This window comes from Saccoglossus kowalevskii, chromosome 22, assembly GCF_978046115.1.
Source record: "Saccoglossus kowalevskii chromosome 22, keSacKowa6.1, whole genome shotgun sequence".
NCBI classification, from domain to species: Eukaryota; Metazoa; Hemichordata; class Enteropneusta; family Harrimaniidae; genus Saccoglossus; species Saccoglossus kowalevskii.
The window spans coordinates 4,373,224-4,517,402 of record NC_140662.1 but is presented as its reverse complement, the minus strand read 5'-3'; the positions used below and the strand labels follow the sequence as shown (position 1 = coordinate 4,517,402).

The following is a 144,179-nucleotide window of genomic DNA, read 5'->3' as shown; positions in this document are numbered from 1 at the left end:
ATGTTGGAGATGGAAAGCTTTCCATTAAGTATACAATTGTATTTGTATTGACGAACGATTCAACAAGAAAAAAATCAACATTACCGAAAACATACTAATACTTATTTGCGAAAATTTGCTTTGTATAATAGTAAGGTTTGTTTGAATTTTAAACCAGGTTTCAACTTAAGATTTACATTAAAACGTCTTACAAAACACACATACTACGAAAAGTACACACTGTACAATACATAAGAGATGGGCCGAAAGGTGTTACGCTTAAAAGACTTATTTTGATTAATTTATTTGTTAGAGAGGAGTACAGTTTTCCCTGCGGAAATTGCACTACTTATTGTGACAATGATACTGCATCAGGTCTTGATGCTAAATAAATAGTCACAAAAACAGAAACGAAAAAAACCTTGATATCACACGCGACTTGAAATTAACAAGAAATATACCCTGGGTATGACGTTATACCAGTTCAGACGAGCCGAGCTCATGTATTACACTCTATGATTGTTATGTAGTAATAATCTTTAGTAGGCCTTTAAAATGTAGATATGCCTGAATGCAGCAGTTTACTCCCAAGAGGAATCTAATGATGTATATCAAGCTAAGACTGAAACATTCTCTCTTTATCAAAGGCCACTTTTATTACGTCGATTTGTTTGCGGCACTTTGCCCCTCCGATGAGATCGTGCTTTTAATTCTTCAATAAACTTGAAGAATGAGACAGTTCGGCTTGTGTGCTCAGGTAACTTTTACTAAAATACGATTTGACAAATGTCTGCACGTCACAAGGAATGTTATTCTTGTATGTTTGAACACTACTGCCCTGTGGATCATCGGAGAGAAACAGAACATTCTAATTGTAAAGATAGCAGTCTAGACTTTCTTGAAATCGTAAAGTGCTGTGCGTGTTTGCGGGCTTGTTTTGGCGTTTAGGGGATCATTGCCTATATAGTTTCAATTCACCCGCAACGCAATAATACGCACTGCAGACTGAGACCTGTATATTTTATATTAAATCGACCTCACAACGACAAAGGGACTGATCAAGCTACCTTTCCAGCTTACGACATAACGATAAACGCTGGGTAATGAGACACTGTAAGTCGTGAGAGAACTCCGCGACTTACAGTTGCTCCGCGATTAATAGACAATGTTACGAGAAGATTGGTATATGCTATCTTTTGTGATTCTTTATTTAGAATCGACGATGCATCATCGCCAACAAAAGCTGTCTGGCTATCGAGTTACGTAGTTGAATGTTACCCGATATTCACTTCGCGTTATGGTTACTTGTTATGCATACTGAGCTGTGATTCGTAACATCTTTTCTCTAGCTACTTCACCTGGATGATATTTCACTTGTGTTCAGTGGCTGAACTTTGCAATTCTAGCATACTGTTCCGACTGACCCACAACAAATTATATATAACGTTTTAGCAATAAAAGCCTCCTTAACTGTCTCGGTATTCCCCCCAGTACAGCCAAGACAGTACATTATGCATTGTTTCGTACTATTGCCACGGGTCTACTAATGCAAGTCTAAAAAGATTTAGATACTGGACGAGATTTTGGATTGCTATCAAATGCCTTGATTGTGGGATGGGTGGGATTTATACAAAAAAAGCTTTTTATAAAGCGCGTATAGAGACATATACTATTAAGCCACACATATAAACGTTACTAGTGCATACGCCGCATCGAGCAGTCTAGTTGGTTAATAATGGCACACAGGAAATCAGCGATTACCGCAATATTGTTCGAAGACGTTTGAGATGTTCGTTGCGTTTTTTTAAATATACGCTTACGAATGGCAGCCAGCCAGTTGGGCGATAAATAAAACTGGCAGCCCTGTATGCTGCTCCTGTCCACGGTGCACGTAAATAAATTACATTATCCTTGTCGCAAATAGTTGCAAATCCCCGCGAGACAACTCAATCCTCTCTAATGGAACCTGTATATCGGACGTCCTCCCGTTGGCCTTTCTTGGAATTAAAGATACCCATGTAATGCAAATTGCTGTACAAAAGGTTAATGTGCATTTTGAGACTGTTGTTCATCAATAAAGAAAAAACGTCACCTACCATCGGTTAGTTCACCTTAATACAGATCATCATTTCACTACACAAGAATCGATGGAAAGGCGTATAAACCGAAGTGGTATTTATACTAACCATGTGATCAGCTGTTCAGTCTGCGTATATATAATAACATGTCACATTATTTGATCCACATGCAGCAACCAATACAATGTTTGCAAGACTAGTATCAATGTCGAAATTTTGTATACACGTAGTGATATCATATCTACGTCACATAAAGTAGATTGAATAACTTTATTCTAGAATCATTCCGTAACGTAAATTGTACGTCATCTTTCTTTTGCGCCACGCAGGATACACCTACCTAATGCTAACATAGCTACACGATGAAAGAGATGACCACATATAGAGTTTGCGGTGAACTTCTAGATGAGAGTAAACGTCGGCAATTCTTTAATCTATATGATGGTGTATTTGTGATCAAATTGTTTACATCGAGCCGTGGGTTATTTCGTAAAATGCTGATGACGGTGCTGCGTTATAACTCACCGTATACATGCATAGTTAGTTTCCCGTGAACACAATTATTGTTACAGGCATTATTTAGGTCAAAGTGATATAAATACATTCACAATCGGAGACGATATGTGTATAACAATCAGGGACGGTAACTGTGTATAACCGGAATCGAGCTGATCAATAGTACCACATTCGCTACACGAGTGTAGCGTGGCAACAGACGTAGACAACTCGTGTCATATTCTCTTATGCGGTATCTCCTGGTATTTTTTTTCAGAGCACGACCTATTTTTGTTGTCTTGTTATAACTCGTCGTGTAAAAATCACTAAAATAACCAAACACGCGATTTGCACGTTCGAGAGTAATATTTTAACTAGTTGAAGCACAAGACCTTTGACGCTAATGCATGACAAGATCTCGTTGAGCGCGAGAAAGGCACGAGATTTGTTTCTGCCCCTGTTCAATGCTCAATTCCCACACGTCTTCACGTTTAGGGCTTATTGCCGTGATAAACCAATTCAACCCTCCCATACGTCATTGTACTTCTCAACTACGTTTCATCTAAACTTCCTTTACCCAAACCCCATCACAACCCAGAACCTAATAACTGTGCACACAATTATTGGGAAGATTTAACACTCATGTTTTGTTTAACAAACGATGTTCCTCAAACGTACTCTCTATGTAAATCTGAAAAACGTAATAAACCACATGGAACAAATGATTCAATGAATGACTGTGCTGTATGGACTGTTGGCCAGTAAATGTGCAGTCGAAATATTTGTGGACTCCATGACCAGACGGGCGTAATGTGTTGTCATGGTGATAATTAAAAAAATATTGGTTATTGGTTACAAAATTACCCGCAGAAATAAATCATTGTATACAATAAACTACATCCGATTAATTATAAGTAATACCTGTTGAAAATAAAACTGCAAAAATTAATTATTATTTACACAAAAACTCGAAAAAAAAACAATTCAAAAAAATATCTGATTCATGGCGCGTCAAAAATGGATTTTAAGTTGAACGTCTCACTTGGCAATGCATGATTATTAGGCGAAATAGAAGAATCAATCGACAAACAATCAAAATCACTATAAAACAATAATAAAGCATAATTACTAAGATATACTTATTATCCGCGAAGCAATATACTATGATCCACAAAGTTCCCCTAAGCCTATCGAAGAATGTATGAATAATTTAAAACACACGACTAAGTATATACAAGCATTTGCATTTCCAAGATTGCTTCAATCGTTTTATTTTAAGCGTAGCAATCGCGCGCATATATGAGTTCAGTTATATTCTACGAGACAATATACAGAACGAGATGAAATCAAATCAAATCAAGCCACGCTGTTGTCATATCATATCATATCATATCATATCATATCATATCATATCATATCATATCATATCATATCATATCATATCATATCATATCATATCATATCATATCATATCATATCATATCATATCATATCATATCATTACCCTTTGTTATTGTTGCAATTAACAAACGAACTCCAATGAATACTAGTATCTGAAAACAACCAATGTATCATGGACTGTCCATGGTCTTTAATTATGTTTAAACACACCACTGCCACCACTCAGTGTGCTCTTGCATTTCGTACGAAATTAACAATGTATTTTACGTAGGTTGTATACGTCGTATGGGGCCCATTATCGAACACGTTGTGTTGAAGCGTTTTAATCACAAACGCGGAATATTTATATCAAATCACTGATAGTTTTGGTCTGGTTTGTTTCATGGTCGGTTTCAAACTTGTAATGGGGATTGTGATAGCCTATACCGGATACTAAGTCTGTCAAAAGAGATAATAAACAGCAGATTTCATAACAGCAATGTATGATGACTTATACTGTGGTGACAATGTCCGCGCGATGCCTAATATATATCCGACGTGACACGTTGTAATTAGAATTCAAATGCGAGCCATGTGATACTTTAAATGTCTAGTGTAGGAAATGTTGGGATATTGTTTCAATAATCCGCGAAATTTGCATTTCATAACGGCAACAATGTGCACACAATTACTCGACACATCGTTTCACTTCTTACCTTTGAGCACCAAAGTAAACTTTTCTCACCATCCACAAATATAACCCCACACAATTGTTTTCAATTTTTCCACAAAATTTTGGATCAAGGCATGTCGCCTATAATTATATCCATCTGGTGCAATACCATTAAATGAATAAATGAATAAAATTAGGCAACATTTTGGTGGGAAAACATATGGTGTTCGAGGCGTTAATCTCGCGTCGAGAGAAAAAAAAACAAGAATATATAGTCGTGATATTTGCAGAAATATACCTAAATATGTTAATACGTCTTAACAAATCGAAAGATTGGACAACATCGAAACTCCAGTTTTCCTACGGCCTAATCCTTCCCTGTAGACACGATATACAATTTCTCCTCGATATATATAAACCACCCTATTCATATTCCCACTTTCATCCAAATCCGCTGGCGATGTGTGGTTAATCCAAAGCCGCTAAGAAGAAAATTACAATTTCAGCAATTTCTAAAAAAAAAAAGAAAAAGAAAAAAAACTCTTCATTTTTCTATCTCGTTGTGCAAGGAAGCCGTAAATCTCTCAATTGTCTGCAACGGTACACACGGTCTAAGAAGATCATAGTCACGCCACATGAGAGATGCTGCCAATCCCAGTATATATGATATATACACTCTCTTGAGTAAAGTGATACACGTTTTTAAGTGCCACTCGAAACATACTTTCGAAGAATGCGAATATCAGGATGATATGAAACTCATTCAAAATTAAAGATAGTACAGTATATGTGCTTCCAACAAGATTGTTCAAGACTGCTGTCTCGTCTGCAATTTAACTGTCGGCGTACAGCCGGATTACAGATGGACATCGAAGATCAGAGGAATTACTATTTTCGTTTCGAGAGAGGACCGTACTTATTCAGCCGTACTTCGGGGACATCGTCGGATGACTCAAACCATGTACCCAAGAGAAGATGCAGACTCATCTCTAGACTCTATGATAAAAAGAAAATACGTTTCTTGTTAAAATAAAAAGAACTCGTACAATTATACTGAGCGGAAGAAATCTAATTACCCTAAGAGTTTGAAAATAACGTACTTCCGGTTTCACGAAGTTATGACAAGTGGGATTGCTCATTATTCATTATACGTCTTCAGAAATGATCTTCAATAACAGCAAGCGCATGTATGTTATATAAAAGTGTATGAAAGATAGCTATATACTGTAAAATTGTACACTTCTGGTCAATGGTCACTAATTATGAGAAGCGAAAACAACCCATTCATGATAAAACATCTTGCGTGCCGCCATCTTGAATCCCGCCGAACAAGCGCGTGAACTAAAAACTCGATTTCCGCAGTTTACGCAATTCGTTCACGCACTTGTTCGGCTTCGCTTACTCATCAGGCATTGCCTGCTACATATCATTGACAATAGTTAAATTAGCAATTTTTATTTTAAGACAATTTTGAGCAGCGGCGACACCAAATCGTGAGTGACGCCATCTTGAATCCCGTTCAACTCAAGCGTGAAATAAAACCTCACGCCCGCAGTTCGAGGTTCGATGGTTACATCATTTCTATTTTTAGTAAATCAACAAACTGCTCAAATGCGCTCGCTCGCCAGACATTGCCTGGTACATAATAACTGCTCTTTTCCATAACCTCATTACACCATAACATTATGCGAATTTACTAGACTGATCAGTGGCTGCGATATTCCGTCAGATCACAACTTGTTGCCTCGTTCCCTGTTGGTTCTGAAGACGCACACATCATCTCGCGGTGAGTCTCAAGATGAGTCAAACGAATATAAATTTATTGTTATATTATCGAGACCTATAGTTAAAAGTTCGGAAAAGTGTGCTGACGGTGCGCGTTGCGTACGAACTGTGAAAGAGCCTACAGCGTTTTCTAGCGTAAACGATCTGTTACAATACGCTTATGTGATGGTGTAGAGTAAATCATACTATCTGTATTCAGCAAGACCCGCTTTAATCTCAATACATGGTACACGTAATGTACGTGAAAGGAACCGGAATTTTTCGCCATAGTTGGTGTATTTACATAGATGCTACAAATTGTTGATTAAAAGACATGCAAAATGAGGGGAGATACAATTTGATGGGACGTGATGTTATTGTCCATTCCACGGTGTCTTTGAAAACATCGTCCTTGAGTAGTAGCTTATGTACCAACGAAAGGTTGCTTCATTGTCGTCTAGACGGGGCTATTTGCCACCCATTGAAGCTGTTAAATCTCTGTCGCCTACACACTGCTTTTACAATAGTAATAGCTGTGTGCAACACGTACACATGTGTTCTCACTGCATACAGTCTTAGTAACCAACCATATTGAGATATACACATAGTCACGTTCACACCTTGTGCGTGATCTTTACACATGCAGCCTTCCCCGTGGTGTTACTCCATTATCGCTTGGGTGAGGCTGTTTTATTTTATGGAGCTGAAAAAGAGTTCCTTAAAATTACTACTGTATTAGTCGAGCAAATATTGTAGACACGTCAATTGTTATTTAGACCAGAATGCAAACATGTATAGGACAGGACGTATAGTAGCCATCTTTTTTGAAAGTAAAATAACAATTAATAAGTTTTGTTTTCATTATGGGCGATGCTAACATGAGACAGCGTACCGCTGATAGACTAAGAAGTGCAGCTTGTTTGCAAGAGTGCTTACCTTAGGTGACACTAGTGTGTTGCACCACGTTGATTATAGTCAGTATAAACAGAAGTACTCGGGCGTCTCTCAAGGCACTATTTCACATGATTGATATGATTTCCGTGAACAAAATGGTATGCATAATGACCTGGAGGCAGCCACACAGAGTGATCGTTCACTTGACTCCTAGGGAGTCATCCAACAAAAATAGTTCCCAAAACATGCTTTGTGGACATGGAAATTAACATGCAATAGCGCACAGTAAGACCTTCTATAGCACGGAGCACCATAATGAAAGACCTGGTTTGCGGACTTTGCTCCAAGTAAAAAGTAAAGTAGAGATGAGCTTCGTAGTAATGAAAATCTGTTTTCATATTCAAAATCCATTTTCGTTTTATATATTCGTCAATATTCACATTTTAGTTTACTTTTGAACAACAGGTATATATGTATTTTTCACTTTAAAACAAATTTTCCATCACAATTCACATAAAATCACTGTTGTTTCCCACCTATCACTTGAATTTTAACATAATAATTGTTTTTAATGAGATTCTCATTTTGATTCGATATTCGATTTGTGTTTTCAATCTCATTTCAACTTTCAATTTCAAAATACATTTTCATTTTCATTTCAAAATGTAAATGAATTGTGAAATTGGTTTTATAAAATGCTATGTTGTGAGCCACCTCGGTTTCCGTAGAGGAGATAGCGATAGTGCGAGAAACAATTGACGCGTTGTCAGCAAATATTCTAGTTTTTGTCCTTGCGCTTATTCGGAATAAATTATTTATGTTTTTAATCACATTTCATCGTATTGTGAACCCCATCTAGATTTTGTCTCATAACCATTAAAATTGTTGTTGGAATTAAAAAAATATCTGAATCTCATTGTTTTACTCTGTTTCTTACCAAAATGAATTCACTTATGCTTCTGCATGGTGATCCCTTTTCCTACACATGTTTATGCAATTCCTGTAAGAGTTTAACAAAATTATACCATATCTCTTGAAACTACGTCAAATGCTTTTTTGAAGTAAACAATTTCAAAAGTTACTTTTGTTGTTCATTGACTTTTTTGCATTGGCAAAAGATACGAAAACCAAATTGGATATTATAAATAAGCCATTGTAATAGCCTCTTAGAATGTTGAGTACATATTTCGTGAATATATCTTGCCAGCAGTGTAATGATATATATTTCCGCACAGTAACGTGTCATCTGTTGTTTTTATATTCTGACACTCAAATCATTTGTACACTCTTGAGGTTTCCTCTTCGAGGTTTTCCAGCACTATTTTAATAGTACCAATTTTCTGTATTTGTATTTGTAGACATCCACTGGTATGCCGTCTAAACCTCATGCCCTCAGGCCTCATTAGTTTCATTACCTGTTCTGATTCTTTCCTTACCCAAATCCTGCACTTTAAACATTCATTAGATCTTGAAAATGTTCTTTCCATCTGTCTACGATTTTTCTCTTCAATGGTTATCAATGTTGTATCTTCTCTATTTTCCACTGGTGCAATCAGTTAGTAAATTTCTCTTAAGCTATTATATTATTACATTATAACTGTGCATATTGTTAGCCATCAAATGATTTTCTTCTGTACAACATAATCTTTCAATTTTCCATGTCTTTCTTGCGCTCCTACTTTACATAGTTTGTGTTATGCTGTTTCTGTAGACATCTATTTCTCCTTCAGAACCACCTTGATAGCATCTTATTATCCTTAAACATTTGTTTCCCTTAATCGGTCACTAGCACTCGCCCACTTTTCATGGTAGCATTCGAATCTCTAATGTTATGTCTAATATTATATTTCCGATAACAGCTTCCCTAAAGAACTATTATTCCTTCTTCCTTGTATAATTTGAAGTCTAAATTGTGACCCCTCTATATAATATAGTTGGTTTAACTTTCTGCATTTCTTGTAATGTTTTTAACGAAAAGGTAATATTTGTTTGCATATTTTGTGGTGATATAATCCAAATAATTGAGTTGTTGCATTGATTATTTAAATTGACATGTCAATCTTTATTGTTCAAGTAAATTGTAGATAATTTGTAACCATGTGAAGATGCATGCAAATATACGCATTTAGTTTACACTGAGTTTATACAACTAATATATATGTATCGCTTATGATAGAGTTCTAAAGATTCCACTGAATAATTGGATATAACAATGGAATCTATGCAATATAAAATGTCACTTTTTTCTTTTCGCCACAAAAAGTCTACTACTTTTTTTTGCATACTATTTGGAAAATTACGCTGCTAACGTTCAATTGTTAATGCTGTAAACCAAGTGATTTAAAATTAGATACATTTTTTCAACACTATTATCTTAAATCAACAGATTGTAAAAGTGTTACGGCATTATTATGAAAAGTGTATATACTGAAAACATTTGTTGTCGTTGCGATTGCAACGTTTCTAGCGTGTGTTTGCATATAACGTAAATACAAATATTCACTATCAATTCATCTGTGTATGTGACAAAAGGACCCATACAATATATACATTTTAGAAAGCGTTTATAAAAATGATATTATACTAAATGATGCCTTTTGCGAACAAGCACTGTCATCATAACATACAAAAAATGATATAATCAAGCTAATATACCTTTTTATAGGGTAAGTTTTCGTATAACGTTTCAATATATGGTGAAATTGGATGAAACTAATTAGTGTTTCGACTCATATGCAACTAATTAAGGTAGAGATGCAGGTTCGTGGGCACTTGGGAGTGAATTTTTTGGCTATAGACTGTTGAAATTGTGCAGAATTGTGAATAGTGGAACATACTCAAACAACGATTTTAAAATATAGATAACAGGTGCAAACATTCTCTCTTTTGAATGCTTAGCAAGATTTAGCAAAGCTGTACATGAATAATAAAAAAGAAACATGGTGAAAAAAAGAAATGACGGGATCTCCATATAATGCACTATATTTAACTTTTAACAAAACGATAATACATTTAAATTTAGAACCGTTACAGCCATTTTAATTATGAATTGTTATGCAAATTAGCAATTATCTCACCTTTTTAGTGCACATCCCAGAACTTTAAAAAATAGCTCCTAGGCGCTTTAGCCTTTTGTTTTGAAATTTTCACAAATGATTGACAATGTGTTTATCTTCAAAACGCCGTCGGGGCATTGTTTTTGGTTGAACAGTGTTACAACAATCGTACAGACAACTAGCTTGGGTGTTAATTTATGCATAAACTTGAAATAGTGAAATTTGAGCTGCTGTCCTGCAAAATTGACAACTGGTGGACAGTTTTCAAGACGACAGTTTCTTCATAGTAAACCGATGTACCCATAAACGAATTTTGACAGGAAACAGAAGCATTGTTTAGAAGCCAATTTTTTTTAATTACTTTTGACCAAAAAAGCATTTTCGTGTGCATATTTCATACAACAGTGTCAATAAAAAAATACTAACAAAATTTTAAAATTCATACATTAAGCTTTCCGAAAATATATAGTTTCGTGGACAAGGTAGGTCATCTTGGTTTCCTAATTAAGTAATTAAAATACCTGTCAGGTAAAATGCATCTCTACCTTAAGTGTCTTTACTGAAATTCAAACAATACCAACAATCGTGAACATTGACACTCGAAAAAAAAACTAGTTAAAAACTGAAATAAGCAAAACCATTTTAAAAACTTTCTTATATGATACACGTGGCCACGTATTGTTTTTTAATTGATGTCTCTCCAACCTTATTAGATCCCCGCTAAAAGAAAACAAATAATTTGTGAGAAACATTCTCAATCTATCTACGAATTTGCACCCATAAACTCCATTCTTTCCATTTAATTCAAAGTAATTGATTGCTTACTTTCAATCTTTCCAACATTCCCTCCTCAAGTGGGCAGTGTTGAAAGGAACGGAGAACATTGACAAAATCATCTTTTCCGCTTTAACCAAATCTGCAATTTCAAACTGAAAGAAAAATCAGTAAGTAATTATCTTTGTTTCGGGCAATGTTACATTTGAATCAGAAATATGGAGTATGGTCAGATGGGATTCAAAGCAACGACCCTACATCAACTGTGAAGCACCAAGAGGTACTTTGCCACGTGTCTCGATTTCCAGTTCAACTTATAGATTTGACCAGTAAGAGTACATACAACATGGTGATTGGAATGGTACTGATATTTTGCTCATTGGTGAAGTATTTTGATCAAACATCATGAAACACATATGACGTAATAATTACCTGTGAGTCTCCAGTTATAGTTCCAGACAATGAAATGTTTGTTTCAATCAATTGCACTAGTACTACTGACATAATTGGTTGCATCCATCTTATCAATAAACATTTTATTAAAACATTTATGTCCTTGAAAACATTAAGTGATTTATTTTAGAAAAATACACTAATACTTTTAAGATTATAAAATATACGATTTTTAATATATAAAATAAACGTTTTAAATTTCAACAGTACATTTTTAATTAAAATGATGGGTTTTACTTAAAAAATAAAGTGTTTCCCGATACACAACAATATATGAAATGGGCGGACAATTGGACGGAAATGCAGACAGATAAAAAAGACTATATAATACATTTTCACGTAGATTGTAAACCTTATTGAAAAAAGCAATTTGTATTATTTCAATCGGGAAGCTTATAAAATAAGCTACCATAACATTTTATGTTTTTTTTTTTCAATGAAACACAGCTCCATTCATCGACTAAATGGAACATACGACCTCTATCCCCCATTATACGACTATTACTATTCATTCGTTCGAACCAACGCACTCTACAAATAACACATACGTCGTGAGTTTTATTTTCCATTGAAATGTGAACACTTTGAACTTGCGACTACGTTTTCCTTTTAACATCTTCTTCATTCTACCGCTGCATACTTGACATTTACGCTCTTTTCGTCAGTATACTGTGGCAATTAGCGATTGGTACGTTCACTTCGCCAGTAACACTTTTCAGCGTTTCCAGCTTTTCATCCACGCAAATATGTCAATGAACGCATATAAGGCGTTAGAATGTAGTAGCTTATAAAGAGTGTTTTTCTTAAAGTTCCATCCCAACTGTGTATTATATGCACAGCACCTTTCATTGATCACCGTAAAGAATCAATTAGTTTGACAAACACTAAAATCTTTAAGAAAGCAAAAGCAAAAAATACGTCGTTTCTAATCACCAAATCAAACATATGCCTTATTGCGAGCACTCAAGGCAGTTTCTTGTAATTAGGAATTACTTCTAAATTCGATTTCGGTATTCTGTTTGATTTCTCACCAACTGAACGCTACCTAAAGCCCCTATGAACGTTGTTTGCAATGGTCAGTGAGAGGTTTATGACAGATCGTACAATGAGCGGAAGCAACTTTCAGGAACTAGAATACTCGGTCTTATTAGATATACATCATACACATATGAGGCCAACAAAAAGACATTTTTATTTCAATTATATCTCGATACATAAATCCGACAACTGTCATACTAAATGATTGCGGTACCCTCTTGGCTTGAAAACCCACGCATCACACGGTATACACATGGTATAATTTACTCGTAGCATCTGAGTCGAAGCATGATATACAAGGCAGAATTTAATACGTCGACAAAAAGCCGCTATCTGATTGGTCTAACTGTTATGGTTTGGTTAGCCAATCATGTTATATTTATTCATTTAAATAGAAACGTGGTTAGTGGCCGCTAGCCTGCCAATATGTAAATCTGTGTAGGCTTACGCATAACATAAATTAGCGATCTTCATCTTCATCGAGCTTGTCGACGCAATTAAAAAAAAAATGTTTATTCTTTCACTTATAGGCGTATCAGCTGCTTTCGAACGACGACATTCTTTTTTTTTAATAACCCTGTCGCGTATTTGTAGTATCGGCGGCTATTATAATAACGTGCGATCGTTCGTATTTTTATTGTGAACAGCATAACGCCGAAGGGTTTGGTCGTTGGTACGTTACCATGATCGTGATAATTTCATAACGTTACTTCTGTCGTGATTACCTTGTAAAGGTAATTGGTACCTTCAAGCCAAGTTGGGCCATTATTGTCGCTAATATGACTGTATCAGGCGTTCCGTATTTATATACCACATATTAATTGGAACCTACTTCTCTTGTCGATAAGTTGTTGAGAACATGCATTCATCTTTGGTTGAATTACGTCACATATACTACATGGGAAGCATGTCAAACTTCGCCCGAATACACACATTTGCCGAGTTCGCCTGCAACTTAGTGGTTCGTTGTCTACGTTACATGAGTCAGTGTATCGGAAAGATGGGAATTTTAGTGCTAGAAAAGTCGTTCATTGCTTGCAAAGTGCCTAAATACTTCGGGATTTCACGTTTTTTTTTACAAATTTATACCCATGAAATATGATAATTTCAGACTGAGTAACAATAGCAATATTATAATTTTAGACTAAGTAACAATAGCGATATCATAATTTCACACCGAATAACAATAGCGATATCATAATTTAAGACTGAGTAACAATAGCGACATAATAATTTCAAACTGAGTAACAATAGCGATATAATATTTCCACACCAAATAACAATACCGATTCATAATTTCACACCGAATAACAATAGCGCTTTCATAATTTCACACCGAATAACAATAATGATATCATAATTTAAGACTGAGTAACAATAGCGATATAATAATTTCAGACTGAGTAACAATAGCAATATAATAATTTCAAACTGAGTAACAATAGCGATATAATAATTTCAAACTGAGTAACAATAGCGATATAATAATTTCAAACTGAGTAACAATAGCGATATAATAATTTCAGACTGAGTAACAATAGCGATATCATAATTTAAGACTGAATAACAATAGCGATATAATAATTTCAGACTGAGTAACAATAGCGCTTTCATAATTTCACACCGAATAACAATAATGATATCATAATTTAAGACTGAGTAACAATAGCGATATAATAATTTCAAACTGAGTAACAATAGAGATATAATAATTTCAACTGAGTAACAATAGCGATATAATAATTTCAGACTGAGTAATAATAGCGATATAATAGTTTCAGACTGAGTAACAATAGCGATTTAATAATTTCAGACTGAGTAACAATAGCGATATAATAATTCCACACCAAACAACAATAGCGATATAATAATTTCAGACTGAGTAACAATAGCGATATAATAATTTCAGACTGAGTAACAATAGCGATTTAATAATTTCAGACTGAGTAACAATAGCGATATAATAATTCCACACCAAACAACAATAGCGACATAATAATTTGAGACTGAGTAACAATAGCGATATAATAATTTCAGACTGAGTAACAATAGCGATAAAATAATTTCAGACTGAATAACATTAGCGACATAATAATTTTAGAGTGAAAAACAACAGCGATATAATAATTGCAGACTGAATAACATTAGCGACATAATAATTTTAGACTGAAAAACAACAGCGATATACTAATTTCAGACTGAATAACATTAGCGACATAATAATTTTAGACTGAAAAACAACAGCGACATAATAATTTCAGACTGAAAAACATTAGCGATATAATAACTTCGGACGGAATGGAATTAGGAATAAAAATATTTTAGAATGAATAACAAAAGTGATATAATAATTTCAGACTGAATAACAACAGCGATATAATGATTGCAATTATATATATTTATTTGAACATGATAATTCTGAGCGTCAAAAACCGAAAACGCGCGCGTTCACTGGCGCAATTATGCGTCATGTCAATTTACCTAAATTAGCGTTAGAATTGACATGTGATTTGTAATCAAATACAATTTTTTCGCCTGTGACAATAGGAGTTGGTCATGTGAAAATAGCGTTGACGTGTTATATTGTTTAGAACGAATACTGTACGACGTTTTGGCACATTTGGCGAGGGGCACTTTTTTCCCGCATTTTGAGTGATGGTTTACCGCGGCAAGCTGATAATTACCAACAAACAGATCAACGTTGAGGCGCTTTGGGTCTCATAAATAGTCCACAAATGGCCGTGATTTCGAAACTAGAGATTAAAACGATCGTCAAAAACGGGGGTCAAACCTGCGATGCATACCTACGCACCTTTTCACTGGTCGAGTCTATTGTCTCACGTCGTGTGGAGTTCAACGTGGGTTATATCCGGAGGGGCAGCACTTGATGGCATTAACTAGTATGTTATACAGCTATATACCTCAGAAAGGCCTTTCTAAGGTCTATGATACAGCTAACCAATGGAGTATCCACGAGGGTCTCACGTGACGTGTACAACGTATGTTTACCCGTACTTCGACTACCATGGTGCTTTAAATCAAATAAATTGATATATATATAAGATGTGAGCAACATCGACGGTTACTTGTAAAAACATTTTTCACACGATTGCACTACATTATTCAATTTATTTACAGTCCACATGTTTACTATAGAAGTACAGTTTCTGGAGTTTTGGTGCGTATGGTATTTGATTACGTCATGAACTTGTAGGCTTCTTTGAAGAAAGTTAGTCGGTACGTGGTTGCCCAAGTTACACATCAAGCAACTACACACCATTTTATGCTCGTGGTTTCGCGGTATTCCGAATCACTCATTTATCCGACAAGTCACGATGTGGTAGACGGATATTTAATAAAATATGGTTTCAATAAGTATTATACGTCTACGAAAGATTATGAACGGAAGATGGCGAGTTTCAAAACTTACCCGGGCACGGATAATACTAACACTGAAACTAGCATATAGCTAATTGTGCGTTTGATAGAAACTCCTTCATTGTGGTTCTCTTACTCTGAAAATGACGAAAATTAATCAACATTTATTTCAAAGATATTTTGATCATGTGCTTGTTTCTAGGGTAACAATGATGCTATTCTTTCCCCGGCCCACAGCTCCTTATATCGTTGCTTTGGTTATTTTTAATCAAAAAAACATAGGTTGATTAGGCTCTGAATGAAACAAGTGGAGATACCAAGTACTCCCGTCCAGTTTATTAGTTTTGCTGCATTTCAGAGTATCTTAGCGTATTGTCCTCAAATTCAGACAAGACGAGTCTCCGGCGCTCTGTCCCGAAGGGTGGTTAGAAAAATATCAATATGTTTTAGCATTTGATAGGAAAGTACTAGTATATCCCTGCGGGCAAGTTTATTAATCGGACTTACAATTTAATCGCCCAACACATGCTACAAATATACATTTTAGGAGAGTCTTATAATATCTGCTTATTCGTTCGACTGGATTCAATTGTGAATTGCGATTGCACTGGTAATTATCATTGTGTATTGTTTGAAGAGTCCCGTATGTAAAAGCAGCGAGCCGCATGTTTTCGATTAAGGTCTTTCTTTTTGACGCACTATGTCCTTCCCCATTTTCCGAGAGAAGCACATGACATTCACGATTTCCATGATATTTTCCCAAAATATATCATATTTCTCATAAGAGTCATTCGCAACTATAGTGACTACATTTCAATTAGTTTGCTCGTGACTGAACTATATATAATACACAATTATTATTTTCAAGGAAAAATTCTAAAGTTAAAAAATAGGATCTGCATCTGGGCAGGAATTGAGGGGTAGATTGTTTTATTGAATGAGTACCACTGTGTACGCTGTCCAAAACATCGTTTAAATGACATGCGTAGTTTACTATTCGGTTTTGAAATCTCGAATCTTTTTATATTGCCGTCAAAATATAATAATGGAGTTACTCTCTCGGATAAAGCCGACCGGAAATACATACATGACTTCCTAAAAATAAATAAATTTATAAAATAATAAATAAATGTATAAATAAATAAATAAAAAAAAATAAAAATAAATAAATAAAATAAATAAATAAATAAATAAATAAATAAATAAATAAATAAATAAATAAATAAATAAATAAATAAATAAATAAATAAATAAATAAATAAATAAATAAATAAATAAATAAATACGCCAGTTACAGAGTCTTACCAGTTCAAAAGACTCGGTTCTTTACGCCATTTTGTCCGTACTTAGTAATACGCCATCTACTATTTCCTTTCAATTTAGACAACCCTTAGCTAACCCGAGGGTGGGAGTGCGTGTGGACTGCAGCTTTATAATCGGCGATGTTTCCACACCCCACGACGAACGAGACATGCATATCGACTATCAGTACACTCATATCGATTATCAATACCAATACTCGATCAAACCACAAACACTTTTCTTGTGTATTGACGACACAACAAATTGACTTAAACCCCCACATTAAACATACCCAATAATCAGTCAATAAATTATCGCATTGAATACGTATATATGCTAATTATAAGACCCCTGACCTATCACAGGTATATCGTAGATATTCATCTTGACCTTAACTTGCCCTGTGTTACCATGGCTACCATGCGCGATCGCTTCTCATTACCGTCCGCTCCTACCTCCACGTCATGTAAATTGTTCAAAGACGTGTATAATTTCATTGCCAGCAATGCAGTTTACAATGAATCGGTTCTCGTTTCGTGGTCGAACATCAATGAAGCATTCACAGCAATAATGAGTCCGCCCTACAAAGTGGCAGTCTAGAGGGACAATCAAGTGTTCCATTCATCGTGGAGTTAATGTATTTTCACGGGTAGTTATAATACTCCATGTTAATTGCAATGCAATCGAACCTTGTCCACCCATGGGACAACGCTCGGTTTTCATCTAATTTGCTTTTAGTGTCGATCAGTTTACGGTGATAGTATTTCCATGGATAGAAACACGGGGCATAAAACGCCCATTTACATATACATATTGAGATCGTGCTTATTAATCGTTTTAGCGTCTCCGTGTGTACCAAGACCGGAGAAAACCGTATTAATACATGAATGGAGCAATGTACATTCCATATATTTGATTACGTCCTCGAACCCTCGTTTCATTTCCAGAATACTGTTTTTTTTCAACATCATATTTCTTCGATTCGATCACTTATACATCTTATGACTGTAATTTTAGTGTTAAATGGCACTCGATTTTTAAAACTAGTGCAAATCAACATTCGTTAATGACAAATGTAAATCCTGGAATTACAAAGCGATCATTGTGCAAAGCCATTGAAATGCGACAACAGTCACGTGCGTGCCCTGTTTATGTATGATACATTGTTCAAAATGGTAAAAATCCAACTTGTTTCTGCATCATTTCACAGGAAAAGCCACTAGAAGAGATTGTGTACACTATATATAGTTTTTACTCACACAATACAGAATGAGGTTTATCTCCCACCCCAACCCCATAGGAACGAATTTGTTTTCCGTGTTTTAGGTTTAATAATCGACGACTCATAATAATAGGTTATCCTTATTTTGCATGGTATTGTTTTCAGTACCAGGGTTCCCAGGATCACTTACATGAATTGATATATTATTCCCTATTTGATGATTTCTAAAATCGTCACTACAAGTCAATTAATTGTCTGGTTTTGCTATAAGCGGACAATACATGGATGTAGCATGCGATACCCACAGTCGCCTCAGGGAGTTAGTTCGATTACGAGCCAGCCAGTCAGTCAGTCAGTTAGATAGTTTCATGGTTCGTTCAGTCAGTTCTCTCTCTTGGTTATAAAAAATAACCTATCTTGTATTTCAATCTATACACTAGGGTCACATGAAATAAGTTTCCTACTTTCCTTAAAACTCACCCGTGAATTATTTTTCTAATGACAATTTTCTCGTGCTGTGATACTACCCGGTATATATCCCACGGCTGCTTACTTCGACATTATTTTAACAACGTATCGAGAAGAATTTATGAAAGTATCGACCAGGCTAATACTGTATTTGTGGCGTACCGTATATAGTCTATATGATACAATGAGATCACCGCTCCCAGAAATACTACTTGTTCCGTTTTAGAAAGGGTATTTTTATATCGATTTTCAGTCATATTAGACATATTTTCCCGTAAGTACGTATACCGATAATAAACTCAATAATAACCGAGAAAATAATGTAATACTCACGTTCGCGTAACTGTGATAAGTTATTGCGTGATCTTTACATAAAAGGTATATGGATAGATATATAGATATTCGGAAAACGATTATTGCACGACGAAATTTTTATTTATTTATTTATTTATTTATGTTTATTTATGTTTATTTATGTTTATTTATGTTTATTCATTTTATGTTTATACTGTTTCTGAAATGTTCATTTACTGGGATTATGCGTCTAGAAATAAACAACATTCCATATTCCATATTCCATTTTGCAGCGTACAATATACATCTTGTTTTGTTGACACATTCACTCACAGCATAAGAAAAACAGTTCTTTCGAATCTTACTATTGCAGAAAAAATATTTACCTATACAGAGAATCGCGTGATTGTGTATTAGGTTTTTATGAGTGTTATTATTACGTGACTCAATGCAAACGTGCTTTGTTTTAATACTTCGCGGATTGTCCCATACGCTGCATGGAAATGTAATATAAATATTATTGGTTTGTGTATGCCGATAGTCTTCTCAGGGTGGAAACATCGATGATATTTTGACAACCTTCTTTCTAAGAAGTGAACGATTTGTTGAAAATGTTGATAGTTCAAAGGCAGTATACAATGTTTAAAAAAAAAAAAAAAACATGTGTCGGTTACCCATAATCCATCACGTTCCCGCCGGATACATGATATCGCCAGATGAACATCGGGTGAATCATCCCCGGTTTGAAATATTTGCATTTAAAATTCAATTAAATGGCGCGAGATATATAGGTCTCATATAAACAAAGATGGCGACTCAGATCAACGATTATAAACTGAGACGATTCCAAGCTTTAATTAGGTATTTTTAGGTGATTGGAAGGTATCGATGGAGTCACCGGCGGTATTCAGTGCAAGTCGCGCCCAGGTCAAACCTCATTCTTGTGATTTCCATTTGAAGAGAATATTGGATTGTGGGGAAATCAATGTTTATCAACACAAATGTTGCACATGCGCAGCGCGACGACTACAGCGCTTTAAAGAAACGTTAAATAGTTTCACCCTTTTCCAAGTGCATATATTGTCACCAATAGCTAAATTCAGTTCTAAAAACATCAATATACTTAAAATATAATTAAACACGGGTATTTAGTGGATTTGTAACATGCAGAATAGACTTGTGCCGTGTCTAGTTGTCGCTTCTGTGGATTACATCGTCGTTTGCGGGGTAATCATACCATATATACCGCGATCAATAAGCATAAGAGATACATGTAACACTATTTAGGGACGGACGGACTAGTATTTGTGATAGTATAGAGATATTAGAGAATGTTTTTTTCTGTTCATTTTTTCCGTTCAGCGTACATGAGTCATTGAAAAAGTTGATCAGCTAATTGTTTTTTTTTTGTTATGTAATGCACTGGCACAAATTTCAGAATTTTTTTCATAAATATTATGAATAGGCTAATCAGGTGGGTGGTGAGAATGTATTCTTCTCAAGACAAAAAGGTTTACAAACAAACATTTAAGAAGAGTGTCTGTCCAATTTCCTCTTTTATTCGGAATCTTCCATTAGTTACAGGAATGAAACGAGCTTCTAACACAAAACACGTTTTTAATAACTATTCCTTACCGCCAACTCATTCACTATAATAACAACTCCGAGAAAAAGAAGTAAACAAGAACATTTAAAACATTTTATATTCAAAGTATAAGTTAGTTTAGGTTACGTGTACTGTATTAGGAGTACATGTACTTTTCCTGAATGTAATCCAGCGGCAAATTCAGCGTCACCTTAACTAGGATTCCATGAAGTGCACAGCGATTTCATGTTATTGCTGGTTTCAGCTCTTGGATCATTTGCTATATCGTATATTAAATATTGTACGGACCACGGATTTTGAATGCTGTTTACTATCAAGCAAACCATTGTCGAAAGTGTGAGTGTGTGCGTCACGTTGTGTATTTGCTGTACGTCATCATAAGTTGAGAATATCCCCATTATGCGTCTTCATTGCAGTTGGTTGTATATAACCACTAAATAAAACGATCCTCTATTGCAGACATGTTTTAGTATAACACCAAATTTTAGCAAGTACGTATTCGACGAAATTCTGAAATGTCGCTGAGCAGACTACTTCTATTATTGAGGCCGGCAACGTGACTTTACACGTGATGTACGCATTAGTTTTGATGACTGGTATATTGACGTTTGGGGGGGGGGGGGTAATTGTGACAAGGACTTAACGAGGAAGCATGAAAGCCACGCACACCCAAAACGATGACGTGCACTTTCTCCATAATATGTAATTCCATTGTTCAAAGTTTAAATGAAATCAGCCCTTCCATCTTCGAGAAACCGCTGTAACTAACCGTTATACTGCAAAATGGCTAATGGAAATTATAAATTATATCTGTAAGCTTGAAAATAATTGTCAGTGATATGATTCCAGAAAGACAGAATCAAAATTAATATATCACCCGCGTGAATGTGCTTAGGCACGGCAAGCTATGTATGTATGTTTAATTGTGGTATGAACCCAATATATTGCCGTTCCTCTGAATTGTCCCAAACGCCACCTGAGATTGTATTACTAGAGTCCTATGATGACAGTGTTGTATATCGAAATATCGAGGTTGCAGCTTCAAGTTTTAGGCTAGTAGATGTGGGTATGTATCCTGAACACTGACGTTGACCTAAGCTTTTTAGGTCACAATGTCGATGTTCCCACTCACCTTCGCTTGTGAAGCACGGTTTTTTCGACGATGGCTAATTTAACAGTAATCCAATTTCCCAATGCATCTACCATGACAAACGCACGTTACTTGTTGTACCCAATGATCCGCGTGGGACTTTGAGAAATGATCGAACAAAAACCCTGGAGATGACGAAGCATAGTTACACTGTTGGTTCACAACTGTGTATTGTAATATGTATCCAGGAGCCTAAGCGCAAAATTACTTGACTGGTCAGCGGGAAAGGTGAATGTGATAATTACATTATTACCGCTAGATCGGTTGGGGTTTGCCCTGGGTTGTATGTCGCCGCTAATAACAGTTAGTATTGCTAGCGCGTACTTACAGACACTGGGGCTAATCAATGAGCCATAAGTAAAGCTGTCACATTAAAAGATATCCGCGGAATGCAAATTGTAGCTCTGTTCAGTTCTATTACGATTATAAAGTAGAACAGCACGCGGAGAGCCCAGACCCCCGCCAAGTAACTCATATCCTCCACATAATGTGACTTACACCTACACGGCAACAATATCCAGATCTCTACGAATATTTAATAGATCGGTCATAGCCTCAAAGATAACCTCTCCAGATTTGTTTATGAAAATCCGTTCAGAATTGTTTGTGTAATATAACCTCCTTGACGGAGGTAACAGAACAGCCTCCGTTATATTGACGTTGATAATCGCGGCTCGTTTGATGCACTAGTGTTTTTCTTCAATATTCGCCCCTTCCTAACATAACACACGAATAGTCTATAATAAAATGGAATGTTCCAAAGCTTTTAATAAATAACTATACCAGCAAATGTTACAAATCTAATTTAATACATGATGATTTATTAAACAGACTGCAAATTACGTAACATGGTTTGAATCACTCGGCTGTGAAAGGTACTTATACGTGGTGTCTTTTGCAGCTCCCGAGGAGGTTTTTTTTTTTTAGTGCGACCCACAATTCATTTGAGATCACAGCTACTGGCGATATCATTATTGAGTGTAAAACCGTGTTTTTTTACTAAATATCGGCCACTGTAAACGACATTAGTGAAATAGATCTGTAATGTTTTATTTCTGCCCTGAAGTTATGGTATGTCCCGGTTTCACATTGCTGACACGTTGATATAGTGCGCTATCACGTAAGGTCGATCCACATTGTGACATAAATTAACATCATTCACATCATTTACAAACAAACCGTAGCTGAAACTATTATTAATATTCAAAGCACGTGAAGGGGAATAGTTTTTTAAGGAACCACGTGCAGACATTTTTCAATATTACAATTTCAGAAAATTTCTGATTATTTTTGCAAAACGAACAGACGTATAACGTTTGTTCGTGTCGCATATGATTGTCAATTAACATAGGCACGTGATCAAAATGGCTGCCGACGATTCGCTGAATTGTCTCAGAGCGAATTAATTTGCGTGATTGTAACCTGCGTAAATTTCACTCTTCAAGTGTAAGTATTTAATGGCATTATAAAAGTCCAAAATTCAATGGGATTAAGTCTTTCAATTCATTATGATCGACTATGTTCAATAAGAAATAGAAAAAATATTTCCGAATGTATTTGAAAAATTCAGCGATTGGTACATCGGTTAACCTCCTCCCTCCCTTGTTAGCGTACCTAGCACAATATGTTCGCTGTTACGTTCAAATTCTTCGGAGCGGTACGTCACGTAAAGTCCCATGTTGCCAAGACGCGAACCACTGTACCACGTTTCTATAAGCTCCACACGAGCTGCTGTGGAACGACGGTAGAAGCAGATAAAGTCCAAAGAAACAACACAAACTCAACTTTGATGTAATGCCGAGCAACCAAATGCATATACGTTGAACATGTAGGGGTTATTTTATTACACTGTTCAGGGGAGTCTCAACAACTATCCCAAAGTAAGTGTTTTTGTGAGTTTTCGGCGTGATGGTTGCCAGGCGGTGAAAATACCCGGATATCGGGCCCTTTGCAAGCAATCTATGATTTCCAAGTTCCTTAACCACCAACGAATCAGCTAACTAATTTATCCAAGTGTTTTTATCTGCGAAGATAACGACAAATAAGTACCCGGAGTCTCCGAGGTAGACCATAATGACGATGTATCCACGAAGTACGCTGACTAAATCGATTAACCCTATTAAATAATCACCTTGCTCCAAGTCTAATGTCACATATTTATCTAACAGATTGGCGGATAGCGAATAGATTAGATAAATTAAATAGCGTTGATAATGGTGTTCCGTGTTTACCCGCTCCCTCTTTAAATGAAAACCCTTTTCGGCTATGACTATGTACGAACAAGATCCGTGTTCCATACTGTACCTTTGTTCAATCATTTCAAGGGGCACGTCTCGAGTAACTGTGCACCTCTTCACCGACGAAATATACATACGCCTGCGAGGGTTGGCCGCGTCCAACTTACATTACCTAATAAGAAAACGACACCCTGTGCGAGTCTCGATATTCCCGGGAAATAATATAAATAAAAGATGTTCAAAAACCGCATGGCTGAAAAAATACCTTGTAATACACAACGCACAGTTGTTTCCAGGGAGTGCCTGTAAGTTACACACAATGATCACATGGTAATGAAAGCATCAAATGAAAAGAGCGTAATTAATAAATGGGAACTTGAATAAATAATGTATATTTTTTCATCAGAATACGATTACATGTTTACAAATTATTAATTGTTGACACTATTTTACGTTATGTTGAACATATTATTTTTAATGTATGTAATGCTCCGTTTTTTAAATCAATTTCCAAATAAGGATACATTATTTATTTAAATTTCATTACAATATGATGTATTACATCATTAAATTACATTGCATTGTACTGCATTTACACTACAAGACACGACACGACACAACACTACACTACACGACACGACACTACACGACACGACACTACAGTACACTACACTACACATTTATCTAAATATGAGTCGAACTTTCTCTCGTGAAGTGTGAAGTGAGTAACTAGGTCGCCAACAAATTCTGGAACTATAGGGGTTCACTATTAGTTACCTGGCGTTACTTACTGAAATTGGATTTAGGTGCGTATTGTATATATTGGGTGACCTGACATGTGACGCATACACAGATCAGGTGACACATGTACTAATCACATGACTTACTATATACAAATTAGTTGACTTCAATGTCGACCATTCCATCGCCTGTTTCTTTCCTCGTTATGATAAATGTCTGATATCATAGCATTAACCCTATAAAATAATGGTACATTCCTAGTCTCATACTTATAACACAATAGTTCACAATAGCGATGTAATGGGAATATTCATATATCATTTTTGAACGATATTTAAAGTACACAATACAGTCTGTCAAAATTGTCAAACGTAATTCCATCGATTTATTCATTCAGTCACAAGAACAACTTGTGCTTACTAATATCCAGTGATAGTCGCCACCGCGTGTATTCGAGCGCGTTTCAATTTTGTACAAATACATGCATATGACCTATATAATCGTTGCTATGCATTGTGTCCGTCGGACCCATATCAACCATCACATATTTCTGTATGCTTAAACGAGTGTATATTAGAATAGAACGGATAGAACTGTAGATTCGTGTTTGTTTTCCGTCAATTACAGCAAGTTGTCGATAGCGGAAAGACAATCTATATACCGTATTCAGTTCACTCGACACTGGAGAACACACAATACCGCGAATAATTGTGATAGTAGAATTAGATTTCTTAACCTTATACATGTATAGTAATACTTGCATACAACACCATCAATGGAATATATAATGTTCTTATAACATCAACATCATCGAAGAAATTAGATTACACTGTGCCCATGCTCATTAGTTGGCCTAATTTTAATCTTTCGATAAACGCGCATCTAAACCCACGTTGGAACCGAGTTCATTCGTGGAATGAATTTACAATTTGACGCTACCTTTCGCAATATAATTATGTTAATATAAAAGTTGTCAATCTTGACCCAAATGACAGAGAATATTTAGATTGACTGATCCGGAAAACTAGTATCAGTGAAGCGTTTCGTGGTTTATATTTAAATAGGCGTACCCCTTGACCTACTGAATATATAAGTTTGTGCGAGTAACGCCAAAGGGGAAAATGGAGCCTGTTTCCGAGTCATACCCTATAGGGGTTACTGTTTAAACTCGGTGTGAGGTGATGATGGAGATTTAACTCAGGCTTTAGTGTATAACTGACCTGTTAAATATAAATTACCGAAGAAAGGCACAGTGAATCTAATAATAGATACGGCAAATTCACAACTTCGCACTCGTATTCGCCACATGACACCGTGACACGGGGAAGAAATGATTGAGCGTTTTTCACATGTCGTTGAAATGTTGTTTGGATAACACGTTCATATTAAAAGCTTCTATCAAGTGCATTATAAATAGCAGACTGATTTAATGTTGCACCATGAAGGCATTCAGGTAGTTTAAATATTATTACTATGTAATATCTGAATTTGCGCGCATCACGAAACAAAAATTGACTGGATTCTGCCTTGTTTCGAATTACCGCGACTAATTCGGAACTGAAGTGAATCTGTGTGAATCTACGAGCGTTGACATACCATTCAAATGCGTTTGATAGCAAAGGAAAAAACGTGCTGGAAATCATTGAAACACTTTCAGACTTGAAAGATATCTCACTACAATAAAAAACACAGAATCTTCGAGAAAGCCTTAGTGAGGTTTGACTGAGTAATCATCGCTTACAAATTAGAACCTGGAAGACCGGACACGGTGTGTGATTCATGTCCAGAACATATAGTGGAAGAACAATATTTTATATCCATGTCCCTTTTATAAAAAACAAACAAAGACGAGCTTTATTTGACGACACAAAGGAACACATCACTGACTTTGCTAATCTAAACAAACAATAAATTAAAATTTATAATGATAGTGAACAATAATAACACTGGTTCACACTGTTTTACTGATTAAATTTATTACAAATAATATGCCATTGAGAGGGCAGCACAACAATTTCAGTTCCCTTAGTCAACTTCCAGATCATTGTCTTGCATTTTATTTATTTATTTTTCAAGGCGTTCAATATATTTATTAGGTCATTGAACTTTGTTTTATAATTTTCCTCAGTGAATATGATTGCATTTTAGCCATTGCTATGCAATAGGTTTAATTAGATTAGGTTAGTCATTTTTTATTAGCCATTGTCATACGTAGTTTGATTGTAATTAGTTTTCACAACCTGGACTTACATTGTCATTGCTACGCATGACCAATTTAATTCCTTCCGATCAATTTCACGTGTTTCAATAAAGAAGACATTATAATACTTGTTTACAGCAGCTTAACAACGGAATCATGTCAAATATCTCATCTAAAACAGTGATGTAACATAGATATCTGTATGGAAAGTTCACTCTGTCAAAACGTCACGGTCACGACGAATGCTAACATATATACTCCAAGAAGTTTTTCAAAAGTGCATTGTGCATTGCAGCGAACTATAAATATATTTATTGCTGAAAGTATTAACACATAACACACGATACTGTTTACTAACCGATCACTGGTGTACCTTGAGTCGGATGTTTGTTTTAGAAAGCCCTATTCTGCTGGGTATTACATGGGCATTGACAGACAGGAACTGGATGGTTTGAGTGAACATTTCTCACCGCTACTTCAGTTTCTAGCGCGACGTAAATACGGGAAACATATTTGAGATATAGTGCGTTCGAGTATTTTTGTTTCAACATGTTTTCAACGGCGAAGTGTTTGTTGATTTAGTGGCACGGTGCCCAAACAAGGCGAGCAATTTTCAAATGTTGCCACGATGAAGCAAGTGGCAGTAATAGCAAAGTCCAAACAAAGTACATGTAACCATGGAGGTAAATTCTACCTCCATGATGTAACTAAACCTCGTCTTTTAAGTAACTGCTAAATATTTCCCTGACAGTGTAACACATTTTTGTTACTTTTAGCCCTGTTAAACTGCTTTCCAAGCTTTTGCATGTGTGCCCTGTTGAGTGGTCATATCATTCCGACTACAATGCTGAGTGAGCCTAGGTTGTCAACGCTGGGAACAGAGTGAAATGCAGATAATGCAGATATTCTGCCCGAGTGAGAAACTTTGCCATCTTAGTGCGGTGGGTTGAACGGGTGACGTGGAACTAGGAACGCGTGACAGATGTCGAAATGAGAGTTGATTGTCGCTTGTTTTGGCATCTTGTACAGTCTACCCTGTTCTCGGCACCAGTATTTTTGAAAGCGGTTCGACGACAATTACAAGACACAACCAGTACAATAGGAAACAGCACGTTTATTACGTAGAGACAACACACCGCCTAATAAACCATAGACCTTAAAAAACACTGTCTTTTAAGGTCTATGAATAAACATAAGATTATACACAGATTATATACTTCCGGTAAGTGGCGGAAAACTTAATCTCGATTGTAATTGGTTCATTTTTATCACTGATAATTGGTTAACGACCTATAATTATTAACTATAATTATAATTAGCTATAATTAATTGGCTAATTAGTCGGTCTGTCGTATCCCCAATTGACATCAACCTTGGTAAAGTTAGAAAACGCGAATTCAGTTTCGAATAAAAACCAATGACCGAGAATCATATAGTAACGGTAGCGACTTAAGGTAAATTTTCTTTCGGGTCGGCAAGTGCGTGTGTTCGACTGGGCCTGGGTGACGTCATGGTAGTGCATTATATTGCCATAATGCCATTCTGTTAGGAAGATGGCTACATAGCCCTGGAATATAGTCGGAAACATGGATTACGTTTACTGTTGCAAAATGTACGCCGCCGACACAAGTGTGTACATGCAATTGAGGTAACCCTGTTAATAAAATAAACCCATACTTAGGAATATATTGCAATAATTAACGAGTAAGTTCATCAAGCGTGTGATTAAATTGCTTAATATAGCTTGAGTCCTATTTGTGTCAGATCACCGTGTATTTTATTCCAAATGGTATCTGAAATTAAGTACGATCCAAATCTACTTTTCTGACAGCGAACACGCAATTTTATTACGTCTTACATTAATTCCTACAGTGGAAATTTTTTTGAGTATTTTGATGATGGAAGAACGCATGGAATATAATTGTAATCATGAAAAGATATGTTTGGCGAACCACTGGCATAGTAATGGTATGCTTGAATCCAAGAAAATGCTACCAGCGAAAGCCGCTTTGTCGCTTAGCGTCAATATACTGTTGATTAGTTTCTTCGCCACGAGGAAAGTGTGTCATCTTGAGAAGTCGCTACAACCTCTTTCTTTATGATCCAGACGGGTTTATATAAGAGTCAGACGATTGGTTCATTCATAAGCTACGGAAATACCACAGATAATTTAAAAGTACATTTATATATTTGATTCCATATAATATTGGAACTTTTTTGTTCGCTATATAGATTCACTAACATTTTAGCTATACAGCTTGTAACATTTCATTATACACAGAGGCGGAGGCACGAAATTATGCATAAGGTGGGAGGGGGGCAGGGCGTGATATCTTGTGTTGTGATATGGAAGTTAAACTTCCATGGTTGTGGGAACGACCAACATATCAGTCCGCAATAAAAGACAAGTTGATTTATTGCTTATATTTGAGTATCGAAGTTTTATTTCAATCGGATGTTTGTAAAATAAATGCCATTTAAGTGACATACAACAGGGCTACAGATAACCAACAATCATTTGGCTCGCTGAGTGTTTTGAAATAATTATGTCAGACCTAATGTCAAAACACCATCGTCGTCGCGTGAAGCGTGTTCGAATTTTACGCGTGTTTTATACGGAGTTGCGTACGTCACGTGGGGACCAGTATCGAACACGATGCTGCGCGACACTGACACGAATGGGTATCATATTTGGTGCACCAATCACCATCGGACTCTATACCTTCGATACTGCCGCTGTACTGTCTTACATTCTTACATGTCCTGCATACTTTGAGGTAGCCTCGTAATAACCTCGTATTATCACGTGATTCAAAGTTTGGGACACCCGGTTTTTGCGAGTACCGTCTATTTGTGACACAATACTATAAGGATCAGGATGCAATTAACTCTGATATTACACTCAAATTGTAATTCATGAAAATGTGAAACTTGATACAAAATGTTTCTTTTCTAACCTTTCAATAAAGCTCAGAGACTTATATTAATATCTTATTGTAATTGCATACATTCAGAGTGTTTAGCATGGTTTTTGAATAAAATTACAGAAACAAGTATTCTTATATCTATAATATATTTTTTTTAGAAATTTGCTACAAAATGTTTCTTTTTAACCTTTCAATAAAACTCGGGCTTATTTTACTATTTCATTGTAATTGAATATATTCCAAATGTTTAGCATGGTTATTAAATAAAAAAATCACAGATCGTTGTATGTTGTATAAAATACATATATTTTTTTATACAAAATGTTTTTTAAGCTTCAGTCCAATAGAGTTTTTTTTAGAGACGTATAATGTATAATATATATTTTTTTTCTTTTTTAAGCTTTATATTGTGTAAGCGCTGTATGCGTCACATGGAACCGATGATATCGAACACGATGCGACGCACCGACTGGGTCATTATAATAACATACCCCACAGTATGTGGAGGGACTTGATGATACACGGGGGGGGGTACTCTCATTCCATAGCTCTTCTTATGTATCAGTGATTGTGATCGTATTTTAGTCTTTTCTGGTGTATTTTATTTCATTTAATTTGTTACTTTCTGATATTAGCATTTTTATCGACACATAAGAGCTATGGTACCTCCCATAGACTTATGTTAAATGGCATCCGAGTCAGTCGCAAATACAACTTGAACTCGATAAAAGCAGAATATTTTCTCGCAACTACCGTCGAAGCTAACGCCAATCGATAATATACTTATTAAATTCTCACCCAAACCAAAATCATGACAAAAACCATTAGTTTGATGTACTTTTCCCGGGATTTAGTAATCCGAGCCATACGTAACTCCGGTGGCAGCCATTTTCTTCAGGTAGAACCGACGAGGACAATATGACGTCACTGGAGAAGGTATTCCCGAGAACTTGTTGGATACTCTCGTAAAGCAAACTATTTGTCGTCGTGTATTTCAGGTGAATACTGCCCACAGTTTTGTCCTCATTCGACCTCAAGAAAATAGTTGTCACCAGAGTTACGTACGGTTTAGCGAGCTAAATCCCGAGAAAAACAACTTCAAACTTCACCCAAAAAAATCAAGCTGAAACCCTTTGTGTCAACAAACCTTGACCCTCAAATTGCAGGAAATAGCGTTTCAGATGGTCTAGATTTCGGATCTCGCCCCTCATGCGAAATTTTGTGCTGCCGCCTCTGAGAAGGTAACGACGTTCGAAATGTCAAATGTACAGAGGGTCTACGCTGAAATGCCTAATAAATGTACAATTTATCCACACGCCTCTTGAAGAAAACAATACAAACAATAACAACACGAGAGACAGACAACTTTGATATTGTGGTCGCCTTGTACTAGGCTTAAACACTTTTTTTAATACAAGGCTTGCAATTCAGTGAAAGCATGAGTTTAACAAGGAATCACATGCGAGCCATACATCGTGACAAAGCACATATACGGGGTCAATTCGACGTTCACACCATATTTGCCGCTGGCGTTCTGGAGAGTCCGATATAAGAGTTAGGTATTGTTCAATACAATCGGGCGCCTTTACTAAGTGTTTGATTGCATTCAATCGTTGAAGTATTCACAACACAGGCTTCTGGACAATAAATACAAATGTTTTGTATTTTCAAATAATCACATGTTTGTGTAACGTTACACCTCGGACCCGGCACTACATACATTGAATGTGTTTTACTGTGCACCGAAGCCTAAACAATCACTAATGCACGGGCGTTTAGAATGGGACGGCTTGGTTTGCGGCAACTTGAAGTTTCGAATTTCGGAATTGTAATTAGAATCACGGAACATTGTTTATGTAAATGTAATCATCTTGTAATGTTAATTCCACTAGTAATTTTTTTTGGGGGGGGGGGTGGGGGTGGGGATGGAATTAGTTGTCTCCTTACCGTTATGGTAATTCGGGAGAATACCACGTGACAAATTAGACCCACACATCTATCGTACCATTTGTTTTAAATTTTCCATGGCCACTTTTGAACAATTAATTTTGAAGCTATGTCGATATTAATCTATATTAATACTTTATTTAATTCTATGTAAATAGTAATACATTTCTCAACAATGCACCCAAACCAAAAAGCACCGTACAAAAGTTGTATTTATTAATCATATACCGTATCGTTAGTATAGCTTTAAAACACATACTAGTAAATAACCAAATTATTCGGTATAAAATAAATAAGAAATTATTATATTATTATTTCATATTATAAGAGACATTTTGAACATAACACCCAATTGTGCACTACTCACAAATCGACGTTTTTTTTATGAATAGTAATTGCTTGACCTACTTCGCGCAGGAAAATTAGTTCGATATCACATGTTGTTGTTTTTTAATTCGTAAACAACAATACATGCCTCGTAAATGTCAAGGGTACTACTTTTCAGGTATTTTGATGGTTTTATCCTTCACTGTGCCTTTGACGTTGCTATCATGCGCATTGTAGAAGTCAACACAGATAGTAAATAAATGGATGGTGGTTGTAAATTATACGTTCGGTCATTCGTGGTCCAGAAGACATACCCATCACTTGAGAATTGTCGACAACAATGACCCTTTGTTAGTACGACGATTATTTATAGCGTTTTTCATAAAGACAGGCAGTTGGAGCGAATTGCGGGTCAACGGGGCGGAGTATTTCTGTTGAAACCCCACACAAGAGGCGTGCCGTTATTTTTTGAGTCATGAAAACAGAATAAGGGTCTATACAGTTTCACCATTCAGTATTAAACTTGGGTTATTGAAAGGAAGTTGAATGTCATCAATACATATTTCACAAGCTTCTAGCACCGATGTCCCGGCGAACAAATAAAACAACTCGACTCTTGACTCGAGTGTATAAGCCCACTTCAAAATGTTAGAACCGCAGCCTCGGGAAAAGTTGTATGTCAATCCGTATTCATTGGTTCGATTATCTTGCATACGTATAGAATGCAACGGCAAATGGAGAAGGGATTTTGCGAATCGCACTCAGGCTGTGGAGTATTTCATTTCCTCCAAAATTTTTAAAATTCTGAATCATTAAAATTGCAAAGTGTGCATTATGATGGGGAATGGTGAAGGCAGTTCGATCGATGCTCATTTTTGTCAAATGTCAACAATGCAAAGAAAGCAGAGAAAGCTAGTATAATTGTCGAAACGTAGGTTTTAATAAAGAACTCGAAGTCTGCTTGTACAATTCACCACCACCTATACCCATCATTCTGGTCGGGTGTGCTCGCCGTATTTTGCAGTTGTAGTTGGACTCACTGGCAATGCATTATTTTCTGTACTCTACAATCTTCATAAACTACAATTTATAGGAAAAAATAGTTTTTCACGCGATTTTATTTTGACTGACTTGCCCAAATGGTGAACATGAATAAACTAACTTACATCCTGCTTTTCAAAACGTGTAGCCCGGAAGTGTACTGCTCTGGAAAGATGATAGAGGCCACGTGTCGTCTGTAAATCAGACCCCGTCCACATTTCAGACAGCGAAAAATGATCCCTTTTAACAAAAGTTTACAAAAAATGTACTCCCCTTCACTAACTATATTAGCTCTTTTTTAACCATCGTTCAGTGACGGACGCCATCCCATCGGCACCACAATAGGCTACTTTACTCGCAGTCTGTTACTATAAGAACGCCAAGTCATAGCGTCACATTTTGCCGAGCACGTGTATATTCGATGGATATTTGTTCATTTGCAGTTTTTTATAGAAAGTATAGTATTATGATGATTTGATATAAATCATTCTTGAGTAGACCTGATTGTAAAAAAACGTCACATGACATTTTCAAAATCGGGGCAGTTTTAATCCAAGTTACAAGTCATTTTGTGAATCGAGACGTAACACACCTGAGAGAATTAAATTGCTAATATAGTAACGAATTGGTTATCTTTCTCTTCGAATTCAATTCACGCAGTGGACCATAACGTCTTCGTTTCGTGTGCACAGTTTCAAATAGAAAACAATGATCATTACTGCCATAAAACACGATATTCTGTTTTTTTTTTCTTAAAAGGAGAGACAGGACTATTCTGTTGACCGGCTGTCGCCAAACTATCGCACAAATGAATTGCAGTGTTTGAAGTCAGGTCCCATATACAGTTGTGATTAAACGGTGCTTTATTTGCAACGTAAACATTTACTATGGATCACCCGGGGATCAACAACGAACTATTAACAAACAAATTATTGTCGTTTCATCACTCCTGGACCCCATTTTTTCCATCAATAATAGCCAAGTAATTTGAGATTATTATTTTCAGCAAGAAACGACTGGGAAAAGGTGGTGAAGAAAATGTTATCATGAATTTATTTTAAATTTAAAGTTTTGTTTGTCATTTAAAGCACATTTTTACTTCACTAACACATACGCGCTATTTACAATGAGTGGGTTCAGATGAACGCCGCCGTTGTCTTTTTACTGATAATAGTTCGTTTTTTCAGCCTGTGAAAAAAAAGCTTGTCTGTATGGGCCTCCCTCACCCCTTCCGCCAACGCTTTGATCACTGATAATCAAACAAATATGACTAATTCAGCCTATTATCACTTAACGAGCACCGATTGTTGGTACTTAAAACTCGGTAGGACGAAACAATCTAACAGTGACAAAGCGCTTAGAAATTAAAAGAGGTGTCGGTCTGTTGTTGAATTGAAGATGGACGCAAAGATCAAATAACGAAAGAGTTAGAGGGTCCCATCACATAAGCAGGTATTTTGAAAGGGAAGCCTTGTTGATACCATTTTGATTTTGAGGGGTGGGATAATGACATGTGACGAAAAACGGTGTTACTCCAGTGAATGAAGAAATTTAGAGGCAGCAATTTAAGCTCACCGGTATTATTGAGAATTGACGTTACAGTTCAGTAGTTTTACTTTTGAAAGAGATGAATTCCTGGCGGAATGAATCGTACTCTAATGCTATTGTTTCGTCATAATATTATCTCACCCCTATTAAAAAATGAAACGATCCTCGCATACGCTGTGATGTGCGGCAATATGCAATAGAGCAGTGAAAACACCAGTTTCACACACGCGCCGAGAATTATCAAGCCTCAGAGCGCTGTTGCCTCGCTGTTTGATCTTGTTGTTTGGATTTCTGACTATTAGAATCGCCGATATTTGCCGGAATGCACGTGTAGTCTCTCTGTGGTTGGACCTCTGAACGCGATTTCATCCATTGAACTTGAATCGGAAAATGATCGCGTTGAGAATGCTCGGCTCTGAGCCATCGACTCGTTACGATTCAGCCACTCCACGGGCAAACAGGTTGGCCACTATGTAGACGGTTCGCGTTGCTCGCTGTGACGGTACCCATTTAAACTATCACCGATACAAAAATGCCAGCAAGGAAGGGACTGTTAGCACCGCAGAATACTTTTTTGGATACCATAGCCACTCGTTTCGATGGAACCCGTAAGTAGGTTTATAATATTCAGTGTTGTCATTGTCAGGATGGATGAAGTTTTGCATGAAAAAGGGCGCTATGCGTTTTTTCAGCGAAACCTCAGGACCGTATTAACCGCGCGTTGAGTCCTAAAAATAGTTCACCCGTTGAATGATTCTTCACCACTAAAATTACACACAACAACACAAGCGACCGGACAGTTACTGTCAATATTACCGTACTTTATAAATATCCAGACAAAACAATACATTGTTTATGCTCACTAATTAGGGGAATACAGTATTATTTGTTGATGTATCAGGAACACTTCTCACGTACGTCCTCTCTGATTAAATTTACGAACCTAGCATGGATGATCCCCATGGTGTATGCTTGTTTTGACTGGATTATAGTATATTATTACTTCTGTCTGTCCAAAGTCAAAACTAGTCTAATAGATATGTCACATGCGATCACCTAACCGATTTCAATTCCCCTTTATAATATATGTGTGCATCGAACATATTAGTTCCAAAACAATTATTGGGGAGACTCGAACAGCTGATTGCACGTGGTGAACATTTGAACGCGCTACTACGAGTTTCGTTTTCCGCGGTCGACGAAGAGACGCATAGCTACGTGACACTCGTGCTGTAAAGACAATCATAATAATTATACGTATTTGTTTATGCTAATAAAAACACGAAACCCAGCGAATATTTTTCCTGTGGCGGCGATGATGCACGTCAAAGTCGGTCACGCCTACTTCTGTCGTGCGCAGTCTATACACAGTGTTTCCCGAAACATGTCTCATATATTCCATGTATAATTGCTTGACAATTTGCCGATATTGGAAATACAAGTAGTTTAAACTGACATCTTAAAAAAAATCCATCCGTCGTTCTCCAGTCGTTCACCAGAACATCGGCGACGAGCTTGGCACGCGTCGTTATTCGCGGCGGTTGACGCCTTGTCGACAGTGCAGTGCGTATCTGTCGCCACCGATACAGATGCACGTCACCCATACACAGGCACAGACGCTGGAATTTAAATAGTTTTTTCCCCGTGTTCATAGTAAAATTACACACATATTTAGCAGCTGCGAGCATGTCTCCTAGACAAATGTTATAATGACGCCAATCGGTCACACGGTGGTTTTTAATCGTCTCTTTTTTTTCTTTACCTCGGAGTGCGGTGTACTAGAGACGGTAAACCGGGCTGTCATATTAATCTATTAGAACACGTGACTAACCAGGGGAAAGTAATTCGAAATTCGCTCATGGGCAACGCTATATTGCATAATTCGATACTCCATTAATAGCTACCACAAATTGAAAAAAAGAAAGAAAAAAAAAAGACATTCCAATATGAATAGTCACTTTTTTAATTAACTTTTAAAATTTAATTATTAAAAAAAATGAATAAATATTACATAGTTTGACAAGCATTGTTGAGAGATACTCATAGCATTCCTAGAATGTTGCATTGATGTGTATTTAACAGCCACTGGTACTCTTGTGCTGCATTTGTGTCATGCTAGCATGTTTACACTGTAAACATAAACATGACAGACTCAACTTAAAAACTGCCAGCTTTTTTTTTTTCTGATTCTGTTTTTCACTCATTTTTTTTGTAGATTTATGACTGTCTGATTTCTCCACAAAAATATGTAAATATTTCACTGCTGACAAGCCATGACCAAAATTGATGACTCCCACTTCCAGAATAGAATGTCAATTTCATTTTATTCAGATGGAACATGAGAACCTCCCCCTTCCCTCTATCAGCTGGAAAACCGTATTCCCAAACAGCTATAGCGTCATAAAGTTCAACCGCAAAAAAAATAAAAAAAAATTAAACATCAATAATGTTTAAAGTGAAATGTATCCTTGATGTAATTCTCTAAACACACTTATTGATTCTTTAGTTCCCTGCGCTTTGAATGAATCGTTTGATCTGGTATCCGATATTGTATTACAGTTTTCACCCTATTCATGTTAGTGTGTGTCCATTTATTTGAGTTGAGTTCGTCATTAAAAATAAATTCTATATTTAAACACACTTGAGTTGTGTTTAGTTTATTTTGCCCTATTGTCAACCTATTAACTTAACCAGCAAAAAAATGGAGTGTTTTGAAAAACATATTTTTTGTATCTTTGCATAATTTTCAGGTGAAATTTGATATAATATTTTCATACAGTCACTATACAAAAATGTTTACTATCAATAATTAACATAATATATGTAAAACCTAATTAAAAATGATTATTTATTCTTTTGGTATGGAATAGAAACCATCAGGAAAACTCATTGCAATACGTCTCAAAAGTTTGAACATAAGGAGTAGTACTAAATTTGTTATTAAAGATGGTACTATTGATTAGAAATGTTGAATATTTGTAATTAAGTATTATTATTTAATAATATATATTAAATTTGGAATCTTAGTACAGTATTTATCTACATTAATCTTAATAACATTGAATTCTATCTGATATTTTGACTGGCTATATAAGAGCTGTAGTTTAATAAAATGTTACTGGGGTTTGTCAAAATTTTGGCGAAATTTGTTGTAATTTGATTCTATATTATTATACATGTTACAGTGAATTGCGTATTAAGTTTTGATTCCATATTATGTAATCTATATTAGGCATATCAAGGCATGTAAATGGCTAAACAATAATCATTGGCCCTGTAACCTGCATAATGTTGAACATTAAATTAAGGGGTGTATTTTTTAGGGCTATTTAAAAATATGAATAATATTATATTATATCTTTAGCACCAAGCATTCCCGTAGATTTATATGTGATTTAGTTTTCACCATCTTAGACTGGCATCGAAGTCACCTAATTCCACGCATTGCATGCACGGATTGCTCAGCGATCAAAAATGGGCCGCATCTCAGAATCAATATTCAATGTGGTGCATTTTCCATTAAGATTGGTCTGAGGGGACACCAGACTTGAGTCTCTTGTATAGTCATTAGATCCCTTCATTTTTAATTTATACTATGACTATTTAATTTTCGGTGCTGTGTCCAAGCAAACATTGGTTTTTAAGCTGTGTTTAGTGCATCTAAAATTTGAAACAGTACAAGATTATTACTTTATTAAATACTTAAATTACTTAGTTGATGAACGATGCTATAAATGCTAGGTTTTGATTACTATAGTATGGAAATGTCATAACTTTCAGATTTGAGATTCGAAATGGCCTTCAGAAGATTGTTTACAATACAATCAGGAGATTCTATTGTTTATAATGCTGCTTTATGTGTTATTGTTTCTGAGACAGCTTTTTACATTGTTGTTTCTAAAGCCACTTTACGGGTTGTCACTTCTAAGGTCGCTTTTATGAATCAGAACAACGCTGGTATAAGTTTCCCGTGTTGCATGCCATTAAGTGATATAAAATGTGCCAAAATAATGAAGTAACATCAAGCTTACGACTGTACACATATTGCCCAATATTATTATGCTAATAATGAATTCAAATGAAGAATTAATGGGTTCCAAGAGGATTGGACAGTTGTTAGTGTGACTTACACAGTTGCTCACATTTATGCATCTGATTATCCAATGAATGGCATGGTGGGAGAAATCTATCATCATTTGCAATTCTTAATATTGCATATTGCATTATTATGTTAAAAAAATTTAAAATGCAGTATAGACAAATAAACAAATATTTTTCAATGTTGATAACCAAACTAGATTATCGTAAATTAATAAAATTTGTACAAAAGTATACGTTGTAGCACCTATAATTATATATATAATATATATATAAGTTTATATATAATATATATATAAGTAACCAACATACATATATACTAGAAGTTTTCAGTGTTTTTACAAAATTATACTTTAGTTATATACATCTGGAACAACTTTGCGAGTTCATAATTAAACATAATGATATGTAATCATTGGTCAGTATTAAAGCGAGAGGGTCGTCACCTGCGCACGCATGGAAATTGAGTCCCAAACGACACGCTAAAAATGGAAAGGCTCATGGGTAGACACTTGTTAGTAAGCAATGACATGCTATTTGCATCTGACGAATGCGCAGGTGACGACTCCCCGGATTTTCTGTTTACTGGGCATATTGCTTTGAAAGACCGAGGTAGCTCAGTATTAAGATGACTATCCTTCACTTTGGAGACCATATCATAAAAATTATCATCATAACATTTAGCATATTATTAAATGTGGAAATACCTTCCAAGTACCAAGTGCATTTATCAAATCCCACATGGTGTTTGGATGCCACTACCCAGATATGGCATTTGTTTGTCCTCTTTTTATGTTCGATATTGTGCATAATGAGGGGATATCGAAATGAACAAAAAACGTCTATTGCTTGTTATTGTGTGTATTGTCTTTAATGTAAAGGGGAAAGGGGGGGCAATGCTGAACATGCATACTTTGGTAATGAATTTTTGTTATTTTAAATTTATACAGCTGTATTTCCCATATAATGAAAACTATCTTTAGCTGAAAAAGTCAATTTTTTATTGTTACCTTTTTCCTGAATAAAAACTGCATAATTTATTCATACTTTCCCAAATATAATTCAAATTATAATTTTAAGTTCAACATTGTTTATTTACACAATTTGATCAAAAGTTTCGAAAAAAATGCTACGACCCTGATAAAACTCTAGGATGATATAATGTACCTTAGCCACTGTCAGTGAAATATAACAAGCTGGAATATCATTCATGCGAATCACTTAACACTTTTCACATAATAGAATTAAAGATACAATTTCAATAGAAGAGTTATATTGTATTGCATAAAGTCAATTGTGTTGTGATGCATTACTGGAAATATATATTGATAATGGCACGTTCATCTTTCTGTGCCTTAAAACATGATTACCATATTTGCTCTAGCAGAAGCACACAAAAATGGCATTTTATTGTGTCCTGGATCATTAAAATATATATGAATTTAATATTGACAGTACATTTTTTACGTAACTTAACTCCTAAGCTGGTTTTCTGCTGGGATTGTCATTAATATTTTCGACTTATTCACCTGTGTGACTTATACAAGACGTATTTAGGTAGATTAATGTAGACAATTTGAACATGTGGCAATTTTGAAAGCAAGGGCTAAGCTAGATATAAGCCAGCTTTAATTAAGCTATCAGTCAAATACTAAGTTGTTCTCTGTCCTTGCCGAACATAGACCCCGCTATTGTTTGCGTAGACGTGCTATATGATGGTACACACAATTATTTGCAGTTTGGCAATATCTTGAACATTTTATAATGTTAACATTGAAATAAATAATAATTTATAAAAACTTGTGATATTAAAGCGCGGTGGTCATCGTGCAGCGCGTGTTTGAATTTCAGGTAAATAAACAAAGTATTTTACATGCGTTGTATACGTCACTATGAGTCCCATATCGAGGAGGACGCAGCGCGATGACTACTGCCCTTTAAACTGTTAGTATTCTGTAATATCCATTAAATTCAAAACAATGGACATTGTTCGCCCTTAGCTATGGAAAGATGCGACTATTTACAATAAGATAAAGAGATAATGCATGGTACAAATTTGTTAAAATTATCTGCCCTGCATTTCCATCCTGCTTCCAATATGAGCTTATCTGTATGTATCTAACTCAGCAAAGGGAGGGGAGGGGGGGTTGAATTGATGTTCGATGTCATTTGTTTGACACTATTATTAGATTATAAGTCTCTCAATTTAAGAATTAAAAATTGTTACTGGTATATTTATGTCTATTTTAGTTGACTGTTCTTATTTGAATATCAATCCTATTAAAATTGGGAAAAATGTCTTGTTTTGGTACAATACTACTAGGAATAATAGATGTCTACATTGTGACATAACAGTCTAGTTAAAGGGCCGTACACACTCGTATTTTAGAATCTTTTGCGCGGAATACACAAGTTTGCCTCGTATTGAATTAAAAATGAAATAAAACAGTAAAAATTTGTGTATTTACAACACATCCATTTAAAAATTTACAATAACTTATTTGCTCGCTTTGAAGTACACTTTAAATAAATAGAATTGCTTTCCTTGTATACTGATTCATTAAAATGCGACTTACTTTGACCGTGTTCATACCTCGGTTTTACACTGCATATGTGCTACTAATAGAGTAAATACTGTATACATTTATGAGTAAATAAATCTGTACTCATATGCAAATTAACCACTGTGCCTAGAACAGTTGAGTCCTTGCTGTATTCTTGTGTGTAGTGTTTTAACATTTTGAGCTAACCTTTTAAATGCCAAAGTCAACATAGATTACCGCCTTTCATTCACTGTAAATAAGTAAATTTTAACCAATTTAATCTACACTTTCTCAAAAATATTGATTGAGATATGTAGCCATTGGGAACTTATGTCTATTTGCTTCAAATGCAATTTGAAAAAAAATATTGAAAAATACTTACAATTAGAAAAAAAAAATGTTGTAATAAATATCAATTGGAAAATTTATGGCATATATTTTTAAAATTTATGCATCATACAGCGTTTCAAGCTTCAATGGTTGTACTGATAAAATATTTGTAGATGTGTTCTTTTTATGTGACTTTTAATTAACCAACAGAAATTTGTCATGAATGCATGATTTCTGGTGAGTGGGGGTGGCGGTGGTATGGTACAATGATGCTATTGCCTCATTGCATTATGGGTAATGTATGTATGAGGAACGGTGCATACATCAAAGGAAAAGTGCATCTTTTGAACTCTGTTGTGGAATTTATTTTTATTAATTTTAGCATTTGTCTAAGTTAATGGATATTTATACCCAATAATTAATTATCATTCGCAAAAACAAAGATACAATAATGGAAATATTAGCTTATCAATTTTAATTTGTAATGAATTCTCAAGCTCATTCACAGTTGAACAGTGAAGGCATTCCCCAGGTGAAAATACAAAATTATATGCAAAGAATCAGATTGTGACCTATAAAAATAGTGTTGGTAAATTTAATTTTTAATTCTAAAATTGTCACCAAAAAATGTGGTTTTATTTTTATATTTTATTGAATATTAATTTTTTTCTAAAATTAGTACAAAATAAAATGTTACATAGATAGTTTAAACTGGTGTGTGCGATGACCTGTAACATGAATATTTATATTCTGGGCCTGGAAAAGTGAACATGCTTAGTTTGATGTATGCATGTATATTCATTTGACTATTAAATTCATCTAAAATTGTGCAATAACCTATAAAATAAAGTTCATGTATGGGTATAGTGGACTAGTCCACTACAAATAATTTTTCAATCGTATTTACAAATAACAAAATTTTTCTCTCAAATTTCCTCTGTCTGCCCAGTTTTCAAACAGATATCTCTTATCGCAACAACGACCGATACAATCAAAAAATGGTGTGATTATACAAAGACATTATCATGATTAATAAGCTTGCAACACAACAGTAATATAGCATTTATTTTGACATTTATTTTGTAACTTTTGAAAGCAGCAGTTTAGATAGCATCCTATTAAATTATTATATACCGGTAATATGAAATTATTATCTTAAATATTATCTTAATGATTATCCTAATGATTTTCTTAAATGATTGCAGATAGTATGATTATTTATAATTTGATAATTTCTTATACCATGGTGCAAATTATAGAAAAGATATTAACTAGAAAATCGTTACTGGAGTGTAAATTTGTTTTTTGTAAACAATGCCATGTTGAATGCAATGCAGAATGACAGACTACTGACCGTTTTAATGTCTTCTTGCTTATTTCGTATTGGTATAATCTCTCGATCTAATAACATAAAGGCCCCCTGGGGTAAGGTGTTCACTTGCAGCTACCTTATACGCATTTACCTAACATCGTTAATTTGGTACGTTTTTTGTCGTTAGTGCGGCCATTGTGTTCATGAAATGTTGCATTATTTCCCCGCAAGCTCCTCAAAAAAATGAATCATTATGTTTCATGCGGTTGCTAAGGGTTTGCAAGTATATATATAATTGTTCTGATGTCATCTTCTTCATGGTGTGACCTTTGACATGCATACATTATAAAAATTATAATGCTTCAGCCTATTTGGTTTAATTGCATCTGTGCAATTGAATGTTGCAGATAAATAAAATCTCGTCTTGTCTTGCTTGTGCACGACAACGCATGAAAACCTGTAATTTGTTGAACCTGAATATATTTCTTCATGACTATCACATATTTTCAATTCTTGCCAATTTGTAGTGTGATTCCGAGATGATTTTGGATGATTCCTTGTTGGGATCGGCTTGCAAGATTCAATCAGCATGTTGTTATGTTTATGGTGCAAAATGTCACACATCAATAATTATGTTAATTCGGAAATCATCCAGCCAAGTTTTATAAGAAATATAGCCCAAATTTAATCAAAATTCCCGGTAAATTTTTTTTTTAAAATTAAAAATTGCACAGCTTTCTAATTTTATTGGTGCCATACTTATCATAACAATTGGGCTTTTATTTTATTGTTGTTGATTTTTTTTTTTTTTTTTTGAAAGTCTGGCATAAGATGGCAGTTCTGGATATTACATTTTATTTTTCCGTTCTTTCTTTATGTACAAATTGTTAGTGCTGATGGTAAATATAGTGCATTTAACTACGGAAGCCATTAATTATTCCATGTTTGGGATTTATACATACATGTGACTGGGCTGTTTGATTGTCTTCCTGTCATAGTGACATTAATATGGCAGTTGTATTACCTATATGCTGTCCCAGTATCACGGATGCTCGACCAAACCTTGAATTTGAACCTCTGACTGTGGATTAATTTGGCCTCATTATTCAGTCTGTGATACACTGATACATTTGTAATCTAGTCTAATATTACACACCTTTAAAAAAGAAACAAAAAACTCACACAATAAGGCTATCAGTTTTATAATGTGTTTTATCTGTGGTGATATTTAATATTATCTTCTGTGATATTTTTAAATAGGTAATTACAGTATGATATGATATCAAAATACAATCAAACTGGGATAGTAATTAGCTGGATTCTTCATTGGAAATTAACCATGGAAACAAAATGACTGCGTTAGTGGAATTGTGGGTAGAAAAATCATATATTTTTGTTTTTACAATGTTTTTTTAAACAATTTTTTTATGTGACATTCAATGTGCAAAATGGTGAATATAAAGCAATCCAAAAATATATAAATTATAAATAAGAAGATGATTCATCATTTATCCTCAACAACTCATCTCATAATGGTTAGTATCCACAATACATCACTCAAATTCCCACGTTATTTAATAATTCTTTTTTTTAATATTTTCGCATGTTGATAGTATAATTTTGTGTGGGACGGATATGAAAACATGATGGGAACACCTGCTCATTTTTATGCAAATGATAGCCAGATGTGATTTTGTTTATTACTAATATTAGATTTTGTATGTTTGTCACGCACGAATTGCCATTTTCATCACGGTATATATTGTTTAAATATCCTAAACTGTCAACAGCAGTTGACATGATTTCACATAAATATTTGCTGATTTTTTTATTCTCATTCTAACAAAAAATGCATTAATTTGTCAAATTTTAATTAATATCTGCCAATTTAATGAATGTTATAATATTGTCATTCGTTTTTATAATTTCTTTGTTAATGACTTGCTGTCTAGGTTGCTGTTAAACAATTAATTTTTTTAATCTGTGTGTATTACTGGATAGAAAAATATTAAAAATATATTCATCTTTTCCGACCAGGATGATTTCTGATAATCTGGATTTAAAATATTGAGCAAGCAGAATGTTATAACGGAGTGGTATTTCATGGCTTCACATGGCAAGCAGGTATCTGTTTTCACATAAGAATTCAACCTACTGACATGCAACGATGACAATTATATCCACCATCTGACAGGGTATTAAGGTCTTGCCTTGAATTGTCATGAAAAAAATTACAAAATTTAATGGGTTTTTAATGATAAAATATTTCATCATACTGTTCTATTGAATCTGTCATTCAATTTTCTATTGATGTAATAAAACGATAATAATAAGGATTTTTCACAAAAAAGCTAATTTATTGATGAGAGAATCCATAATTTTCACTATTACACTGACAATTAAATGTGAACAGTTTTTGAAATAATAGCATCAATGTGCACACATGCAAAGAAATTCATGAGAAACATGAATCTTTTTAAACCTTGGTCTGAGAAAACTGTTACGAGGAAAATTTTACTCAATTTTTTTCATTTTTTTTTTCAAGAATGTTGATCAAGAATTGTAGCAAGTGGACATTTTGCAAAATTTTTAACAAAACTATCAAAAAATACATACAAATTGTGTAAAATGTTACCAATATTTTGGCAGGAAATATATTGCAGTAAGTATATTAATTGATTCCCATGGCATACCATGGTTTGCAATTCACATACTTAACATTCTGTATTGTCTATGTACATTTTAGATAAACAAATTATGAGAATTAAAATTTGGTGCCAAATATTGCATGTAATAAATAAAGAATATATTAAAATTCAATTTAAATGAATATATAAATGTTTAAATGAATAAATCTTTAAATAAAGATGTAAAAAAATATTTTTAAATAAATCTTTAAGTAAATCTTTAAAATATATAAATCTTTAAATAAATCTTTAAATAAATCTTTAAATAAATCTTTAAATAAATCTTTAAATCTTTAAATCTTTAAATAAATAAATAAATAAATAAATAAATAAATAAATAAATAAATAAATAAATAAATAAATAAATAAATAAATTTTTACAATATCTCATTTTAAAATGTGATTATGTTATGCCTGACTGAAAATACTTGTACCCAACACATATATATAGTTCATTCATGCAAATTAGATGCAGGCCATATAAAATAAAACTTCTGCTATACCCAATTAACCTACTGAAAAATTTGGTGGATTTTTGTTGTTGTTGGTTTCACTAGACTGTTTGAAAGAGGGGATGTTTGCAAAATTGTTTAATATGATTGACGTGTCTTAACCTATATTTTAGATATTTTGAGTGGATCACATTCAAACTATGGACTATTTATCATGACAGACTTATTCATTCATTTTATGATTTAATTCCCCGATGGTCAACCATATTGATCATAAAAATTCTCCTATATCGAGCATTTCCACCATTCCAGATATCAGGTGTTCAACCGTTTTTTCCACAGACCCTAATAATTTTTAGACAGTAAATTTTGATGGTATGTAAATGATATTGTAATCACATTTTTGTGTGAGTATCTCTGTTTCGTCATTGCAAAAGTGTTTTGGAAATCATTAATGATGTAACTCATTTTGCAATTTTATATATTTATATATAAAAGCATTCCCTCCTAATCTGGCACATAGTAAACAAAAATAGTCCTTTAGATATTTGTACGACTAAGCACCCACTCCTGATATAACACAATTTCGCAAGCTGAGTACCCTGAATGTCGAAAGATTACGGTATTTTTTTCTTGGCCAAGTTTATACTTTTTTATTTCAATCATGAAGTCCATTTGTGTTCATATTATATTGGTCTAAAATTGTAAAAAAAAAATCATTGATCTATTCTGTACCTCTACAATCACTATAACATTGTTATTTGATAGCATTGAAATGCAATGGACATTCACCGCTGCTGTTGCTATCATCGAAACCTGACTTTTCAGTGTCAAAATACACAAAATTAATTAAAAATATCTTGGAAATTACATCAAAATCAGCAACGAGATGATGTTAAAAATTATGCACTCTCCTTTGTTACCTTGATTGGAATCACCTTGTCACCCAGCATGCATCTGTATGTGATCGGCAACATCCATACGAAGGCACTCTATGAATAAGGTATTCCACTGAGGTTAGGAATCGTCTAATTTTTATCACGAATAACATTAGTTTTTTGATTCACATCTCCTTTCAATGCAAATTTATTTCAAAATTGTTTTCTGTATTTGATATTTTGGGTAATTAGCAATTGAGTAGTAAAAACTGCAAATAGCCGTTGCGTAGTAAATTCAAAAATAGATCTTCACGATGCAAGGCGCATTTTTGCCACTAGATTTAGAGACGCAGCAACCCGTAAAGAAATTTTTTTTTGCTCCAAATGACCTTCCGTGAAAGTAACGAAAATAAAATCCTTGCGACAATAAAGCTTATTGGTTGACCTTTGACACAGATTTGTAATCAGGGTACCAGTATAATTTCAACCTGATTCGCCGATCTGGTGATTGATTTCGCCTCAATGTGTTTTTGAAATAAAGGAACAATATATAGCTGTGTTTTTTTTTTTCACATATTATTCAATTCAGTGATAATAAAACTAAATTAACTTTTGTGAAACACGCATGGTGACATGTAATATAATATATGGAATATGTTTAATAATAATAACATGCAAATGACTAGGGAACTTAATTTTTGGTTGACAAAGGACATATCTTTTTTTTGCTCTCCATAACTGTTATTTTTACTTGCAGAGCATGAACATCCTAATATTTGAATCGTGTGTGTTAGTTTCACAAATCATTTTGCCTGACCAGTATATAGATAATAATAATAAATTGACCAGAAACACATTTTTGAAAAAAGAATAAAAAAATTGTTAGGCTCTCTGCATGGGTGCACAAGCATTTCTCAGTCACCTTGGCTGTTGAAAGTCAGTAGAGGGCGCCATTGGTAAGAATAATGATTTCAAATTAAAAGCAATGGCCTTGATAGTCTGATGATTGTGCAGGTGTTCAATGCAATGTACATGCTCGGTAAACTGATTTATTGACTTTTCTCTGTGCTGTATGTGTTTAACTCTAATTTCCATTTTTTAAAAGCCTATGCTTGAACTTGAAAGACTGTAATGAGAAAAACACTATCAATCCTCGGGGGCGGACATCCGGGCATTTTCAACGCCTGGCAACCTGCGGCCCAAAACTCGCAGAAAACAGTACTTTGGGATGATTGTTGAGACTCCCCTGAACAGTGTAACACGATTAGCCCTACGTGTGTAACATATATAAATTTGGTTGTTCAGGATTACTGCAAAGTTGAGTTTGTGTTGTTTTCTCGAGTTTTCATCGGCGCGACCGGCGTTCCACAGCAGCGCGCACAGAGCCCATAGAAATGCATGGTACAGTGGTGCGCGTCTTGGCAACGTGGAACGTCTGTGACGTAGCTCCGCCCCCGAGGATACAGTTTTTTTTAAATTTCTGGCATCAATTAAGTGTCATGATGTGAGTGTACTGTAATGTTACAAAGTAAAATGTTTTAATCATTACATGTTAACAGCTCTTAACATTGTAGTCAGTATAAAATATCTGATAATAAATGCTGACACTAGAAAAATGAGTTCAAAATGCTTACAATTCCAATTTTTTTAACCAAAAATCAGCGTTTTGAACTGGAAAATTGACTTTTGTCGCCAGGAAGCATGCAGTATCTGTAGGTAACAAAATCATGTCAATCTTGTTTGAAAATAAAAAAAAATATTTAAAAAAATAGGTAAAGGTTATTGAACAGAAACTTTATTACATTCATAAAGTAGCCTTTTTTGTGGAAAAACAATCTGACCTTGTTGAATGAGTTGAAATATAACGTAATCCGAAAATCATTCATGAGCGGCTCAATTGATTAATCTCAATTTGAACGCTCCATCAGTCGTATTATTTTATTGGTTCCCAATAAACCTTGCGAAAGGGCATCTTTAAAAAATTACACTGAAGGAAAATAATAATAAAAACGGTATTTTTATTTTACAGGTTAGTCGTTGCAGGTATTTCAATTTGCAGGAGTACCAGTATACTCGACTTAGTACCCAGGGATATATACATTTAGTGAACCAAATAAATAATTTCAATATAGTGTAGCAGGTTCTTCTTCAGAATGCTCCATTGACATTAATATTGTATTCGTACTACTCACACACGCAGTACTATAAGTACAGTTAGTTCATGTCATTAAAATTCATCTTGGTTGTCAGCACACTGATTGACCAATTTTATCGTTCTTCAATTTTTGAATGCATATTTTGAACCCAAATTATTATTTTTTTAAGGAATTATGATGTATGACTTTATGAATTATGAAGTATACTGATCCAGAAGTGCTATAAACTGACAGAGATCTGATCTATATATTTGATATATGAAATTGCATTGTAATCATGGATTTGCGTCACATATTTAATTCAGGAAAAAAAATTGAAAATCAAAATAATAAATATGTCAAATGTGATAAGGCTGGAAAGAAAAGATTTCTTGTCCAGAGATGTTTTGAAAATGCGATTCACCATTCTTCTTTTATTTTTACACTCAGAATCAGAAAGACAAGATGTGCATATTCACTAGAAACAAATCATCAGTGAAATAAAATCTCACCATTAGATAATTGTATTCATGGGTTATATTATTATTTAATTTATAAATCTATCCTAATTTTATCATTGTGTTTATAAATTGAAAGTGGTACCAGTTCCATTTTGCCATCACTTTGAAATTAAATAAAAAGTTATATAAACTGCTGAGTTGTCATCTGCGCAAAAAAAAGACGACCAGTGTTTTGCTGTTGTTTACAAATAAGTGTCTACCAATGAGCCTTTGCAGTGACTATACATGGGCCTTTGTATTCTTAGAGTGTGTTGTTATTGTATTTTAGGACATAGAATTTTTCCTCGTACATGAGTGACAACTGCTTTGCTTTAAATGGCACCTATAGTACACATGTAGAAATGTCTTTTTCTTCTCAAAACAAAAAAATAAATAATTAGCCATTGTTGATTGCCTTGGAGAAGCACATGCTGTAAACAGATGCGTAATGGACGAATAAATTATTTCTATAAATGTTCCTATGTTGATGTGCTATAAAAAATACAATGCAATAATTTAATGATTTAAAGTGTGGTCATGAGTGTATCTATTTCTCATCAATTACAATTTGTTTTATTTCAAGGTTGGGTGAATAGTGAAAGGTCTGCCTCTAGTCATGGACAACGTGGCCATATTTTGGTCAGAATATTTGCAAATGAAACAATTGAAATGTTGTGCGTATATACAAAGTACATTTTTTTCCCCAATGTTTTTTTTTGATAATGAATATCAGTTGCCACCATGACCTTGAAAATTGTATACATGATAGACAATTAGTGGCTTTCCTTGTTGTCATCCAAGGGCAATTGAAAGAACACCCAAACCAAATAAACAAACTAATTGACTTATGAACGAATTGTCTAATAGGTGTTTTTGGAATCCTTTTCAAAAGTGACATACCACGTGAAATTAATTGTAAGTGAATACCTGCATCATACATTAATTTATAAAAAAACATGCATAGCATTTGAAAGAGAATCATGTACACCAATGTTCATGATTTTTAGAGGTTTGAATAGACAGTAATAAACTATATTTAAAGAGGATAAAAACATGCAATAATAGTCTTACACATGGTCCTTAACAATGTTTTCAACTTTACCACAGAGCTGCTAATATCAGTAGTTTGAAAATAAGATTAGTCATAATATGAACTGACTTAAATTGCTTTCATTGTGTTTGGATAGTGTGTGTACATTATCGCATTTTGAGTTTCATATTTAGCCTCTCAGATGCCAATTATGTGCTTTTCAGAATGACATACATCAGGTGAGGAATAAGTTAGGAAGTATAGCCATACCACTGGGGTCTCAATTTTCTGCCCACGAAAATGTGGGCAATTCACACAATTCAGCTAAAATTTATTGGCCAAGCTCAAGGGAAATCATAATGTAAGCCACTACAGTATTGTTGATCTTTAAATTTAAAACATGTGTCTTTTGAACAAAAGTTGAAAGCATATACATTTTTTCATTAAGCCAAGGAAAAGCAATGAGAATATTGGTTACTCTCTCTATACCTTATCTGGTCATGTCACTGTAAAATTACACAGGGCTGACAGGAGATGGGTTAAAACATAATGGCTGAAATAAACAAACACTGAGCTAGCACAAATGGAAAATAAACAGACTACCTATGTATTAGATTAGTAAATATTGGAATACATGTAGCTAAATAAATATAATGCATTCTGATTGGCGACCTAACTGTTACAATGGGCTGCTTAGAAATGAAAAGCACACAACCCCCTTGATACTGTAGTTGAACAGGCCTGTGTTTTTTTAGAATTTAATTTTGTAGCTTCCATGTGCCATAGACATTATATATTAATACCACCTTATCGACTGAAGTAATCTATCATGTCCATTAGGTCTTTCTCTGACAACAAGTGGTTCCAATTGACTACCTAATGCATTTGCTGAACATACCATTTATTCTTTTGCAAATTAATCACTTCACCGGCGTGGTACTATATCTACTTTGCTATCACATTACCGAAATGAAATAAAAAGTGATATACTGCTGTTGTAAAAGTAACCGAGCGGCATTCAGAATGAATCCTTGCTTAAAGAGAGGTTGAAGTCAACAATAAATTCCCTAAGATTTGTTGACAATTTGTAGATAGAGTCTCTAATCATCTCGATATATTTCAACATGTAACAGCTCTTTAAGTGGTGTCTTCAGCTTCAGTTTTGTACTGAATTTATACTCTGTGACTTTCTCACTCAAGCAAGATCTTTTGCGAATAAAGTCTGTTGTTAACTTAGTTTATTGTTAACAATTAAGATTTGTTAAATGATATATTTCATGTTCGTAGCATGCCTGTGATGATGACATGCAATGTACCCTTGCAGAAATATCCGGGATCCCATTGGCTTCTTGCGTGGATTGATCACATTTACAGTCTGTCAGACTCGTGTATAGCTTGCGGATCAACTGTGAATTCTTACAACCATTTTCCAAACGCTATCTTGAATGCCGCTTGGATGGAGGTTTCATTGATTGAAATGTACCATGCTTAACAAAAGTAGATTACAACACACAACCATTATAGACTATTATAGGAATTAAGAATGCAAGAACTATTGCAGACTATTGATTTATCAACCCACCTGCTCAAGCGGATCTTGGTGAACATGTATCAGTTAGTTTTTAATTATTCTTCGCTTGCCATCCATACTCTCTATGTGTGCAAGGGATAAACAAACACAAGATCAAAGAAACCTACAGCTTGAATATACATTTACCAAAAAAAAAACTGACCTGGGATTACTTGCACTTATCCAATCCCTCATTTATCCTTTCATGATGCTTGGATGAGCTACTTGTTCTAGAAGCTTTTTGACTTTCCAGCATTACCGAATTTGCTTTTTTTAATTGCACATGAAAGCAGTAAGTCATATTTTAAAGTTTTAATATTTAGTTTATATGCGCTTCTTGTAGAGCAAATACCATAAATCGTTTTTTGACAGAGTGGCAAAAATACCTGAGACAGAAAATGCTGACAAATATACTTTGATTTATTCTTGGGTGTCACACAAGTATTGATTCATTTCGTCCTACTCCACCTCGAGTCAGTGGAAAGTATACACTAGAGAACGATGCTACTGCACTACTACTAATGAGTCATATATCTTTTTCATATTTCTGTGTACAGTAAATACTTTCATAAGACTGATGTAGTATCGTGTGTAATCCAGTGCATATTTGATGTGGATAAATAGTTCCATCTATTCCCAGATGCATGAAGGCTTTATGTTGTTTCTTGTAGCTATCTGGTATTTAGTTCTGTCATTTGAATTATTCTATATTTTATAACTACAAGATTCAAGCTCAAATAATATTGAACACTAAACATTAGTTTCTTGTTTATTAGGTTATATATCTTTTTCATAGTTTAAACCTTATTTGTGTGCTCAGATTTGTGTTCTTCTTGTTCAGTTCCATGTTACCGGTTGACATACATTAGGTCCATACCTGTAACTGTCACATACATGTCTGCTGTTGGCTCTTATGAAATTTAGCTAAAATAATTAGTCTAAATGTTACTGAACATTATTTTAGTCATACAACCAAATAGCATCTTAATCACTGGCAGTTTAGTTATCTCCTGAACGACACAGGTCATTACAACACCAACAAAATGAGCTGTCCATCCCTATTGATACTGTCTAAATTATGGATAATTACTTTTTTGAATAACAATTTATTATATGTATACTTGACTGATACTGCTTAAAGTATGTAGGTCATTTTATCTTTCACACTTTCAGATTAATGTTTTTGTAATTTTGTGCAACTTAAAGGGAAAGACTATTCAATGTACCCCCACCTGAAATCCTAATTTTTAACCGACCCCAACCCTCTACTGGCCCCCAAATTAATTATTTATGCCCATATTGAGGACACGTATAGTTATATAGAGGGGCATATACAACTGAATCGGGGACTGGAATGTTAGGATTAGAGTTAGGGTAAGGGGTGCGGGTACATTGGAAAGTCCTTCCAGGTTAAGTATTTCTGTTCTGGGGTTGAATGTGAATAACTGTGTTCTATATAACGACTCTGATAGATGAAATCAAATAACTTCATTAGCCATGTATATACGCATGCTGTACTTCTGAGTAACACTTGAACAGTATTACATGCAGTATTTCTGTTCTACTTGAATGTCAAGATCTACTCTTCAAGGTATATTAAATATGATAATCCATATTAGATCCACTCTGCTTAATGGTCTGTGTGGTTGGTAATAATTATGTTAATGATTATCACAAACAAGTCAAGTTAATGGTATGCTAAGTGGATCAATTCTCACAGTCCACTACGTTTTGTTAATGTGCAAATATACTAAATAATGTTAAGCATGACACAAATTTATCAAATTTATTCATCGGTAGTGTGCATCAACATGCACTCAGTGTTTTGGAAATCATGCATGTCCTTGACACATGTAATCTGAAACGTAAAATACTATAAACGTAATGATCCAACCTCCCGGGTGTAATCGTTTATAGAATACTGATTAATATCACACGAATAATTGGTTCAATAAATTAGCATCCCAATAACCTTCCTGTCTACAAATGCACCTTTTTTGTTTTGAAACCAAGCCAAACCAAAACCAATAATTTTGCATTGTAATCTAGTCGTAATGTACTACATACACACATACTTTTCCTTACACTATACTGCGTTTGACATGATTTATGTTTAGTAACTGACATGGTTTTTTGATGTAATGTATTGTCTCGTATTGTGAGGTATTTATTATATAAATTGCTCGACACGGAGAAGCGGCTGCGCCATTTTATTGGACCCTCACACACGCATATGCATCTGGTGAATACAAGTATAGACGGTACTCTGCTCTAGTTAGCGTGTAAATCCAGCCCTTAGCAAACCGTAACTTGTCTAAACATAGCAGGATGCATCAGTCTGTTTAATGTCAGCGTAATTGCATGTTCATAGAGAATTAGGCATTAGCCCAGCTGCAGGTGAATTATTATTGAAATCGTTTTTCTTAAATGCATAATAGTATGCATGTAGTAAAACTGCCTTGGTAAGAGTATACGGAACCTAATTCTGAATGGATGTTAAGGAATAGTATGATCATCTCTGGGGAGTTATTCTCAGTGGGGTAGAACATCCCTTCAAGAAAATTGCTCTTCGGAATACTGATTGCGGATGATTGGAGTTTGGACACTGATGAATGACTTTTCATCCCAAAAGGTGGATTACAGAAATCTTTTGATATCAATATTTTTGATTAGTTATTAGAACGGATGATCAAAGTTGCTAAGCAGTCGAATGTCCTTGAAGACATTCACTTAAAAGCAACAAATGTAATGACTACATAAACTCATAACACGCTCAAATTCAGTTCATTCCTTTCACTTTTAGGTATTCAACTGTCAGTCTGCTGTGGTTGTCTCATCTTTCTCGCTATTAGTAGATGTCATGTTACTACATACCAATTGATTATATTGTCATAACAATAACGAATATTCCCCCAGTGAGTATTGTACAGTGAGTTGACTCGCAGGTGGGATTGCCTTTGAATGTATTATCTTCTCGATGTACAATATGGCGCTGAGCAACATCATACTTATTATCACAATTAGTAGCTTGTGCAGTCACAATGCTGAGCGGATGTTACCATTTATGTGACGTCACACACTTGATTGGTTGATTGACGTGGAGGCTTGAATACGAAGCAGCTCAGGGACATGTAAACGCCCACTGTTTTGCATTGAGATCTGCATCAACATTATCTGTAAATCATAATGTTATCTTCACTGGCATAAAATATAATTTAGTTAATATTGGGTATATAGTATAAATGAATTTTATCGATGAATATTATGAGGTTATTACGAGGATGCCTCAAAGTATGCAGAAAACTGTGTACTGTCTGAGTGCATACTTAGAGGTATCCTCGTAATAACCTTATTATTATACATATTTTCCTTCCAAGGATACATAATGGGAATCCCGAAATCAAACAAGTTTAAAAACAAATCAGCTAACTGCTTCTTTGTGTGGAGTCAGGTCAAACCCTCGTGGCAGCCACGTTTGTTTTTATTAGATGACCCTTACGCGCGTAATAATTCCATATTTGGAATTCGCAATTCTTTATATGGGAGGATGAAAATACCCCGTAAAATACCGCAAAATTACGGCACGCTGTAACGTATGGCTTTATGGTGACAGATGTATATTATATTATATTATATTATATTATATTATGTATTATATTATATTATATTATATTATATTTTATTATATTATATTATATTATATTATATTATATTATATTATATTATATTATATTATATTATATTATATTATATTATATTATATTATATTATATTATATTATATTATATTATATTATATTATATTAATATAATAATGTTATAATAACGAGAAGGAATAATGTGACGCAATGGTAAATATTGTATATTGAGAATATTGTAAACTATACCTAGTAATTTGAATCAAAGGAATAGCATTCCAAATATTCATAGTTAAATTACTCTACCGTAGTGTATATTTATTATACCACTGTGTCTAGTTTAGTTTGAAATACACTATACTCTTGCGCGCATAATTTCTCTTGTTTTGGAAACAAACATGGAAATGCTGACCAGTAAGAAACTCTTGTTGATTACAATGACGCTTATACAGCTCTGGTTGTGGGAAGTGTGAATCAATGACACCTGCCTGACATACTCGCGTAGTTTAATATCTTGATTCCTCGTCCTAACCGGGAAAAATATGTGTTATGTGTCACTAAAGTGGTTGGGTTAATTGCGTTGCAGTGTACAACAATAACATGTTTCCAATTTAATTCTAGTTTGAATCATATTTACCGTGATGGGAATATAAATACATTTTAATAAACCAAAGATGGATGCAGTATGTTGCACAATAGAAGTTTTTTTTGGTGACGAAAACAAATGTCTCCTTCATCATTGACTTATTACTTTAGGCCAAACCACATAAACCATAATTAGTGATAGATTTTATTTCATTATATCACATTTTGCTCCGCATTATTCTTGTGGGTATTGCAATGATCCGGAAGCAGTGAGCGGCATACACAGGATGAAACATTTATCGTTATTGCCAGATGCTCCTGTTTTGAATTGTGATTGACGAACTAACAGAGCAGTTTCCTAAAAATTAATCGATTATTATGAAAACTGGGTGTTAATTTCAATTTACGTCACTATTTGCATTTGACAGCTTTCGACTCTTCACTCGGCAAAGCACTGTAAATAAACTAGTTCTGACTTAATTTATAGACGAAATAAAATTGTAAATCAACCAAGGGTGGAAATCAAATATTGAGTCTAGCTATCAAACAATTGAGCATCTGCGCTTGTGTGCATAGTATTTTTACAGCATATTTTATCTTAATAGGGTTGTTACTAACTGGAAACTGAGGTGCATTTCTCTAATCGCCACAACTTCTCATTTATGTATGTAAAGCTAAATCTGTCATTATATATGCCCATAGATACAATTTCAATTAAACAGATATTATTTATTTACTTTGTAATACTATATTAGATATTTCATAATTGCTCTAAAACCAATCTTCACCGTACTTCTCTCAAACTATTTATATGAACAAAATAACTACATGTCTTGGGAATTTCCCATATCATTTCTTCTAAACCAGGAAGACAAGGATTACATTTTTAATACATCACGCAGTAATGTACTAATTGCCCCTAAAATCAATCAATTTAAGCTTAAGATTATTGTCTACACACAAGCTTAAAACAATCCCCATCCATGTTATATGGAGGTCATATTAGGATATAAATATATATATATATATATTTGACGGACCAGGTGCGATCTTATTTGGATCACCACTAATTTGAGCTGTACTAGGGGGCTTCCTCGAACGTTCACTCCTGCACTTCACGCCCACACATAAAGTTCACTGACTCAGATATTATGTAATGAATGTCCATGATATTTCTGTCGAATGTTATCATTTCAATTTCGTAGCACCTGTGATTAACCATGCAAATATCTTTTTTGTTTTACGGTCTTCCTATGACCGAGAATTCTAAATGACCTTACACAGAAAACAATAAATTTTACCAGGAAGTTTTTTATTCATTTTGTTTGACTTAATGAACGTAAACATTCCAGGTCATTTTGTTGTATGCTAGTATGAGCTACTGTTAGTATAGCAATAGTCTGTATGATGACTCCTGCTGCTCTGCACCATTTCGTCTATATGCATGCCAAGTGATGGTTAGAGCATTAACCATAGTGGAAAGGTATCCCGAGCTGTTTCCATAGCAACACGTATCACGTGTTTGCATTTTCTAATCTTCAGTGCTTGAATGATACATTATACATTTTTTTAATTTTGTTTTCCGACAACGTGCAGATACCAAATAGTGCACCTGAATAAATTAGTTTTAAATATATTTATATTGGGTACACAAATTAATGCAGTGTCAAACTAGTCTAGTTCCAAAACAAATGCTGTGTAACCGCACATGCCATACAGCCCTTATCATAAAAATAATATTAACCAATGAAGAGCGTTGTTACATGAGCATGCTTAAATTGTAAATGAAATGTCGTGATGTAGAATTATACTTTCCTTTATGTGATTGGCTAACCTTGATACATGTATGTCAAGCCTTGCTCGCAACACAACAGTTGTGCTTGATAAATATGCACTTCTTTCAACAGCCGAACAAACAATTTTACTGTGAGCGAGAATGACAAAAATATAGCTTCTCGCAATGTTTTTCTTGTCATATTTGTCATACGCGCCTCTTACCCATTATGCACTGCATTCCTTCGCGAGTAAAACAAGTATAGTTGTACTACCATTTGTGTTTAAACATAACGTTTATACTTGTAATACGGTTGCTTATAAAATAACCTGGTGTCTATTTAGTTGTTATCGATGTTATGATTATGTTCTTGTTGTCATTGAATAAGTGAATGATTATTGTTAGAGAGATCACAACAGTCACGGTATAAACGGTCAGTCATCATTAGAGTGGTTACAAGAATTCCTCGTTAGAATTACTTTTACAATGGTTTGTGTTTTGTTTCAGAATCATGCTTATTAATGTGCAGATTAACAATATTTGTATCTTTAATGATCATCTACAATGAGATACTTTATATAAACACTAGCATTTAACTCAGCCGATGTGTTAAACGAATGGGGCTTCGCTTCGCTCATATTCATTATTTAACTTCTGTCCACCGCGGGTAGGTGAGTATCAAATGATACCCAAATTAGAATCTCCAAATCATGCAAGAAATCATGCAGGTCATAATAGTATGTTGTGAATTTGGCTCAACGCATATACAGAATATTATCATGTACGTTACTGTTATCAGTTTGCTGCATAGAACAGTGACACGTTCAGAAAATGAGGCTTATTTAAAAATGGTGGATTGTCGGTTCACAAACTGTATAGCAGCACAATGGTAGAAAGTAACTTTGTTTCGCAACCACTTTTTTTATTTTTGTGTTGTACATCAAACTACCGTTCGTGAAATATCTTACTCTATCTATCTTATGAACTTGATTACGTGACATGAAATTACCGAAATGTGATGGGGAAATCTATGTTCAGTTATACATATTGAAGTAAACTTAGTTGATTTTTTTAACATTACATGAATTTACATAAAGTTTTGCAAGTCCTATTCTCAGGCCGATTATTTTAGAATATTAATTTTTGTCTGTTTCCCTAGCAACCTTTATCATGTCTAGCCGCCTGGTGGATTTATATAGATTTAGGTCTTCATTAGGACAGCTGTACGAGATTACCATCATGTGTTGGACTTTCATTTCCCCCGTAATTGCTGCATCTGGCGGGCTGAAAGAACCATTCGGATTTACTTGGAAAATAATCCTTGTATAGTTCATGTTTTTTCTTCTTTTTTTGTGCGAGTTTAAATGAGTAATATTTCATTTTTCCATAATCATTGTGTGATTCCCTGACATAATATTGAACAGCGTAATCAACTATTCACATCAATCCACATGGTCCTGTCAAAATTCTTTAATGACGAAAACCTTAGGAATAAACATATCATTTTGGCTTTTGCTCGTCAGTATTATATAAAAGCGTAATATACATCATGCATTCAGAAACACACGAAGGATCACAGGGGATTATCCCGACAAGTTGACTTCACTAATTACCAGCGAAACCCTTGAAAGGTTCTCATATAGTGCTCTTAGAAGCATATAATCAACTTCATCTCTGCGATTAAATGCCTTAAGGGAAATATAATGCAAGTAAAGAAGTCCACAATGTGCTGCCTGGCCACCCGTCTCATTATTTTGCTGATTAGAAAATAGCTGTTACTAAATATGCTTGTTAGGAAGCACCAGATAGTAAACGTTTACCATCTACAGTATATTTTCGCGTTTTGAAGGTCATTTAAGTCAGGTATAATCATTTGCTAATTTCTTGGGCTACTTCAAAGTATTCCCTACATCTATGGCCGTGTGGTGTCTAATCCGCATTATATTGCAATATATATGCTTTTGATCCTAAACTACTTTCTAATTGTTGCTACATGCACATTGACTACAAGAAACACGAACATTTTTTAGATTATGTTTTCTACCCATTTGCAATAGCCTCCGACTACTAGTGTTTGTGGCAGATTTCTCGTATGATACACGCAATGAGCTTGGCTGTTTTTCATCGTGATTGAATATGACCACCTTTGCTCTGATATAAGCTTCATTCATTACATGGATAAATTAATCGTTGTGCATGGGGGTTGATGGCTGATATACGTAATAATGATAAAACCGTAGCCTTGACAACACACACTGTAAGCATAATTATTCGTTAGCACCTTGAATAAGAATATGTTGAGTATCATCTTTATGAACAATTGAAAAGAATACGTATTGTTCGCATGATAATTATTTTTGATAATTAGCATTTATTGGATTGTTTATTGCAGCAGAATTGGGATGTTTATAACATATTTATTGAAATATTACTAAGCAACAAACAGAGATTTTACCAATAAGTTTTGGAATATAATTCAAGTCATGTCGCATTCATGTTCACGACAACCAAACAAATATGGCACATCATTCACCCATTGATATATATCGATATGCGTAGGATAATAGAGAGAATAAGGAAGTGTGTAATATGGTATACCATAACCAAGAAATTTGGAAATTAACACCACAATTAGTGAGCGTGTTTCAAGTAATATTGATTATTGCTACTGGAAAGTTCCTTGGCACAGTTAATTCCCTGGACACAGAGAAGTCCCATTAACTTTATCTCATTTTTCCTCATCAAATTACCTTAGTGATTATAACGTTATCAGTTATAACACTTTCAAATCTAACCTGATGTGGATATGTATGTAACCATTCAACCAGTTAATACCTTATCCACGTTATCAATACTGAGATGTTCTTTTCATTGATGATGGGAAGTCGGCAAAATGTCGGCAAAATAAGGTCGAAGCCGAGAATACAATCTCGCACTGTAGTGATTGTTTTGTAAATCCACAGTAACCTACGCTCCCGGAGGATGGTGACAACATCAAGTCGTTCCAAGCGCCGGTGTGCGTACTATGATACATACATTATTGGTGAAGGGGCGTTGACTGATTACATGTTATAATATACATTTGACTGCTCTCTCTGTTAAAGATATAAAATTGAAAACAATTCTATTACGTTAGAGAGTTGTTCAATCAATCAAAATACATTAATTCTTTCTCACTTGGAGTATTGTACTCCAATCACGCCAGTTTCGACTTCAGTGTGACTCAAATAACCATTCATCTAAACATGCCACTTTGCTCTCTTGTTCAACCAATCCATCATGTTATTTAATTCCACACTTTCCCCTTATTTATGTACCCCATCCAAGGTAGGATAAAAACAAAATTATATTTATTTCCCTGTCAACCGTATCAATGTGTAAGCGTAATACGATTCTATACATGAAATGTCACATTTCAAATATTAAATGTATAATTAATAAGTACCATTGTTGATACAAATTATATTATAAGGTTATTACGAGGATACCTCAACGTATGCACGAAGACAGTACAGCGAAACTATCTACCGACGCACAGTGGAGGTCGGTGTGAAGGCGTGCTATCAGAGTGCATACTTTTAGGTGTCCTCGTAATAACCTATATTATACATCTTTTGCTTTCAAGAATACATCATGGAAATGCCGAAAGTTTATAACAAAATCGGCAAACTTGTTTGCGTGGAGTCCGGTCAAACCCTGATTGCAGCCATGTTTGATATGATAGGATGAAAAAAATCGTAAATTACCGCAAAATTACGACACGCTGTTACTTATGGGTTACGGTGACAAATGTATAATAATACTTGTTATACGACGATCACAGTGATATCGTCATATTTACGTGTAATTTTAGTCGTTTGAAGACACGCAGACACGTGTGCTTTGCCGGTTCATTTTTCAACTTCTACATACTGCTTGATTTCTCGTTTTCTGTCTACCGTGAAACACAGGCTAAAGCATACTATCTACACCAGATATACAGCTGTCAACCAGTTCTCATAAACAGTTGCAAAAACAACACTAGAACCATGCCGAGGTGTTAACTGGCATATCGATTTGTGAAAATATTCACCTGAACTTGAAGAATGTATAAAAATGAAATTATTGCAGTATTGTGCATGTGACATCTGACGTTCTCTCTTCTTCCTGTCAAATGGCGTGATCGACTAAATCTATTTAATAGCAGCCGTTGAACAGTAGTAGTAACCTTGTTTGCAAATATATTTAACGGAATGCATACTTTCCGTTCAGGATACGACGAATATACAGGTGAAATTTTTCAAATATTGAATTGATGATGTTAATTGCCACATTGGAATATCGCATTCTCGTCCACAGCTATATATAAAACATAAATGAATCACCATATGGTTACCAGCATCCTTACTGAATGACAAATCGCACTAGCCATGGTATTAAGTATGGAGGAATGATTGTATATGTCGATCTGCATATGGTGTCCTGTCTGTACAACTTGCTTGTACTCTGATCCTCACATATCGGGATTATGTCAGTTACATATAACTGCATATATTACATGGTGCTAATTATGTGTTAATGTGTACCTGCAGCTAATATACCTCAAAACGTGTGCCCATGTCTGCACTTATAAACGGATGAGAATATATGTATATATGTATGTATATGTATATATATATATATATGCGTTATTATTAGGTGCATTATCAAAGTCTTGCACTAAAATATTCTGTTATTTAAATATCTCACGTGCTTATCTCATATCACATTGAGGGAACTTTGTTCAATTGATCACCACGAAATTGAAATTATATTGTATACCCTGCCAAACCCTTAGCAGCAATGTCATGCAGCAATATGTTTTATAACATGACCCGAGGTTATGTATTCCTATGACGATGTACAACACCGCTGATCGTTGCACAACATGACAGGATGTACATGCTACATATGCTGTAACGAATAGCAGGGTTGATAATGAAAAAAAAATGAAATTAAAATATATAATGATTAAAGGCGGAGATACAAACTATGTATGTCTTTTCTGTCTAATTGTATATCGTCTTCTTGGTGTACATGCATATTTTCAATTATTCCCTTCTATATGATAATAATTATTATCCCGTCCGTATGGCCACTGTCTGCATTGATAATACTGATAATAATCATTTCATTCTTTTCAGTTATTCACATATGCGATTGAAACTGGGTGTTTCGATAAATTAAGGATTTGTTAATTAACACTAGAAAATAATGCAGAAATCACTATGATTCATTTTTTTGTGTTCGCACTACCTGGCCACTGGCCATTATAATGCATTGATGCATCTCTTATTAATCTAGAGTAGTGTTATTCGTTAATGACTGAGAACTCATTCATTATTGGTATAACTGCTGATTACCATGCCACGCTCCTGCACTTTATCATCCCAATTATTTGTATACAGTTGGAATATTCACATAATCATGACGTCATACTTGATTGAGTGTAGTGATGGTGTGTGGTGTTAGTGCTGTATCTGGATTTCTACCTTATTTCAAGAGAGCTGACGTTTTTTTTTTCAAAACGAAGTAGTTTTCCCAAAGACTCAGCTGTTTGTCACGCCTTTGCACATTTCTAAACTTCATAATGTATGATAATTGGTGGATTACGATTCAGAGAGAGCACTGTCACGTCGAGCTATGCAACGATTCCCGATTTCTTGCATATTTTAAGGTCCTCGTTTCAATCTATTTTTTTAACAACTTCATTGTGACACAATTTCAGTTATTGTAATAACGATACCCGGTTAAACGCTATCACTTGATTCTTAACATTTCTTGATTTCACAATAACGAATAAATTATATCCAAGGTAACACACTTGATTGTACGTTACCTTTTCAATCATGTCACCACATGCGTTATATTGCAGAGTTATAATGAGAGTATATGCTAGTCATTTCTGCACTTGGTTCTCAAGTAAGTAAGTAAGTAAGTAAGTAAGTAAGTAAGTAAGTAAGTAAGTAAGTAAGTAAGTAAGTAAGTAAGTAAGTAGGTCTATGGTATTGCAAATAAATTAATCTGTTAATTACCGATAGTGAATTCGCTAGTTTAAGAGAGCTCGTGAAACTTGATTACTTTTCTTGCAACATGAAGGGTAATGAGTTTGAACATTATGCTCTGTCAGTCATTGCAGTAATGTTCTCTTTTCTCCCATGCATTTTACTGCCAGAACTAATATTGCAAACAATTAGGGGGATGTATCTGTCAACACAATGTTCACAATGCTCTGTGTTGTACCTGTCATACTGTAATACTGAGAGTAACGTTATCTCGGTGGTCATGGTACCAATAATAACAATGGATTAAGAACGTTACCAGATGTATGAGCAAATTAAGTTGGGGCAGATATATGAATGTATACTATTCCACCTCATTTTAGAAATTACCTTTTTTATTACTCTACACTTTGTTGTCTTCATTTGATTGTCAGTGTTATTACTCGTAATTAAAGCAATCAAAGAGTATTTGAGAATCGACAAATTCATGTCAATTACATTTGCTTATGGCTTCGGCTCTGTCTAACCGGATAATGTCACTGAGATAGTGGGTTCGACATCAACTATTGATACTCGATTGCTCTGCAACTCAATGACCTGGCTTCCCTACTTTACCATAACTGCTTTACAAATCGTTATCATATGAAATATATATACTTATGTTTCGACTATATGTATGCGTGTAACTTTGTCTTGAGCAGAACCTCTACTTGCTAAATCATGCTTTGTATCATCAGATACAAGAATGTCTATGCGTTTCATGCAATTCACGACTTCACGATTGAGTTCATTGTGTTTGCCATTACAAGTTGAGAAAGAGTTAGCGCCCTGTTAAGATAATTGTATTGATAAGGATCTGATTGTTTGTTAGTGTTCTGATAACAACTAATTAGTATTTTAATACAGTTACGGTAATTAATTGTTATCGTCTGTGACTTTAGGGATGTTACATTCTTGTTTATATAATATTTCTCCAATTTGCTCAAAAACTACACCGTGCATGTGGAGATTGTCGCACATTAGTTAACACTGTCCAGGTAGAACTGTTTCACTTGAAATATGAAGCTTTTCTTTATAGCCTGTGGGACTATTTGAAATAAATCCGATGAATAAGTTATGTTTTATACCGTCCTGGAACATAAAAAAACACCCCCTAGAGGTCATTGTAAATCTATTTCAAAAGTTGATTAATGAAGTGTTTTTTGTTATTAATGGTCAATTAGAATGGTGTGTTTTATATTTGTTAGCACTCCTGCATTACCATAATAATTACAATTTCGTTTCATGTCTCTGGTAAGAAAATTATGGTCTCTATTTCTATTTCCATGTGAGTCTTAAAAGACTAAATGTACGCGCCAAACTAAAATGGCTAATTTGGAGATCTCATTAAAATTGTGATCTGTTATGACAGCTAAATTAACCCCCGAAAAAATATGATTCGATCACACGAAATTATTCATTCTCTGTGTGCTTTGTATGCATCAATGAATTTCCATTTACAGTTTCGCTTTTGTCATCACTGGACCATGACTGTTCGTGTTTCTGTATGCGATGATGACAGATTCGTGGTCTCGTAATGTGAACAGCCTTAACATGCGTAGAGTTATGCTCATCACTCACACATACGCATACACACACCTAAGTTCTAGTCATTGTTGTTTCTAAAGGTTGGGTGTTATTATTGATGTATGTAGGAATGATTCATTATCATCGTCTCATGCCACCTGCCTATTCCCTCGGGACTTGAGTCACCAGAGAAAAGTCATAACAGTACAAGTGACGTCTTCATGACAAATATGTATTTATGAATGTACTTTAAGGCCACCAGATCACGATAAGGATAAGAAACAGAGACAGAAAAAGAAAGGGACCTAGAGTAATAGAGAAAAAAACAAACTAGTGTTTCATTTTTCACCAGTCATCGCAGCCACTGTGACACGGTGACGGGTAAGATTCCGGGCCATTTGCACCCAAGTTCTATACTGCGATCGGGAGATGATGATTCCAGGAATACATTACGACTGGTACTTTCACCATTGCATAGCTGAAACCGCTGGGTCTAGCAAACTTTATTAAATTCAATTAAGATGTACTGTGTGGTTTCTAACATGATGTGCTCACTCTCTTTGCCTGTCACGGATTAGTTAGGGTCAGGTTACGCTCACTATACCAGTAAAGGTTCCCACAAACTTATACTGACTTCAGCAGCACTAGTTGTTACATATTCCTGCATAAAAGAAACTGACATGTTTTATCACAGTTTATCTCCCTTTATTTTTACGTTTTAAATACATTGTTTATGACGATTAGACATTCGCGTTCCTACATTTGTATATCGATACATACATTTAGAGTGTTATTTCCATTTGCATGTTTATTTCCACGACGGGAAATGTATGTATGAATCATCAAGCCATCTATCACTTTGTAAATTGGACTTGGCATGAATAGAGTATGAAATTATACGCTGAGGTAAGCCATAAAATATTTATAGGATAGAAATATAATGTTCTATTTTGATTTGAAATGACCCTAGGCAGAGTTCTTGCACACATTCTGATTTCACACAACACACAATTATCCTGTATATATTTTGACAATCATGCTATCAACGACCTTACCCTCAGTCGGCATTTCCTCATCCATCTCCTTACACCTTTATATAGGGCCGGTATTTGTTTGAAAATAGCTACTTCAGTAAAGTATTGCGCTTTGAATGTGTGATGAATCAGATTCTAAAAATAGAACCTCATCTGCGACACACCATGATGGGATTGTTTTGCACTAATCGTGTGTGAATCTATTAATAGATGTTGGCTAAGTTGGCATTGAAATGGAAACTTTATAATTCATCACACGTATCATATTACTGAACTCTTGACGCTTAAGGCATATTATCGAGTAAAGTGGCCTTCAGGTATATGCAGGTAAACATTCCAATCCTGAAATGATATCATTGTGTTATTATATTTATATGTACACATTGCTGAACCACGCTACAATTTATAGTGTAGTGTATGCGACATACGCCAAGTTGTGCCAATGCTTTCACGGATACAGGTTAAGGTGCTTACTAGTAGACGCTATTGGCTTCTGACCTTGTTTGGGAGTTCGCAAAACCAACTAATGTGAAAGTATTTATTATAACAAATTTGTTATTTAGAATATTTTTGTAACAAATAATAAATTCAAAGGTCGAAATGTGATGCTAAATTCAAATGTCACGTTTTTATAGACTCAGTGTTGAAAAACGCTACCCCTACTGTTCATAATTGGATGATCATTCCCAGCGTCAAACACGCACAATATACGTATCATTTGATCATTAGTGGGGGTGATCAGATTGGTTGGTGGTACACACATACGCCAAGGTCTTTCACATGAATGATATATTAACTTTACAAATCTGTTTATGGTTTACTCAGTTTGTCGTCTGCTACTTTCTCAGTGGTGATTGATATTCATATGCATATTCCATGGCTGTAGCGTTCTACACTGCGCATCATTAATCCTATTCTCGGGGGCGGACATTTTCACCGCCTGGCAACCATCACGGTGAAAACCAATGCCGAAAATCACAGCAATTTTGGAAGGTATTATGGAATATTATTTCAGAAAAACGATTGGAAGTGTGATGAAACAGCTAATATGAAAATTCTATAATATAATAAATATAATATAAATTATATTAATATTATTTTACATGTATGCACACATGGTTAGCTGTATACTCAATATAGTAAATGATATGATGCCGTTTTCACGTTTATGAGCAATGATGCTTAAAAATACATTAGGTTGACATAGATTATTTGTAATTCAATGTGCTATACACTACCATTGGCTTACACTTTCTAGGTTGATGTAATGATAATGTCAACCAAGTCCCCACGCATTGTGTTATGGCTGTTAACTATTTAACGTTTCTGTGCTTTCTTGATACATGAAATTTCTATTCGATCTTATTGCGTATAATAGTGGTCATAGTGGATGAAAGTAATCCCATTTTGTACACTGCGTGGACAAGTAGTGTGAAGTAGCTTCAGATAAATATTTAGTTAGTTAGGCTATGAAGGTTTCTGAAAACGGTGACGTTTGGTACAGTTTGACCTTCCCGTAACAGACAGCCGTTTAGTACTTTTATCAGACACGGACTCGCATTTCTGTGAAGGCGACGCTGATAGCTTAAAACCCTTGGATGGAAAGTAATATCTATCGCGACACGTTATCAACTTCTCCATGGAAATACACTGGTGTGGCCTGTAATAGCCAGCTGTAGTTCAGATAAATAGATGGCTGTGTCAATGTGCAATCGGGTATTAGATTCCAACCAATCAAATATTTAAATGCATGTTGTTATGATAAATTAATCTTTAACACAAAAGAACGATACCTGTACGATGAATTGATTAATTGCATCACGTATTCATTTTACTCTTACTGGTATGTAATTGTATAATTTGTTGTTTAATAAAAAAACTCTTTGGAGGCAGTGGTAATAACGCTTTGTGAAAACATTTAAAAATAAAAATAAAATAAAATATATGTAATTTTTTTTTTCATTTGTTGAAGTGTGCATTAATTCACTCGTACTATTAAAGTGTTTTAATATGGTCTTCCGAAGCCCGAAGGAGTTCATTACTGAAGGCATTTGCAAATAAGGTGAAAGCTTGTTACATTTGTGATAGATCGTACGTCAGTAATGGTAAAGCGTCAATCGTGGACATGTGTCATTGATAATGGCACCCGGTCTGGTTTATTATAAAAAAGTCTCACATCCATGGAAATCAATTGGACTCGTTGGTGCGGTTGGATGAACTTCACTCAGTTTTCGTTGAATTTGTACCTAATTATTGACAAGTTGAGGAACCGTATTCATCTAGTTCTGCTCACTTTTATAAACAGATACCAATCTTGTCCATCTACAATCTACAAGTCATGCAAATGGATATTGCATCATAACACATTTATATGTGTTAGCCTATGCTGCGTTCAAATTGAATGATGTGAGCACCCCATGCTTTGTCTTATCCAGGGACAGTGATATATAGGTTTATAGAGATACTTACATGAAATAGTTTGTTCGTCCACTGTTTCTGACTTTCCCGTTGCAGGTAATACAGTGAACCTTAAATATCCATTCGCCAGTTGTTGTAAGTTTCCAAATATTCAACGTAATGGTGTATATACACCTGTGTTATCACATAATTAGTGCAAAGAAATACGAGCATCCGACGTCCTTGATTGAACTTAGACGTTACAAGAACTAGATTGCCTTCACCAATTGTTAAATGAATGACATGATATTTATTCACCGAGGGTAATATATAATACATTCATTGATGGTGTTATAAGATGTAGACCTTTCCCGGGCGCCACGATTCCTATGTATCTCAGAGCGAAAGTAATCTTTATAACTGAGACTGTATTGGCCAATCGTATCTAAGAAATTGATTTCCATCAATTGTCGATACTTTTTGGTTCGAATCCATTGAACGAAGTAACAGTTCAGAAATATCGATGTTTGCAAATAGATGACTATTAAACATGTAGGCATATTGACTGTTGTCCCTTTTTACACAATGGTCGTGTGAAGAATAATGAACATCGATCGATAAAAACATGAATGCCGTCGCTGAGTTGTGTCAAGGAATTATAATGCGAATGTCAAAGGAATTGAGAATAATCTATGAATTATTGATTATTACGAGTAAAAAGAGCTTTCTGATATTCTGCCCCCGAACAGAAGGTTGACAATAGTATTTCTAAAAATCCATATATATTATTCTGATTCCTGTTAAGCGTTAATCGGTATTACAGTGACATTGTCACATGTTTTAAAGCAACGTTGTAAAACATCTGCCCCTCTGACTATAGTAGTTATAATTTAAAAAAAAAGTACACGTGTATTCATTGCGAAAACAGTCAAAATTCAAAATAATTTACAATCGTGTGATTACAATTGCCATACGCGTCCCGCATCTCTGTATGGGGGTTGTGTGCCACAACAGCCATACATAATATACAAATATCTAAATCGCCCTTATTTGAGTGTGGTACAAGTGACACATTCAAGTGAAGGTAGTTGAGAAGATATTAAATAGTATTTACTTGCAACGTATTGTAAGCTGTACACATGTATGTTGGGGTGCACCCTGCATGATTAACGAATGTATATAGCAATAGTATCAGTGATATGTATTTCATCATATCCCTTCTTATATGAATAGATATGTGCTTTTGGCGATACGAGGTACGTTCAGAAGATAAATGGTACACATGTTTCTGAGTAATGTGTAATTAAACCTGCCCCACATCAACTATACAGATTCACGTGTATTGTATGTATATTAACAGCTTAACGTCTGGTACTCGTGTTGCGTGGACAAGACTTATAATATCCTAATCTAATCTATAATCTATGTCGTCCGTGATAATTACGTCATTATCACAGCAATACATGCACAATTAAACAGAACATTAAATGATGGATTTCGAAAGAGTATTCCTATATATGCGTACACATAATTTGATTTGCCAAGTTCTATACGTCGCTCGCTAGGGTCTCGTGTCGAGCGCTACGCGGTGTACGCGGTGTGGCGACTGTAGCGCTGCTAGTCTACTCGAATCAGTACGTTCTCAATTAGTAACAGGGTGAAGTGTTGAGCGTTAGCGTACAACTGCATATGCATTATTATTGCCTTAGTCTCACGCGTGTCTGGGGTTGATGAACTATGCCACGAGTGCCACGACCAGTTTAAAGTTTGGTAATGGAATGTATACAATACTGTTACCATTTAAGTCATCTCGCACATCAAACTCGTAAATTGCATTCTCAGTGCGATTTTATTTTACATGGATTCAATTCAATTCGATTTAAATTTCATTTCGTTGACAGCCTCGAGAACGTACGTCGAAGTGGACATAGTTAAAATAAGTGCCAATGCTACTCGATAATATTATTTTATGTCAAATAAAACATGTACAAGTAGAATGCGCAAGGTTGTAGGTTGCCATGCATTAGGAAGCTACTTCACTACATTCCCATTGCTTATAATGCACTCATCCCTTATTGCTTCTATCAATAATCGTATAACGGTGCCTCCTGTTACTAGTAAATATAGCTAATACGATGACGCATTTATCAGTGCGTTCTACGGATTTGATTGGCAACCCGCGTTTTCAGAAACAGGATTCTATCTTGGCCCGTGAATAAATCGATATGCAATAAAACAATGCCGGACTGAATCTGCTTTTCACGGCTGCGCAAACTACGTTGCAAAGTGATCCTATCAGTTGACACGGTAATCAGACGTCAAAATATTCCCAGTCGTATTTATCACGTGATTGTTAGGATTAGGGGTTGTCTGACCAAGCAATCGCGTGATTATAATTGACCATTGTATGTGCTCTGATTTCATAGCAACGGGGGGGGGGGGGGAATTGTCGTATACGCGATTCCCAATTATGAAGCCAGCGTGCTTAAGTCCCGTATGTAGGACATTTAATGATCGGCTAAGGGAATCGTAACTCATTTGATGAAAAATATAGTCATTTGCATTATATCACATTACGTAATCGTAAAATTGTTATTATATGCCGATAAGAGTCTGGGTCAACACATTCGTGTTTGTTTAATATTCGTACTAGTACATGAAGCTCCAAAGTGATCGATCTTTCACTTAACCTCGACTCCTCAGTTTTTGACGTCAGCCTGATGATCCTGATACGTGGAATCGTAAAACTGTTAACCTGTTAACATATCGAAGTCTCGTAAGATTGTTCCACATTTTTCCCGGAGAAATGATAATCATGATATAAAATGAATTAACAGATATAAATATATCTGCTTGCAAGCAATCTGACATTGAAGTAAGGAATGTTTTGATAAAAAAGAAATTTCATCCTATCAATCTACAATGATAAAAAAATATCACTGCCATAAGTATAAAAAACAAATTCACTATTTTTTACGAGCATATTTTATTGACCACATAACTGTAAAATAACGTAAAGTGTACACATAGCGCATTTTAGAAACAATAAAAATCCCGACCGAATTCTGCTTCCCGTGGCATTCATGGAACAAAAAAGAAAAACTGTGTCAGGTTTATAATGACACCACAGGCTTTTATACAAAGGCTTGTCTGCTTTGTTGTTGTATTGTTTTGTGTTTAATGAGACGGCCTCGTATTATACTTGCTTACTATTAAATAGACTATCAGAATTATTTCAGGATTATAGTAACATTTCTCTGTCCTTGTCAACTTAACGATTGGGAGATGGAATGATTTCGACAGACTGAGAGTATGATATCAACATTCTAGACTAATTATGACGGAAACTGATTTCATGTGAAACAGGTCAAGTCTCACATGTGCTATATACTCCATACCATGACGTTGGCAAGGGAACAACGCACTATTCAGCAACTACGAGTTTGTTTTTTTAATATACACATCACATTTCTGGTGATCACCTTTGCTTTCTCAGGGTGATGCGTCGTTTGTGCTTACATGCTATTATTAGCTCATCGTATTGTGCGCACGCATTGTCTGGCGTCAGCTGGCGTCCTTCGGATCTGTAGACGACGACATCTCAAAAACAGTTTTACTTGATTTGACGAGTAAAATAGTATACACAAAACATGTTGTGGCACAGAAGCAAGAAATAATTGTATTCTCACTATCATGTGTAAGATAAGGTGTATCATACATGATTAAATTTTGTGATTACAAATAATTATTTCGACTGTTATATTTATCAGAACAGTCCGGAAGACAAACGACCACGCCACAATGCTTAGGTTGTGCGTTTATATGAAGAATATTGGAGTAAAAAAACATCTAAAGGCGGGGGAGGGTCACATTTAGAACACCTCTATAGAAAGGTCATGGACAAATAAGGGTGTGAAACACGCAAGTGGATGATAAGGTCGGCGATCTTGGCATCATGAATACTGATTGAATTTGTTTGGGGGAGGGGTACAAGTTTATGAAAGTATAATTCTACATTAACGACTTATTAGCCCCTGTTCAATTCGAGACTTAGTATCATATGAGGATTGATAGTTGGATGTGCCCCTCCCCCTAGCAATCACGACGCCGTCCATATCACAGCAACCAGTTAAACAATTTGTGTTGTTTCTCTCCACCTGTATAGTTCGCCATGTTAGTACCGGTGTTTAGGGGATATCATGTGACCGCATTAATATGCACAAATGTCATTCTGAGCTAGCTACTACCAAATAATTGTCGACAACGTTGATGATGATGAGTGATAGTGGACATTTCCTTAGCAACCATTGCCACGTCCATAATATCTAGTTATAAACATTACTTTTTAGGTCCGTTGTCATCCGGAATTTGTTTTAGCCTATGACGAAATAAAAAAAAAGTATAAATGTTGTGTTTTAAGCAAGCTATTGTAGCAATGGATATTTACAATATTGATGGCGAGTGTTAGGTGGACATGTAATTAGCAAAAATGACCACAAAATTGTCAACCAGTATAAAGCTTAACATTACCATTAAGTTATTCATCGTTTATTTAAGTTTATCGTCCACCTATTAAACATTGTTTATTTCTTCTGAAAATCCGCTATATGTCTAGCAATATACAAAGTTGATCATATGTATCATAAACCTCTTTTTGAGAAACGAACAAAAAAGAAAAAGTCTGGCTGACTACTTATAATAATAAGATGGGGTGGAGAAGGCTGTTAAAACTGCAGTAACTACATATAGCTACCGAATGTAGTTGTCATTTTAATTAATGACACTATGCCGAACAAATAATATGAATACACCAAGTTGTCCTTTTGTACTTCAGGCAACTCAAGACCGTTGCAATAACGAGTGATCAATTGAATTTGCTGATGCGTTGTTTTTAAACATCGTTAACTAAATTGTTTTTTAATGTTCAGTAAATTGTAAGCTAGATAGATTATTAATACACTGCCCATCATAATGACAGATGCGTATCCCTCATTGTGTCTAAAATAAGAACTGTTGCTATGTCAACTGCGTATTTGCATAACAATTCTAATCAAATGTTTATTAGGAATACATTACTGCCCGTTCATACAACATGATATCGACCACTTTGACCTAGATCCACTCTAACGTTCGGTATATTAAGGTTTACGATTTCGCCGATGACTATTCCGATCAATTCATAAAAGACTTTATGTCCTGAAAATGTTTATATAAGCAAATTATGACATGAATTATGAAAAAAAATATGTTCAGCTGTTGATTATATGTTGGCACAAGGTTGTTGAGTGGGATGTAGCTGTGTTATTGTTCTACTAAATATATCTAAGCTATATGGCTGGTGATATGAACACCAGCAAACTATTCCACTCAGGTCATTGAGCATTTGTCGCAGTTGGTCCTGCGTCTTTTCACCGATGTAAATTATCTTATACATTCTAACGTAAACTTTGACATTCATTCGTTCCCATTAATTAAACTAATTATTTCCTATGACGGTTGGATAAAGCTGGCAAATTGCAGGTCTGTTAGAAAAGGGTTTACACCGTGGTCACGGCTGACTGCCAAAGCTTTCAACAACGTCGAAGAATACTTATGTTTCTTGAATCTTATGATTTAAGTTACAGCTAATGTGTATAACAACTAACCAACATAGAAACCACTCTTAAATAGTATTCTTGGTGACGTCATAATTACATCATCAAATTGCAAGTTTTCGCCATATTTATTTTATTGTAATTCTCTTTTTTTGCGTTCCATAATTTTTCCCGTTAAAATGCGGGCGCAACACCTTGCCTGCATTTTTCTGTATTTTTGTTTCCCCATTTATCGACAAAGTGGATATTACTTTTATTGGCTATACTTCTTGATTGCAATTGGAGCAAAATAATAATAAAAAAACTATAAAATGTCATTTGATGAACGGTGACAAAAGTGTCATTGGCTGTATATAACGTCTGGCCTTTATCAGGCCTTTATTGGTAAATGTTTCGAAAGTAGTTGAACATTGCGTATTTTAGTTGACACAAATAAGACACAAATAAGACTGGCTTGTGATGTCATGTAGACTTCGGTGATCCACTGTTGAATGTAATCGAAACAAAATATTACGCGTACTTGCATATACTATATGGTTTTTGAAGCCTGTATATGTATATGTATGTATATATATATATATATATATATATATATATATATATAAAATCGTGACTGATTAACTACTATTCTGTGACGACGGTTTGATATTATTACTATACATGCTCACTACTACATCCATCTTCTTGTACGATATGGCCGTGCTTAACTTGAAGGTCATTATGACCTGGCAAATTTGAGTTCGATTCCAAATCTGACCAATTTCAATCCAATGTCATCAAGATAAGAATATGTAATCCAAAGACGGTGACATTCTTGTCGTAAAACATTTCTGAGGACCACAATAATTTATTTTTTAAGATACAGACATACACACCATTTCTGAAAGTATTATTATGTTATTACACTGAATAGTTGTTCAACCAGAAATAACAAGTTTCTATTCGGGATTACGTTGTTATTATACTTACGCATGATCTGGGATTTAGTCGTGTATAATATCATGGTACTATGGTTACAGCCGTTGCTGGGGCCCTGAATTTTGTGATGTGGAAATGAATCTGAGTAACTATTCTGCTCTGGAATGCGCATTTATTGAAATTTACACACGAGCACGATCGCATGCGTGTATTAACTATGTGCAATTTGCGCACCTTCCTGTCTGTGTGCACGCCACACTTGTACTGTACAACAGTCATAAAATAAACGAGCTCAATTTACGGGTGATAAATTATATAAAATTTGACAAACAGTATTATACGATATGAAAACCAGATTGACGGAACATCTCGGGGGGAAAAAAAACTTCACAAAATAACCATAACAATTTGACCCAGTTAGAGATCACCACGTTTACAATGTGCATACATTTATGGATATGATTTTTGACGTAGTTGTCATGGTGTTTATTTTTACAGACATATTCTTCAGCTGTCACACAATAGGCACAAGCTGTGAAGCTCGTTTCTCTCGATGCATCCTCGTAAATATTAATCTGAAACTGTCGGAACATACCGCACATCCAACGTAAGATCATGTCGTACGGAATGTAACCACTGAATTTTTAATTGCTGAACAACGAGCAATTAGACAGGGATCTCGCTGACAGCGGAGAGCTACGAGGCTTGTTTCTCCCCTCACATAGAACTCTTCCACCGCCATTGCGTCCACCGTCCTGGTCTAAGTAACCATGGTATGGAACAATAGACGCGGGAGGAGAATGGACACTCACTATTCGAGGGGCGATTTCAAGTCGCGCGCCTCTCGAGATCTCTCTCAACGAGATCTTGACGCCCATTTTGTCATCTCGTTTTACCTGTTTCATATTAAGATCTTGCGTTTCAAAAAAATTAATTTTTAGCGCAATGAATGCGAGACTCTGTTGTGACTACTCACTGAGTTGATATATTCATGTGAATGCAAATTATGTGTAATCGTCAAACGCATTTGATGGCTAACAATAATTTATTCGCATGCAAATATAGTTTATTACAGGGCGATGGTTGACGCGACTGCATGTGTTCCAGAGCGTTCGCAATTATGTTAATAAACCCACGCTTTTGAGAAACCATGGGTATTCGTTTCTCCGCGTAGTGATGGATCCACACGGAGCTTACACAGTGCGACAACCACCACTATTTAATAAAATCTGATATCCAATGGAGCAATACTGAACGTTGAGACGGCAATGCAATCATTAATAAAACTTATCACATGTTTTTAACCCCTAAAGGACAGATATATAATGGTATTTGTTGCTGTGTAATACCGAGTATTACATTTTTTTCCCATGTTTAACTTTTTACGTTTAAACTCAATCACAACTACTTGCATTTTGGGGGAAAAAAATGTGAAATTCACATTAATTGTGAATGTTACCACCAGTTAGTACCAGTTTGACCTTTTATATATCGTGTATTGAGTTTTCATCCTCGGACTAGTACTTCTGAATCAGAATAAACAGAACAAAACAGTATGTAAAAGGGGAATGTCAGTTTGATTACAATACAATAAATGCTTGGTGAGATAATAATTGAAATAAGGTCAACTATATTATTCAAAATTCGACGTTTTCATTATATCGAAACAGTATGTGAACAAAATTAGAAGTTTAGACTGGACAGCAACAATGACACGATAACGAATTTTCGGGTAAAAAATGTCGCTAAGAAATCTAATATTTCTGCCGATTATCAAAAACGACCTGTAACTGCAAATGCCTGTCAAGTTACGCGCTTGGACGTCTTGTCTTGTCTAATAATTTGTAAGCGTAATTGCCTGAAATTGTTGTAGTTGAAAAGCTCACGGCCACGGACTTAGATTAACTTCAGAGTGGAAACTAGAATAGCGAAACGCTTTATCCAACATTTCGTCGTAAACTATAAACTATGCTTAAGAAAGAGTTGTGTATTTTTTTGTAGAGTGGAACTACAACAAAATAAGGTCATTGTTCGCACTATGTTTCCCCTCATTTATCTATCGTCATTTATTTAGAAGAGCAGATACTTTAATGGCTTTTAAAGGAAAAACAGTATAATCCTAATTGTTTTTTCTCTCAGTACATGTTCTAACATGTCTCTCTAGACGTTTTTCTTTTCTATTCTGAAAATTGGTTTTGATTAATTGATACACGATTGTATTTCTCGGATTTTCAAACATTATCTTAAGCTTAAGGGAAGTGTGTTATGCACGTACTACAACTATATGCTCTATCTGCCGCAAATCTTGAGCACCCAGTGTATGTAGGTTAACACTTACCAAACAAATATGATGACATTCTAGTAACATTCTAACAGATTTGTCCCCTTAAATTATCATTAGTGTTTATTGCCAATTATTATTTTTCTTACTCGAAAGTAGTACATCAAAATCAATTGTGAATGAGATTTAATGCATCCTAATTGTGCACTGTGTATTTGTGAGACGCACGTTATCCCCTATCAACTCAAATGACAACGCGATGCTGTTTGCACACAATTCTCGAAATCAGTGTTGCAAAGCATCACGGATAAAAAAACGTTCGGCGCATCATCTGTGAGCCGAGTATCGCCGAACGTATACGTGGTTTGATTTAAATACCACGTGTTAAAGGGTGTGGTCGTTGCGCTGCGTCTTCTTCGGTATGGAACTCAATGCAAATACATTGTTTATTTACATGAAATTCGAACACGTGCTGCGCAACGACCACGGCCCTTTAAATACTCTAGTAACTAGTGCATGTTATATGGTACGTTTTATTCATTCGTTAACTAAATCCACAACTTTACACTTAATGATTGGAAAACTGTATAAACAAACACCGTATCAATCACGTCCACGTAGTGTAATTAAAACGGTTTGAGATTGGATCAGACTGAATGCGTAATGCAACTATTTTAAATTTCATTTACTACCGTAACGAGTGACCGTATTTTGCAACAAGAGTATAGTCAAAAGTCAGGCTCGAATGCAGTGATAGAAAAACAGCTTGGAATCGTGCTGCGAACCACGTTATTCATATATGTATACCTATCTGTATGTGACATTAATAACGCGATGGTTATATAATTACGACGTTTCGTTCGAGGAACTGCGCCCACGCTGAAAGTAGATCGCTCAGTTATATACCCCGCCAAACAATTGCTATTTCAACCAACATAAATACGCTTCGCTATGCTAGCGCAAATGCTCACAAAGACACGCAAATATCACAGTCTCCTTTCATATCTAGTGCGCGGCAAATATTGTATCATGCTGCCTTGTTTGGACGTGTGTAGCGTATAGCGGTGGATATAATTGTACGCTGCTTTCCAAGTATTAATGCAGCTGTCGCATAATGGCAGACATGAATGCCGTCTGCTAACAGGAAGCTATTTTCTGAGACGACCAGGTGAATCACGGAGGGGTCGACCAATCGTATGGTCAAACTCCTTTGCTAAGGTCGCATGTCGACGAAATCCCACGCTGCTCCCCAAATTGGGCCTTATATTGAGTCACAATTCAATGCGGATTTATATTCAAATGTAACTGGTCAGTGATGAAGCTATCTCCCCCTCTTAACTGCTGAGCCCTACTTCACACTCGGCATCACGCATGTCATACCCTAATGAGTGTATTCAATTCAGACTATGCAATCCATAGATTATGCTATTTTGCGGATTTAGCGTTTCTTTTCAGTCACATTGATAACTAGATACGTGTGGCAGTTGCTTCCCCCGAGCGTCCCTTTGTAGTTCCCCGCTGTCATGCCGTGTACTAATGTCAGACCTGCAAAATATGACTAATAAAAAAACTATTAAATGTTTTCCAAAGCCACATTAGAGGACAATACACGCCAGATTTGCGAATTACATTTTATTTCATATTCCTTATCTCTTGTGCGTAATGCGTGCCATACCCCCTAACTGCGCGGAATAAATGGTGTATTACTGAAGTATTCTTCAAGTTATCAGTTGTGTGTGTTTCAGATTGAAGTATTATATTGAGATATTATACTTGCGATCATAGTTTCCATAATTGATGAATCTGTGATTATTACTTATTTGTATTCATCTTTGTATGTGTAAACCTATGGTCTGAGAATTTAAATTCAACTTGTACCATTTATTTAGCATTCGCCAATATACACAAATAGCTTTGTCGTAATATAAATTGACACACATGGCTTTTTCCGTTAGTTGATTACATTAATGAGGTAAGGTCCTTGGCGCTATCATTTACACTTTTGTTACTCACATTTGCAAAACAACCTTATATGTCAGACAGGCTGCCACAGCAAAGTAATCTATTGATTGTTCATAGTAAATTTAAATTAAATTTTGAAATTTAATGCGACTTTGCAGTGTCAAGAAGCGTTAATATGGCAATTACGTCAATACAAATCGGACCTATCTGTATTTGTTTGACAATAATGATATAATATTATTAAAATAAGAGATCATCGAGATTAAAATGACCGGTATAACCGGCAATGCGTTAAAGTACTTAGAACGACCACTACTAAGCAGTGATATTCCTTTAATCTTTATCTTTGAAAGTTCCATCTGATCTGTCTGATACCAAAGTTCAGCAATTGTTGCTATAGCAATTGAACACTATAACATGCAGAGGCCACAATAGCCTACTCCTGATTATTATAATCTGTAACCACGGCAACGTGACTATGTCACAGGAATTTATTCAGCCTGACCAATTTAACAATATACAAGTGGTGGGGGAGGGGGTCGCTGTCAAGTAATGTTATAAACATTATTTGGACTCGCTGTTATTGGTACGATTGGACTGTTGGCTGTAATCTATGCTCCTGGCGGTTGGAAATGACTTTTGATTTTGTATGTACTTGAAGATTCACTTTAATTAGATCCCACCATTTCGTTTAATTGTTCATCCAACTGAAAACAGGATGTTTCACCAGTGAGTGGATTGATTGTACATTGGTCTATCTATTTGCGTCATCAAGTTGAAAAAACACGGCAAATAGAATAATTCACGAGGTGAATTCAGTAATCTGACTGACCTAAACATAAGGAAAAAAATAGCTTAAGTCCCTGATCCGTCGATATTATCAATGTAATAAGGTGGAAACTACCTGTATTCATTTTGTTTGCTTTGCACATAGTGCCCCTGAATTACACCAATTGAGTCTACTTCACAATCACTTTTGCCGCGGCCAGTGAATTGTTTGTGATTAGTTTTCCGATGCATGTATGTGCATGTTGCCATTCACTCATGTATGATTTCAAGTTTTTAATAAAGAACTGGAAATTACATTGATACATAACCGAATTTACTGAAAAACCAACAATTACACATATTGTTGTAAATTACCTTTGTGTGCACGTTTATATAAGTCTTATTTATGACGTGTCAGTTTTTTATGTTCCACATGATACTAGCAAAGGGGCTAGAATGGTTTAGTGGTTATATTATAGACGTTCTATTAATAACTATGTGGGTCAATTTAAAAGTAAATTTGACATCTAATCATATATTTTCCTACCAGATTTTTATATTCATCAAGAAAGTATCTTGGCGGACATTATGAGGGTAGTGTGTCGACCCCATTGCTGTGCCCCTTTATTCATTATTCCTAAACCACATTCACATTTCAACTATGATGGAGTTATTTGAGAGTAAATACAATTTTCAAAAATAGGACTTGACGAGGAAGGAATATATTTATCTTGACATTGCGGTAACAGGGATAGTTCCACCATGGGACCAGGTGCGTTACACAACATGGAAAGTCCGTAAATTAGGTTCCTCGCTCCGTTGTGTTGTTAAAAATAGCAGTGTATTTCATAACCAATCATATTGTACTACTACGACTTTACGGTACATTGATTACCCGTGATACTCGAGGCATGAAGTGATATGCTGTATTCTGAAATAAATAAGAAATTCTTACTGTAACGAAACAACTGAAGATTAAAAGCTCTGTTTTCATTTGTACAATTTAGCAAATTATGAAGAAATCCTGCCACTGCCCCGGATGAATTGCGAGATTTTTGCAATCAATTGCACTCGATCGGATCTCTTGGTTGTAGAATATTCCAGTTAAATTGTTTCTCCCTGCCCAACCCATAAACAACGCATAGTGTGTGAACGGATGTATTGTGTCTGTCAGGGATTATACAACTGTTCATCCAGGTTTAGTACGTTTCATTAAAGTTAGGTTACCTTAAAATCTAATTGATTATATCATTGAAGAACGACTTTTCGCTTTACTGAAATAAAATCATCTTGATTGTTTATTTTCTTTCAATTTTCTTGAAATATTGTAGAAAGCATAAATTACTTCATAATCCAGGCTATCGCTAATTCATCTGCTACAAATTTAAATGTACATACCAACTATAACTATTGCACCGAATGTCTGAATCTCCATTATAGAATTCTTAGTTCAGTTTCCATGGGTGCCTTTCAAAAATATAATAATAAAGAAATGCGAACTCCGCTAATTATCCATGGAGTCACTTGAATTGACACAAACACAAATACACTCCGAGGAATAGAATAAATAGACTATTCTTGGGTTAGATTTCAAAGCTTGGAGCAAATGTAGAATCCTTTGATGTTCTTCAACGCAAAAATGAGACATTTGCGTGGGTGGATGATCAGTAATGAGTTAGGTCTTCCACGATTCAATGTGGTATTTGCCTTGTGCGTTGAATTCGACATTCATTTTCTTGCAGACGACATGAAAATATACATATAAAAACAGGGAGGAATGGTGAGTGTTTTTCTAAGTTGAACTGAATAGCGAACATCGTTACAGTAGAATCATTCTTGAGAAATCTTCTAGAAATGGTGCATGCATGTACTCCGTATTACTTAAACACGGCCAATGGTTGCTTGATAACCCGCTGTTTATTGATGAAGACTGAATGCAGAGATGGTTCTAAGGTTGAAGTAATTCATGAATTAATAGCTCCCTTATTCTCCATATGATTAAAATGGTCAACCGTGGTTAACTATTTATAAAGAACATTGTTCAAAATGCGTTGCCTTGGCGGGTGTCCCGATGCTCAAATAGGCGATATCATAAATGGGTCGTGGACATTTTTGTCCATGGAGAAACGTTTTCTTTGTTTGAAAGAACATTGGATATAGTTGACTGTCCATATCACGTTGCGATCGTTAGATGTAGTCGCTTCTCGTTTTATGTACTCAAGTAACATGCAGTCTAGTACTTGGGATCACAGATTGGTCCATATTTTACAGCTTTCATAAAACAGACTTTGAAGCGAGATTCCTAACTAGAATAAAATAGTACCCATTTTTACGTTGCAAAGGCCGACATCACAACCTGTACATATTTGTGGTGAATGACTTGCTTTAAGTGCTTTGATTGTGGCATAAATTAATTTGCAGAAGATCCACACTCCTGATTTCAAAATAAATCCCATGTTTTTATGAATCCTCCCATCCAGATTCTGCGTATAACATTGAAGCGTAATTCGTCATCACATATTGTATTTAATTGGATATGAAATGTATATAATTATGTCCATGGTTTGCATTTTGTTCACATTCCAGTAGACTATGATCAGTGAAAATAAAATGTGTTACCATATTCACGTTGAAACATTGTTTGTCTGTCATTATGCCATTTTGACTTGATAATTGCCGATGCGATTCTGATATACTAATAATTGATCATCATGGTTGTCATGGTTACTATAGCAATGCATTTCATGGACATTCATTATACCAGACGTCATCCCCACTTACAAAAACTGACCATTTAATGCTTTTAGCGTTTCCCTTTTGTTGTAGCTCCAGTCACACGTTTAGTTAATGTATTTGTGTATCTTTATTAACATTACAACAATTGTACATTTCTCAAGTATCAACTTGTCCTATATCCAATAACACCGTGTGAAATTTTATATGGGGCACTCAACTGCTAGGCAGTTGCTATCTAGAATTTCGAGTAATTCCGAGCAATATACACTGATCATATATGTCTTGTCGTTTTTTTAATTATTTTATTAACTAGAAACTGGTATACATTGGTATCCGAAAAAAATAGTCACAAACATCGAAATACAGTTATGGACACATGAATATCAGACCATGAACTCATCTCTGCTTTTAAAAAAAGGAATAGAGGTGGACGTATTGAGAATACTTGCAACAAATTTGATTTTATTCGATTCAAACCTCAGTAAATGTGTATTGTACTAAAACAAATTGATCGCGCTAGAGTGTATGGGTCATTCGTGCATGTGTAATAACATTCACGAGCTGATGATGGTTTGTACTTTGCACCTTGTGATGTATCACTCACGCAGATGAAGGTGACTTCACTTGTCAGTTATCACCAAAGTTAAAAATATCTTCACCATCTTCTCACACGTGCGGATGTTCTTAATTACTATGATCACACTCATAGCTGCATAATATATTGCCAAGTACAAGTCTGTGAGGGTCGACAGTAAAGGCAAATAGAAAATGCGCTGAACCATAACCTGATAATAAAACCTGAAAAAAAAAAAAAAAAAAAAAAACGTGTATAAAGTTTGTTATCGATTTCTAATACATTACGGGCATACATATGTTGCACAAACAGAGCAGTAGTATAGGCTACTTGCATTCATTGATTGAGAAGTAGGGTATTTAATGTTTCGCTGACGCAATGGTGTTATCTTTCAGCAATCAGCGGCAAACAGCTGGACTATTGAATATTCCCCGTTATTTGATTTAGCCGGATTTGTGAATACAACCCACTTTTGTTGATTTTCCTCCATGTTCACATAAATATTTAACCTCCAGCGACCCTAATTCAACCCACTGGCACTCGTTGTGCAAGGCACGTCGATATGATTCAGTGCATTTAAATTCATTGAAACTAAACTTGGATTAACACGAGGTTCTGCGGGCATACCAATCTCGCTCTCGCAGGTTTCCTAGAAACGAGATATATGTAAATACTCTCCCAGGTGTAAAACTAATATTTGCAAGAATTATTTGATTCATAAATGCCTTGTTTGATTTTCAGGATGTATAGAGGCTCACCGAATCTCATTACACTACAATACAATCGCCAACACCCACGTCATAGGTGGAATTGACACTTGTTTCCAATCGGCTTTTTATTCTGAACTCGTTCACTGTGTGACATTAACGTGGTCTACGTATGGCCATACGAGATGAGAAGTATATTATTTCCGAGATAGTTGCAACATATTCTTCTTTGAATCTAACTGACGTATCATGATAATTCATATTTGATTTTTGTACCAGTTGAAATATGTTGTCATGGATACCAGCGGAACATACTAGTATATGCTATATTCCACTGAAATTGCATTACATTTGACCAAGCTATGATGACATATCTTGATGATATTTAAGCTACACAAATAAGGCGCTCGGGTAGCCAGGAAAAGGAACCGAGCAATAGCCTTAAATATTTTTTTGGTGCGGCGGGGGTGGAGGCTCGTATTATTGCAAATTGCGATATGAGACCTATTGAACTTGAAATGCACATTTATTCATGATTGAAAACATCAATATTGCGATCGGATGTGTTACATGTACATGTTGTGCATGTTCTTGTGATAACTACACGTGTTTTCGAATCATTTAGGCAGTCAGAATTTACTTACCCTTATACCTAATAGTCAGACCAATCGAAGAACAACTCTTTCGTTGACAGATTTCTTCGACGTTTAAAATTCTGCCTCTTATTTGCTTCGACTTCATTCAGGGGTTTAGAAACCACCTGCAGATCCTCGGAAGAGGAGCAACACGTTGAGTATGTTTAACCACGTGATTTAAGAGCTTGCGAATAACATTTGTCAGGTGTTAGATGCTGTTTCCTGGATAATGGATTTTAAATTAAACGCCTTGATTGAATATTAGCCCAGCATGACTAATGAGGTTTATGATTTCCTTGAACAGGAAGTGTTTGTGATCTTGTATTTAGGTCACGCGTTGAACATAAACCACGTGATGATATTGCGCTCGAAATCCACCCTGTCGGAACAAACGCTTAACATCGCTAACTGTGATTTCAGCTTGGCTATTTGCTATAAAGTGGTGATTTACCAAATGAGGATATTTTGTTTATTATCTCGAATGTATTACTCTGCAATTTCGCAATTGAAAATAAAATTCTCAGTTGATTAGGTAAAACCACTCTAAGATATTAGACTCATCACACTTGATAGCAAAAGTGCATTGAAAAGTTCATCCATAAAACTAACTCTCAACTAACCTTTAACCAAGAACAGAAATGTTCGCGTGATCCGCCTTGCAATTATTGTGTGTTGTTAGAATTCTTTCGACCATAAACATGAACACATTATTAGAATACATTCAGACATTTCCCGTGAAACAAGAGTAAATTCATGCACCGCAAACAGACAACTGAATTGTACTTGTTACTATAACTTGTCCTGCAGTGTGGACATGAGCTCTTTAATGTTATGGTTGACGTAGCAATGAATTCCATTATGAATCTTACCAAGCCCGAGCATTTATGACCATGGTCTGCACTCTTTTACTAATCACGTAGACTATAAACAAAGTTCTCATTTATATCTCCATGCACGATTTTGCAAATTGTCATTAAAACCTGTAGTCAGTATGATCTGATACAAATTATGCAACGCCTGTGTACGTGTTATGTACTTCGATTGCCTTCCTTGACCCTCTGTAACATTTACTAGACTGCCGCTGGGTGTAGTTGAATTAGAGACACATACTCTGTGAATTAATATGTTCCGGTATGTATATAAACCCGGCATCATAGATTGAATTGCGAGAATTTCGTCAACCGATAAAAGATTCGTTTAAATTGAGACTATTATTTATCTTCCTCAAGGTTTATGACCACGGATTCCTGATGCACCACGATATGACCGACGTTCCTACATCCGCTTAATAATCTTTTGCTATTAGGATAAAAGGGAATTAATTAGATCAACCATTATTGGGACTATTTCAACAGTCATACATGAAGTATACTCTAGAAAATTCCAGGTTACCGAGGCTTTTCAATTAGTTAACATGCTACAGGAAATATATATTTATTTAATATATCAACATATTTTGTTGTGATAATGGATACATCTTGTCATATAGTACAAGAGACTCATGGTGATGGTGGTGGAGGTGACACGTGTGTAGGGTGGGGTGGGGTGTTTTGGGGATAGGTAATTGACTTAATGATGGTAGAAAACAAGCATTTTATGTGGCGCCTGTCTATTATTACTGTACATGAAAAGATATCTTCCAATTAGTATCATCCCTGGTATTTAGAACTTTACTGAACTTGGGTTCTTTCAAACAAATTCACTCTGATTCGGCGTCAAACCAAATCGAAACGACGACCTCTTTCATGTGTTATTATTATCACCTGTGTAAACTATACTATTATAACGAAGTTAGGTGGCTCGCGTGCACATAGTATGGCTTTGTATCGAGTATGTGATTGATTGAATGATTGGTTGATTTATGGCAGTTAATTAATAGCTATTCAGCGTTGGATATGACCGTGACGGATATGGTGCAGCGTAATGTTACAGTGAATTAATGTCGCCTTGTCTTGGAACGTATGTAAATGAATGTCGCATTCTCTAAACTGAGGCAAATCAGTTGTTCAGTCGGCTCAGGATCTCAGACTACTTTCAGCTATCTTCATTCATGTCTGCGACTTCATTTGCCGCCATTTGTATTTGTATGCAGAATGTGGCAGCTGGAATATTTCCTTTTCGATGATCATACTAGCAGAGTAGGCTGTGTCTGAAATTATGCATCGATGCTTAGAGTGACATGCTCCTGACTGCAGGGAAAAATGAAGCAATACTGTATCATATTTTCTAGTTAGCATAGAGACAAATATATGACTGTTGGATGTAAAAAAAACACTACACTGTCGACTACAACACGGATAAAACTACAGTTAGTGTACGAGTATGGGATTATATGATTAAATAATAAATAAACTTTCAAAATAATATGTATATCTATTGAAGGTATACGCTGCGGTAGATGGTAGCATTTCAAACTGAGTATATGTATTATCATTAGCTTTCTAATGCACAGACTCAGTAGTAACGTATCGCCCCTTCCATCGACAGTAAATCCAGTCACGCGCGTCTGAAAATACGCTGTCACATACCACAGAAAAGTCAATACTCCTATCATTGTTATTTAATGAGTCGTTTTCACCTAGTTGGTAAGCAAATTGATTTGATCCACTGTGAGACAGAAACCGCACACCATTTTGGAACACATATCTGTGTGTAGATGATATTACATTTTAATGTAAACAAAGTTTAATGTAAACAAAGTCGGCATACGGTACGATGGATTCGCCGTTATCGAAGGACAGATGCGTCAGCTTTTCTCTTATTCTGTTCAATTTACTACAGTGGATACAAATTCAGAAAATGAATATTCATTCCTGAAACACGCGTGGGTAATTTACGTATTTAGTATACATAAACAAAAGCGGAAATACACTAAATTGTCCTTTAAGCCAAACACGCTCCGGTATATCTGCCCCAAAAAGAGGACACGCGGGGTTATTTAGCAAATTAATTAAAGCTACGACGTTCTTGTTACTATGTTCTTGCCATATAATCTTCTCCACGTGCGACTTGTATTTGGGAGATCATTATTCAAACCAGTAGACGGCATTTCATACTTGATTACGACGCATTTTATTTTCCCCATATTGAAATACATAAGAGCAGTTTGTCGTCTTGTTTCCGGACTTGCTACTATTACGTTTTTATGCCTGACTTTAATATCCGGGAGGGCGACATACTTGGTAGAATGGGAATCCAATCTGTAGTAATTGACACATGTTCATTTCTCAGTGCACAATAATTCATGCTTGGTGCACGCATACCTATGTTGCTTTATAAATAGCCCAACGATTTGAATATTCGTGTTGGACATGTACACCAATCATGCTTACAAAATTCAATACCTCTGTTTGTTTGTCTCACCTGACCTTTCATTGAACCGACGATTCCTTGAATACTAATTAGGTCAATCGTTTCTCTGTTTGCCGTTTTTATTAATCGCAGCATACACATGTTTGCGGTGTTAAGTATTGAGTACAGTGATTTGCATCTGTTATATCGGCTGCCTTCATATTATTTTGTGAAATGTCAGAGAATCGCGTGTTCCTCTTAAAACAACAACGATGAGAAGAAAAACATCAACATTGTTTTGTTCCAACCTAGCGTGCGAACATAATCACACGATGAACGACATGAATAGCTCAGCTTGGTGCAGCTGGTGCAATGTCCTCCATGTATATATGATGGAACGACGGACTCGGGATAACGAGAGATCGAGTATGGCCATGTCAGACATCTGTTGCACATATAACGTGTCATTGACGAAAAACTGAAGCAATTAGAATAATCGTATAAGGTTTCACTGTCTTGTGGTCATCGAAATTGTGAATTACTCCACGGGTTACTGGATGTAACTCGTTTTTACTTTCTATTCGAAAGGTACATATGTTGTTTGAGTGAATCCCCCGTACAAAAGATAAGAAGGACGACAGCTGTCATAAGATAATATGCACAAACAAATTGTTATATTGAATAGTAATACGAATATTCGGTTTAATTCAGGTGTAGTATTTGATTAACATTTATTTTTTATTGATTTGAAAACGGAACCTCTAAAATGTATGATAGGGATGCTTAGAAAACTGATGTAAACATCAGTAACGCTGGACAAAATATCTACGTGAATAACTGATGAAGAACCCAAAGTCAACATATGATGTTGATTTTTCACAGTTGGATGTGTGTGTTGAAATTAGATTATGTTGATACGCGTCTACAAAGCAACGTCAATTGTGACTTTGATTCACAATATACCAACTATTGAATGTCAATATTTAATAACACAAATGCAATGTTGGGTTCACTTCTGGTTCTCTCGTATTTCACATTGGTCTTTGGGTGTTTGTAGACTGCGAATCTGAATCCACCAAGCTTTCATTTAATAATATATGTATCTTCCATACAGTTTATTCGGGAATGAATGTATTTAGGTAAAAAGCAATATTCAGTGCTGAATTATATTCATGTGCATGACCATTGACCGTGAATTAATGCAATAGTTGATAGTTTTAGAGTTTAGCTGTCGAATAATTCGATTTGACCGTTCGTGTTCACAATCTTGCTGAACATATTTGTTCATCATCGAATCTGAGACGCTTTGTGTGTACCTCTCATTGATGCCGTGTTTGCTACTGTTAAGTGTTAAAAGGGAGTTAATGGAAATACATTACCAGAAAAGAGTAAAGGTATAAGAAATAGGTTAAGTTGTATCCAGTAAATACAAAAGTACGCCTACACCATAAGTTGTGTATTGGAATCATTCGTGAAGGAATTGGGTGGGTTTTTCGTGGACGTTATTGCATGCACGGTTTTGTTACGTCAGCAAATCTTCTCCAACTATTTGTATGTTGTATAATAAATATATTACATGACATGACATGTCACCATATGTTTTTAGTCTGGTTCAAATTACGACGATTACAAAAAGGAAACAAGTGGCAGCACAGCTCATACTGGATTAGGTAGTTGACGAATCGTCACTGGTATTAAATTATGTCCATCATTCGTCTATTTCTGTTGTTTTGAATACGTAAATATTCTCTATAATATGTTCACTTGCGAATTGTTTTGTTACACGTAAATAGCCGTCCAGATCTCGTTGTTAGCGAGAGAGATACGGGTTTCGTTTCGTAATCATGTTTTATTTTCGGGCATAATCGCGACCACTGTTCAAAGTACTATGGTAACATAGGCAAGAGGGGAAGTTGACACTCTAAATTATATCTCGCCGGCCATTTCAGTTTGGGGGCAGCAGTAGTATTATAAAAATAATTGGAATTTATTTAAAAATGTATGTTTATTTGAACAATCTATAAATTATATTGCTTTTTGATTTTGACATGCTTGTATTTACAATTTCGATTTATAGAAGAGTAATTTTATTGTGGAAAATAAAGTGCACTTCATTTTAAAACTCACTGTGACATGCGCAGAGGAACGTTGGGTAGCTACAATAGATAGGTATATTTAATTGCCAGAATTGCACCATGTGTTCAAGTTAAATTTGCTCAGCAAATGATATGATTGTATTTTCGTCCGTCCGAACAACAGTGATGGAAGCGTAATCCCGTAAGCACGTCTCCTGTCAGATTACACAGAGTGACAGCTGAGACTAACTATTTAGTTCTGAGGTTGCCCAGCAATAATCTAGGAGATTCGATCAACATTGTATTAATTTACCTATCTGAAATAAAATTGTTTATGTAATTGGGATGTAACATCCTTTTAAACAATAATGCATTGTAGACGAGCAGGTCTGTAATCCTCGTTTTTAATCAACGTCCCTGTGAAATCCAAATCAATTATATGCATTCCACCAATTGATTGCTGTCTTCTATTAAATGGTGTGGCCGTCGCATTGCGCGTGTCCGAGTTCCGAACAGGACGCGGCGAGACGACCATTGCCCCTTTATGCTCAAAAGCAACACGTAGCCTTGCCCGCGAATGTTAACACTGTATAAAAAAATGTTCTTTTGCTTGAAGTTGGTTATGTGACTGTTTCCGATTTTTTATCCTCGTATATATTAACTGTGTGAGAAATAATGACTAGCGGAAGTACCTTAGTAATGCATTGTATTTAATTTTGAATGTGTTCAGTTTACTGATTCCACTTTCATTTTTAATTCTGTTCTATTTCGGTTGCATGCAGTTATTCGATTAAAAAGATTGCATTTTACTGTCATGTCAAAATACATTTGTTATTTAAAAACAATCTCCAGAGACTTGTTCTCCTGTGACCCGATTGAGAGAATCGTAATTATATTGTCAAATTATTACAAATTGTCGAGATTAATTAATTAAATAATTAATTAATTAATCGTTCATGCGTGATGAATTCATACAAAAGGTAGAACATTTGCACGAATAAAGGATAATTACAAAATATTGTACAGTTATTGTACAGAAAAAAACACCATATAATCAAATAACCTTGCTTAGTAAGTTCATTATAGTTGCTGGCAGATGCAACGGACAATGCTATACAAATGTGTGTTCATATTATTTTGCAATGTTAAGAATTCAAAACACTATGTGAGCTTTAATACCTCTATTCATTAACACCGCGTACGGAAACGCATCTTTTTCAATTTACTCTAACCATTTTATCGTTTCCATGGTTATTATATATTATACAGGTGTTGCCATTACTACAAATCCATGACTACAATACGCATTTGATGGGAACTCTTTGACAACTCATTTGAAGTGGGTGACATGTGAAACGAATTGCCAAATGGGATATATTTTAAATACAAACACACAGTGTCGTTTTGATGGTCGCCAGTAACTAGTTTTGTACGCATGTTTTCTATATGCACTATGTTTAATTCTAACTATGACTCGTATTCAATCAGAAGAGACCCACTCTTTCACACTGTTTTTAATCGAATACTCGATTTCCTTCGTAATGTAGTGGTAAACCCTGTGACGTGCCCAAAAGTACCACATAAACTGATTGTACATGGCGAGATTACTCGCTTGCAGGCGCAGCTTGCATGTGTCAACGAAAAATGGAAAAATAATGTAGTATCTACAAACACACCCGTTTCACGCGCTAAACACAATCTTGGGTTTCTCTTGGCCTGTGAATAGCTCTCAATGGTCTATGTAGAGTATAATCGCGGAGAGAAAGCATTTTGTTCCACCTGTGTATTCGTACGCGTATTTGTGTGCGACGTAACTTGTGCATACATTGGCTAATTTGCCCAACACTTGCTGCAAGCATGAGATGTTCTGGAGAATAATGAAGTAGCAAAATCGACATGTGAAAACTTTTATTCTCGATGTTTTAAAAATGTGAAGCACCATTGTATATTCTAGTGGGCACTCTGAAAGTCAATTCCGATTACCTTTCGGGTTGTGCAGGAGGCTGTCAGGCTTCTAGAAATGCCTGACATTATTATTGTCTCGAGGTTCTCATGCTATTTGACGCATGTTTTTTCAATGTGTTGTAATGTTTGTCATTCAGTTTTTTTTTACATAATATTTATGTGACATCTCTTATTCTCCCCTTTGATGAAATTACTATGGCACAAAATATATATCTTTAATAGAAACGTAAGAGGAATAAATGCATACTTTACACGCATATGTCATCGTGAACAGAAGGATGGCTTGAAACACTAACAACTAATTTTCTCTGCACACGCACATTGGAAGGGATTCTGAAAAGGAAACGGTAATTATAAATAGTAGCTTAAAGGAGTTATACCATCTGCTACGACTGATCATAAAATCATACAAAAGTGAAAACCGGTATTTACATTTGTATTCATGTTACCAGTGAAATTTATTCTTGAGATTAATACATTCTCAAAGCAAAGCATTTTTCACACACCTATTGAAGTTAAATCATCGAACATAAAAAAACAGCTGGTCGATAATTATTCAGCGATGTTTATTCTCAGCAAGGGTTTCGGCTACTTGGCTATCACCAGTATATATTTCGGTTGCTTAGATTGGTGTTCATCAATCGTATTCGATGAATTTGTTTTAATTTAATAGTTTTGTGGATTAGTAAACATTTTCGCCGTGAATTTATGTTAAGATACAAAACATATGGTGAGTTATTATGCATGGACTGTTCGGATTACAGATCTCGCTATAAAGTAGTATTTTGTAACTCCGCCTACCATCAATAACTAGTGCCTATCACTGGGGTAACTGTTTTCAAGTATCCGCTATCAAACGCAATCAGCTCTGTAGCACTTCGTTAATAATACACGTCATTACTGCATTCAGTATCTGTAATTCCAATTCTTCAGCTACATTCAGTAGCTGTCAATCTTCGGCCATTCATTCATTCATTCTAATCACGTAAGAGGGAATCCCTAATACTTTTCATTTGTCAATTACGTATTTAACATATGCCTTCACAGCTTGATATCAGAATAAACGAGCTTGTTGGACTTTTTTTCTTCTCAACTGACGCAATGCCTTGACATTTGCGCTGTGTCTATAAATCAAACACTCCCTTGATACTTGGTGTGAAATAACCGCCCCTGAGTGGCGCAAAAATAATATAATTGTGTTAAACCTTGTGCAAGGTCTCTATGTGGTTTTCACGGAAAACGTTAAATTTAAAATCATCTGTCTTACGTTGAAATATCCCGTTTTGGCCATGCTTTGAGAAATGCACGTAATTAAACAGAATTCACCATAGGATTATCGTCAAATAATTTGTTGTTATGTTTTTCTTTGGACAATTTTCTTGCTATTCAACACTAAACACAGACTTCTTTGATGCAGTTGTTTAAAATGATAAATCCATCGGCCGTATATATATAAATACATGTGGCAAATGGTCACACAACAGTTACTGAAGATGACACATGGCATCGTGGTAGACTGGACTGAATGATCCCCGACTGCTTGCTTCAGTAATCTAATCTACAATCGGCCCACTCACTGTAATTAAAGACACGTTAATGATATTTCAGTGAGGTAGGCACAGTACATTTGCATGCTGAGTGTACTTTTGCTGTAGGCTAGAAAAGCTTTTATCTCATGCCAGCAAATTCGGAAAGGATTCGAAGTTAACCTCAATAAGAAGATCTGTGTCTTATTCTAGTGATGGGCATTATCATGCACGCTAATAGTTTATTAAATTTAGCTGTTAAAAATGTCAACATGTTGATTCAATTGGTCCAGGGACAAAATGCTACACTCCTTAATGTCTTATTATATGCATGGCTATAAAATAAAATATGTTCAAATAATTACATTGCCATTTTGTGTTACACGCAGAACTCCCTGTTGATTATTGTAATTACCGTGAGAAAAGATAACATCAGTTGCTTTGCTAATCATGTTCATGGTGACTAATCATCAATCAAACATTATTGTTATCACTCAAGGTCATTTGCATGTATTTTATAAATTCGATTTCAGGATTGTGTTGGATAACATTTCTCCTGAAATTTACAAAACCTAAGTCCTCCACGATGCATACAGTTAGTTTTCTACAGATCATACACAGTGGGAATGCAACACATATAATGTGTTTAAACATGTGTGTACATTATTGCCCAATTTTACTGTACATCACTCTGTCACTCAATAGGTTAGCAGTGAGCGCATTGTTCATCTCAGCTAGCGTGATTCTGCATCAGCTCTCTGATAAGCAGCCAATTTATTTACTGTGGAGTTTGACAGTTGATTCGCCTATACGTATCGTGTAATGTCATCCTAGTGTTCTAGAGAATGCATTCGTACTATAAGATAGCAAAGAGTGATTTTAAATGTACACGCAATGGTCTAATTTTTTTCAACATAACAATATAAACATAAGGGATTCAATAATGACAACAACATCATGTTGTAATATTTGATGGACATGCTGTCGAGCACGTATATTTCCAAGCTGAGTATTCCAGATATGTAAATAGATTACAGATGTATTATTAAGTAGTGAATCGAGTTCAGTTTATCATCATGTTAAATGACATTCCCAGTTAGCTGCATACATCCACCACCCACTAGATCAACGAATGTCTTGTCAGATATCCATTTTGAATTCGTAAATGTGTCCTTTTGCTCTCGCTCAGTATCTGATTCAATGGCTAGTTACAGACATTCAAGGACGGGAAGAAATAAAGCCCAAATAGATAGACTCCTGAAACATGATATTCTTTATTCGATCATATCATTGCCATCATATTCGTGAATATTTCTCACCCTGGGACTGTGTAACAAATTATTCGACCAGTCCATTAGTGTATCGTACTGTATGCTTTGTCCTCGTCTTCCTTAATATCATCGCAACAACATGAATTCGTCTGTACAATTTGTGTATATCTTTTACTATGATAGTACACTGAATCTTTTTAAGATGATGGCATGCCTTTTGGCAGCTACTGGGTATAGAATCTGTGTTTACCTTTGAGGCAGATCAGGTTAGATAGACACGCAGCATAACTATTGAAATATGTATATACACACGCTATGTTTTATGTTCTGACGTGCACGCATGATTAGGCTCGAAATCTCTGTCCCTAATGACATTTATGGCAGTACGCTAATAATTTTTGATATTTTACGTATGTGCTATAAATACACATGGCATGTGATTTCTTGTAATACATGTAGCCATGAAGATTGGCTTTACCTCACGCATGCGTCCATTGAATTTATGGCGCCATACTTCCCAATCAAGGTTTTGTAGGGGAAAATTAATATATATACCTAGACGGATCCGCTTCCAAAATCATTTAGCGTTCATGATGGTGTAGCCCATTGTCTTCCTAACTAGCTTGCCCGTTGATTTGTCTCGTTCAACGTTTTAAGATAAACAGAATGATTTTACATCGCATGCGCGTTTCGTCCTGCTACAGTCAGTGAAATCAAACTGGGTATATAGCTGTATTCGAGTATAATTGAAAATGCTGCTAGTATGGTGCATAACACGTGACATGACAATGTTAATTTATGGTTCGAACGCACGCTGGTAAAACGATTGGACTGTAGCTTTCTAGCTTAATTGTATTTCATTTTAAATCACAATGAGTTATGGCTCGCAAATATGGATGTTGCATGTCCCCTTCGGTGTGCACAGTCATTTTTAACGAATTGCTTGTTCGCAATGCTATATTTTGATAATTAATATCCAATATGGTTCAGAAACATGGGTTATTGCCATGATGTAACAGCATTAGTCGACCTGTCAGTTTTATATGCACGTGTTACCATCTATTCCTCCTTGACAAGACTTTTCCCAGACTATTACAATAGCTGAATCGTTATAGGAATAACAATAGGCCGTGATTTGCACACTATCAGCAATGTCATGAAAAATCATGTAGTTAACACACATCGTTGGATGTGGACCTTAAAGTAAAGTCTTATTTACTACGTGTACAACCACACACCATATACTTATATTCGTTTCAATTTAAAGTGTTCAGTGTTAAGGTCAAAGCTGTAGTAAATGCGTTTAGCCAAATTACTTTTTTCGTATAGTGAGCGGACATGTACATGTAATTTATTCTAGTGGAGTGTGTTTATTTTACGAAATTACAAACATGTGTTAAAAACAACCCCTTTCAAACAATGACTTTATTAAATTCAACAATGTCACGCACAATTTTTGTTACATTGTCCCACTGAACAAGCACCCATCGTTTTTTTGCTTATCTACTCTGGCGCTAAAATCTCGCTGTTTCTGTAGGTTTCCTAAATAATTGAACTATATAAGCCATTGTTACTCCGTAGATATGCAACTTTGCAGTGTATTATGGGTAACCAGAAAGCGTGAAGGAGTTAGCACCTAATAATATTTATGTTCAGAGTATATTATATCATATGGAATGGGATTACAAATCAGTCATGCGTAAGTCTTAATTTCCTATGCAAACATGGGAACCTTCATAGCGCCTCGGGGCATGATTTCCTGGTATTGGCTTTATTTGTAAGCTTGCAAATGATAAGTCTATTATTTGCAGTGAAAATTGCAATCAAGATTAGATACGTACGATTTACAACATCCCGGAAATATGAGGTTGTATCATATATCATTAATCGCAAACACACAGATGCAGGCGTATGTTTCGAACATAGCAATGTTTTATAAGGCTTGACATTTCCATGTTATCTTCGCATTGGGAAATATCACGCAATGCGCACATCTATATATTCGAATGCCCTGTGAATGTCCGGTCAGAGGAATATGTGTGTATCTATCTAAATGTGTGTGTGGATAATACTCAAAATGATTAATCAGCTGTCTGTGCAGTGTCCAATTTTAGCATGAATTTAGTATGGCACACGAATAAATACGTAATATACAATTAAGTCACTATGTCCCCTTGATGATTTCGCAACAAGTATAACACTTAATAATACATATGTATGTCTAGTTTAATACTTATTGATATTTGTTCGTGGCGGAAGGTTAGATTGAAAAGTGACAGATTTTTTTCATTAGGTATGCCAAGCACGTATTAGGCTACATAGTATACCCCACAACCAAACATTCCACCTTTTGTTTCCTATTAAACACTTCATCTGTGATACTAACTCCCCTAATACATGTCTTTAGTATACGACATATGCCACATCAATGGGTACATTTGATTATCTATACATTTGAAAGGAATAGGCATGAATAGTTAATCCAACAACGTTATTTAAGGCGGATTTGAATAAACTGCTTTTCTTTGTATGAATTGCTCGTGTCTCTCCAGTTGAGCACGTTTCACCGTGCTATAGTTTGGCTGTGTACTGCGTGAATAACCATACGCGGATGTTCGTATCTTGCGGTCATGAGAGCTATCCATCTTCGAAATCAGGGTTGGCTTTCTGAATGACCATTTAAGCACTTCATGAATCTCCTCTCGAAAACAGCCACTAAGAGATTACGTCGACTTACGTGAACACCTTTGCGTCTGACGCCGAGAATATTTAAAACTATTGAAACACCATCCCTTGTGATTAACAGTCTGACAGATGTCTTGTGATATATATTATAGTACAGTATCCTGTCAGTGTAAAGACATAATGACCTGACTGGTCATTGTATCATAGCATGCCTATGTTATCTACTGCGTTAAGTCACATATAGAGCGCATCTAGATAACAATGTATTATCGATGGCTTTATTTGATTTTTATCATCATGCCTAAATTCTTAATCAGCGATCAATGTATTATGGCGTGCTTTGAAACGTTGTATGATCGCCTGTTAGGCAAGATTGGAGCTCTAAATCGCCACACAATGAGAACATTGTTTAGATAAGGGAAGCGAGATGTAACCTACTCTGCTGTGTCTTTGATGCGGATCAGAATTACCAACCACTTCTTTATGGCCATCAATACATTGACTGCTGATTACAGTCGTAGCCATATGGTCAAAAAGAGCCTTTGAAAGTATAACCGCTCTCGTGTCCATCACAGGGTTTTTACCATTTAAAATACTGCATCTGCGTCGGTATACATGTATGTGTCATATCTAGGAAACTAGACGACGCTACACTGACAGACCATTTGTATGTGACAGGCCGCTTCGACTGTTGGAGCCAGACGGCTCCCAGGAGGGTATAACGTATTCAAAAGGCAAGTCTACCTTCTAGTCACGCGTCGAGTTATTCGTTCAGTCAAATCAAATTTTACAGTCCCTGTCTTTAATGACATTCCGGAAGAGTTCGTCACTCAGTTGTTACCGAAGCAGAGCTTATAAAACTCATTTGATATTCCCTGCATCCTTTAGAATGATTTCTCTGATGACAGCATTGTATAGAAGAGTGCGAGAAAAAAAACAAGAGCGTTGTTCATGAAAAATTAGGAATATTAATCAATAAAACCAATTAAGCTGAACCAATTTACTGTATTTTACTTAAGGATTTGTAGTATCCCATTTATTTCACAATTTCGAAGCTGATCCGCAGCGTTTGTTTTATTTAGTCAAACCGTTGAGAGAAAATATGCATCTAGTCCATCAATTGGAAGAATGTAGAAACGTAAACGGATTCATTCGATCTGAAAGGATCAAGCAAAATACATGTGGCAATATTGATTATTTCTGGTGTGTATTATGAGATTTAATGGAGGTCCTTTGATGAACTTACTGAACATTTAACCTCTATTTAAAATGTGATATTTGATTTGAACTCTTTGTTCAAATTCACGGATAATATGTATGTATCGTCATCGGATGTTATGTTTATGCGATCCCTAAGTATGGTTTCTACACATCAATAGAAAGTCAGAATATATTTATGTATTTCACGAAGTTTACATAATTTAAGAATGAGGATATTCAGAAATAGAATTGAATTAAAAGTAATGTTGGAGGTAATCCTTCGGGTAAATTGCAATCCAGAGACTGTTAACAAGGTGTATTATTTATTTATTGAAGCGAACTTCATTAAACAAAACAAAAACGTAAAAACAACTTATATTTAGTCGGTCAAAAAATGTATTCAAGAGTTGGGTTAAAAGAGTAATATCGATGTGTGTCTTTGCACCCGTCCAAAACATCATTTACATTTGTTTCACCATGGTATGAGCGCTAATTCAATATAACAATTTGTTTTTACTTTTTCCCTTCCTCTAATCCTAGTCGCGGTACTTTAAATATAACAGAACTAATGTATAAACGTAACTAGAAAACAGAGACGGATTTTCCGCTCGTGTTGATTCGATTCACTTCATAAGTATAGTGTAGATGATCCCACACCATGTCATATAGACTTTGGATCCTCTAGGCTGGTTAATTCTCAACTCGCTGAAGAGAAATTGTAATTATTATATAATTATATTAAAATAGAGCTTATTTTAGGCCTAAAAACTTGTAATCTTTATATACTTACAATGAAATCATAATTGACGTGTATTTGTACGCAAAGCATTATTATGTATTACTTCATTTTATTCGATATGAGCTTTGGTTCATATGTGTCATACAATTTGTTTATGAAATATGCTGTATTTACTACTGTAAGGTAGATTTGCCCACTCAGGGTTAACTGTCAAGCTGAAATCTATAAACCTAATGCAGGGGTAATGTAAAATCAATGGAATACATTGACATGCAGTCATCATCGAACTCGTTGACAGGTGCACCTTGCATTTAAAAAATGTCAAGCTGTAACCAATAGTTGGTTAATATACAGATAACTGTCGAGCTTTCCAGACTTTATGTTTGTTGTTCCATGCAATTCGATAGTTATACATATATTGTGAGTTAGATGTCTGTCACCTGCAATTATTTTCACCTTGTTTTGCTGATTTGTATCACATCAGTAAGCAACATAGCCAATTTATTTGCCGTAGTATGGTGAAGTATTAGAGTAAACAAACTATTAATATATATAATATGGTTAGTAGCAAATTTAAAATAAATGAATATTCAAAAGTATCTCGTCATTATTTATCTTACACATGTACCTACATGTATACCTGTGTCATTATAATATTGGCCTGCATTGCTTAGACATGCCTGTTTAGTTGATTAGTTGTACTGTAGAAAATATTGATGACAATCCGATCTAGTACGCAGGAACAAGAGGTATCAATCAGATTGTTGTCTCGGTATTCGTGGCAGAGCTTGACTGAGCGGTTGAATGCACTTTTCGATTCAGTAATGGTGATAGGTTACGGTTTCTCCGATCAGCATGTACGTCGATATATGTGTTTGATCGATTCATATGTACCAAGTTTGCGGTGTTGACTAGCTACGTGTGTAGTACCAGACAGCAGCAACATACTATCGAATCTATAACTTGCTGGTTAATCTATATGTCAAGTAAAACAAAACACAGTCTATATTATATTACATGCAACTTTCCCCTGTCTGATATAAGCGTCCGTACGATTGATTCTACTAGCTATATGATTTTTCATGCCTATCACGGAAAATATTTAATTCAAGAAATAGTCCTTTTACCATTGAACCTTACAGTCAAACACATGGACCTTTATTGTCTTAGACAGTCATGTTCTTTAAATCCCATGCCAACGTTGAATTTTTTTTTCGAAATCTTCTGTCAAACAGTTCTGAACTCAAAGTGCCAATTATTTCACGAAGCCTGTGTCGTGCATGGCAGCTTAGCAGACAGAAAGGGCTTCTTACCATTGGCTTTTCCGTGAGTAACTCTCAATAAACTCGGCACGCACAAGCGCTGCAATTAGGGAGATCACATAGGCACCCGATGATATAAGTCGTCAGAAATCGCATACGAAGCCGTAAAATGTATAGGAATATTATACGATGATCTTTCAGTGTTGTTGTCACTGAAACATGCATTTAAAGTTCAAACTGTCGGTACATCTGTAAGAGAGTTGTAACGATAGCCTTGGTGTGTGTCATGTGTAGTCCACGCTGTGGCAATCACGTGACCATCGTACTTTAGGTGTCCACGCATTTCGTGTTCCACAATACGAAATGCACTCTGGGCAATAATATATACTCATGCAGGGGGGAAATAATAATTTGACATGATACAACTCAACTCGAAAAACCATTAACCTAATTACGCACGACTTTTATTATAAATTAATCCTAGTACGAGTAGTTCTTCTTTTGATGCGAATGCATATTTACTCTATGATACAATGCGCGAAACTGAGTGAAAATGTGCCGCCATGGCATGTATACATATAGAAGGGTAGTATTGAAAGAAATTCCATTGTAAAGAATCTCAAAATTGCTGTGTTTGCTAATCTATGTTAAAACAGCTGACTGTGCTGATGAACTCGTGTACAAACAAAATTATGACCCTCCACGTCGTAATTTGAATATTCGACCGTGTGTACATTTCACAGTGTATATATAGTTTTTTCATTTAACACATTTTGTTTTTAACTACTATTTACTATGCGTTGTTATTTTTGTTTTGTTTTAGACATTAATTTCTAAAGGAGTTAATTAGTTTCCGTCGAAAGCAAGGGCTTATATTTGGGGTGTCATTCTTTTATGCATCCGTACTTCTATCCGTCCGTCAATTTATCGGAGATGTTCCAAAAATTGAAATGTGATCATTGCATCAACCATTTGCCAGGCAAGCTTGAGCCGATTTCATTTCAACTTGGCATTGTAATCACGTGTGGTGTATTATGAATGAACGTCGTTTTGTTTTGTGGTTCGAGTCAAAGCAGCCGACTGGCGCAATTTTGTTCGTTCTGTTGTTTCTCAAAAACATAATGCATATCTCTGGTTTGTATGTTGTACAGGTGAAAAATGTATGATGAGTTAAATATTTTCTTTCAATATTTGTGTATTTTGATAAAATTTAGTCGACTGATGGCCATTTCCGTCAACAAATATTTCTCCCAATATGCCTAGAGCGATTTTATTCAAACTTGGTATGGTCTTGTAGTTTGATTGAACAAATCATTTTTGGATATGCCTTGAATTAATTTGTTGAAAGTCGGTAAAAAGACAAGATATCTTATACATATGAACAATGATTGATTTATTCATTAACCTTTGACCGATTGGCAGCCCGTTTAATATACACAAACAAGATTCGAATATGGCATAATATGTTAATCAAGTGTGCAGTTTCATTTAAACTTTGTGTTGTCTAAATACTCGCGTCCTGGTTTAGATAATTTATGTTTTCAATATGATTCAAAATGGTCGATTGGCGGTCATCTTAGTTTTATTAGTATAGTATAGGACGGAAAAATATCATTAAACTCTACAGTATTTGCAGCACTAACTTCAATCGACACGTTTAAATTGGTAAATTCCAAGAAATTGTCTTCATTCACACAGAATCTATCCCATTTCCTTGGGGGTGTATGGTATTAGCTCATGCAAGACCACTCTGAACAAGTACAGGGACTGTGTCATTGTTAGACTCATTGTGCCCCAAATATGCGGATTTTAAAACGAGTAGCTTCGCCACAAGCGTCATTGTAGCTCTCACAACTTTGATTGCAATCTGAAAGTCTGTGATCACATTGTGTATTCTTGTCAAACCTTGTTTTGGTACACGTTCAGTGAGCAGTAAGATCCTATCATGTAGGTAGAAAAGTCAACATGCTTAGACGAGAAGTAGTTTTCGCCTGTTTGCCAAATTTTTTGGATCTTATCAGGGCTAGAAGTATTAGGAAATGTAGGAAAGACGGAAACAAAACTACGTATATCTACGTCATATTTACCATTTTGAGCAACCATGATAATGCATCAGGAATTAAATAAAAGAAGGAATAATAGAGATGTATTTCTCCGGGTATATGTAACTGAAATGCCCATGCTAAGATTGTTATATAATATAAAGAGTTCTTTTCCAACAATAGACCCGGTGATAGTCATCATTTGCCGTTTGTGTCATGGACTACTTGTCTGTCGTATATTTTACTATAAGAGAAAAATAGTTTTGACTAATCTAATTATCATTGTGTTTTATATTACACCGTTATAAGAAGTTATAGCTTCTAATGATTCAACAATATGCGCATCTCTGGTCAGGGGATTTCACGGGAGAATCCATCTTATAATTGTCTTTCAATGTGTATATGCGGCATATTCTGCAATCCCTAGCGGTGGGTAAAACATCACTATTGTTGCTTTGAATAATAATGAGACTTCCGTAAAAAACGTTTCTCAGTTTGTTTTATTTTCTTTGCTGTAATGGCTATTTTAGTCAACGATACAGCTAAACCCCTGCCGGTTTCGGTGAAGCAAAGTCTAGATTTACTCCATCAAATACGACATTCATCATTCTCACGCCTCTCCACTTTATTACTCTCTGTAATTACAGTTCTAAATCTATGGCCACCGTGGGAGTTTGCTTTAGCGATTCAGCCTAGTTTCTTAAGTTGACATGTTACTGTTTGATGCAATTAAACTCGATGCTCGAATTTGGTTACCTCGACCTCCGCCGACCCTACGCAATGTGTGATGTGCGATAATATTTTTCTTTTATAATTCCCTTGAAAGTAATATAGCTACTCGGTCAATGATTTATATGCAAGACGAGAAAATAGTACGAGCTATATCGCGGAACATGTACACATATAATTATACGAGGGAATATAGTCTTGAAAAAGTTAGCTTGTGGTTTTTTTAATCACTGTAACACGATTGATTTTAAAAATGGCACATGTTGTTGCCATCAGCTTTTGAAAAAAAAGAGTATGTCCTGTCTCCTGGTACCAAGGGTATTTAGAGACTGAGAGAAAGAATCGAATTAGTCCACTGCTGTTCAGCATCCCTGATCAGATATCTCGGTCTCAGGTGGGCATGACTGTCCAGTGTCCTATTAAATCTTTCCTATCAGAGATTGCTTGTTAAGTGTATGCTCCCGTCGTAAGAATAGCTTGGTTGCTATTAAATCACCTTGATGCGCGGCATGACGAAAGAAAGCACCTGGTTCCCTCAGGAGGAACAATGCAATCTCCTCCTAATCTGATACAGGATTACTCTCGACGGAAACTTATTTTCAAGAATATTTTTGTAAAGGGCATTATGGTTATAGTGTTGATGCATTTTTGAAAAAAATTGAGGAAGAATATTTGCTTTTGTTTAGCTCTGAAGTATAAACTATACATGTAGTTAGAGAAGCTATTTACGTTGTTCTTAGACTGATTAGAAATGTAAGTTTGTAGAACATGGAAATATGGTCTCAAAGGAGCCTTTTTGTGAAGTGCTTCTCGAGTGAGTACTAAGTTTTACTGTCAAATTAAGTCGTGAATTAGGACGAAATCACGCTAGTGATAAAATAAATTAATATTTATTACCTGAACATATACATCATGATTTCTAAGCCTAGTAAAAGTTAATGCGTGTGCGTTCAAATGTATATTTATTGGATACTTTCGAGAATTAACATTATTAAATGATAAGCGAGTTGTACTTGAAATCAACAGTTTTCAGAAGGATGTTATTTGGGTCATCTCTTTGTGCGGGTAATCTTTGCTCCTCCGGAAACATCAACTAGGGTCTAGTTTGTCTGTTAACGTCTAGTTCGCGTTTTATCTGAATGTTTCCTCGTACATTCAGTAGTCACGTCTTTCCTGCTGGTGCTTGTATTGGTTCTTCGCTCTGCGTTGTAATATGTATTTCTGTAAGTGTACGCAAAAAAGAAACATACTACACGCTGGCATACTTGAGAAATTCGAAATGCATTACGTAGTCCACGCGCTAAACCCAATGCTCTTAAATTGCCTAAAGGGATATTCACATTGTCAACTTTTTTCTTGGAGTATTTTATACGTTGCTTGCAACCACTTGAGTTATCTGTCCTTTGGGTATATAGAGCGTTGCAATAAATGCATCTTGTCAGATAGTGAATGCCCTGGAAAATATACTTGATAGCATTTCGATCTTCTGTGTGATGTAATCGCTTGGCATTGCACGGAGTGGGCACATCGATCTGGATTGTTTTATCCATCTAGTACCATTATATATTACGCTTATCGCTTAAGACATTCTCGGAATACGTGTGCCAGTTAAATTGATTTTGTTGTTTGTAACCAATTTCAGTAATCTCTGGCATATTGACACAGTGTCTGAATCTACATCGTGCGGATTATTTAGCATCTCTGATCCCATCATGGCTAATATTTTTCCCCGCAGTATGTACATCTTGCATGACTAATTGATAAGTTCATAATTGCTGTTAACAAAATGTCATGTTCATCATTTTCTGAGATTACCTCTGTGAATTGTTTTGGGAATTTGTGTTGTTATATTGTTCATTGCTAGTCGTATAGTATATATGCGTCATGGCAGTTCAATATATCTAGCATGCATAATTAATTAGACGTTAGACTTTGATGAATGAAACCTATTACATGAAAATATGACCTTATGAAATTCTGAAGGGAAATGAAACTCAAATGGGAAAATACAATATTGTTATTTATGCTATTGGCTTCGTAGATCAATCGGTCTACCTGCGTATTACAAAGCAAAGTTGTCAATGTTTCACTTTGTCCTTGTCCACTGAACGCACAGGCACTGTAGTATATCGCTAAACCAGGTAGTATGGTCACCATATCTGTTTATCTGAGTCAATCGGAGCAACTTGCAGGATTGTAAGCGAGTACCTACACAGCCCTAACTTCTAATAATCAAGCCAATGCAGTTTATGTTGACTGGCAGTTCATATTACTTTAGCTAAGCGCTTGTAGCTAACCAATTGAGTTTGCAGTTATATTATTGAAGGTCACACTGTCACAAACGCATCAACAGAGGGCGAATTTTAATGAACCGTCAAGGTCAGCCGCATATTCAAAATATTGTCTCGTTGTAGGTCATACGGGTCATGAGTGACATACAGCAAATATCACATATACTATAAGCTTGCCAATACTGCTTTGCTCTATTTGAAAGGAATAAGGTTGCAATATGTCTCGTTATCGCAGTACAGCTTGCCTGACTTGTACGCTTGACAAACCACTCAAGGCCGCATTCGTTAACGTGAAAATTTTTTATCAATAGCGACAGGTACTCTAACACTTAGGATTACATGCCGTAACATCCCCAAACACGTTTAGTAATCGGCCTAAATTGAAGCGTAGCTACGGGCATACCACGCTTACAGTGCGTACCATGTCGCAACTGTCCTAATCTCATCTAACTTACTATATTAATGGAATGTAATTTAAAAGTCGAGAATTTTTATTTAAAGGCACCGATGATTCACGAACAGTTTCCCCACATAAACACTAGTACTTTCAGGTACAGTATTCAATTAAATCCACAGACTGTCATGTCAACAGTGTTAAAGCCTCACATTTTTAGCCGCATTCGGGTGAAACATTATCATCGCAACATCGGACGAGGAAATTTTCAAATAATTTCTTTCCAACACACGTGGTTTCGTGTGGATGTATATTACACATGTATTGTTGTCGCGCGAACCCGCGAACCCGCAGATGCGACTCCGAGTCTAGCGAGGCGTGAATTCTGAACGTACCGTGCGAGGGCAAACTTTAAGTTTCAATCCACTTGTATGAAAGGTATGCATGCCAGGTCGCTTCACTGTAAGTGATAGATCACCGTGATAATAATGTGACGGGTTCCATGTACACGACTCATCAATTTCGTTTTATTTTCTCGTTTTAGCTCAAGGACGTTCAACCGAACACGGCTATCCGGGAGTTGTTGTTGACATTCGACTTGTTCCTAGATTGTTAGATTTTCATTGCGTTTATTAACTAGTAATTGTTTAACATTAGTAAATAAATCCAACTACTGTGTTTGGAAAAAAGACATACATGTATGAGCATAGTGTAACAAAGGAGACGTGAATTTGTTTACTGAAAGACGTGGGCCCAGATTACACATCCCTAACACGTTGATGTTGCTGATAGAGATTTGTTAGTTTTCAACCTGCGAACATATATGACCGTGTTTTCACTTTCAAATGTACATTCGGCTGAAACTAAGTAGTAATGCAAAGAGTGTCCACCCACTTCCCCTGAATTGTGTGGTACTTATCGATGGTCTCCTCCATTTGTTTGCCGCATACTGTGCTCAGTTTTAAATGATTTTAATCAATGAACATGTATTAATCCATGATACAACTGTTAGATAGCAAAACAATGACGAACGTATACACAAGACGTGAACGTCTTTGAATTCGTTCGAGTAAAGTGTGTTCACCTCTCTATGTCTCTCCCTGTCTTCAAATTTCGAACTCCACAAAAAGAAATCACTAAGACTAGCAACACGAAATTCTATTCATGTCTGTATTGCGGAGGATTTAAGTCAATTATCGGCGCATTTACAGGCCCATTATGTACGTGATTACGACTACGGGACGTGAAGGCGATCGTCACGCCGACCTGTTATTGTTTTCAGGACTAATTAATGCACACATCGATAATCGCACTTTTTAAAAATAAAATGCATCTTCACCGGCGACGAGCGTATTCTTAATAGTTTTATTTTTTAATATGGATGTTTTTTCTTATATATAACTGCATATCGACGTCTTGGCACAATAAATAAGCCATTATTAAGCAGCGGTTATTGAAAGTCACTGCGTTGCGCCATCAATCAGTTGAGATGCGACATGATATTTTTTGATCCCTTCGGGTTTCATCCATGCAAACTGCGCCCTCAGCGTTTATCGTCAAGCGCAACAGTGTATGGTATATTACTTTAAAACAACAATCATAAAAAAACGTAGCTACATTAGTATATAAATTAATTTTATTTTTGTTTCAAAGAAATGCTGAATACCTAGTTAACAAGGGGGAAGAGCATATAACCCGACACATACCCCTTTTGTGACAGGCGGCATTTCCGGACATTAAAGGGCGGTGGTCGTTGCGCCACGTTCTGTTATTGTAAAATACATTGTTCATTCAAATGAAATTCGAGCACGCGCTGTGCGACGACAACTGCCTTTTAAAGTCTCTGCTGTCTCTTATCTTTGAGCCCTAATACCACGTGTTTGAAAGACAGGGCAGACTGTACAATTTATTTATAGCGCTGACTGAACAGTTAACATGAATCAAACCCAGAACTTCTCTGGTGCGAGGGAAACACCCCTATCATTGTACCATCGCCCAGGGTCTCCACTTGCCTCTTTTACACATCACCAGTTGAATATTGGTGGTTGATTCAAGACAATTATCGTAGTCTATATATAACGGAGGACAGGATAGCGTGTACATTGCGTGTACGCTGCGAGTCTAAAGACGCGATGATGCGTTATCAAGGCTTTAATTGCGTGCTATTCTGTCCTCAGTTGTATCACATAAGTCGATACTGCAACGTACTGTGTACTCTCTTGTGAAGAAATTCCTTGTGAGTGAAAATAACGACTCCTGAATATAAATAAAAAATAACCCCGGTTTTCTTTTTCATTATTTTATAGACAGCAATTTCGTCCTTGGCAATGCCCAGGTTGCAAATGGTTACCCTATCGTCTACTGTTCCGATGGATTCTGTGAACTTACGAACTATTCTCGAGCCGAAGTCATGCAAAAAGGATGTGCCTGTAAATTCCTGTACGGCGCGCAAACCGACGAGGACAAAAAAGAAGAGATTGAAAATTCACTTGAACATAAACAAGAACTTAAAACGGAGGTCATGTTCCAAAAAAAAAGCGGTAAGAATAGAATATTATTATTTACAGACCGTTTCTCTCTGCAATATCATGGTAATCAACTTGAAGACAGGAGCATAAACACGTATCCCATAATACTCATGCTTCCTGGCCTCAAAACCTCTTATAGGTCGCTTGTCATTCTACAACCTATACGTGTTCATCAACATACAAACAGTATCAATTACAAGAAACGTTACATGAACCCAGCCATATTGCAACTTCAACACGCACACACGGATATGCAAATAAGCTAGCACATTATAACTTGACTTTAAATGGTTGCTCATACGGTATCCCAACACGCCATAATTCTTAATATTCCTGTTTCTACAGAAACTCCTTTTTGGTGCTTACTGGACATCGTACCGATTAAAAATGAAAAAGGAGAAGTAGTTCTTTTTCTTGCGTCTTTTAAGGATATCACGAAAACGAAAGTAACCAACATGGAAGAAGACAAAAGTAGCGAAGGTAATTCACGCCATTTTCTATATATCAACTAGTGCGCAACGCACGTGATTAGACACCTGACTATAAAATTGTGCCAATATAAATTACTCCTGCTCAGTTGAAAAGTTGTTTTTTGAAATTTGAACATCGTTTATCATTATAAATGATTTTTATTAACTTCCGATAGGGAACGAAATCTAAAAATGCTTTGATTGCCCAGAAATAGTTTAATGACATTAAATGAAAAGAGAGTTGTTTAAATATTTTTTGTTTTCGTTTCGCCCTGCAGCTGAGTTCAGTGACGATGAAGAGGAGGCCATTAGGCAAAGATATCTTCGAGGGCGTGGAGGTAAAACACCCAACGGATCGGGAAAACAGTTTAATTACCAAAGACGACGGAGTCGAGCAGTATTGTATCACTTATCAGGGCATCTTCAAACAAAACAAAGGAAAAAAAGAAAATTAAATCTCAGTAATGTAAGTGACGTGTACTTTAATGGCATCGAATTCCGGTTAGAGTAATCATGCAGATTACGTCGACTTTTGGTTGAAGTAATCGTGCATGTCCCGTTTTTTTGTTCCGGTTTGGGTAATCATGCTGGTTGCGTCGACTTCCGGTTGGGGTAATCAGTCGCGTTGACTTCCGGTTGGGGTAATTATACAGGTTGCATTGACTTCCGGTTAGGGTAATCATGCAGGTTGCGTTTAATTCCGGTTGGGGTAATCGTTGCGATTTCTCCCCGATCGAGGGGTTTGGTAATCAGACTGCACCGACCATTTAGAGTTAAAAGTAAAAATATAATTCATTAATATTTGTTTTGCAAAAGTATTTGTTTTCTAGTAAAAAACATAATAGCGTGAAAAAATACATTTGCGCTTCTACTATAAACTATTTATTTAGTTTAACTATTTAACATAATTAATGCATGTTTGGCTTATTATTATATTTAATATATATTAACTATTTATAGATCACCATTTTTAGTAAAACTCGTCATTCTACTTACGGAAGATATATAGCTGATTTTCACTGTTATCGCAAGTATTAACGAGTCCGTATAATGTTTTTTACCCCTACACGTGGCAGACAAAAGCACATAGGAAGGTACAACCTATACAATCTAGCGTTTTATCAACGGTTTGATTCTGGGACTAACTTCCTGCTCGACATGCGATTAAGTTTTAAATCTATTACAGTTAATTGTGTGTTGCATGTTCGTGTGAATATATATATATATTTAATTTTACTAACAATCGGACTCCCAGTTCGAATTTTGCTCCAATTTGCACGACACAGATGGTCCATGATAAGAAAATACATTGCATGCATCTCCATTCAGTTCAATTGTCACAGATTGCATCCTTGCCATGAAACACCACACGTATACACTTATACAAACTCAAGAACCTTCGGCATCAGGTTTCTTTGCCAATGAATAATTTAATCGAGATGCTTGTGTTTCTATTCTGCTATCTAAATAATTTATCTTTGCATACTAAATTCTTCAAAGGTAAACGACACACCGAACTTTGCTTTTAATTTAGTTATTTTGTACTCAATAAAACTAAACTAAACTATACTCGGTAATCGCCGAGATATTGATGTATTTCCAGATTTACTGTGGGTCCATATTAGGTACAAAAGCCATATACAAAGTAATACGCCCAGGTTAAAAACAATACAATACATTACAATTATGCGAGAATCGACATTAAAAGCAAATGACCGCCGAAATCTCGTTGAAAGCTAGGAAGTAGCGAGGCTTGTTCTTGCTCTTCAAATAGTGTTTCATTCTGTACCGTATCGTGTCCACTGTTCCCCTGAGCAACGTAGCTATGGTATTTGGAACAGTGGGGCAACGACGGGAGAAAGAATGGCACACTACATGAGGAACAAAACAAATCGCGTGGCTCTCTCGTATCGTTCTCAACGAAATCTCGGCAGCCCCATTTGCGAATAAGGCCTATTTTAAAACCTGTACTTCGACTTGTGAAGAAATACAGATCGACTCTCAAACATACATAAATACCATATATGGGTATTGCTGTATTTGGCGTTATACGCATGCGCAATGTATCCTAATTATTTCCTTGTAATTTCTGGCTACCTAATTTAAATATATGCAACTCAATCAAACGTGAAATTGTTAAATAAGTCTGGAACTATGTCAAGAAATCAATAATTGCAGCGTCAGAAGGGTTTCGTAAAATCCACGTTATTTATGAATCAATTAAAACACGTTGTTTATGACATTGCGTATTAACTATGGAAAATTAGCTTTTAATCACGTAAAATGTTGAGAATAAATGAGCTACATAAACGAAAAAAATACTTGGGCACTTTTGCATTCGGATATATCCAAATATAAAATATAAACAACGTGGTTTTTACAAAAAAATTTAACTTAGACTTAGACTTAATATTAAAAATACGTACTTTATTCTCTATCTGACTATTAGTAACTTGTGACCTTTTTTCACCTGTTCCCACAGAACCTCCTTGCTCCTACGAAGAGGTCAACCTTACCAGAGTACAAACTAGCAACTGTGAAAAAGTCTAGATTCATTCTTTTGCATTATAGTACTTTCAAAACGGTGTGGGATTGGCTAATACTTTTAGCAATGTTTTATGTTGCCATTGTCGTGCCGTATAATGTGGTTTTCTACAAGGAAAAAAATACGGATAGTACAGCTATTTATACTGACCTTATAGTTGAATTCCTTTTTATATTTGGTGAGTAAATGATATAACTAAATGTTGTTCTTTATTTTATAATGTGTACCTATTTATGTACTAGTAATTCAATTTACTAATTGATGTATTAAAGTATGTTTCATCTATTTGCATTTACCAACAATATTGACCTCATACTAACCGCATATTTCGATGCAACAATTCGCCTTTGATGCGTATAGTTACATAGTGTTTTCATGGTTTTCAATCAACAGACATCGTTCTAAACTTCCGCACAACATACGTCAGTGAGTCGGGCCAAGTTGTATATACACCAAGGGCTATAACTATTCACTATCTTAAAAGCTGGTTTTTTATTGATCTTTTGGCTGCAATACCTCTTGATTTACTTTATTTGGCAAAAATCAATACGGTGAGTAATAATTTCTTTTTTCTGTGTTTTTCCCGGATGCGCTTCCAGATACACTCGAGCGGATAGTGTAGTGTATAGACTACAATGGCCGTCGATATCTCGCTGGGAGCGAAAGAGCTGCGAGACTTGTCTCAAATCGTGTACCATTCACTTCCGTCATGGCGGCCACTGTTTCGTGTAACTATGATATGTGTAAAAAGTGAACGCGATGAAGGGAAAGAAAACGCTATTGTAGGTGCAAAACCAGTCTCGTGGCTCTCTCGCCTCCAACGAGATCTCAACAAGAGTTTTAACACCTATTTTGCTGATTTGAATAGCTGGGCCTTAGACACGAATGGCCGCCATTTTCTCGTTGAAATATCGTGAGGCACGTGACTTGTTTTCGTCCGTAAGTTGTGTTCTTCTCTTTTCTCTCGATCTGTCCACTGTTCGAATGATCTGTGTAGTAATGACATTCGAACCAGTGAATGCGAAAAATCAACAGCTATTTGCATTGAATGTAGATTACTCATAACCAGTTGCCTGTAAATATAAATGTACTCGGTTCATCTTTATCGCTATTTGTCAGTAGGGTACTGGTGCTATGTATTTACTGAAACTTGTTCGTCTTCTACGGGTTGCAAGGCTATTACAAAAAATGGAAAGATATTCTAACTACAGCGCAGTTGTTATATCCTTCCTTATGTGTATGTTCGCTTTGGTGGCGCATTGGTTGGCGTGCGTATGGTACGTGATTGGCCAGCAAGAGTTACAGAATGCAGACCATGCCACAGCAGGTGAGACAACATATACTTACTTGTCAAGTGCTCTTTGAGGGAGTGGGGGGTAATCAACATATTTGACGGATTGATTATATTTTCTAATATGAGAGTGATATACATTGTACGTTTTCAATACGATGTTGAGGTTGTGATTAGAGTATATATTGTTATATTTGCGTGTTATTCGCAATATTTATTTTCACTTAATACCAAGAGTGATCGCAAAATGCTCTAGGCAAAATGTTATCATTATTTATTTAAAAAATGACGTTTTTATGACTCTACCAAAAAACATTTATTCGATAAATCGATTAAAATACAACATACAACGAACATTCATGAAAAAATATGAAATAGATGGGATTCGATAGATGGATGTCGACTGGGGGGCCCGACGCATGAAAGAATGGTGATAATAATCTACTAATTCATTTTTTTTCGTTTGAAGGTTGGATACACGATCTGGTCCACGATCTTAATTTACATTGGCCTAACGCCACCAACGTTGATGACCTGTATATCACATCATTGTATTACACATTAAGTACTATCACCAGTGTCGGCTTTGGGAATGTGTCAGCTGATACGAATAACGAAAAAATATTCACAATTGTCATAATGCTAATTGGAGGTATTTATTTTGTTTTATTTTAACGCCAAAGTCAACTTCAGTCCCCATAATTTGCTACCGTACATTTCAAACATTTTGATCAAAACTTTATTAAAGAATTTATGTTCAGATGCTCCAAAATTATAAATATACAAATGTGCGAAATGAATAATTATGGCGTCCAGAGAGTTACATTTGTATGGCGTCATTATCAGTCGCTAGAGCATCTCGAGGTATGAAGAGGGCTAGGATATTACTGGGTAACCAATACGCTTTTTTCCCCTTTATTTTCCAAGGTCGCTTCTGAGTTTTATTTTTCGTAACGCATTAGACGACTAATCTAGTTATGTGTTTTCCTTTTTGCCTTTGATTCTTTAAATAAATGGTAGAATTGGATAGGTTTACTTTTGCTTTCATTCGGAACCGGAAGCATTTTATCACCCCGCATGATTTGTAGATATGCAAAACAGATAACGATGCACCGTATGTTAAATTTCACAGCTCTCATGCATGCCGTAATATTCGGTAATGTGACTGCGATTATCCAACGTATGTACTCTCGAAGAGCTCTCTACCAAGCTCGGGAACGAGACTTGAAGGATTTTACGAGATCACAAAACATTCCAAAGCCATTAAAAAGGAGGATAATGGAGTATTTTATGACACTGTGGTCCATGACAAACGGAATTGACGCGCACGAGGTGAGTCACGTGCGTGTTTAACACTGAGGACGTTCGTGAGAAAACATCGTTTTAGTGTTATTTCAACGACTATTAGGCTAATGTTACGGTGGTTGACTCTACAATGACTTAATTCACTTAGTCTAAGCAACGTTTGTTAAACAATCATGAATAGGTAAATCACAGCATGTAGTTGAGTTTGTGAATTATGTTATGATTGTTACCTTATGTTAAGATTGTTATCTTTAACTTTTTCTCGTTATGACTAACAAATTAGGTATTCCGATTCGCATCTCAACTCATGAGACAAATGGTGGAAATTTCCTTGTAAAAATATTTTGTAATGTACGTAAGGTGTAGAGAAGAACGCAAGCGAGAACGGACACGTGATATAGGTTGAATAACATATACAGCTAGTTTTTTGTCAAGTATCGTGTTCCCCTTTGTACTTTAGATCGAACAGATTTTACTACAATACGCACATTATTTACCTCTTTTGTCATTTTCTATTTCATTTGTTTTTCTATTTTATCCCCGGCAGATGTTACGAGATTTCCCGGAAGAGCTGCGAGCAGATATATGCATGCACCTTCATAAAGAAATACTGTCCCTTCCAATTTTTGAACTCGCAAGTGCTGGCTGCTTGAGATCCCTTTCGCTTCACATAAAAACTAGTTTTTGTGCTCCCGGGGAGTATCTCATACATAGAGGTGATCCCCTTAACTCAATTTGGTATCTTCTAAACGGGTCCATGGAAGTGCGACGAGATGGCATGGTTGTTGCAATATTAGGTAAGCCTGGGATGGGTCTGTGTAAATTAAAATATAGCAATATTGCATTGCAAAATACATATGTATTAGTAAATTTTCTTTCAACAGAGTTAGGTTTTTAGCGTTCTTTGAATAGTTATATACGCTTTCTTCAACTTTGTTTTTGCATTCATTGTCACAATATTCAAATCACGTGTTACTTTTGTGTCGTACTTCAAATAGGAAAGGGCGATTTGTTCGGGTGTGACCTATCGACGGAAATCGACACAGTGGTCCAGTCTAATGGTGACGTCCATGCGTTAACGTACTGCGATCTCCAATCTTTGAACAGGTATTGTCAGATAATTATTCATGAGAGCGAAGATTTCAAATCGGTCGACATTTCTGAACAGGTTGACAGTTAATTGTGTCGAATCAAAGTTGCACAGTCACCAACAACTCGTTGTATGACATACACGTTGCTTTCTAGCACGATTTGTATTCCTGTTCTCATACCAAAAGATACTAATTACTTACAAGTGAATTTTTTTTTATTATTGTACATAGCAGGTCAGGTTTATCAGAAGTTCTCACTAATTACCCGGAGTACGCTGCAAAGTTTGCACAGGAGATTTTGCACGACCTCACCTACAACCTCAGAGAAGGATACGACCCGGATGTGAGTACACTTTCAAATTCAAATCATTATGGTATTATACTGGACGTGTCATGCGTGGCTTAAAGGTTAGAGTGTCCGCCCAGCGAAACGGACACTGCCCGTTGACTACCGTGACTATGGTCGATTGTCCGCTTAGCAATGAGAAAGAGTACAATATGCCCATTTGATAGAAAACATTCAATGTGCGAACGCAATCACAGTATCCCTGTCACAACGAATAGCAGAACAATTATTGCGGGGCGACTGGGATATACCTGTGAAAGGGTTAATAAATAAATGCAAATAAATTACGTTGTTCTGTACAATAAAATTAAAATTGATTTTTTTTAAAATAATTTGAAGCACCGTTCGAAAACGCCGCACGCGTTTGATTAAAGAAACATTGTACTTAGCGCGTGTTGTGAAGGTCATACAAGACCAATAACCACAATGAGGCGCGGTAATGTGACGTTTTCCATCTAAACATCCCCATAGTCTAGCTATCTAACTATTTAATACAGCCTTAGAATAAAAATTAACGTTATTCCGTCAAATTGGAAATCTTGAGTGGCCCAATTGTATTGCAATATGATGTATCATTGTAGGCTATATTCTGTTTGTTTTGTAACCTTGTGCCCTGAAAATACCTGCCACTTCAGGCAAGGGAATTTGTATTCAGTTCTAGCACGACCAGCAGACTAATCCATTGCCGAAGAGCAGTGTCTGTCTGACTCATAACAAATGTACGGAGAAAAAAAAATACATATAAAAAAGCCTATGATTAATATCATGTGTTAATCAAATTGTTACACAACGTGCATTGCTTGTTTCAACTTGCACCTATTCTCATCCTCACATCGATCCATTTGTTTATACCCACCTGCTTTTACCGAACACCCAGCGCGAGGACGACGATATTAAACCCAGCGTAAGTACTTATACAACCTTTATAACAATAATTCACTTATTTAGTCCACCTTTTGAGTATAACTGTATTGCTGGTTAGTTGTTCATTTTTCCCATAAAAATTAAAGTTACATGTTATGTCGTGTTTAAATTGTGTGTACGCTCACCTTTGGTTTCTAATGACAATTCTTGAAAACAAAACTTTTCATTTCTACTTGCCCGGCCCATCCACAGAGAACATGTCGTAAAAGAGTAAGTTCAAACAACATTTCTTAGCATTGGGTGGATTTATCTCTATCACCCCAAAGTATTTTATTCATTTATTTATTATTTTTTTTGGAAATACATTATCACTTACGGGGTATCTGATGTGTGCATGCGACATTCAAAATTACGTTTATAGTATTTACATCTTGCATGGGACTGTCAGGCCACGTATTCATTCATCGTGGAAAGACAGTTACATTTATATTACAGTAATCTTTGTCTGTGTCTTCATTCTGTAACGTATTATCAAGGACTGCATATTTAAATGAAATCATTTATATTCATAATAATTTGATATATCATGCCTGTGGTCGAGATTCCCATCTGTTTTGGTTTAATTTGCTTCCGGTATATTGATTGTTTTTCTCTGCATGAATAAGACTTGTAAACACTTCATCCATTCAATAAATCTCATGCCAGTTTAAATACCTAGACTTGCATGCTGTTAAAACCATTTTATCAATACTTTTCCTACTCATAGTACCACTTCCTAATACACTACTTTTCCCGTTTTACCTAAATGTCTCGTATGTATGTTTTTGGACTAGTGTTTACTAAAACCCCGCAGCAGACTTCCTAAAGTAAGTGTTTTTTCTCTCTCATGACAGTATTTCCCTTTTTGTTGTAACTTCTCTAAGCTGCTCCATCTTTCATTTCTCTCTGCGTATTAGTACGTCCGCAAACAATTAAACGTATATCGTGATCATACACAACATTACCTTTCATTGCAATTGTTAACTATTTGCCACATGCGAAATAACTTAATGCTGGAACTTTGAGTTCGATTTTCCTCAAACTAACGTTATATTAGCTTCAAATATCTTTCCAATAACCACGCCTTGATATATTTGAAATATGCAGTCTTTGTGTGCCTGTAAATACCCAATGTGTAGCATACACCTGGTTTTTTATAATATTTTAATTCCGTTTTCGGGCACTTCACCAGTTGTTGCACTTGTTCTGCTGTCAATGCTGTAGTATTAAATGTTGGCAAAGTTGAAGGAGAATGTTATCTGTTCTATCTTATATTGTGGAAGCAATTCTTGGACAGTTTTTTTGGGGGTGACCTATCTACATTTTGTATCTTGTTACTATGTCTATAGCGTAGTAAACATTGTCGTGGATTTCCGTCTTAACATTGTTGTATTGTTATGCACGAAGCAGTTACCTTCTACGCTTGTTGTGCGAGTACGTCGTTATACCGTGGTTTATCGTACTCACTGCCGCGGTTTTCACCTTAATTTTTCACAGTCTGAGAATGAACTTAACGGGTTGCATTCCCACCTGCCGTCAATTTCCGAAGACGAAGAATACGAAGAAGACGATGAAGACGAAGATGATTCCGATGATGACAACAGTACAGGATCACCAGCATCTTTAAAAAGAGAAGGTGTAACGAGGCTGGAAATTCCAAATGTTCCCTACGCGCCCTCTACCGGTGGGCCCAGTGGGGATCTCAGTCCAAGGTATTTACAACAATGTACTTCAGAATGTATTCGCGATAGGCGATTGTACTGGCTGTTGCAATTAATGCCGCGAGGGAAATGAGATACAACTATTGGGTTTGTGTGGGGTTACGCCACTGCTGCCTCTCGTTACTTCTTGTACATACAGTACTGACAGCACACTTTTACACATATATCCCATTTGGAATATAGCACCGATGTTCCTATCGTAATTTCATGATAGCAATTCAATACCCTAACCTATCGAGCACAGGCACATGAGGATCACTCCCGGTTGCCCTTACCGTTGTCTCGTTCATTGGTGAACACAAGTTCACAGTATAAGATTCGACCTATAATTTGTTGGTGTTAGGAAGTTCCGGTCACGTGCCCGGCACAGCATGCTCGACTAACGGCGATTACCACTTCGCTATGTGATCTTTTTTCCGCATTGGCACAAATCGATACTTAATACTACAACGATCTTTGGTTATTGAATTTGTTCAAAACTAATCGATAACCTATGCTCTTGGTTCTCTCCTAGGTTCGTTGATGGCGTTGAGGACGATAACAATCAGTATAAAAACAAGACGTTTGATTTTCCATTGACCAAGCTACCCACGAGCTCGAGGAATCGAAGCCCTGTCCTTGTAAGAGCGAGGACTCGACCCGGAAATTGTCAACAGGACAGCGCAGTAAAACCAAATTGCCCACCACGTCAGCTATATCAGGGTACGGAGCTATGTTATCCTTGTTATGATTAGTTGTGTGTTAATAATACTACTACATTCGTCGGAAATTCGAGTTGTTTCTCTGCGTTTGCAAACGGTTTGCGTATATCAGTTTGTGTAACTCAAAGACTTGCTAATTTATAACCCCCAACGAATGTTTGGGGTGTTGCTATGGTATTTTACAACCTGAGATAAACATGACACCATTTCAAATCAGTAAAACAATTTATCTCAGTGAATACAAAAGCGAGATCTCCAATTAATGTATCAAAATAAAGCTCATGTAGTGATCTTAAACATTAAACCTAGTTTAAAATAATTTCAATATTTAATATTGTGGCCCTATCTTGAGATTTTTTGTATTTTGTAAATTTACTGCGACGAAGCTGTTCTAATGACGTAAATTAGATTGGTGATATTAATGTTGTGCACAGCGACAACTTTCTGTAATTCGTGGTTTACAATGAAGGCAGTAATTATTAACATTATCAGTAAAGATAAAAACATAGCGATATAATGTATTCGTCCCTAGAGGGCGCAATTTCAACACAAGTTTCACACACAGCGATTGCGATCGCGTGTGCCAGTGTTGTGCTATATGTGTGCGCGTACTATTTTTTACTCAACGAACTAAGTGATTACAGCTACTCACGAGAATGAACAAACCGAAACAATCAAAAGCTGTTGTCTCATGACGTGACCTTTCGTGTGACTGTCCGCACAGAATCGTTCAAATAATATTGCTTTTCTATTTTAGGGAACAGAGCAGACTCTACGGAATCTATAGCGGGAGCCGAACTGAAGCAAGAAGTAGAGTATACGAGAAACAGTGTTGAAAGGTTGGATAAGCAGGTAACACTCAGTTTCATAGCACCGAATTCACCACGAACAACTGTACACATTCTAATAGCTGTGATTTTGAACATTTTTTTTTAAATAACCAAATATAGATGACTTCGCGTCATCTCACTGAAGTACTATTTTAGCCAAGCTAAGCTAAGGTAACATAAAATGTAATTTGGAAACTAAGGGCCGAGTAGCCGCCATTTCCTTTATATTTTGAAAATTATGACGCACACTTATGGGAATGATACATGAAGTCATCTGTAAGAGACCTTCTATGAGCGGCTTCGCCTCTCAAGATGGCAAATTAATTGACAGTTTTCCCATCGATAAATTGTCATCTTGTACCCTAATCCCTTTGGCTTGCTTGACAAAACGGGATTTCAATAGATGGCACCCTTTAGAGACGTGGACGCAACCCGCGGCAATCTTCTTTTATTTGCAAGTAATTTGATGTATAACGTCGGTATATTGTATATGTACTAGTCATTGAGTGTCCATATTTTGGCAATGGTCGTTATCATTTGGCTAATGGCACGGGAAATGTTTCATTAAAATTGCCGCTTTATGATAAACGCAACTTTAATTAAATTGCCAAATATTATACACCGAAGTCTTAAGGCAATATTTTAGATTTGTTGACTGAATTACGCAGACTAAACCCGGCTAGATAACTATATATACACACTGAAGAGTTGTACGTATATGGTCGCCGTGCATACAATTTGGCGAATGATTAACTTATTTTTACGCATGTACTATAACAATTCAGAACGGTTTCTCTGGTTCATTTCTACTGCTGATCAGATATGCAAGCTCATGTACAAATTGTTGTACGTAGTATCGGCTGCGCTACGCTGCCTGAAATATAGTTAATGCCCATAGGGGTTAAACGCCAGTTCGTCTTCATCATTTCGCTGTCGTTTTTTCACAGGTATCAACCTTGAGTCAGGATGTTGCCAGTTTAAGCCAGGACTTGCGATCAGTCATTCGCCTTTTGCAGATGTCAACGCCCCCACCTGTTGGTGCAAATGATCCGGACAGCTTAAGCAATGTGCCAAAAACTCAAAATACACAAGGAAACAACGCAAACCGACAAAGTGCACTTCAAGAGACTTCTTTTCCGTTACGGACTGCCTCTGACGGATCAGCGGGTTCCAGACCCTCTTTGATCACACAACGCTCAGGTACTTCGACGCCGCCCAGTGTCTCGTCTGGGAGCGGCGTTTGGCAAAAACGAGATGCCTTTGTAAGGAGGAGGGACTCGCATCCACCGTTGAAGCCAGTCAAAAGTACGAACCTAGATGAAACACTCAAGAACGATAGCCAAGATGAAACGAGTGTCACTGGGTTAGAGAGCGACGGGTATGATGATTCCGAATGTAGTGGCACAGATCTATAGTAACACAGAAGATCCTTTCTCATTTACATACACAGCATATTCTTTTTTGATACATTTAAAATGTGTCAGTGATTTGCTTTAATTATTGAAGCGAAGGTGTCTTTCATCTTTTCAGTGTGAAGTGTTGCATAGGTAATGTTGTCAATTTTAAAGTGGACAATTTAATCAAGTTTTATTCGAATATGGACATTTTTACCATTCTGATATTTGATTTTTTTTATATTTACTTTGAAATGACTTGTAAATACAATCGACTTTTTTCCCTGCCGTTTGTTGAAAAAAAAATCCCGGTATTTTTCATTCTTGTATATATTTGCTATTTCAAATCAAGTATTGAAATGTACATATTGTTGGTTATATTCTCCGTCTATAAAGGCATTTTTCAATAGTGGCGTGTGATAGTTAGAAATAAACAAAACAATGCGACAATTTCAATGAAATGTGATAATCGGAAAATATGCAATAACATGCAAATTACCAAACACAGAATTATTTTCTCATGCTGCTGGCTGACTGGCATGCTGCTGACTCTGCTGGCTCGTTCCTTTCAACATTTTTTGATTTTTTAACCTGTGACATGTAATTCAACATGGGCACACCATATTTAAAGTGTGTGTCTGGTCTATATATTATGTTGTTGGTTTATTACTTGTGTTGAGTCACCATCATTTACGACCCCTTGAAACATGTACTGGTTGATCTCGAATGATTGTAGTTTTATTTTCTTTCGTTTTTATGTAGGCAAAAGAATCGTAAAGATCTACTAATCATGGTAATCCAAATTCTTTTTTTTTATCCGCACATTGATCATTGAAAAAAACCCGCATTGTATAGGATGCGTTTTTTAGCATTAGTTTGTAAGATTTTAAACATCCTGGTTCAGTTTATTTTCTTTCTACAATCGTTAATTAGTGACTTTTGTGCTAGTCTACCTTCCCATGTATGTATAAAGTAGACGATTGTACAATTTTATTTTTCTACGCGTGAAATATTATTCTTTGCGCAATTTTACGGAGAAAAATGTGATTAAGTGTGCGTGCGTTTGCTAACAATTGTAAAGGCTACTATGTTGCCATACATGTGACACTTGCCACGATGCAATACTTGTATATTGCAATATTATGTGATATGCTAATTTTTAACACTGCCATTTTAATGTATTATGTATATTTTCGGACAGGGTAATCTATAATGTTGCATCTGTCATGTTTAACTCGTTATCACACTGCCAGTGTTTCCGATCTCGGCGTTACTAGGTATCACACTAGGGATGAAATGACCAACACTCTCCGTCACGTTGAAGTGTCGCCACGGTTACCCCATGCCTACTCGATTTTTTGTTTACTTCACTGTATCAACCCACTCACTCCTCGGTGTCCCACGGCTCTGCTCTGTGTATCTAAGTCCCAAAATCTCGAATTTGTAAAAAGCCTCTTTTTCATCAAAGTCGTTGTGCTTTGAATAAAATCTATATTTCTGTCGTTAACACAATAACAAAATCAAGGCATTTACTGTGCGGGAGATGTCTATAATCGTGTTGTACGGTGAAAGTCAAGTAACGCCGAGGGAAGTTGGAGAGTAAATTAGTATTTCAATTAGTATGCCACTACTTTATTCGAGTTTTCTATCACGTATTATTAACATGCAATATTCAATATTTTTGCTTTCTAACCACGTACGCATAAAACGGACTTGTGTCAACTATTTCTAGACCCGTATTCATTTGGTATGCTTTATTGCCGCTGTTACCAACTCGCTTGAAAAACTGTACTGGAAGAAAAACAGTTGCGTAGAATTCATATAATGCCGTTGCCGACAAGCCAAACTGATTTCAAGATGCCCGCCACATCTCGTGGACCGCGAAAACAAGTTTACATGCAAGATCACCGAGATGCATTGTGGTAAATAATTCAGATGCGGATGGAGATATATGCGTCAGATGTGAAGGAAATGCACCCATCTGATGTGATATTATGCGGTCCATTCATGCTATTTCTATACGTGTTGTAAATACAATATTTGGATGTATCCAATTATTTTCAGGAATTATTTTCCTGACCGTTACGAGAATTAAGAGACCTCTTTGCTTTGTTCTATATTATATTTCAATAAAAGTTTAATAAAGATTTGTTACTGATTATTTCTTAAAATGTTCCCACTTGTCATTTCATTTTCACGGTACATGGTATGTTTCGGTCACAGAGAATATAGTCGACTTTGAAAATACAGAATGTGTATACATAGCTTGAATTTTGGAAACTAATATGTATTCACAATTTCCGGTGATTTGAACGCAATTTTTATTTTTCTATCCGATGATAATGAACTATTCTGGCTTCTGCCACCAGACTCGATGTAATACATAACATTGGCTCTCGTCCTTCTTACGATATCGTTTTCACGAAATTGCCTGTTGTATTAACAAATTAGTACAAGCGAGTAGTAGTAGTAGATTAAGTGAGCTTACTTTATTGTAAATTATCACGATGAATTCATTATGCATTCCCGAGTATCTATTTCATGTTCCAACATGTGGTATCTTGAAGAATCGTGTGGTGGCCTAGCGAAATATCTATATGGTTTAGATATAAAAATGACTAAAATATTATGTGTAATAATAATATAAACGAACTACTGGTACAACGAATTTATATGCAGAAGAAAAGAAAAAAATGCAGAGAAATGGGAGGTAATCGAGGAATTTAACAAAGCAAATAATGTTTCATTTCATATGTACATTTGTTTCTGTTGGTGATGTTTTTGAGGGACTCTGGAAGTGAATTCCAGTGTTTTACTGCAGCAAATTTAAAATTATGTTGTGAAACTGTAAGTTGAGCAACAGGAATTGACAAGTTTCCGCTAGACACTGAACTTGTGGGATAGCAATGTGAGTAATCATTAACATACTTATTGAGGCTATGTGCATATCTGCTGTGTTTAAGGTCGAAGATAAATAGGCAGGTTTGTAATTTACAAAGTTTGTGAATATCAAGTATGCGTAATTGGATAAAAAGAGGAGCAGAATGTGCTTTAAGTGCGAGATGAGTGCGAGAGGTGATAAGGCGCTCAACTTTTTTTGTGAAAGCAGAACTGGTTCAAGAAGTGTTGGGTATGTGTTTCCCCAGATTTCAATAAAGTACATTAAGTGTGGGAGAATAAGTGTGTTGTAAAGTAGTATGAGAATTGATCTGGGAACATAGTGACGAATGCGAGATATAATGCCCACTTTGGGACTAATGGTTTTCACATTTTTTTCAATATGAGAATTCCAATTTAGGCATGGGTCAATGGTTACTCCCAGATAAGTGGCTTTAGACACGCCCTCTATCAACGTATCATTGATTGCGAGCTGTCCCTCCACTTTTACTTTTCTTTGCGGGATTTTCAGGATCATATAGTTTGTGTTTTCTACATTAATTGTAAATTTATTAGCATTGCACCACTGTACAACATTTTCAAAATCATTGTTAATATTAAAAAGATCAATAGAGTTAGTTTGCAGGTATTTAAATAAATTTGTATCATCTGCAAAGAGGTGGAAATTGAAAGCATCAGTGGAGTGGTTAATATCATTTATGTAGAGAAGAAAAAGTAAAGGCCCTAATATTGATCCCTTGGGCACCTCGTATTGAAGCTGTCTGGATGTGGATGCAGTTCCGTCAATGTTTACTGTTTGGTGTCTATTAGTTAGGTAGCTTCGGAACCACAAAAGCGGGAGACCCCTTATCCCATAATAAGCCATTTTTTTAAGGAGAATATTGTGGTAAATAGCATCGAATGCTTTTTTTAAGTCAATGAATACCCCAAATGTAACAAAACTGTTATCCATGTTGGCAGTGATATCAGAAACAAGGTCAACTAGGGCAAGGGCGGTACTGTATTTTTTCCAAAAACCATATTGTGAGGACAAGAGTATGTTGAACTTATTTAGAAAACCAAATAGCTGATGATTTACAGCTGATTCAAATATTTTACTGAATACGGGTGGAATAGATATGGGCCTATAATTGCCGACATCCAGGGCAGATCCCGTTTTATTTACTGGTGTGATTGTGGCGAGTTTGAGAGAGTCAGAAAAAACACCTTGAGCTATAGAACAGTTCAGAATGTGCGCCAGAGGTTTAGAAATATACTTTATAGCATCAATTACAAGTTTAGGATGCACGTGATCATGTCCCATTGCTTTGTTGGGGTCTAATCGGTAAATAAATTCCATAATATCCCGTTCTGTGACTGCTTGAAGGAAAAAGGACGACGGTAAATTCCCTGTGAGATAGTGATTAAAATTTACAGATGGGTGAATTTTTCTGGCTAGCTCAGGGCCAATATTTGTAAAGAAATTATTGAATTCATATGCAATATCTCAACTTCCTGTCAAAACTTTATCGGGAGCATCACGGTTTGAAGTTTGTACCAAAATGTTAACGGAATGGAGACGATCCCGTGGTGTTCCCATAGTAAGCAGGCCTACATATGATAAGAGAATTAAATGCGATCAATTTACCGATATTTATTATATCGCAGGCAGACATCTTGAATACGGCTTGAAACTAAAGAAAAAGAAAAGTTCTACAAATCAGGAAAACAAACACCAAATTTCCACAGCTAAACGATCCGTTTTAACATTAAGCCAAACGCTAATACAATCCGATTCTATTCGTCGCTTTTGTGTGGAAAAGTCTCTGGCTCAAGCAATCTGGTATTGATGTGGGGATTGCAAACTTCACACTTCTATTCATGTGAACATTCAATACGTCACACTTGTATTGATGTGGGGATTGCAAACGTCACACTTGTATTCATGTGAACATTCTATACGTCATACTTGTATTTATGTGGGGATTGCAAACGTCACACTTGTATTCATGTGAACATTCTATACGTCACACTTGTATTCATGTGGGATTGCAAACGTCACACTTGTATTCATGTGAACATTCAATACGTCACATTTGTATTGATGTGGGGATTGCAAACGTCGCACTTGTATTCATGTGAACATTCTATACGTCATACTTGTATTGGTGTGGGGATTGCAAACGTCACACTTGTATTCACGGGAACATTCAATACGTCACACTTGTATTCATGTGGGGATTGCAAAAGTAACACTTGTATTCATGTGAACATTCAATACGTCACACTTGTATTCATGTGGGGATTGTAAACGTCACACTTGTATTCATGTGAACATTCTATACGTCATACTTGTATTGGTGTGGGGATTGCAAACGTCACACTTGTATTCACGGGAACATTCAATACGTCACACTTGTATTCATGTGGGGATTGGAAAAGTAACACTTGTATTCATGTGAACATTCTATATGTCACACTTGTATTCATGTGGGGATTGCAAACGTCACACTTGTATTCATGTGAACATTCTATACGTCATACTTGTATTGATGTGGGGATTGCAAACGTCACACTTGTATTCATGTGAACATTCTATACGTCATACTTGTATTTATGTGGGGATTGCAAACGTCACACTTGTATTCATGTGAACATTCAATACGTCACACTTGTATTGATGTGGGGATTGCAAACGTCACACTTGTATTCATGTGAACATTCTATACGTTATACTTGTATTTATGTGGGGATTGCAAACGTCACACTTGTATTCATGTGAACATTCTATACGTCATACTTGTATTGGTGTGGGGATTGCAAACGTCACACTTGTATTCACGGGAACATTCAATACGTCACACTTGTATTCATGTGGGGATTGCAAAAGTAACACTTGTATTCATGTGAACATTCTATACGTCACACTTGTATTCATGTGGGGATTGCAAACGTCACACTTGTATTCATGTGAACATTCTATACGTCATACTTGTATTGATGTGGGGATTGCAAACGTCACACTTGTATTCATGTGAACATTCTATACGTCATACTTGTATTGATGTGGGGATTGCCAACGTCACACTTGTATTCATGTGAACATTCTATACGTCATACTTGTATTTATGTGGGGATTGCAAACGTCACACTTGTATTCACGGGAACATTCAATACGTCACACTTGTATTGATGTGGGGATTGCAAACGTCACACTTGTATTCATGTGAACATTCTATACGTTATACTTGTATTTATGTGGGGATTGCAAACGTCACACTTGTATTCATGTGAACATTCTATACGTCATACTTGTATTGGTGTGGGGATTGCAAACGTCACACTTGTATTCACGGGAACATTCAATACGTCACACTTGTATTCATGTGGGGATTGCAAAAGTAACACTTGTATTCATGTGAACATTCTATACGTCACACTTGTATTCATGTGGGGATTGCAAACGTCACACTTGTATTCATGTGAACATTCTATACGTCATACTTGTATTGATGTGGGGATTGCAAACGTCACACTTGTATTCATGTGAACATTCTATACGTCATACTTGTATTTATGTGGGGATTGCAAACGTCACACTTGTATTCATGTGAACATTCAATACGTCACACTTGTATTGATGTGGGGATTGCAAACGTCACACTTGTATTCATGTGAACATTCTATACGTTATACTTGTATTTATGTGGGGATTGCAAACGTCACACTTGTATTCATGTGAACATTCTATACGTCATACTTGTATTGGTGTGGGGATTGCAAACGTCACACTTGTATTCACGTGAACATTCAATATGTCACACTTGTATTCTTGTGGGGATTGCAAAAGTAACACTTGTATTATGTGAACATTCTATACGTCACACTTGTATTGATGTGGGGATTGTAAACGTCACACTTGTATTCATGTGAACATTATATACATCACACTTGTATACATATTAAGACTTTATACGTCACACTTGTATTCATGTGGGGATTGTAAACGTCACACTTGTATTCATGTGAACATTCTATACGTCACACTTGTATTCATGTTAGGATTGCAAACGTCACACTTGTATTCATGTAAACATTCTATACGTCACACTTGTATTGATGTGGGGATTGCAAACATCACACTTGTATTCATGTGAACATTCAATACATCACACTTGTATTGATGTGGGGACTGCAAACGTCACACTTGTAATCATGTGAACATTCAATACGCCACACTTGTATTCATGTGGGGATTGCAAACTTAACACTTGTTTTCTTGTGAACATTCTATACGTCACACTTGCATTGATGTGGGGATTGGAAACATCACACTTGTATTCATGTGAACATTCTATACATCACACTTATATTGATATGGGGTTTGTAAACGTCACACTTGTTTTCACTTGTATTCATGTGGTGACTGAATACTGACATTCAGATTGTGATTGTAAACGTCACACTTGTATTCACATGATGATCATACTTTTAATCATATTTAGGTTGCGTTTTGCGGTTTGGGCTGAAGGTGCAACTATCGATGGAGCTGGCAAAGCCATAATTTTATGGATGAGTTTTCAGACATCTACTTCACACTCCAATAGCCAGCAGCATTGGCTGATATATTTTCAACATTCATCCCCTACGGTACAGTGCATACAAGGGGAGAGAATAACCACAGTGCCGATCACCGTGGTGCCTTTCGTTTTCATTATGCAGAGCGTTTGCGTCAAAAATAATTCATTCGGTGAGAAACTCTGTACATATCAGTGGCCATCTGTTGACTGGTATCAAACGTCCGCTTGTTTTGGGCTATTCCAGGCAACCTCATTCGTTACTTGGTTCTGTATGTTACAATACTAGTTGCCCTTTGTGAAAGTAGAACACTGTGTTCTACAGCGCAATAGGGAACTTGTAAAACCATTACATCAGTCAGGATTCGTACCAGGAAGAAACTTTTCAATATGATCTTAGTTGTGTGTCTGCCGTTTTAAATCTGTTGCAGAACCAATCATTTTCGTTATTATTAATTTTAAGTCCGAAACAAACGTCAGTCATGTTACATTTCAACTCGCGTTTCAACTCATGTTTCAATCCGTTTTTTTACGTATTTTTGGGAGACCGAAACGAAACGGAATTGTGGTAATATTCTGTAGATTTGAAAATAAACTTGGAGCTTTGGATTTCAGTCTGAGCAGGGCATCAGTTATTAGTCCGGCAGCGGGCAGTATTTCGTGTTTTACGCTGTCAACGTTTACATACTTTGTAATGAATATTTTATAGACCATTTTCCGGACTCGACAAACGTATATAGATATATTTTTTGGGGGGGGGGGTATTTACACACTTAATTAGGTACTGTACACATTTGGTGATGGTCAATTTTGCTGAAGTAACGGTATAGCCACGCCATATTCTCTATGAAAGATATGCATTGTGACATTGAATTATAAAAACAAGCTAATTAGAGTTTCGAAATCAAGTCACACGAGATCACGCATTACGCGAGATCTCCCAGTGAACGGAAAAGTCGCCTACTATTCATATTCATAAGTTCAATTCATTTGATGCTTCCAATTCTCATTTGCATATTGTAGAGTGTACATTATCGTTATTGTGCTAAAAATAAATACCCATTTTCCATATGTGCGTATATCTTATCACGTGGGGATGCTTATTCAACTTGGAGAAATTGTCACAACCTCGACGGTGTATATAATTGGGTTTTAGCTGGGAGTGCTCCGTAACTAGTTGAACAATGGACCCACAAAGACCGGCGTTGAAGGTGTTTTTGATTTGAAAATTGACCTAAATGTTACTAAAATGGATCGACTGTGAAATTGGGGGTGGGGGTTACATCAGGGGCGCATACCCGTATAGGCCAAGTATGGGACTACTCCACGGGCTATTCGATCTCCTTTCCTTTTTGAGAAATTCTTCTAGTTGATTCTTCAATTGCTTACCCTCCACCTACGGAGCCATCATTAGTAAAGGAAATTTGACATTAGTAAACCGAATTAGGAATAGCCTACACTCCTTCAATTAAAGGAATGTGTAACATTAGGTTTGATTGGTGTTACGTTCTGTGCTCATTTGAATAGGGTGGTTGGAACACAAGGCCATAAGTCACTGACTAAAGTCCACCATTATGAGCTAAAACGATTATAAGTAATTTAGCGTTCTGTCAAAACAATCAACACTTAACAATAAAATTAGACTAAATATGACAGAAAAAAGTAGGAAAAAAGTAGTTTTTTAGTAACCTTATATCATTCGGCTGATGGACAAGAATAATATGGAATTATATCTTATATGCATAATTTCATGTTTAAAATGACTAGAACCGAACAAATATAACAATATTGGGTATTCAAGACATCGGAATCTGCAATTATATTATGTCCAACGGCGATATGTATAACATATTCAACGTCTTTGTTTTTAAATAAATAAATTAATTCGCTACATTATAATGGTCGCAGGTGCTGCGTTGTCAGTAAATTTGTATAGTACTTTAATCAATTGTCCACACATAGTAATATTGTTTTGTGTTATACTAACAGCGTTAAAGGATGACCATACATTTTTTTACTATGTAATATAATCATCAAAAATTCACGGAAATGAAGTAATTATGTACAGGCCCGTTTATGTGTGGGGACGGTGTGTTTTGGTCATGTTGGTTGAATGGCTGTGAATGTATATGATGCGAATAAAAATATTAGACGTTAATAGTCATCCTATTTTAATGGGATATTGCAATTAAGCAATAAAAACACAATGAATTAATTATTCAGATCTACCTCATCACGAGTCTCAGGGGATGGCAATGGAACGCGAGAATAAATGTGTTTTCAATCAAACAAAGTGGTCTATTGTAAACAGTTTAGTTTATCGCTAATGAGTTAAGGATCTCAGACACCATCCCGCCTGAAGACCGGGTGGCACATACCTGTACAGCTCAGAAAGGGTGAAAAAGAAATTGAGCTGCGAGTACGGTAGCTATTTGTGTGGCGGATGTGCATTAAGTTAAATCATGATGAACTTCATGTGGATGCTGGTACTTATATATATTCACGGTAAGTGGTTTTGACGGTCTTCCCGGTGCACAGGTTGTATGTAATAGAAGAAGATTAGTTACCCGAATGGTAAATTTTGTGTTACCTAAATGGAGAAATGAACATGTTTTGTGTGGATTCATTGTATAACATACTTATAAGAAAAATGTAATGTTGACAACTAATGACACCAAAGAAGGAATTCTCGGTAGATAAACGCATACTGTGTCTCAGATTCTTGTTGTGCATTGTGATAAAACGGATTGCAATTTTCAATTCGAAGCTACCAATGACGTAATGTGAGAAACGGATCTGTATCTAATACTTGAAATGCGGTTATTACATCAAATATCGGTGGAATGTAGAAATGCAGTACTAGCTTTAAAACATATGATATGCTCAGTAACCATGAAAACACACACAGCATACTGAACTTCAATGTTGTAATACTTCATTAGCGTTTTTGATTTTGGTTTAACCTCGAAAGGTCCAGTTGTTTATGGTCTCTAAATTTGTTTCCTACTTTTTTCTGTACTTAGGTGCCGAACTTGACGCTGCTGGTGAGTAAGACCTTATTGTTGTAATTGTGAATGTAATCATTTCGTTTCCATAACAACGCAGTCAGTGACTTGTACATAACGAAAAGGAGTATCAAGTTCTTTGATTTATAAATTGAGCAACTATTTATATCCAATGTACACGTGATTGCCGTTTCTATCACCCTCTGCTTGCCCGTTCATTGTGTGTTCGTTGTGTGTTCGTTAGAATCCTAATATATAGCCAGAATTGTCAATGAAAGTTGTGTCCACATTAAATAGTATATGTCATCTTCATCATGTTTTCATTATTATGAGTAATGTCATTAGGACATTGAAAATAAAAAGAAGGTCACTGGGCAATTGTTCGGGAAATAAAAGTCCGAAATGTCATGAGACATTTTGTACTGGTTTCCATAAAAAAAATATTTCTTTGTACCTTAACATTTGACTCAGTGATTTGAATCCCAATATTATTGAAAAATAAAACAAACAAACATACATTTAATTTGATCGATTTCCTGAATTATACTAGTTTTGCCTTACATACGAGATGACTTCCCATCGTGCATTGTCATGTAAAATTTGAATTGTTCCGAGAATGTTACTGCACATATATGCAATGCATTATTGGAGAGAATTGTTTACTGTTTGAAATAGAATTACATACATAACACATATTACGATTCGCATAAATAATAAGATATGACAGTTTTCAGCAAATTATAAAATAAAGTAAATACTGGAAGGTAACTTTTTGCATGTTATCGTACTTAATTGCTGATACATGGCATCTCGTGGGTTACACATGTCCAATCGTGACACGGTGAAGAGCCGTAACAATGTCACAGAATTCCCCCAAACGAAATTGTGTTGAAATGACTAAAATGCGCACTGTATCTATGTATATGCCTTTGACTTGCTCGTAATCTTGTGTAATTTTTATATTGCGCGCACATTGCATGGTGATACAGTATAAAAATACACGAGACATACCGCATCGAAAAGCGAAACACTTTAATATTAATTTTGGATGAGCCAAATGGTATATTGTGTTCATTTGTTGATACCACTTAAGAATAACACACACACACGGACCCACACGGACCCACACACACCCACACTCACACACGCACACACACACACACACACACACACACACACACACACACACACACACGGACCCACGCACACACGCATGCTTAACTGTAAGATCACGTTTTTTCGACGTGTTTTAATAATCGTGAAATTGCTTTTTATGTCAATTAATGTCGCCATTAAAAATAAATTAATGCAATTATTAATAATAATTACGTTGTAATTAGTATACGCACTGAACACTTCTGAGTAACTGTGACGATACATATAACCTAAATGGGGGGGGGGAGGCTTTGTCGCTTTGTTTTATAATTACATTCTGTTCGTTTGTATTATAATACCAGTTGCTTTTTTTACGTGAATGATAAATTCCATGCCTGAACTGCTACACTAATCGCGTTCCAAATTTCATAGTTATTGCAAACGATTTCACAATTTCTGGGGAAAATGAGTCTCATTATTCATTTATTATCCACCCACTCGAAAATGATGTTAAATTAGATTTCGAAATGTCGCAGTACAATTCAATGAAGATGTGGAATAGCTGCTTAAAGGAAACACCAATCCAAACAACATAATGACCCCTGAAGATAAAAGCTCTACAAATGTAGGAGAATTCAATTTACAGTTTTTTTTTCTATCACTTTTCATTCTCTAGATATTCAACTTTTCATCAGTATTATGTTGTCAGCCATCTTTTATTCAAGCAAAGGATTATGGGTAAAGTGTGACATCATAGAATCTGTTGTCAGAAATTGAGATAATGATTTCATCATAGCGGCTATACTTTTAGACCAAATTTAATTAAACGTTGTCGACTTTGGAGGGTTGTTGAGTGCAGTTCGCCATTTTAGAATTTAGTTTATAATTGGATTTAGCAACAGGAAGTGACAAAAACTGCATCACGAACCAAGAAGCTCAGTAAAAAAATGTTTGAACACTAGGACTAGTATCGCCATCTTTTTTCGTTTATTGCGCTGTGTCGACTTACTCCATGAACTTGTTCAGTTGTTGGCTCTTCCCCACTTAAGGACTCAATGAATAGAAGAGAAAAAAATGTTTTGTCTTTGCCGGGTCAGTGGTGAAAATAAGACCGTCGTCTGTCTTTAGGCTAGTAATAGTTCTCGTCATTACATAACATCGACCTAATTTACATTGGGAAGATTTTGCCTGCCCTTGAGCACCAGGGTTGAGCCATACCGTATTACCAGTGCCACATATCCTGAGAGTTGTTTTTGCTTATTGTTATTCTATTTCTGATTTCATTTTTGTAGCAGCAAAATATTACCCATCCATGCAAGACATATTTGTCATAATGATTCTAAGGAATGACTGGAATAAGACATTAGAGGCATCTGAACAAAATATTACTTCATCCACTATTGTTCCCAACCCAAGCTATGAACTATTTAACATGACAATGCACTTATTAAGATGAACAAATGACCCATAGAAATCGATGACATCATCTCTTTATATGAATAAATTTGCATGTAGTTAAAAGACCCAGCATTGGAAGGGAAATATATCCTTAGTTGATCAAATTCTATTTCTGATTTCTGACGATGAAAGTAAGTTTTATCAATATCTCTTATTGGTTATGTACAGTCTTAAATCCATCTTGTCCATTTCAAAAACCAAGCAACGTTTTTCTCAAAATATTTTCTTGATTTATTTTTTCTCGTACCATAATGAGACCTGCTATTCCACTTTTTTATGTAAATTTTCCTTTCAATTCTGTTGTTATTTTTAAGATATAAATTACAGACACTATTTTAAGGAAAACACAAAGGGGTGGGTATTTGTTAAAGCGCGGTGGTCTTCGCGCAGCGCGTGTTCGAATTTCATGTATACGTCGCTATGAGTTCTATATCGAACAGGACGCGGCGCGACGGCCACCGCCCTTTAAACAATTGTTGAAGGTAGTTTAGACTGCATTTATTGAGTGTTAGAAAAAAAACATCACATATTTGTTTAGCTCAGCTGTTGACTTTGTCGAGCGGAGCTGATCATATGAGTGGTTGTCTGTCGTCGTCCTTGTCAACTTTTTACTTTTTCGACTTCTTCTTAAAAACTACAAGCCTGAATGCTTTGATACTTATGTATCAACTTATGTATGTGTATAATCATGTACCTTGGGTAGACCCCTCTTAGTTTTGTTCATTCCATGATGTTTCCTTTAATTCTCTAATTTAAATGAATATTTTGTATTTTTTGATAGAAAGTACCGCAAGGCTGATTGTGTTGATACTATACATATAGGTACCTCAGATAGACCTCTCCCAGATTTGCCCATATTGTGATGATATCTTCAATTATCTAATTTTGATGAATATTTTTTTCATTTCTGGTAAAAAGTGTTATTTTCAAATTCTTGTGTAAAACAGCAATTGATTGATTGCTTTGATACTTTGTTCATTTTCTAATGATACTTTCTGTTCTTTAATTGCAAGGTAGAATTCAGGCGGTAATCCATCACTACCAGGTGTTTTATTTTGAGGTGATTTTTTTAAGGAAGTGTACACTTAATTTTTTTGGTAAATAAGCCTTCACAAATTTTAAATTTTATGGGATCTACCAATGGAAAATTAGTCTTATTAAAGAAACCATACCATTTGCTTCCAAATTTTGAGCCGAACTAGTGTACAGGACAGAGTAGAAATTTTTAATTGCTTTAAGAAATTTCTTTTCTTTGGTTACCTTCATATTTCCTACAATTTATGCGTGGCCGAACTGCATGACCCTGTTTTTTCTGGTCAATAATGTTCTCAAGTTGATCCTTCATACGATTATATTGCATAAAAACGCCCTCCTCCAAACTTTAAACATTTTTTCTTCTAATTTAAGCAATTCGATTGACAACGCTTTCTCTTTCTCTCTTATTTTAGCTGTCGTTTTTTTGCAAATTCAATTGTAGTTGTAGGAATTTTACACACAAAACGAATTTGATCTTCAAGAATTACAGTATCCTGTAGGCATTTGTAATAAGTTGTTTCATTCATCTGAATAATATTTTTCATTCAGCAGACTACAGTTCAATTTCCAAAAGCCGGAACCTCTGCGTGAGTCTCCATCAAAATGTAAAGAAATGACAATGACATCATGATCTGATTTGACACATGGTCTGAAATCCCAAAATTTCACTTGTCATATTTGTTAATTTGCATAACCACACACTTGTACCATAATTTTAATATAGCGTACTCAAACGATCCTTATAGAATTCATCTTGTCAACAACGGAAGTGTACATTAAGCATAGACAGACCTTTTTTTTCTAACCTTCAATATTAATGCAAACCCATGAATCTATGCAAATAATGTAATAAAACCAGCATTCGCGACACGTTTTTGAATGTGCTCCAATGAAAATATATTTTCACAGCATTATTATAACATTGATCACTTTAACAAAAAGTGAACTGTTTTTCAATCAAACAGTGTCCAAAAAAGTGCATCTCATTCACAAATCACAAAATCAGCATATGATACATATGTACGAACGACATGACGGTTTGTTGGCGATGCAATTATTATATTATGCACTCGTGAGTCACCTGTGTGTCTTTGTGCGTTCATCGATGCGTTGCTTCATGAATTGCCTCATGTAACACGTCTTTAATTAAAATCACCGATGAGTTGAATCGTAACCCGGGGTGAATGATTATATGTAAATTATAATTTTCCCGTTTTACCTGTCGTGATGGGGTGGGTGGATGTGCAAAATATTTTCATAGATTTTAGGGGCGCAATCCCTATAATTTTCGCAATATTACAGTGTAGTGTTTATCTCCAAAAGTTCTTCTTTTGGATATATTTTTATGCAATTATGTTGCAACCAAGAAATAAAATGTTTATTTAGTTAACATCTTTATGTAGGTTTGTCTGACTCTCCATTGATGTTCTGGTATGAAAATTTATGTAAATCACTTGGCTACCATTTTGTAGATGAAAGTACGACATATATATAGTGTGACAATTAAAAACGAATGAAGTTTGAAAAGTTTCATTATTAATTAAAATAACCGCAAAAAGTATTTAAATAAACGGAGTCATTTACTATGCATTGTATTGATTCACAATTTGTATCAAAAATTTCGTCGAAGTAGCGTCCGTTTCACGCCGCAGGTTACGATCACGCAACAATGCACTGACCATCGGGAATACAGTGTAGCAGAACGTTGCATGCCGGGAGAAAAATTGAAGTTGAGCAAGTTGAAATTCATAATGTGTTCAGTGGCAGTGTTCACAGAGTCGAAACATTTCGCTCGTGAAGACTGGTGTGGGCGCGTTTCAACACACTCTAATCTGTCATAATGATTGGTTGTTATGTAAAGTGTCGAGTCATTAATAACCTTGGTGCAGACGATTTGTACGGTTTCGGGGTTCGGGGTGTCGTTCTGCCATAGTTCCAAGTCGGTAGAAAACCATGTATAGCAATATGTTGCTGTTGAAACGGCGGTCGGCAATCTCTGTCCATCATCCAAGTCAGTTTTGCAGTTTCTGTGAATATGCTCTTACTCAGTGGAAATCAATACAATGGAATCCGTCCAAAAGATTTTCAATCAACGTTTTCCAAGTCAGTAAAGATTTTTCTCCATGCGCCATCCTACCAAGTAGATAAAAACACATACCGAACAAACAAGCGCATGTGTGAAAACGTCCACACTTAATTGGGAATGGAAAAGTACTAATTTACGCTATAGGGGTGTGATTAAATGTTTCTTTACAGAGATGTATATTTGTCTCAAAAAAGAAAATGAATAAAGAATGTGTGAAAATGGGTAGAGATATCGACTGTTTTTTGTGGATACCACAGTATGGTATAATTGGTATACATAATTATGTTAAAAGTTAAAAATAAAAGCATTTTGGCAATTTAGCACATATCACCTAGTTGATATTACAGCAGATTCATGGATTAAGCATGGTAATTTCACTTCTTGGCCCGTCTCCTATTTTGAAAGTCTGCGTCCGCTAACCTTCGAAAGCAACTAGTTTTCGTTCAGCAGCAGCCTTTAATATGAATATTAGTGCCCTTACTTTGTTTCACACAGTTCATCTCTATTAGTTTCTTTCTTTTCAACTGTTTTTAGAACGTGAATTTAGTCACATGATCAAAATTGAGAGTAAAACTAAGCTACACCCTAGATTTGAACACATGAGCTATGTGCAGACACATACGAACATGTCCATTGTCCCTCTTAACGAAAAGAGTTACTTTAACACGTACGCTGTGGTAACGCACAACCCGTCATGAGCATATAAAAAACACCCTTCTTGCCAAATTTGGAGCATTACTTTGTCGAAGTGCAGTAATTTGGACGCTATGACATGTTTTGGTTTCGGTTCTAGTACAAATCTTCGGCCATACGGAGCCGGACATACACTGGAACCCAGGGGCGGATCCAGCAAAATGTATTGGGGGGGGGGGTGCAGGCCTATAGGTCGAATACACGAAACCGTGCGATTCGGACGATGCTATGCGTAATCCAGATGCATTTTCATACGTTTGGAGGGGGCCATGGCCCCCTTGGTCCCCCCTCTGGATCCGTCACTGCTGGAACCTCGACCCAAACAGGCCATAAACTACCATTAGCGTCATAGTACCAACATTATAACTATAAGATAATAATACCTTTCTGTTCGACCTTCGGTGACATGCTGCGGCGGTTACTTTTGCACACACATTTACTTACCAAATGCTACTGTTTTACAGCGCTCCAATCTTTTGACGTGGTACCAATCTCTACAATGGCAGACGCTGGTACCAACGTTACACTCACCTGCGGTGTACTACATAAGGCAGGAGAAATCGTCTGGAAAAAAGGGAATTCCGAGATAGTAAGAAGTGTCCGCCACACAATTTCCATGGAAACTGTCAATAATGTCTACACCGAGGAGCTAACAATAATCGATGCAAATGTAGCGGATACTGGGTACTATAAGTGCACTGTTATGGAGAATGTAAATGTGGTTCTGGAGTCCAATCTTACTTATATATTGGTCCGAGGTAAAAAAAAAGCAAAAACAAATACAAAACATAGTTGTTCATTTCATAGTTGTCATAGTAATAGCAATGAAAATTGCATATGTGTAAATTTTGTCAGATTTGTAACATCGAGGGTGTTTGTTTTCTTTGTCATTCCGGTATTTTTATTCTGGTGTGACTTTATTTCAACTTTTTCGAACCACGATCCAAGGCATTGTACAACAGTATATTTACATATTTTTAAGAATTCGTTATATAGTGTTTGGAGAGTATCAGTGCAAGTTATTTATTGTTTGCCCTAACTCTACTAGTAATTCACGATGTTTTACTTAATTGTGAAAAGTGGATTTCCATCACGGGGAAGATACAGATGTGCGGGATGAAGTTTGTTTTTGTTGCCCAAATGTATGCAGTGTAAAGTTAATGTACGATATTTTCAGAATGTTATAGAGAAGATGGGAGAAGCTATATGGGCCATGTCCAGCGTACAATTACAGGTGAAGAATGTGCCCCTTGGACCGATACATCAATCGGCAACGGTAAATACACAATGGACATCACTTCAACCTCCTTTCGCAGAAAGAGAGCTATGTTGTTCAAATTCATATTCATTCCCACTTCCGATATAATGGCATTCATATTAATACACCTGCATCAATAATTTGATATTTTGCATATATGTATTTTTTATCGCGTCTGATGAAAATTAATCAACAAAATATTTCGCATGATATTCCTAGATTACACCTAAACCACTCTAAATTTCTGTAACCCCAGTACGCCATACATCACGTTGATATATCGTTTGTTAGTCGCTATAGGACTTCTGGATGAGAACTATTGCCGGACGGTAGATAATTACGATAAGCCAGGATGTTTTCCAGTTCCTTTACCACTAACAGCGTCATCTCCAATAGCTACGACATGGGAGCAGTGTGCACTGTCCAAATGTTTTCAAGGTAACTAATGATGCTATGTATTCAGAATTTGTTTACGGCTGTATGCCTGTGCAGAGTCTTGCTCCACTTGCACGGCGCCCTGACCCGTACGAATCACTTTCTTTTCCTTTCTTATTACAGACGCCCAATGTGCTCACCGGCTCTACCCACACAACAGTATAGATTTCATTGGGGACGACGATTATGTCGTTGTTTACAATCCGTTCCCACTGTTGGACTCTTTAACAATATGCACGTGGATCAAAGTGGATGACTCATCTTCCGGTGACACGGTTTTCAGTTACGTAGTACCCGGAGATGCAACCTCTCGTTTTGTACGGCTGTACCGTACTTCTGGTCTCCGGTATAAACAGCTGAGCGGCAGCGAAATTGAAACCTCTGTTGCTGTTGACGACGGAAAGTGGCATCATATCTGTATCACGTTGGAGTCTGAGAGCAATGAGTGGAAAATGTTTAAAGAGGGCGAAATCAAAGATTCCGGAATAGCCATCGAAAATATTGAGGCACATGGGGTTCTGTACCTTGGTCAAGAAGCAAACTCTTCGCAACCCGATTTCGTACTTGGCCAGATGCTTAAGGGAAGAATATCCGGCTTCAACGTTTGGTCGTACGCATTGCCAGTGGGTGAAATAGAAGAAGTGTTCCATGACTGTAACAGTTCATTCTGCGGCAATATTCTACCGTGGGCGTACTTCAACCCTGATAATATTAACGCCAACCTATCACGTGACCACCCATGTGGTACGTAGCCGTATATGCAAATATTCTATGATCCCGGAGTGTATGTGCACTTGCATTACTAATCTTGCAAGGACAAAACTACAGATTTATAACAAATTCCGAGGACATACATACATGTCGAGAACCTTTTTCATATTCCTCGGAAAACATAATTGATATTAATATTTAATTCAACTTATCATATTAATATAAATGTACCATACCTACCATACTAATTCCAAGCTTCGCAGACATTTCTATGTGAAGGAACAGGATGTATTATTTTATTTCTGCTTTGTTCCATTTTTATTTAATTAGACTTGAATTAAAACGCAATTCTCTGTTGAATTGCAATGAAATTGAGTTTGATTTTAACGAATATATTAATACTTAATTCAATCATATTAAAAGTCAATCTAATGGAGTTCTCGAAACATATAGCAATACAATTATTTGTGTGTGCGTGCGTGTTGCCACATTTGAGGTCAAAGTTCAGGGTCAGACTATGAGTTTAAGTAAGTAAGTAAGTAAGTAAGTAAGTAAGTAAGTAAGTAAGTAAGTAAGTAAGTAAGTAAGTAAGTAAGTAAGTAAGTAATGCCTTTATTGAAATCATATCTTGTTCAGGATCTGGATTTTTAAAATACAATAAAGTTTCAAATACATATAGAATGGCAAGACGAAAAATACAAATGAAGACAAAGTGAAAACATAATAAAATCAAATACAAACGAAGAACAAGAAATGGTTAGAAAAAAACAAAACAGAAAAGGTATCTTAATAAGTTATATTAGGTATGTTTGTTATATAACTACAAAGGGAATAGCTAGGACCTCACAGCACCCTGGTGCATTTTTAGTCATGCGTTCGTGTAATCTGTATTGGGCTACTTGGCACACAGGTCCTTAGACTGGCGCAGTCAGGCGATTAATTTGTTTTTTTAGTTTAAATAAAATCCCGAAATGGAGGTAATAGCGCGAAATCCGAAACTCAGACTGGTTTATTCTTCAGGAAATTCATTGCTATTAAAAGATTTTTATTTTATTTAAACTACAAAAACAAATTAATCTCCCCGACTGCGCCAGTCGAACAGGTTCTCAGTGCAATCCACATAGCGTGGTTAGGGACAAAAGGTCAACGATCACAAAATGTATGTACGTGTGCTATTCACAATATAACTACCAGGAAAAAAAGATGTTTTGACATGGTAACCATCGTCATTTAGTCTTACATACCGATCATCAATCAACAAATCTCTCACGATAACAAGCACAATACTTTGTGTAAACATGCCCAGGCATACATTCAGCTAATTTAATATTGATCATTTCCAGGCATCGAGTTAGAAAGCGGTGAGTATTGTCACCTCCAATCACCGAACACTACGTCCCCGGGCACGTACTTAGTTCCGGACAATACCATTGTAACTTTTAGCTGCCTAAATGGATTGGTACTCACTGGAGAAGAGGAACTGATCTGTTTGGATGGCAACTGGGACCACAAGTCACCCGTGTGTGAAGGTTGGTTAAACTAAAAAAAATTAAGCAATAAGCACCCCACATTTATTGATATTTCTTTGTCACGTCGATAAACGTTAGATTGACATTTTGGGTCCGGTTAGGACTTTGACAATATAACATAACGTCAAACCACTAACTATGGTTTGTTAGAATATTATATAGTGTAAGTCATTTTTAGAGACATGTTTTCTTTGAGATAGCGATAAGATAAGAAGTAGGTCAAATTGGAATCAGCTGCAACGTATATTGTGTATTATGGAAATTAATTACTTCCAGGTGATTGTTAGCATTGAAACGAAATGTTAGAAAAAGTCCCCTCTCTACGTCACTGGAATCGTCGATTTGTTATTGAATATTTTTGCTAAAAACAGGTTTAATAATTAATTGAAATTATTATTATCGTGTATTCGGATTATACAACTAGATATATTACATGTATACTTAAGTCTAGTTAGTGTTTTCTTTATGCTGCTTGTTCACGTCCACTTAGAACACTGTTGGTATGTGCATCTTAACAATATATTTATTTATCACGATAAATATTCAGCTGATATCGACTTCACTTGTAGATATTGACGAATGCTCTGACGGAAGCTCAACGTGCAAGGATGTTGAAAAAAATGAGGAATGCGTTAATTCCTATGGTAACTACGAATGCGTCTGCAAAAGTGGTTACACAGAGTCTGGGGGAAGCTGTGTTCCTGTGACTGTAGATGAAGATATACGTGACGAATGCACTGTTGATGTCGTCGGTGAGTTTCAATCTACGAACATTTTTGATTTTTAGGTCATTCTATCACTTTCTTCTTTCCACCCTGCCAGAATGCCTATCTTTCTGTCTCAGTTAATTTGTTTGTTCGTTTCTCAATCTGCCCCTTTATCCCATTCCTGCATATGTTTGCTAAGCATTCCTGCACCACAAAACTCAATTTTCTTTTTTTTTCCAGATACGACCAGACCCTACTGTGCAGAGGAGGTTGACGAAATTGGGTACACATGGCCAGATTTACCAGCGAACTGTACAACAAATTGGTTGCCATGTAGAAGCGGCGCTTACGGTGAGTCACATCGAACGCCACTCGTCTAATTGTCTAAGATACAATACCGTACAAGTGTTTAAAGGCAGTGAA

General features: G+C 35.7%; 2 protein-coding genes and 1 long non-coding RNA gene across 6 annotated transcripts in view; all 3 read left to right on the top strand.

Moving 5' to 3' along the window:
- Window positions 1–35,150: 35,150 nt before the first annotated feature.
- On the top strand, window positions 35,151–124,461 carry LOC100367766 (voltage-gated delayed rectifier potassium channel KCNH8-like). 4 transcript variants are annotated; one of them, XM_078009156.2, is made up of 19 exons: window positions 35,151–35,580; window positions 109,472–109,705; window positions 110,039–110,173; window positions 110,442–110,629; window positions 112,646–112,886; window positions 113,102–113,259; window positions 113,831–114,035; window positions 114,469–114,651; window positions 115,132–115,331; window positions 115,852–116,101; window positions 116,303–116,411; window positions 116,630–116,738; window positions 117,619–117,645; window positions 117,858–117,875; window positions 118,439–118,471; window positions 119,142–119,356; window positions 119,880–120,067; window positions 120,824–120,918; window positions 121,844–124,461. In XM_078009156.2, exons 1-19 carry the CDS (start codon window positions 35,505–35,507, stop codon window positions 122,309–122,311), a joined length of 3,132 nt encoding a protein of 1,043 aa, XP_077865282.1. In that variant the 5' UTR covers window positions 35,151–35,504; the 3' UTR covers window positions 122,312–124,461. The 4 variants fall into 4 exon arrangements, with proteins under 4 accessions (XP_077865282.1, XP_085352272.1, XP_085352273.1 ...); XM_085496146.1 differs by having other exon boundaries at window positions 116,627–116,738; XM_085496147.1 differs by lacking the exon at window positions 118,439–118,471 and having other exon boundaries at window positions 116,627–116,738.
- Window positions 124,462–132,174: 7,713 nt separating this feature from the next.
- Window positions 132,175–139,666, top strand: LOC144351902 (uncharacterized). Its single transcript, XR_013420480.2, has 3 exons — window positions 132,175–132,249; window positions 132,768–132,788; window positions 139,581–139,666. It is a non-coding gene; the product is annotated as an uncharacterized LOC144351902 (long non-coding RNA).
- A 2,607-nt stretch (window positions 139,667–142,273) lies between these two features.
- The window catches only part of LOC144351910 (cadherin EGF LAG seven-pass G-type receptor 2-like), an 11,391-nt gene continuing 9,485 nt past the window's right edge, over window positions 142,274–144,179 (top strand). The window contains exons 1-4 of the mRNA XM_078009166.2: window positions 142,274–142,301; window positions 142,864–143,049; window positions 143,619–143,801; window positions 143,997–144,107. Coding sequence (XP_077865292.1) covers window positions 142,274–142,301; window positions 142,864–143,049; window positions 143,619–143,801; window positions 143,997–144,107 — 508 coding nt within the window. The remainder of the gene's footprint in view (window positions 142,302–142,863; window positions 143,050–143,618; window positions 143,802–143,996; window positions 144,108–144,179) is intronic.

What these genes read in the sequence shown, in the direction of transcription:
- LOC100367766 (XM_085496146.1), top strand. Translation starts at nt 35,505, where the DNA reads ATGCCAGCAAGGAAGGGACTGTTAGCACCGCAGAATACTTTTTTGGAT. An exon ending in CCCGCAGCAGACTTCCTAAA is followed by an intron (nt 118,472 to 119,141) that starts GTAAGTGTTTTT and finishes AATTTTTCACAG; the next exon opens with TCTGAGAATGAACTTAACGG. An exon ending in ACCACGTCAGCTATATCAGG is followed by an intron (nt 120,068 to 120,823) that starts GTACGGAGCTAT and finishes TTTCTATTTTAG; the next exon opens with GGAACAGAGCAGACTCTACG.